This window comes from Schistocerca gregaria, chromosome 4, assembly GCF_023897955.1.
Source record: "Schistocerca gregaria isolate iqSchGreg1 chromosome 4, iqSchGreg1.2, whole genome shotgun sequence".
Taxonomy (NCBI): domain Eukaryota; kingdom Metazoa; phylum Arthropoda; class Insecta; order Orthoptera; family Acrididae; genus Schistocerca; species Schistocerca gregaria.
In genome coordinates, this window is record NC_064923.1 from 48,660,104 (window position 1) to 48,804,282 (window position 144,179).

Sequence of the window (144,179 nt, forward strand, 5' to 3'; positions counted from 1 at the left end):
GATTCAAATGGCTCTGAGCACTATGGGACTTAACATTGATGGTCATCAGTCCCCTAGAACTTAGAACTACTAACCTAAGGACATCACACAACACCCAGCCATCACGAGGCAGAGAAAATCCCCGACTCCGCTGGGAATCGAACCCGGGCGTGGGAAGCGAGAACGCTACCGCACGACCACGAGATGCGGGCCTTGTCAGTGCAAAATTTTTTTTTTTTTTAAATAAAGGTTGGAATGCATCTGGAAATGATTTTCTTTGATGACCCACAATTTGCCTAATTTTCCAGATTTTGTCATCTCCAGAGTCCTCATTGTCATCAAAACAAAGCATATCATTGTTAGTAACAGAAGATTGACAGTAAGGCCAATATTTGCACAAACACTGGAGTAGACAGCAATCGATCATTGCCCCTGTAACTGTTTACTTAATTTTTTTCCAATTTAGCCAGAAAACAGTAAATTTCATCACTGCTCATGTGTTTTCAACGTTGCAGTTCTAAATTTTCACTGGAGTCGTCGCAAAGGTATTCATAATATAAATTACATCACTCTGCTACATAGTTTACAATTTTTTGGCTAAAAACTCGAAATGGTCACATACAGTAGAGGAAGTGTCTAAATTGGCATTTTGCAACCAGAATGACTGTTCTGGAGATTTTACACTTTGGGTTTCAAATCAGTCTTTCCATCTAATTTTTATTTATTTTTTTTTTTCTAGAAAATTTGTCAGGCATATGCCCAGACTCTTTGGAATTGGAGGAAGAAGCAATGTTTCCTCAAACTTGGCTCAGACTTTGCCTTTGTACCAGCTCCAGCTAAAGCTGTTGAGAATTAATTTCTTGTTAGGAAGAACCCCCACAAATTCTTCTTCCTTGGGTGGGCTTTGAAGTCTGTAGACACAAATTACAGGTTGAGTTGTCTACCCATTTTTATTGGTTCATATATATGTCAGGGAGTCTCCTGGTATTGTTCTGTATTTTTTTCCTCGTACCCACTTTAGCACTGCAGTCACCGAGCAAGATTCTTGTGTAATGATGAGGAATTTTTGTTTCACCTTCAAAAGTTTCCTAAAAGTCATCTGGGTTTTCTGGAGGCACTGCATTGATAATATAGTATGTTTTATTTTCAGACTTAAAGGGAGGAAGTGAGCTCCTCTCTGATAGTGATGTAAAACTGCTGATGGATTCACTTTTATTCTTTCTGACTACAATGGCTGTACCTAAAACAATAATGTTTCAGCTATTTTTACTGCATGTTCTCTCTTATAGAACCTGTACCTTTTCGAATCCATTGAGCTTTGTCCAGCTATCTGGTCTCTTCTCATTCATTCCACACATAAATAAGAAGTGAGATGCAATTCACCTTCCTATATTATCTTGAAAATTACAGCTCAATGCATGATAAATGAGGACAGCTACCAATTGGTATACTGTCTCTCTATACTATTTAAATTAATTCCCTCTTTCCTGAAGAAGCAACCGTTGGTTGCAAAAGCTTGAATTTTGTGTGTATGTTTGTGTTTGTTTGTGCGTCTATCGACCTGCCAGTGCTTCTGTTTGGTAAGTCACATCATCTTTGTTTTTAGATATATTTTTCCCACGTGGAATGTTTCCCTCTATTATATTCATATCATTAATTTGAATCCAGACTAAACTTTTTGTTATTTATAGTATCTAGATTTTCCACAAATAATAATTCTTATACAGTAGCCCAACACAGTACAAAATTTCTTTATGTACATAATAGGGTAGCCATCTCACTAATACTTAAATAGCTAAATGAACTTTGTCCACTGGGTTGTCTAAATATTTAGATCATGTTAAATGCCACTCAATATATCTTTAAAACTTCTCCAAGAACTATCATAGTGCTTTGGACAGAGTAATTCTAAAGTTAATTTTTCTTGTATTGTTTGTGACCAGTGTTTGCATCTAAATTTCTCTTGAAAATCCTTCCATGAAGTAAATTCTTCTGAGTGAGAATCCACCCACTCAGTAGCATCCCCTACCAGATAACTTAATGTAAAATCTTTTTTTCTGAGAATCCTCTCCTTTTAGAGGTAAAGATCCTGAAAAATCTCTTAAGAAGTATGTTGGGTGTACATCTCTATCAGATTTAAACTTTGTGAAATGCTTGTAAAGGTTCATGCTATTGCCTAATTCTAGCTCTTCTAATGAATTATTTGTATCTAAAGATTTCCCTCTAAACAGACTTTCTGTGATTTCTTGTCTCATTTTAGCTACCTCATCCCACAATCATTTAAATTCATTATTTGGATGAGTTACTTCATCCCCAAAAAGCTGCACATTATTTAAAGTTTGTGCACTCTTTTCAAATTTTTGATCTACTAAGGCCAGGACTTTTTCCTCCAAAGCTATATAGCATGCGAAGACACTTAATATCCATTCTTCCTCCTTTTCTCTAAAAGTTCAATATGATTTTGTGCATTTGAGATTTGATCCTTAATAACTTTACGATCATTGACCTCCAGTGGGAGATAACTTCATACGATTCATTTGCAGCACATCCACCAAGGTGCCACCCACTCCGAATGGTCGCTGTCTCCAGGAGTGCCACCCAGCCTCAGCAAAGGCCGCTTTGCCAGCAATCCATTGCTTTGAGTCCCCATGCTCCAGTCACAATGAGCACATAAGCCTTCACATACTTGCAGAGTTTTCAGCTCAATAGGGCTATCCCTGCGTGGTCAGCGAGTCTATGCAGGTATTTGACAACTCCCTTCACAACATGATGGCTACTGTGCTGGGTTTTGGGTGTATTACTGTATTAAAGGGAAGGGTGCATAGATGAGAAGGCACAAAGGTGGAGCACACACCACATTTGGTGACCTTCCCTGCGCGATCAACACTTCTGGAGAATTTTGAAAATCAGTGGCAGTTCAAACCCAAATAATGTGTCTATTTAATGAAAAGTTGTAGAAAATGCCAGAAGTTGAAACTTTAGTCCCAAATCATAAGCCAGGTTCTAACAGGGTCTGCACCAAGTATACCATACGATAGAAGAGCAGAGGGGAAAAGGATGAATTAAAATGTAAGCTTGCAGCACAAAAAGGAAGTTATGCTGCAATGGCTGGGGCTCTGTGGTAGCCAAGCACATGCTCACGGGGTGGTGAGGCCCTTGCGGAGGCCAAAAAAGAAACTACTACTAAATGACCAAGTAGATATGTCAAACATCCCACTAGGTGATCACATATCCATTCCCCCCCATTAAATAAATAAATAAATAATGTGTGTGCACCCACCCACACAAATATGCAGATGAATAAATATAAATAAATGAGCCTGGGTAAGGCTAACATACATCAAGAGCAGGAAGGTAGCACAAGGGGAGAATACTCTAGTGCAAATTCCCACACTTCAGAGTTCAGGGAAACGAGTTCTGCACCACACGACAAAAATGGCTCAAGCTGTAAGGCTTGACAATTGAAGAGTAATCAATATGGCCAGCTTATTTGTGGGTGTTCATGCATTCTGCAAGTTTTTTGAAGGACTTACACTTGAATCTGTAGATTTCAAAATATTCCGTTGTACTAATATTATCACTTAAAGCAGGTATTTGCACTTACATATTTGAATTGAAGCTGTTTGCATCTAAGAAAATTTGAATTGGGTTATTCCACATGAGGAGAGTGTAATATGGCTGCGTATTAAAAGTTTGGATTAACTGTACTCAAAGTACCAAATGCAAGATTTCCCTGCTGTGCTAAAGTATTTGCAATCCAGTATACCCAGCGAACTGGACCTGCACCATATTAAATACACTACATGTTCGTATGGTTCTGCAGAACACTGACTGTGCTTGTGAGTAACAGTGCTTAGTACATTGTTAGGAAACTTAAGTCACTGTTGGCAGCTACTGATTCACAGGCAGCATGGTACAAATAATGTCAGATGCAGGTGGCCTGTCGATTGCCGGAAAAAAAAAGGGAAATTAGTCCTCCTCAGTACTTCGATGTGGCATGCAAATTCATTAGAAGCAAAAGTTGCTCTATTTGCTAAAAATACTCAGTTTAACAACTTGTTATGAGTTTTATTATATTTGGGATTATTTCCAAAATGTTTTAAGCAGCTTTCATTTGCCAAAAATGAAACTAACCACTACTGTAAATTTTATGTAACTCCTTAACAGAATATTAAAAAAAAATTATACCAAAATGATTGTCATGAAAGAAAACACCAGTCAGCTCTTCAAGCTTTTAACTTCTCTTTAGAAGTCCTTTCTACAACGAATCATATGAAAAACAATATTCTCAAGCATTTCAACAAACTCTTCAAATATTAGCTAGAAACGAAGCAAATAACAAACCTGATAAATGTTTTAACTGGGAACAAAAACATATTAAAATTTTGCATTAATGAAATTTGTTACTTTTTAAATGTAAGTTGTTGAACAATAGTAGTTAGTGAAGAAGTTGTATTTTTAATACAAAGGGTGTTCCAAAATGAGCTTCACCACCTTTACCACATCAACTCGAGGGAGAGTTTTTTTTTTTTTTTTTTTGCTCAATTTCCAAACATTCTCTTAAATCCACGTGCCAAGGTTTTATCTCACTGCACTTCACTGACACAGAATATATGATTTTCATTTTTTGTAAGTCCACACAATGTGAATTTATAAAACATGAAAATGATAGCTTGCCCTGTATCAGTTGAGTGCAGTGTGACATAAACCTAACTCTTCGATACAGAAGAAAATTTAAAATTGAATTAGATGGAAAAAAAATGACCACTGAAGATGTTTAAAATAAAGTGAAATGCGTCTGGCCCAAAGAGATTTAATAGTCACAAAGGTGGAATACATTCCATATTTATTGATTGTGGTTTTTTTTTAAGGAGGGATAAAAAAACACCATCAAAAAAAGTCTCCTTGCCCATATTCACTTGATTTGTGACCTAATACAAAAAGAAAAAAAACTTCAGATATAACAATTAGAATTGACCATATTATATACTGACCTTATAACCTTCACATTACACAATCTGCTTCAGTCCTGACATTAAATAAATTTATTTCATAACACCGACAGGTGTTGGTACTGCTACTGAAGTAACAGGGCTACACAAATATTAATCTCAGATTTTACTGTAATTCCTCTGATTTCTATTTTTCTACACAATGAAATACAACAAATCAGTCTGCATTAGGTAAAGGAGGAGAAAAAAAATAAAAATGCAAAACTTGTAATAGCAGTCCAGTCAATTTATAACATGTGTTAAAAATACAAACTTAAAGAAAACTTTCAAATTAAACAGTTATCAAATAATGGACATCAAAAGCATGATACAACACTGCGTTTTCCACCCTACAGCATCAGTCTGTTTCTATTTTAACTACCATTAATATTTGTTTAAACAAAAGCTCTGTATACAAATAATTGAGAAACTCTAACAAGATAAAACATTAACTGCAAAAAACATTTAGCTGACTCATTTATCTATGTCTCCAAAATTAAACAAACTCCCATGAAATATGGGTGACAGGCCAGACTTTATAAACATTCCTGGGAACCAGCTGTATTTGAATTACAGAAAGATCTATCTTGCACTTGAGAGTAACTTTTTAAAGAAGTTTTTCAGGAATGTCATGTCAGAAAGAAGCCTGTTACTCTAAACTTAATTCTTCTTCATTGTGTGTGTGTGCTGAAGAAGGGGAATTGGTATTCAAACCATCAACAATACACAATGAATAATAAAAACAAATACTAAAACAACCACATGCCATATTAGTACATTAGATAATAGGAAATTATCTTACAATATATCAGATATGTTCCTATATAAGACATAATTCACCAAATTTCAAAACATACTTCTGAATAAGTTTAAATGCACCAATTTATACACTGATCTTTGAATCACTGCAATATAAAGGATATCTTCCTAAACATTACCCCCAACCTTACAGCCATGTCTTTCCTGTACAAGGCATCATGACTATTTCAACAAATTATGGTTTTCTTAAATACAGAGCAATTGTGATTATGCATGTAAATGAGATTACTTGCAGTAAAAAACTAAAAATTCCCTTAAATTGTTATCTAAGAAACAACTTGATCATATATTATAAACAGTGAAATAAGTAGTTTAATTTTTTTCCGTTACATGTGCTGAAAACAAAATTTGGAAGAAACCAACTATCTGAACATACTAAAGTACGTTGTGAAATTGCAATCTTTCCCCATCCCTTCCTCTTAAAACTGAAGACACAAAGCTGTCAGGAATATTCTAGAAGTAGATTCCCACCAGCAGGACAAACTTGTCAATCGATACACACACATGCAGTACAGTTGTGCCCCCAAGGACGAAACTACTTTTTCGTCCCAGGGGGCAGTAACGGTTGGCCCTTGTCCTTTCCTCGGAGTTTTATTCCTGAAAGATAAACAGACACTATATCAGTACAAGATTTCCAGCAACTTCTATTGCTACTTTGCATTAGGTAAACTTTTAACAGCGAATTTCAGCTCTCTTATGGATTAACTGTAGTAAGAGCTTCCTATCTTACATTTATTGCTTAATCTGTGTGTCAAAAAATATGATACTATTACTCTTATTACAATCTTTCATGAAGCGGTATGTGAGATAAACAGTCATCTTACACTTTTTAGAGTGACAGTGGATATGGGAAAAAAAGGAAACAAGATTCAACATTTCACCAGCTTAATGATGGTGAAGAATTATGGCAGTCAACAGCACCCTTTGCATAGTATGAATACATGAGAAACAAAAAACAAGAGGGATAGTGTACACGTGGAGGTGGGGGGAAGAAAATGTCTGACAGATTGAGAAGGAACTAGGAGGAGGGAGGTCAAAGCTTCCTGGCACAGCACTGGGAGGCTGTGCAACGGGAGGGGAGGGGGGACATGAGGATCAGAAAAGAAGCAGAGAAGGGATAAAAACTGGATGGTGCCTTGTCCTAGAGCAGCATACAGTGAGGGTGATGGGATGTCGATTGGGAGTAGGTGATATATTACAGGGGATTAAAACTATTAGGTGGAGGGTGTGGGTACAGTAGATTACTGTAGGTTGAGCCTGCGATTTTTTCAGGAGCGGAAAATGTGTTGTAAGGGTAACTCCCATCTGGACAGTTCACAAAAGCTGGTGGTGGAAGACAGGATCCAGACTGCAGTCAACCACAATATGTACAGCTGCATAGTGTACCACAGAGTGGTCCACTTTGCTCTTTGCCGTTCTGGCAGTGGCATTCATTCTGGTGGACACCTGGTTGACAGTTATGCCTATATAAAAGGCCGCGTAATTTCACTGATGGTCCGGTCTCTAATGTGGTAGGATACGTCTGCAATAGGACTGGAACAGAAAGTGTTGGGTGAGTGAGTTTGGAAGGTCTTCCACCTGGGTATCCAACAGTAATAAAAATCCCTCTGGCAAAGGGCTACGATTGAGTTGGTTGTTTTGCAGTGAAAGGGACTAAACTGCAAGGTCATCAGCCTCTTCATCCGTTACATGGCAAACCAGAAGTAGTCATCAAAGGAAGGAGGCAAAAGGCAAATTCTGGAAAGCTTGAGTGTGACTAAAAACATAAAAATCATGATAAAAGTTCAGGAAACAGACAGCACACATAAGTTAATAAAAGATCAGTCACCACACGGCATTAGAACCAAGAAATGAAAAAGAATGAAAAGGTGGGAAGGTTAGAGGCCAGGCAAGAGCCACCAAGGGGCCCTGGGGGAGGGGGGAGCCGAAGAAGGGCACCCTGTTAACCCCATGACACCAAAAACCCCTACCTCTCAGGGGTGAATAGAAACCACCTTTGCAGGTAAAATGGTAGCCCCAGGTCAGCCAAGTTGTCGTTTTTGTCGTCACCATCTGCTAGCACCAAAGGGAGTGAATCAGGAAGATTATAATGCCGCCTCAAAGTAGCCGAATCATGGCAGTCTGCTAGTAAGTGAACCACTGTCAGGCAGGCTCTGCATCGGCAGTGAGAAGGATCCTCACATCTGAGAATGTGTAGACTGGATTTGCCACACTTGGCTGACCCATGGTCAGACGACAGTGTATTCCCTGCGAGAAGCACGCAAGGAAGACTGCCACGTGGTAGTCACTTCCTTAATTGTTCTGTTTGTTTGGGGCGATCATGTCAAACCATTCTGAGTTCCAAGCTTCCAGCAATCAATGGCGTATAAACAACCAAAAGTCCGGTTCTGGGACCCCAATTTCCAGAATCCGCATCCTGGCTGGCCAGCATTAGATGCCAGTGTACTGAGAATAAAGCCAAGAATCTTATTTCTCTCCTTGGTTTTAATTCCTTTGGCTTCTCTCTCAATCATCATCATGGATACCCACTTTTCAACAGTGCTACCGTCGGTGGCAATTTTAGCATTTATTATATTTTCGAACAACAAAATTCATTGTACAGGTTATCCTCATTTATGTCTACCTGAATATGAGTACGCATGTTCTGAAAAATCATTAAAATTAATTGAAAACTTTAGGGACTGCGAGAGCAAGAACTGAAATGTAGCATTGTCAGAAATGTTTACATTTTTTACAATGTAAGTATGAAAGGTATCATAAAATTCAACAAGATTATTTTGAATTTTCTTCTGATTGATAGGATCTAATCTATTTAAAATCTTGTGTGCATTGCTTCCAAACGAGTCACCTTTTCTTTGCAAAATTTTCTTAGACAAAGCTTCAAAGGCACTACAAAACTCCATAATAGTTAAATCTCCAGATATTTTGAGGTTTGCAAAATAATATTTCCAACGTAAGAAAAAAATTGAACATGTGCTCCAAGAATTAACATTTTGCTTGGATACTCATCACTAAAATATAATTTCAAAGCTTTAGGTCTTTCATTTCTGCTTTGATAATAACTTATTATTGGCTCCCAGTTCTTTATTAGCCTACCAACAGCTGGTCTCAGGGACAGCCACCTAGTAGGCACATGCCTTAAAATTTCACATCAATCAGTACCAACAAAACTAAAGGACTTTAATTCTTCCCTACATTTTGCTAACACTTAAAAGTGCCCATAAATGTTAACTACCATTTCTATGTCTACATCTAAGACATCAGAAGCATATTAAATGCCATTATGGGGATTATGTGATTTGTGCACTTTGCTTTAAATATTTTGTTATTTTTCACACTCAACAATTTCATCACGGATTTATTTGAGCCATAATTGACACTAGCATTATCACTACTATAAGAATAAATGCTATTTACATTTAATGAATGAGATTCAAGACTGTTTTCTATCCAAGCATGAACACCATGAGCACTCTCATCTGCTTGTTCCACAAAATCTAATAGTTGGGTCATTCCATGTCAGTTCTACCAGGGGCCCCAGCTCACAGTCTCAGATTTGACTGAAATTCAGTACATTAATTCTACCATGTGTGGAACACCCAGGTACAAAGTATTAATTTCCCCTGCCAATTAGTTCCAGAATTATGACTTGTGAAAGAAGGTGGCATGACCTGGAAATTGGTTGGTTGGTTGGTTTTGGGGTTTGATGGGGACTAAACATCGAGGTCATCAGTCCCCAGTTCCAAATAGACATACTTGTAAAAGGCCTATACAGTAAAAGTGTAACCTCTTCACCCAGAGGGAGGGAACACCAAGGGGTACAGAGCAAAAATGAACACCACAGTAACACAAAATAGAGGACACTTAAAAAAGAGCAGAGCAAATAGTTGACTAGAGTAAAACAGACTACAGTGGTTGATGGATCAGGTAAAAGGTCAACCACTTAACTACAAACTAAGAACCTACAGCTGGAAAGTGTCGATAGAGGTACCAACACAACTTTTTACCATAAAAGAAACTATTTTGGCAGCCATGTCACAATTAAAAGCTGCTGGAGTGGGTGTAGCCTGAGAAATCATGCAAGAGCGCCCACACTAGAGCAAGTGATAAAACCCAGCTGCACGGATAAAACTTAAAACTGAGTCAGCTATAGAGGCATCGTCACCGAGAATTAAAGGAAGTGCAGCTGGTAAATTAAAGGACTGCCGCAAGGGGGCTAAAAGGGGGGCAATCCATCAGAAGATGGACCACTGTCAGTCCTGCATCACAGCGACACTTGGGCAGGTTTTCATGACGGAGATAGCTGTGGGTCAACTGCATATGTCCAATTCAGAGACGGCAGAGGACAACTGAGTCCCTACGCGTGCCCCTCAAGGATGAGCTCCACACAGCCATGGACGACTTGACCATGTGGAGTTTATTTGGCGTGTTCAAGACAAACCATTCAGAGCTCCAGACATCGTGGACCTTGCGATGTAGGGCTGACCGGAGGTCTCGTTCCACGAGACAAAGCTCCAAGGGTGGCGAAATGGTGGCCTGCTTTGCCAACCAATCGACACGTTCGCTTCCTGGAATGCCGATGTGGCCCGGGGTCCACTTAAACATCACTGAACGACCACACTTGGCGAGAGCAAAAACAGCATCTTTAAGACCTGGAAAATGCAACCTACATCTGGCAATCTATCTTCAGACCCAACTTCAGGTTTTAATAACTTTGGAACTGTTCCACACAGTCCATTGAAATTTTTACAACCCAGTAACATCCATTTTAGAGAACACACACTTTTAATCAAAACATATTTCTGACGAAAAAAAAAATCCAAAAATGTGATTAAAAAAATGTAATACCTTAAAAGGTAGCTATTGTACGTGCCCTCTAAACCAAATATAATTCACTCAAAAAGGGTATAAATTTTTTGTGGTAAGCTTAATGTGGTCTAAACACACACAGAACTTAACATGCGCCTATCAGTTGCAAAAACTGAGTTACATGCACATGAAAATACAAAAATTTGAAAAATTACCTGAAAAACATGGATTTTTGAAGTGTGGTAGCACAAAAGGGACAAGTGGGATCCAAGCCAAATTTCACACACTGCATAAGTAGACCATAATGATAAATGTCTTGCAATAACATGCTGAAATTTTGAGACACACACTCCTGGAAATGGAAAAAAGAACACATTGACACCGGTGTGTCAGACCCACCATACTTGCTCCGGACACTGCGAGAGGCCTGTACAAGCAATGATCACACGCACGGCACAGCGGACACACCAGGAACCGCGGTGTTGGCCGTCGAATGGCGCTAGCTGCGCAGCATTTGTGCACCGCCGCCGTCAGTGTCAGCCAGTTTGCCATGGCATACGGAGCTCCATCGCAGTCTTTAACACTGGTAGCATGCTGCGACAGCGTGGACGTGAACCGTATGTGCAGTTGACGGACTTTGAGCAAGGGCGTATAGTGGGCACGCGGGAGGCCGGGTGGACGTACCGCCGAATTGCTCAACACGTGGGGCGTGAGGTCTCCACAGTACATCGATGTTGTCGCCAGTGGTTGGCGGAAGTTGCACGTGCCCGTCGACCTGGGACCGGACCGCAGCGACGCACGGATGCACGCCAAGACCGTAGGATCCTACGCAGTGCCGTAGGGGACCGCACCGCCACTTCCCAGCAAATTAGGGACACTGTTGCTCCTGGGGTATCGGCGATGACCATTGGCAACCGTCTCCATGAAGCTGGGCTACGGTCCCGCTCACTGTTAGGCCGTCTTCCGCTCACGCCCCAACATCGTGCAGCCCGGATCCAGTGGTGTCGCGACAGGTGTGAATGGAGGGACGAATGGAGACGTGTCGTCTTCAGCGATGAGAGTCGCTTCTGCCTTGGTGCCAATGATGGTCGTATGCGTGTTTGGCGCCATGCAGGTGAGCACCACAATCAGGACTGCATACAACCGAGGCACACAGGGCCAACACCCGACATCATGGTGTGGGGAGCGATCTCCTACACTGGAGGTACACCTCTGGTGATCGTCGAGGGGACACTGAATAGTGCACAGTACATCCAAACCGTCATCGAACCCATCGTTCTACCATTCCTAGACCGGCAAGGGAACTTGCTGTTCTAACAGGACAATGCACGTCCACATGTATCCCGTGCCACCCAACGTGATCTAGAAGGTGTAAGTCAACTACCCTGGCCAGCAAGATCTCCGGATCTGTCCCCCATTGAGCATGTTTGGGACTGGATGAAGTGCCGTCTCACGCGGTCTGCAGGTCCAGCACGAACGCTGTCCAACTGAGACGTCAGGTGGAAATGGCATGGCAAGCCGTTCCACAGGACTACATCCAGCATCTCTACGATCGTCTCCATGGGAGAATAGCAGCCTGCATTGCTGCGAAAGGTGGATATACACTGTACTAGTGCCGACATTTTGCATGCTCTGTTGCCTGTGTCTATGTGCCTGTGGTTCTGCCAGTGTGATCATGTGATGTATCTGACCCCCAGGAATGTGTCAATAAAGTTTCCCCTTCCTGGGACAATGAATTCACGGTGTTCTTATTTCAATTGTGTCCAATGGAAGTTGACAGATGTGTTTGGTGATGTGGCCATTGTTCCACAACACAATTTTGTAAAAACATATCGTAAACTGTTCTGCGTCTTCTTATCCTCTCCCACAACTTTCAATCACTAAAAAACATATATAGACAGATTACCACAACCTGTCAATGTTTACTGCACCTTAACTGCTAAAAACCAGTTGATTATGCTTCGAGCAGAAGTTCTCCCACACTTTAGCTACTGTACTCTGTACATTGAGTAGCAAATTGTACTGTCTTCCTGACACTGCGGTAGGAACTGGAACTGTCATAAGAATATGTTCAAAAGGAATCCAACACCTGTCTGCCAAATGTGGCCAATGAAATGCTCTTGCTGGTCCTGCTGGTGCCATGAAGTTCACAAATACACTCCTGGAAATTGAAATAAGAACACCGTGAATTCATTGTCCCAGGAAGGGGAAACTTTATTGACACATTCCTGGGGTCAGATACATCACATGATCACACTAACAGAACCACAGGCAGAAAGACACAGGCAACAGAGCATGCAAAATGTCGGCACTAGTACAGTGTATATCCACCTTTCGCAGCAATGCAGGCTGCTATTCTCCCATGGAGACGATCGTAGAGATGCTGGATGTAGTCCTGTGGAACGGCTTGCCATGCCATTTCCACCTGGCGCCTCAGTTGGACCAGCGTTCGTGCTGGAGGTGCAGACCGCGTGAGACGACTCTTCATCCAGTCCCAAACATGCTCAGTGGGGGACGGATCCGGAGATCTTGCTGGCCAGGGTAGTTGACTTACACCTTCTAGAGCACGTTGGGTGGCACGGGAAACATGCGGACGTGCATTGTCCTGTTGGAACAGCAAGTTCCCTTGCCGGTCTAGGAATGGTAGAACGATTGGTTCGATGACGGTTTGGATGTACCGTGCACTATTCAGTGTCCCCTCGACGATCACCAGAGGTGTACGGCCAGTGTAGGAGATCGCTCCCCACACCATGATGCCGGGTGTTGGCCCTGTGTGCCTCGGTCGTATGCAGTCCTGATTGTGGCGCTCACCTGCACGGCGCCAAAAACGCATACGACCATCATTGGCACCAAGGCAGAAGCGACTCTCATTGCTGAAGACGACACGTCTCCATTCGACCCTCCATTCACGCCTGTCGCGACACCACTGGAGGCGGGCTGCACGATGTTGGGGCGTGAGCGGAAGACGGCCTAACGGTGTGCGGGACCGTAGCCCAGCTTCATGGAGATGGTTGCGAATGGTCCTCACCGATACCCCAGGAGCAACAGTGTCCCTAATTTGCTGGGAAGTGGCGGTGCGGTCCCCTACGGCACTGCGTAGGATCCTACGGTCTTGGCGTGCATCCGTGCGTCGCTGCGGTCCGGCCCCAGGTCGACGGGCACGTGCACCTTCCGCCGACCACTGGCGACAACATCGATGTACTGTGGAGACCTCACGCCCCACGTGTTGAGCAATTCGGCGGTATGTCCACCCGGCCTCCCGCATGCCCACTATACGCCCTCGCTCAAAGTCCGTCAACTGCACATACGGTTCACGTCCACGCTGTCGCGGCATGCTACCAGTGTTAAAGACTGCAATGGAGCTCCGTATGCCACGGCAAACTGGCTGACACTGACGGCTGCGGTGCACAAATGATGCGCAGCTAACGCCATTCGACGGCCAACACCGCGGTTCCTGGTGTGTCCGCTGTGCCGTGCGTGTGATCATTGCTTGTACAGGCCTCTCGCAGTGTCTGGAGCAAGTATGGTGGGTCTGACGCACCGGTGTCAATGTGTTCTTTTTTCCATTTCCAGGAGTGTACATCACCTTCTGCTTCACAGCACTCTGCAACACATCCTAAGTACCATTTGTCATCATAAACAGCAATAACATAGCAACCTGGTTGTATGTTGCTGCTTCTGCTTCTGAATCCTGAGTCAGACACACTGTGGAAACACATGTTGTGCACGAACCTATAGTTATAACCTGACAGTCTGCTCATCTGCACACTGTCAGAGTCCGCTGGAGAGAAGTGATGATGGCTCCTTGTGCCTGCAACAGTTTATTGTGTTCTAGTCTCCTTTTTAGCAACTGTTTGACTGATGTCACCCCATCTTTCGGAACATGGAATGATTGTATGCCAGAGATATTTTTCTGTACCCAGGTAAATAATTGAAGAGTTGTTAGAATGTGACCTTCTGTAGGGTGCTGCAGACTAGCTCATGATGTCATGCGCTTAATGGTAGCACCAATACCATCACATACATTTTTACCATGACTTCTTGTGAAAAAATTCCATTCTGGGTGAATCTGAAAATCATGGTAATGCATGCGTAAACTTTTGAGATTTTTACAGTTTTTGTACTGACTAGCTGCCCCATCGCTGAAGTATTTCGCAAAATGTATGTGGGGCAGCTTGTTTTTCACACATGCCATGACAGTGCGAATGTGGGCATGAACTGCAATGGCATCATGAATTAAAAAGTCACTAAAAATGCACAGACTTCTTGTGAAAAAATTCCATTCTGGGTGAATCTGAAAATCATGGTAATGCATGCGTAAACTTTTGAGATTTTTACAGTTTTTGTACTGACTAGCTGCCCCATCGCTGAAGTATTTCGCAAAATGTATGTGGGGCAGCTTGTTTTTCACACATGCCATGACAGTGCGAATGTGGGCATGAACTGCAATGGCATCATGAATTAAAAAGTCACTAAAAATGCACAGGTTCATGACAGACACATCACCTGATTCACCTGTATAGTAAATCGTAAATGGTTGGAGAGTTGCTTGACTGTTGCCCCAATGATATCTTTGGATGGCATCTTGAACTGTAAATGCATAATTTTCAGAAAAGTCTAGTATTGCTATAATTTCATCTTGTTTCAAATTATCCTTACAATACTGGAGATAAGCCGATTGTGCTGTTGCTGTGAAGCTGTTTGTGGTCAGTTTGTCTGTTTTTTGACAACACATTTGATTTCAAGAAAATCTTCCCCTTGGCTTTGTTTCAAGAATTGTGCGATCCATGTGTGTCCATTGTTTATAAGAAAGAAGTTCATCGACATCCATAAGGAGTTCACCATACAGCTTGTTATTCATGTGTTCTGCAAGATTTGCCTTTTCACATCAGTGTATCATGCGCTGGTAGGAACTGAAGTCACACACTAGCAGCTTCATTGCACCTCTGTAATCCAGACCAGAATCCTTTATAGCAGCAAACATCAGCTTAGCATTTTGATGGGTCTCACATACACAAACATTGTGTGTGCCCCTTGCACTTACAGGCACAACCCATTTTGGCCGAAGATTGAAAAAAGATGATAAACCTACTTTGGTACTGGGATACTTTTCCTTGAATTCTACATATAGTTCTGATATGTTGCATAGCAACAGTCTTTTTTTGCATCTGTTCATGTACATTTCCCATTTTCACCGTTACGTAGTCTTTTTTTCCAGGCATTATTCGGCTGTAGTCATTATTTTCATAAAACTCCGACACTAGCAACTTTATTTCTGAACTAAATTGCTTACCCTGAGCCTGCTGAAGTTGTGAAAGCTCTCCTTGGGTTGCTTTTATTTTCCTAGCTTGCTTTACCATATTGTAGAAACATTGCATTCCTTTGCAGTGTAGTAAATAGACCAGCTGGAAGGTGCAAGGGTAACAATAGCTACTTTTTTCTGACGTGTGGACATGGCACATTTTTCTTTCGAATCATGCAGAATTTTGTCCAAATCAGAGCATTTCTGGCATGATTTCTGTTCCTTTGGAGCAGATAGTTCTTCCTCTTCCACCATTAGTGTGTCACCTATTTTGTGTTTTAATTCCATTTGAGCTTCTTGTAGTTTTTTTCTACCATAGCTGAGCCTGTCTCTCTTCCCAATTTTGTGTGTCTTCATGGGAGACAAGCCAAGAGCGGTCACTTAAGTATTTAATTGTTCATCCGCTGTGGTTGTAGTGGCTGATACTTTTCCGTCACTGTCATGTAAATTATCAGAATATTTTTCATTTTTTAGCAGTGTACCTGGAACATAACTTTTGTCCTGGTTTCGTGTCAAGTCCCATGCACTGATTCACTTTCAATACTGATTTTATATCAATTTCTCTGAGGCTACACTTTACTGTCTGTTTATGAATCCGAAATGGATCAACACAACAACTTTGTAGGAAAGAATACTTATCCAGAAACACTTTCATATGATGATAAACACTAAAGTTTCCTGGAACTGTACTTCTTGTGCCCACAGGGTGTATCCCTCATCTCCATAGCAACAAATCTTGGTCAGATTCATCCAGATCATACAGAAAGTGGATGCCACATTTTGTCTCATATGTTGTTTTATGACAATCAGATGCTTGTGCTCTACCAATACTGCAACTTTTTGAATACACTATTCTGCCTCCATACTGACTTTCCACAACAGTACTGACCATAGAACCTTAAAAACATGAGTAACCTGTAATTGTTGCTTGTTTTCTTTGTTGTTCCTGCGTAAACAATGACTCATTCTGTCCCTGAAAACTACCATTGTGTAACTTACTGTTGCTTAATGGTTCCCAACAATTGCTGCAGATTTATCTGAAACAAGCTGTCTGCATCATCACTATTACTTGCTACATTGTGTTAAAAGAAACGTAACCAAATACATCTCTGTCAACTTTTATTGTACACAAATGCCTTGCAATAACAAGTTGAAATTTTGCCACATATTATATTATGGTCTACTTATGCAATATTTGAAATTTGGTTTGGATCTCACTTGTCCCTTTTGTGCTACCACACTTCAAAAATCCATGTTTTTCAGGTAATTTATCAAACTTTTGTATTTTCGTGTGAATGTAACTCAGTTTGTGTGACTGATATGGGCAAAATGAGTTCTGTGTGTGTTTAGGCCACATTAAGCTTACCACAAAAAAATTTATACCCTTTTCGAGTGAATTATATTTAGCATAGAGGGCACCTACAATATGTACCTTTTTACATATTACATTTTTTTTAAATCACATTTTGGAATTTTTTTATTTTCCCTCAGAAATATGTTTTTGGTGTTTCGATTCATAGAGAGTGTTCTCTAGGTGGGTGTTACTGGGTTGTAAAAATTTCACTGGATTGTGCAGAATAGTTCCAAAGTTATTAAGACCTGAAGTTGCGTCTGAAGATAGAATGCCAGATGCGGGTTGCAATTTCCGTGTAGCGCTACCTTGTTTCACAAGCCATAATTCTGGAACTAATTGGCAGGGTAACTTAAAATTTTGTACATGAGTGTTCCACACTTGGTAGCATTGGTGTGCTAAATTTCAGCCAAATCTGAAATTATCAGCTGGAACATTTTCTAAAATTTGTTGAATTGACATGGAATGACCCAGTTTATTTCTAATGCCAACACAAGGTTCAAAGTACCCGATTACTACAGGAAACATTTTCCTGTTCTTGAAATTCGACACACCTGAAGCCACAGAAAAAAAGGTGCTACACTTCTCTGGATCATTAATCACATCTAGAAAATCACTTACACTTCTAGGCATTAATACGTTTTTTGCAATAGACTCTGCTTTTGTCCAACCACAACGTATTTTTTTGGCCACATCCGAATCCATAAATACATTCTTTGCAAGTTTATTTGAACAGTCCATACTAATATAACTTAGGTTGTGTTTCACTGTAGGATACACAAACGATAACTCACCCACTGCAACTCTGTCAGATTCACCACTAGTGGGACTATCACTCAGGCATTGCAAATAACGGGATATCCTAGAAGTGTTACTTCCCCTAACTCTGCTTTTGTGTCCTTTGGTGTTGGCGTGCTGCTGACAATCTGTATTACCACCATATGCTACGCTGAATTCATGCTTGCAAAGGGTGCAATACCCTCTAGAATTGTTTCCTTTTACTTCTTCCCATTTCATCTGATAAGTACAGAAGCACTTTCCGCACTTTTTACGTAGATATTTGGATTCTTCAATTTCACGTAACTCTGATTAGGCCGAATGACAAAGAAACAACATAATCGCAACGTGACTTGTGACACCATGATGTGTTTTGTATTCCCTACATATTGATGTAGTAAGTGTATCAATAATACTATGCCGTAACGATTGTCCAGCAAGGATATTCAAAAAATATGCAGCAGGTTTAAATCTTAATCCGTGTCTTCTTCTCAAATACAGGAGATTTTATCTCCCATATAAAATAAAAACGGGAGACGGGAGTACGCTTAAAATATGGGAGAGTTGGTAACTCTAGTATCAGGTCTTAGGCTGCTTCAACCTGATATCAGACGTAAACATTCCTCCTGAAGGTGCTCCGTAACAAGTCAATTTCCATACTCTTTCTCACCCTAAACTGAGTGACGACCTTGTTGGTAACAAACCATAGATTTTGTGCCTATTGTTCTCTGTTTACGAAGACTGCCAACTGTATCAACAAAAATTTTGTTACAACTTTTATGTACCATAATTTTACAATGATATGAATAATAAGTCTCATGCTAGGAAACAAATATCTTTTAAATGTGGTTTCATGAGATACTTTTGCTCCTGTGCTTCATTTACACTATGCACAGGATCAGAATGAAGAGCATTCAGCCACCGCTTTCGTGATTATCAACTGAACATGACTGCAACGAAGAAGGGAACGTGTGTGTGTGTGTGTGTGTGTGTGTGTGTGTGTGTGTGTGTGTGCACCTCAGCACAAAGCCACTGATTTTGTGATAATCGTAAGAGTACTAAAATGTACAAATGTGCATTTCCTTCCTTGTTTCGATCACGTCGAATGGTGTAAATAAAACACAAAAACAGAAGTCTTTCATGAAACCACAGTAAAAAGACGCTCATGTTTTAATGTGAGACGACTTATCAATAACCCTTTAAAATTATGGCGAATAAAACTTTTAATACAATAATGGTTAAAATACTAAAGGTGGCAGTCTTCTTAAACCAAGAATGAAAGTTATTCAATCTATAGCTTCTTGTATTTCCTATGCTATGCTATATTTTATATTTTCCTGCATTTAAGACTTCTTTGAAACAGTCTGCTGAAAAGTGTAAAAACGGATTTTTTACTATAATATGAAAATGCACTTTCTACAAAATACATAGTTGAACAACAGGACTATTATGGAAAGACAAAATTAAAATATTAATTTCCAATAATGGGACAAGCAACAGCAAATGACTGCCAAACTGAGGACACAGTGCAACAATTCAGAAAATACAAGTTGTATAGCAGTAGAAAAATTGTGGAATCATTGAAGACTATTGCTGAAGATGGACATGTGAAGAAGTGCCTCTGACACTGCAGCAGGTGTAATTAAAAAAGTTGTTAAACACTTGCAAATATAAAATGGGATCTACATATGCTGAACTGAAAAATTAAATAATGCTAACAACATGAAAGACTTACCAATGGCTCTTTCTATTTTTCCAAGTACTATCTGGTTGGGAATACCACGGCCGGCTTCATAATCATTGATAACTTGTGGCTTCTCATTAACTTTCTGAAACAGAACACATACATACATCACTGTGGAGAAAAAAAAAAAACATTTTTATGATTTCTTTCAGTATGAAGGAATCTGTTTACATGATTTTTAAATAACAAAATAGTCACAGAGTTACAGTAAATTTTACATTTCCAAACTGAGACACACAACTGTAAATAGGTTGAAGTTTGATACATTGGGAAATAGGCAAAGTGGTGTCAGGATGAACAGAATTTCTGGTGAGGTGAATACACTGTTATCAACACAAAATTAAACACAAGTAACAAAGGAATAAGAAACTGCGACTGTTATTCATCAATAAGTTGAAAAACCAGAAATGTTTGAGTGTTTCAATGGAGCACTAAGTAATTATTGGCTGAAACAAATATGGTCTTTGTGACAGTGTCTGATATTTCAGCAGTAAAACACTGTACAGTTATTTGCCAAAGAACTTACATCATTTAGCTGGTGAACCTAAGCCCGAGTTGTGGAACAAATATACTGAAGATTAATAAATGATAATGAGCAGTTTACCAACATGCATACTATATTCCATGTTTACATCTTTACAAGAATGATAAATATTGTTCACTCCTTTAGATCAGACCATTACTTTCTGGAACTTACTTACATGAGTAAATCACACAAGAAAATCATGTCACTACACTAAATATCGCTCCCACAGGTACTCCAGAAATAAGAGTAGACTCGCTTGCTATAGTGCGTGTGTGTGTAAATAATATTGTGGTATAGTGGTTATAGTCAATGGCTGGCAATGTGTGATCAATGGTAAAACTTGAGTCAGGTCTTCATTATTAATTCGTGTCAGATCTTAGTTTTAATAACAGTGGGAACAGTGAGTCCTTGAGAAAAATCTCTCTCTCTCTCTCTCTCTCTCTCTCTCTCTCTCTCTCTCTCTCTCTCTCTCTCTCTCACACACACACACACACACACACACACACACACACACACACACACACACACACAGTGATTGCCAACGGTGGATATAGATGTTTGAATGCTTTTAAATTAGTTCAGCAGATTTTTCTCAAGGACTCATTGTTCCCACTGTTATTAAAACTAAGACCTGACACTAATTACGAGGGTCAGTCAAAAAGTAATGCCTCCCATTTTTTTTCTACTTAAAAAAATTAAGTTAAGTGAAAAATTTGAATTTGGCGCCATTCCTCAAACCTTCTTCTGCAATCCACTGCAGTAGTTACTTTCTGTGTCAACAGGTGGCAGCACAGCAGAAGTTTGTAAGATGGCCGACATCGATGTTCGTTTGAGACAGCGTTGTGTGATTGAATTCTTGAATGCAGAAGTGAAACGCCCATACGCATTCATGAAAGACTGAAGAAGGTGTATGGTGTTGTGACAGTGGATGTCAGCACTGTTAGACGATGGGTTCGTCGTTGTAAGGAAGCTGAAGGGCAAACACCGTTGACTGACGAAAAGCGGAGTGGCAGGCCGGTGAGTGCAGTGACTCCACACAACATTCAGCAAGTTGATGACATCATTCGTGGTGACCGTCGGGTGACTGCAGATGAAGTGTGTCGCATTATTTCTCTTAGTAAAGGCAGTGTGATCACGATTATTAAACAATTGGGGTACTCAAAAGTGTGTGCACGGTGGGTTCCAAGAATGTAAACCAATCAGAATAAAGAGGCAAGGAAAACAATAGCCTCCCAACACTTGCAGCGCTTCCGTTTGGAGGGAGATGAGTTTCTGAAAAAAATTGTGACCGGGGACGAAACATGGGTGCATTTTTTTGAACCCGAATCAAAGAGGCAGTCAATGGAGTGGCGTCACACTAGCTCGCCGAGGAAGAAAAAATTCAAAACTGTGCGATCGGCAGGGAAAGTTATGGCAACAGTTTTCTGGGATACAGAGGGTGTGATTCTGGTTGATTTTTTGGAGCAGGGATGCACAATAAATTCTGTTCAATACGTCACAACCCTCAAAAAACTTAAAGCACGTCTTCAGCGAGTTCGCCCAACAAAATCAATGGCAGATGTTCTTCTTTTTCATGACAATGCAAGACCACACACCAGTCGTCACACCTCTGATGAGATTGTCAAAATTGGATGGGAAGTTTTGCCTCATCCCCCATACAGCCCTGACCTGGCACCATCAGACTTCCATCTGTTCGGGCCACTAAAAGAAGCTCATCGTGGGATTCATTTTGAAGATGAGGAGGCCATCAAAACATCCGTGCGTCAATGGCTTAGGAAGCAGAGCTGTGATTTTTACCGTGCTGGGATACATGCCCTTGTTCAAAGATGGACCAAAACTGTAGAGATGGGCGGAGATTACATTGAAAAATGACAAAATGATCCTCAATGTTGTGGTTTTCAACCTATGTAATTGCATTTAAATTTCCTGACAATTAAACGTAGAAAAAAAAATAGGAGGCATTACTTTTTGACTGACCCTCGTAGTAACAAACACCTGACACTAATTAGTAACAAACACCTGACAAGTTTTACCAGTGATCACACACTGCCAGCTATTGACTATAACCACTACACCAAAATACTATTTACAGTAAATGAAACCAACCAATGTTATTTGTAAACTAAGACGAACTTGAAGAACTTGTTTTTTAGAACTCACAAGAAATCAACAACTTCAGCTCATATATATATATATAAAAACACTTCTAACACATTAGCCTTCTGCAATCTATCCTGCATGAAAATTTGGGCCATAATTCTGATAGTAGCCTGTTATGATCTGAAAGTACAAATTTTAAACTTTCGTACACCCCTGTGTCACTTGTTCCACCCCAAAATTAATGTTTTGACATGGGTAACATTCTTTGTTCACTGTGCTGAAGTGTGCGGTTTCTAACCTGTGGTTAGTGCCAGAGATACCTTTCCTCTGAACATTTTTTTGTTGGGATTCACAAACGCAGTGTAAATGAATGAAACAAATTAGTGTGTCATTAAAGAAGTAGTGTAACACTGTTTAGTTACTAACGTTGCTGTTGTATGTTTTTTGCTTTGGAATTTAATGTTGGCACTGTTAAATGAAGTACATCTGCTGGATACGTTCTATTCTTCAATGTGACTGGCACAATTAAATTGTAGACCTAAAATCATTACTTTCATTTCAAAATAATTCTCCTGTCACTTAAGTTTATTCATTTTGATTTTGAAGCAGATATATAGCTGCATGATATCAATACAAGAGTAATGTCAAAATTAAAAATTAAAATGACTGAATATGTGTATGACATTTAAATCTTGTTACTGATATTACTTTCTATTTTTCGCATAGAGTAACATTTTCTCAATCAAGATTCCAGAACATATGAGCAGATTGGTCCACCACCAGTCTTCTCTTCGCCACTAATCAAAATCACACGAAGAAGGCGCTGGTTGTCACTCTGCTTTACAGTACTTCCAACCTGGACACTGGCAGCTGCAGTACAGCAGAGTGAGTGACAAATGACCAGTGCACACGAAGTTTAAAAGCTGTTCTTTCAGAAGGCCATAACTGCCATTATCAGAATTGATTGCTGGAGCCGATTTCTTGTAAGTGTACTTGTCTCTCCTTAAACTATGAGGTCAAGTTGACGATTTTTTCTTGTCAGTTACTAATGCAGAAATACATAACAAATTAACAAGTAGATTTACTTCATTGCTATTTCTTTTCTCACAGCTTGGGTAAAACTTGGCATTCACTGATCCATAAAATGTACTTTTCAACACTTCAATTTTAAACAGAATTGTTTTGACAGAGTTTTGTGTTATTTTTGGAATAGTTCAATTCAATGTAAACTTTGCCAATGCTGGACGAGAATGTTATTCAAAATTAGGTACATTATTGGTTCAGTGTACATCTACACCAGAAGTTTTTCATTTAACAAAGCTTATTGTTTTTGAAGGTGCCAATATCTCTAATTATTCAAACCAAATGAAATAGTCTTGTGTAAACATCTGGTATTCAGAGTCCAGATGTAGTTCCTGGCTTCACAATTATTTAACAACCACTGTGGATATGAGATCAGATGAAAACTGCAGGTGGAAATGAATCTAGGAGTTCGTGCCAACTTGACAATCAAGTTGCATGATAAGAAGAACATGGATGTTGACTGCATGCAACAACACAGTCACGACAAATGGAAAAAGACTGACCAATGAAAAATTTACGAAACTTCAATATGTCAATAAAACTCTAGTACAAGACAATTTATCTCTGACAGGTTACTGAGATTATCCAGACAATTTATCTTTGACAGGTTACTGAGATTATCAGATTAATCCCTAAGAATTGCACAGAAAGTTCATTCCTCGTATTCTGAACCAGAGTATTTTAATTTCTCGCACATGCTGACAGTAACAGAGCAACATGCATCCACAGCAAAACTTCCTCTTTAAAACAAGGAAGAAGACATTTAGACATTTATGCAACAGGATGTGGAAGAGCTCACAGAGGTAGAGGCTCCGAGGAAGAGAAGCCTCTAAAGCAATGCATTTTCCTTTTCTTTTTTTGTGAATAAACAGACCTAGAGAAGTGTACTCATGCCTAGTTTGATAAAAACAAACTGTAGTGAGAAATCTGAGAAATGAAATGTGTAACATATCCTTATGTTTTTTTACACCCTGTTTCATGGCTTGCTGCGCAGAAAAATTACTGACCACGACTACCAGGCCAAGAAATATGAAACATTTCTAAAAGGAAGAGTATAAATGAAAACACCAACAAAACACAAATATGCTCATAACTTTAACAATTCCAGTCTAAAGAGAGAAGCAAAGGAAAAAATTACACACTTATGTAAACAGCCCTCGACTGTTCAAGAGTTTCTGACATTTAATGTCATCTACAGATGAATTCCTGCACTGAAACTCAAAGAACTAGTTATTTCAGTTTACATATTTCTCACATGAAACAAAAACTGAAAACAAAGCCTTTACTGCATCATTTCGTATCAAATTTGGCCAACAGTAGACCACACAAAACAAATACTCATTTATTAGTTACAACACGTTCAGAAGGTACTGTTATATCAATAATTGTATAGTCAAATAATAAAAGGCCACCCCAGTTGTTGATACAAACTAAGTATAATACCTATTTCAGTCTTCATATCCCTGCCAATTTCAAATGGGTCTGAAAATTGTGCTATGATGAATCAATGTCAAACTGTCTGATTCTTTCACTCTGCTATTGTTTTTGTTATTGTCCACTTTTCTTGAAAACACTGAAATTTTTCATTTTGGTTCTGAAGTTTTCTGTTTTTAACATTTTACTCAAATAATTTGATCTTTTCTACATCACTGAGTATCTTTCTTTCATCTACCGATTTTTGTTCCTCCTATTATTCATATATCACAAAATTCTTTTAGTTACACTGTTGTCCTACCTTCTCCAGATTGTGTCAAGAGTTTGGAGATTATTTGTTAACACAGTTCTTTGTTGCATCTTAATTTATAATTGTCTTCTCTGTCTACAGTGGGTCCCTGAATTTTTTGAAGTAGTGTCCTCTTTTTCCTTGAATTTTGCTATTTCTCCTACTTCATGTGTGGCAATGCACTCTGCAACATGAAGTGCTTGTGGTTTTATAAATGTTCTAAAGTACCTAATATTTTCTTGTTAATGGAGCACATTTTTTACTGTAGGTATTCTCTTTGAGTCGATGTGATATATTCTGGAAAATGGTGTTATTTGCCTCTGCCCAATGATTTTTCCTCAGTATTTAACGTCTTTAATTTCATTAATTTATCCAAAACATTTTCTTTCAATTTGGGGGAACTACAATATTTGTCATAGATTGCATCAATTTCATAAAAATTGAAAGTAACTGTTTACTCATTGTGGAATAATCAGGATATCACCAAGTTTACAGATGATACCACATTTTGACTCTGAAGGTTTGCTGTTACCTACTCCAAAATGTATTGGTACCCTTCCAATAAGTGATCCAACACAAGACTCTTGGCTTGAGAAGATTTCTATGAACGAATTACTGTGCTGGTAGATTAACAGGACACTTGACTGGACATTTGGAATTATACTGCATTTTAATAATAATAAAAAGGACATAAAGGTCAACACTCAAACACCCAATGCAAGAGTGAGACAGCCCACCAGGGTAGCTCTGATGCAAAGAGTAACAGGTTCAATCCGCAAGATAGATACAGAATTTAAGAAACTGTGATAAACTATAAAGTTCAGATCACTCTGTTTACATACCCATACCAGGCTCTGAGAAGGAAACAAACTATTTGTCATGTTGACAAATAAATCAATAAGTACAGATGTATCTTTAGAAGAGTTTGCGAACATACAAGGTGGATGTAAAAGTGCAATGGACCCAAAAGATGAAAATCATCAAGGATGTACAAACTCATGCTGAAAACTTAATACAAAACTTTTTGGCATGCTTTTTTACAACTTACCATATTAGGCATGGAAATGAGACATCGACATTCGGCAAACTGTTTTAGTGTGGTTAACAAGTACTAATATAATATCAGTACTATCCAAAGGGCATTTTAGTGTATTATGTTACTATCCTCCCCTTAAAAACCTCACAAGCCTGGTACCAGAACTGTGGTAGGTGACTGGACTCCTCAGAGAATGATTGTCTTGCTGCTGTTCGCTTGTCTCACAAAATGTCATACCCAACTTGAGCACAAAAAACTGACAATAGTGGTTAAGCAAGTGATGTTCACTTTGCTGACCAGAATACAAATGGAGCACAAAATGAGCTAATGAGTAAAAGAAGCCTGCACCAAATCTGTGGGTCATTCCATGTAAACACACACACTTTGTTGGATCATAAGGCGACCAATTCAAAATTTAGTCATATTCGGTACATGATTACCTTCATGTGTAGTAGTAAAACTGTCAAAAAGTACTGTCCTAACTCTTAATTCTTTTTCATAAATTCTGGTTTAAAGACTCAAGGGTGTGTACCCGATCATCGGTGAGGCACCAATTACCTATTTTCAGAGATCTACTACTTAGTAGTGAGTTGATACATAGACCTCCGTCTTTTATTTGCATTTAGAGTATAGGCCATTAAGTTGATATGATGTACGAAAGGTAGGCTACATTGTTCAGATTTTTTCTGAAATATGTTGCAAAACCCTTTTTCCACACTGCTCTTAAATTTGGTGATTTTGTGAAAAAACTGTAACTTTGTACCAAAAAACAGTACATTCCTCAGCTTGTTTACTGTAACGTTTTAGGCCTAGTATTGAGTAGAAATAATACAGAAAACATTTGGCACCAGAATTAATGGTTCTTACCTCCACTTGAAGTTGGCTCCGATAGGGAAAAAAATCATCATCAAATTTGTCTGTTTCATTTTAGGGAGCAAAAACAGCTAGGGTCATACATGCCCATGTGAGAACTGTAGAAAACAAAGGCTAAAAAGGAGTTAAAAGTGACTAAACATTTAGCCCAATCAACAGAAGGAAAGCCAGTTGAAACAGGGACTTTCTCTTGGCAAAAGGGCCATAAAATGTGCCTTAAAGACAGTGGAGGTCCTGAACTAAAAATTAACTGTCTTTCACAATATTACTACGATGGATAAAAAGTAAAACATGAGCAACAGCCTGTGCATCGTTCACTAAAACAGCTGATAACTCAGAAGGAAAACGTAAATGAGAACATTAAGTGTTAAAAAAAATGGCACTGTCAGGAAACGTCAAACCATCAAAGTTAGAGAACAGTGAGCGCAAATGGTGACTGCTAAAAAGACAGTGGCTAATACACAACATAGCTAAAATGACCTGCTCATGGTGAGAGGGATGAAGGGAGGTCAGCCAAGCTGCTGGAGAGGTTTAGTTCCCCTTAGCTCGTTCCCATGAAAGGAAGACCAGTGCTGATGCCAAAGTGACACCGTCTGCCAATAGGTGGCAACACAGATATCATCAGAAGGAATGGCAGAACTACTGGGCTGAGGTAGCAGGAATGCAGACTTGGCAGCAGCGTCAGCAGCCTCATTTTCAATCACATTGACATGACCAGGGATCGATGTGAACATCACAGTGGTTCCATCAACAGTGAGCAAGAAAGCTTTCCTGGACCCGTTGCACTACGGGATGGACAGTGTAAAGCACACACAGACTCTGAAGGGAGCAACATGTCGGAGTATATGACACAATTGAAAAGCCTGTCACCGGATGTACTGCATGTTATGATACAGGGTAAAGAGCTCCATTGTAAATACTGAGAAGAGTTCCAGAAGAAGATAACATAAATCTGTCAGTGCCAACAATGAACGCACACTGGACACAGTCAGTCTAAGAGCCATCAGTGTACAAAAAAGTACTATCATGAAGTTCTGTGCAAAGGTCAAGAAACTTACAGCGATACAGCAAGTCTGGACTAGTGACCTCTGTAAATGAATGAAGTCCAAGATGAACACAGGCTGCTGGATGAAGCCAAGGTGATGAAGGGCTCACACCCACTGGGAAAGTGGTAGTTAGTGTGAAGGTAAGCTACCGGAGCAAGCGCCAAAAGTGAACTCCAGGAGGTAACAGAACAGGCCGCATAGTGGCGATCAAAGGAGTCATCGAAAAAGGATACGTAGGATGGGTGGCAAATGTCAAGCGTATCTGCTGAGGAGAAGATCATGGCAGTATAACAACAGTAGTTCAGCAGCTTCTGCACACAGACACTCAACCAGACTAGTGTAAAAGGTGTCAGTGGCCAAACGCATGCCACAATTGTGGATTGTATTGAGACGGATTAAGACGGACCAACACCCAGTCTAGTTTCGAATGGATGAGGGACCGATACAAACGGAGGAGGGTGGTCCGATCCACTCCCCAGGAAGTACCGCTGAGGACATGGACATTGAGGGACTCCGTACAGTGGGTGGCCAGGTAAGTCATGTGGAAGGACCACAAATGCATGAGCCCAAGGAATTTGGGGTTTAAATAAATGGAAGAGCAACAGGCCAAGATGTAAAGACAGTGGAAGAAACAAATTCCACCACCAGAAATTCAAGCAAATGGTTTTGTCAATGGAAAAGTCAAAGCCACTGTCGAAGCTCCACACAGAAAGGCGATAGAGAGAACACTGAAGATGCTGCTCAAGGAGACAAGTCAGTGGAGAACTGCAATAGATTGAAAAATCGTTGACAAAAAGGGAGCCAGAGATGCTTGGCAGGAGACAGGCCACATCAGAGTTAATGTCGATCGCGAAGAGGACAATGCTCAGGATAAATCCCTGAAGCACACTGGTTTCCTGGATAAAGGTGTCTGACAAGGCAGAACCCATACGTACCTTAAAAACATGGTTTTTTTAAAAATCCCTGAAGGAAACAGAGTAGCCAACCATGGAAGCCCCAAATGTAGAGACTACGGAGGATACCAGTCCTCCAGCTCATCTCACAGGCTTTCTCCAAATCAAAAAACATGGCAACAGTCTGGTATTTCTGCAGAAGACCATTCGGGACATGGGTTGACAAAAGTGACAAGATGTTCAACTGCAGAATGGCACACTCAAAATCAACACTGTGCAGTGGTTAGTAAATTGCAAGACTCGAACCACCACACCAGTCAGGCATGAATTGCACATTCCATCACCTTGCAAACACAGCTGGTTACAGAAATTGGTTAGTAGCTAGAAATATGTTTGTCTTTACTGGGTTTAGGTATGGGTATGACAGTGACTTCTTGCCAGTGTCTGGGAAACGTGCCCCCTACATAGATGCAATTGTACTTATGAAGGAGAAAGTGCATGCCAGCAAGAGAAAGGAGCTGTAACATGTGAATGTGAACACCATCTGGCCCTTGGGCAGAGGGTCCAGATGAAGTGAGAGCATGATCTAGCTCCCTCATAGTAAAGGTGACATTGTATCACTCACGATTCTGGGAAGGGGGAGAAGGAGGAGGGGAAGAAGGAGGGGAAGGGGAAGAGAAAAAGAGAAAGAGAAGAGTGTTGTCCAAGCCACCTCCACTTGTTTCCAATGGAGGAAGGCAGGGTGATAGTAGGTGGAGCTCAAAAACTCAGCAAAATAGTTGGCCAAGCTGTTGGAGCTAGCAATAGGGTCCACTATGACATCATCTGCTACATCAGGCTGGAAATTCGGGAATGGACCTTGTCCCACCTGAGAGCTGTCAAAGGTTGGCCCACACAATTTAAGAGGGAGTGGAACTGTTGAAAGAACTAGTAAATGAAATTCGGCTAACTTTGTTGCTATTATTAAGAATGTGATGACATTGTGTATGCAATTTTTAATAGAGAATGCAGACAACATAGGATGACTGTAAATGCAGGGAGCATCTCTCTGTGCACAAATTGCATATCAACATGGCTCAGTCCACCAAGGGACTGGAACACGGTGCAGTAAATATGGAGTGTGAGGAATGGAACAGTCTGCGGTGGTAAGGGTAACATTTGTAAGGTATTCTAGCTGGTCATCACAACTGGGGAAATGTTGTTCATCGAAGGTCACCAAGAAGGAATAAAGAATCCAGGGAGCCTTAAAAAGCTGTCATTTGGCTGTACATGTACATGGGGTAGGTATCAGCAAACTGGTAGCACATGGGAAATGATCGCTTGAATACGTGTCAGAGAATGGACCACTCGAGATGACAGGCAAGGTGGGCAGTGCAGGAGAGGTGTATGTTAAGTCTGAAAGGAAAGTGGGTACTCCAATGTTAAGGCAGTTGAGGTCAGCCAAAAGGGTACCTCTGACAGCTTCTGGGAGAACCCCAAAGGGGATGTGCACATTGTATTTGCAGAGCAGCAGAATGGGGTCAGGGAGTTGCCTAATAAGTTGGTGGAAGTCTGCCCTTGTGACACTGAATGACAAAGTGGTGTAAACAGTACATAGGGAAAAGGTGAAGTGAGTCAGGAAAATGCAGACTGCAATAACTTGAAGCCGGGTAGTCAGGGAAATAGTTTGACTATGAATGTCATCCCAGATGTGCAGCACAATTGCCCCACAAGATGGAATGCTGTCAGAGGTCAAGGCAGTGATGAGGATGCAATTTTGTTTCCTGGAGGCACAGAATAAGTGGATACTGCAATTCCATGAGCAGCCATAATTCCTCTTTGTTGGATCTAAGGCTGTGAATGTTCCCTTGGAGGAGAGTCATAATGAGGAAAGGGGGAGAGAGGGGGGGGGGGAGGGTTGTCACCTCGGCAGCTGCTGAATGATAACCTTTGAAGACTCAGTGCTACAGGTCACATAGGCTGGAGGATCCTGCTCCATAAGATCTACAGAGGTGTCGGTATTCTCCCCCTGTCAGCTGTGGAACCTAGGGCAGAAAAAAGATTGGTGTTGTGACCAGCAACACGGAAGTCAGCTTAGTGAGGGTATCACGTGGTGACACCATTGAAGAGGATCTCTGTGTTTGATTTCTTAAGGCCTTTGCAAGTGGCTGATGATGATTCAGAAGTTTGTTGGCTGGAAGGATGTAAAAAGTCTTTGTGGGAGTTTTCCTTCTGTCCTTTCCAGCCTGCCTATTGCGTAGCACGTGTCTTTGCCCTTGGAGGTGAAAGTTTGGTGGTTTGTTGCATAGCTGGAGGAGGATGAGACATGAATGTGACTGATACTGGGAGATTTTACAACGCAGTGCTGAATTTTAGGTCACATGTCTGTGTGGACATGTCCTTCGTGGAGTGAGATGTAGCAAGAACATTACTGTAAGTGCCGGATGGTAAAACACAGTGTTTCCCACTAGCCAAAACCTTTGAGCAACAGGGTAACGCACTTTTTCCTTCAGCCAGATCTCTTGGATGGCCTGTTCATCGAGATACATGGGACAATCTCGGGAGGAGGCTACATAGTTGCCATTTCAATTGCAATTGATACAGCGCGGAGGAGCCGGACAATTGCCCTCATGAGCATCCCTACCACAGGTTACACATTTGCTCGGGTGTGGATTGGTTGGTTGGTTGTATAATGGGACTGAACTACAGAGTCATCAGTCCCTTCCCCCGACGCAAGCAAAGCTCAAGGTACCAAAACATCCAACACCATATCTAAAAAGAAAACAAATGAAATGAACAAAGAAGGGGAAAACTTACACCACAAGGAAAAGCAAAAGAAGGCATTAAAATCATAGAGCATATGGTCTGGGCTGCAACACATTAAAACGTCCACCCCAAAAAGACAAAGCGAGATGAACACATTTAGGGAAAAGATGACCACCAAGACAGACAAATGCAAAGAAGGTGTGACAGAGTTAAAATAGAGGGAGGGTGGCGACCTCAGAGAGATGTGGGCAGTCCAGCAAGATGTGGAGGACAGTCATATGTGAGCCACAGTGGTGGGTCCTCGCAGTGGAGGAGGTAGCCATGTGTTAGCTACGTATGGCCAATGCAGAGAACCAAAGAGTACCTGCAAGAGGCCCACATGGAGGTTTTCCACACATTTGTAATCACTTTAAGGGCACGCAGTTTGTTGGGCATACTGAGATTATGCCAATCCGTCTCCAAAAGCTGAAAAACCTTGCGGCGTAATAATGATTGCATGTCTGTTACAGGGATGCCGATCTCCAGAAGCAGTTGCCTTGTAGCCTATTTGGCCAGCCTGTTGGCATGTTCAATGGCAAGTTCATTTCCTGGGATTCCAATGTGTCCTGGGTCCACACAAACACCACGGAATGACTAGACCATTCCAGGGCATAGATGGTTGCTACCAAAGGATGGCAAGATAGCACTGGTCGACAGCTTGTAGGCTGCTCTAGAAGTCAGTACAGGGAATAAATGACTCGCCAAGGCATAAGCGGATGTGCTCAAGAGCATGAGAAATGGCTGCCAGCTCTGCACTAAAAATATTGCAGCCATCTGGCAAGGAGTGCTGTTCATTACATCCTCCATGAACATACGTAAAGTCAACGTGAACAATAGCCTGTGCGCTAAAGAGCGACAAGAAATTTTGGGAGCAGGCCCTGGAGACACTACTCATATAATGTGGCAAGGATATGTCATCACCAGTTCATGTCATAAGCCTTTCGAAAATCAAAAAAGACAGCAACCAGGTGTTGGCGTCAGGGAAAGGCTGTTCGGCTGGAAGACTCGAGGGAAACTAGATTAACAATGGTAGACTGACCTTGGCGGAAATCGCCCTGGCATGGAGCCAGTAGGCCATGTGACTCCAGGACTCAACACAACCGCTAACTTACCATACGTTCTAACAGCTTACAAAGAATGTTGGTGGGGCTGATGGGCTGATAGCTATCCATATCAAACAGGTTTTTACCTGGCTTTAGCACTGGTGCTCTCCTGCCATTTTGACGGAAAGATGTCATCCCACTAGATCCTCTTGAAGATGATGAGGTAATGTTGCTTGTAGTCGGACGAGAGATGTTTGATCATCTGACTGTGGATCCGATCTATCCCATCAGCTGTGTCAGGGCAAGTGCAAGGATGCTGAGGAGCTCCCACTCTGTAAATGGAGCATTATAGGGTTCACTGTGACGTTCAGTGAACAAGAGGGCTCTCCTTTCCATCTGCCATTTGAGGGTGCGAAATGCTGACAGATAATTTTCTGATGCGGTGGCTTCAGCATAGTGCTCAGCAATTGAATTTGCATTGGTAGATAACATGCCACTGATGTTAATGCCAGTAACACCTGTCAGGGTCTGGAACCCACAAACACGTCTGATCTTCATCCACACTTGAGAAGGCGATATATGTGGAAGAGGAAAAAAAATTCCCAGATTTTTCCCAGATTTCCCTGTTAAAGATACACTTTCTCCCTGATGAAAGTACACATTTTCTGTGTTAAGTAACAGTATACTTTTCCTCGGAACTGTAAAACTTATCATTCCTTTCAAGGGTTGTGTTTTTATACAGCAGCGTAGAATTCCCCATCAGTATAGAAAACGAAAGTCAGGGGGAAAAAAACACGTTTTGGAAAGATGTCTGATGTACATCAACATGAACAGGAGTGTAAGCCAGTTGTAGCTCATGTTAAGCAATCTCGCCAGCCGATGACAGAGGATATTCAGAGCATATGACATGTGATGTAGTCAGCCAATAGCAACATAACTTAAGTGGTGTGAACACACAAATAGAAAAGGTAATGGTTAATTTAATATACACAGTGTTGCTACAAGAAAAGAAAAGCTTTCATGTATAATATTGGTCTCTAAGATTAATAAGCTGCAAGAGAAGCTAAGCTTTCACACATAATGTTGACATATTTTGCACGTGTTACACTAAGATACATCACACAAATTTGCCAGTAAAATTTTTAACAACATAAATGTCTGGCCTTCTGGGCTCAAAATTATTCTGAATGGTCACTTTCAAAGAGTTGATTTTTGAATGAGAGGTAAATGCTCTGTGATTTAAGAAACTCATCGTACATTCGAGCACAGAGTTCATCTTGCGGAAATGGAAATTTACTTGGAAAGTAACGCTTTTCAAACAACCATTCGGAATATTTTTCCACGACCTATTAGAAATAGATTCACTTTAACAGTTGCCAGAGCGCGCCAGATAACCCGCGTCACTGTGCTTACACAGCTACGATGCCACAGGAAGATCTTACATTATGTCACAAAAGAAACAAGACATTAGAGGATACTCCAAGAGCGTGGGAGCTTTGTGAACCATAGTAAAATGCAGAATTCGGCTTAAAGTGCACATTCGTATGTCCAGATTCGGATGCAAATTTTCTGGGAATACCAGTACTGTATTACCTCACGTTTGGTTCTTTATTATGACATAATGCCATACGTGCTAGAAGATGAAAATGTGCACTTTAAATGCAGCGGAAAGTGTAAACTAGCCAATAGTGTGGAATTAAACACACTGCCTCAGTAGAAAAGATTAATAAAAGTGGAATTTCTTTAACAAACCGACAAAAATAACTTCATTGTTCTTCAAGTCGATTAATACTTGACTGTCAGAAACTGATAACGTATTTTCGCCTTCTATAATTATGTGACTGTATTTTAATTCGCTTGATGGCTCCCGGCCACAGAAATCCGTTTTGTTTTCATTTGATGTGAGAGCAATAAACGAAGAGTGAACAGCAAAATCACATGGGACACATGGAGAATACCATCTCCCCACTACAACTCAGACTGCTCTGTGCATCAGGTCCGCATCTACGATACCGTATTTACTCGAATATGAGCCGCACTTTTTTTTTCCGGTTTTTGTAATCCAAAAAACCGCCTGCGGATTAGAATCGAGTGCAAAGTAAGTGGAAGTTCTGAAAAATGTTGGTAGGTGCTGCCACAACTAATTTCTGCCGTCGAATATATGTAGTGCTACACAGGCATGCTTTGCAGGCATAAAGATAAATACTGGCGCCAAAACCTCTGACTCAGTAAATAAATTTAAAAAAGGTGGAAGACTAGCTTTTTTTCTCCACCCCGAGTTTCGACCACTGCATTTTCATACATTATCCAGTGAAGTAAATACAAATTCCGTATTGTTCATCTTCGAATGTAGCATCATTTCAATGTACTATGAAAATCTGGCAAGACTGTTTGAGATGTTTGCCAATATGGCCAACTCTACATTCTGAATTTTTTCCTACCTGTGAGAAGAGATGGTTGCTAATAGGAACAGTTGTGAATCACATGCAGAATTCTCTTCGCCATAAGAATAATACGAATATAAACATTTTGCCATGTATTCTTTCCTGTTTGCTGCTATCTCATTTAAATCCTGTCTGCCTAATAAACTACGAAACTAGTGTGAGACAACAGCAAACGTGGAAGAATACACATATTATGTCATGTTTATATTCAAATTATTCTTATGCCTAATAGTGATACAGTCAGAAATGAAGCACGGCAATTGACTAGATTTTTTAATCTAAGATGACTAATTTCTGTGCAGAATGTAATGTACAAAAGAGGCGTCAGCAAAGATTTTCAAACGGCGATAAATTTTAGCTGAACTCTCATTCAGAACATTATCTACCAAACGCAGTCTATTATTTGGTTCTTGTTGATCGTTGTCAATGAAAGCGGCAGTGTAAGTAACAACAAAAAGCAGTCTCTTGCCACTGTTTCGCTAATGAGAATCCATTCTCTCTCTCTCTCTCTCTCTCTCTCTCTCTCTCTCTCTCTCTCTCTCTCTCTCTCTCTCTCTCTCTCTCTGTTTTTTTTTAAGACAGGTCCTAAACACTCATTATCAGTGCGACAAACAATACATGACACAGTAAAATAATGCATTTTCAGCTTAGAGTGACGTAAACACCTAAAACAAAGAGAACAGCACTTATCAGATCAAAGAAAAATAAGCAATCAATTCAAACCAGACGAAGCACGTGAAAAAGGAAGGGTACCCATATAAATACGGACGGAGTGACGCATAGCAATGGCCCGGTGAAGCTTAACTGCTAAGCTTACGACTCAAACCAAACTACTGTAGCTGTATCATCATTCATTCGACCTAAATTGTGTCTCATATTACAATGGACCAACTTTGTTTCGGTTTGCAGGTGCGGCCTAAAACTTTTCTCTCCCTTGAATTTCGAGTCTCAAATTTCAGGTGCGGCTTAGATTCGGGATATTTTTTTCCCTTGATTTCAAGTCTCATTTTTCAGGTGCAGCTTAGATTCAAGTAAATACGGTATTTCCAAACCGGGGCAATATGGTGCTCCACTCCCTCGAGTGTTTCATGTACGAAGCCAAAAATGTAAGAAATCGACTTTTCAAAAAATTCGCATTTTGTAGCACACATCTTTCTGAAGAGTCTCATACATAAATCATTTATGTTCGAGGGAACGTAAGACATGTTTGGTCGTAAGTGTGCCAAAATGCAGTGCCATGCCTCTTCACACAGCTTTCTTCCATCACACGTTTCTGTATTTCAGTCTGTGGAATTGAAACATGTAATATTTTGTAATGGGTGCCATCAAACTATATTCAGGTGAGAGGAAGTTAAAATGTCCTGTGGTGCTCCCAGTCAGCCAGTTTGACAGCCTGACCCTCTAAAAAACTCTCAATTGATACTGGATGGGATTATTTGTAACCAGCAGAACAAGAACTCTTCAGAAAATTTGCAGTCTTTACGGCCTATTAGCTAATAACTTGCTGTTTTGTGTGACGTAAAATTAAATATAGGATACATGAAACCAGTAAAGAGAAGCAAGACAGTACACATTCCTTCATTCCTTAAATCCTAGCATTTTTTTCTCTCTTATCTCGCCACTGCTTCATATGACGTACCTTCCATTCTGCAAAAGAAAATCAGCTCAAAGTTCGTCAATGTTTTGCTAAAGAAAAAAAAGAAATGTTTTTGTCTAATATTATAAAAGCTGTTAATGCAGGTAGTACCCAAGACTGGTGTGGTTTCTCGATCTGATTACATATATTTTGTCATTGTCTGCTAGATAAAACGAAATAGTCCTGCCTAATATTGCAGCAATTGTTACACACACCAAATAAACGAGGCTGTTTTGCCACAAATGGCCATTTTTATAACACGACAGAATATAATTCACGAAGTACCAATATCAAATGCCTATTGGGCCTACTACAAGCAAAAAGTTTTATGTTAGGAAACAATTCCACATTTCATTCATACTCTCTAGCTTCTGAAGCACGAGGTCGAAAAGTCGCAGTACGAAATTTTTATATAAATTTGGAATAGTTACATTCTTCCATAATTTGTGTTAGTCCCCGTTTCTTCTCGTTCCTCATTCTAACAAACTATCTTGTCATTACTAATTCTGTAACTATTCCTGCCAGTGTCAAAACTTATTCTCTTGGTTAACTTCACTAACTCTGCCACAACCACCGGTTTAGTTATCCCGCATTTATTCTCTGGTTAGGCTTTATTACGTGTTCATACAACGCGTTTTCCGTGCTTCTCCCAGAATAGAACTTTAGCAGCTGCTAGCTGGGGACTGCATCACTGGCCCTTATTAGTGTAGTGGTCTGCTGAAAAATTTTCTGTCAAAATTTCATCTTCTTGGATACACAGAGAAGATAATATGTAATCTTTGTGGCCTGTTATTCCTGTTAGTCGTTTATTTCCGCTCTGGTACTCTGAATTTATGGATTTCGCTAGTAATTATAACAACGCTGATCATTTGCAAACCCAGTCAGCTACATAAATAGCAATTGTCATTCACCCATTCGGCTCTATTCCACTCAGCTCGTATAGCCCTGTCCCCTTTTGTCTGCAGGAAAGTTTATTTCTAAATGCAACAAGGATTCCCCTGGCAGAGATATCACATACACTATGCTTGTATTCAAAAATTAACTTAGGATTCATTCAGAAATCAACTTTGTATTTGTTCAAAAATGTTCAAAAACCAACAGGTATGCACTTCAAAATTATATGGTTAATCGATAGACCAACATGCACTGGATGCTAGGCGCTGTGTGAAACAATGAAACAAGGTCTTTTTTCTCCTTGAAATTGCCGCCCACGGAAGATACCCCGGTTTGTCCCTGCCCCCTAGTCACGCTCATCGGAGGCTATTTGTTGTTGTTATGAAGCACAGTCTTTCTAAAGGTACCATGTGGGGGAAATTGAACGGTGACAGTAGAGGAGAAAACATCTCAGTCTGCCTTGTTTAAAGCCCATCTTGGTAAACATCCATGAGAATGAGGCTGGGGAAGTGACAGGAAGATGGGAAAGTAGTCATTACTGCACAAGTCATCGTGGGCTCTCCAGTGGACAGATGGGAGGGCTGCAGAGGGATAAATCAATTGCCGAGTATGTGCCACGATCTACACTGTAATGTGTGTGGGCTCCAGTATTTTTTAAGAGGCAGAGGTCGAGTTTAGACAGGAAAGTTTTAACATCTCTGCCATGGCCAGTAAGCACAGTGCCACTCCACACGGGGTTATGGACATTAAAATCTCCCAAAAGTAGGAAAGGTTTAGGGAGTTGTTGAATCAGCGCAGCCAATGCGTTCAAGGGTACTGTACCATCTGGAGGAAGATATGTTGCAGACAGTTATTTCCTGTATAATCCTTATCCTGACAGCCACAGCTTCAAGAGGGGGTTGAAGGGGTACGGTTCACTGCATACCAAATTCAGGACATGGCCACAAACTCTACCCGACACTCTGTTATAGTCGCTATGGTTCTCGTAATATCCCCTATAGCTGCGAAGAGCAGGGGTCTGCATTGCTGGGAACCAGGTTTCCTGGAGGGCAATGTAGAAGGCAGGTGTAAAGCTTAACAGTTGCCATAGCTCAGCCAGGTGGTGGAAAAAACCGCAGCAATTCCAATGGAGGATGACGTTATCATGTGGCTGGGAAGGCATGAAGCATGCAAGGAGGCAGGTTACACCCCAGGGTCACCTGCTGCCACCGATTGAGTATCTGTATACATTCTTATTGTGGATGAGGCATCAGTGAAATCCAGGTCCTCAGGGGCCGCTGAGATCTCCACCTCATCCGCAGGTGCAGAACTAGTGTTTGCTTGCCCTCTCGCTTCTCTTTAGGTGCTCACTGGGAGGACTCCTCTGAAATGATTGCCATGACAATTAACACACACACACACAGGAGGGGGAACACAGGAACTCCCCTCATGGAGTTGATGTCCACAGTCACCACAGAGAGGGGTCTGGGAACATTGGGAAGACACGTGTCCAAAACGCAAGCACTTATAACATCTCATAGGTGGTGGGATGTATGGCTTTACGTCACTTCGATTAACCGTAATCTTGACTTCTCAGAGAGGGTATCCCCTTCAAAGGCCAGGATAAAGGCACCAGTATCAATGCGATTGTCCTTTCGGCCCTTCTGAACACACAAAACAAAGTAAACACCCCACTGGCCTCAAGTGTCTGTAAGTTCATCAGTTTGAAGGATGAGGTCCCTGTGAAAAATTACATATTCAAAGACTGGTGGGGGGGGGGGGGGGGTAATGGACACAAGAATTGTAGCAAGATGGTCACAGGCACGAAGGGCCACAGACTTGGCAGCTGAAGCAGTTTTGATCAACAACAAATCCAACCACATCTTGCTCAGAGTGTCCACTTCGCCAAACTTGTCTTCAATGTGTTCCACAAAAAATAAAGGTTTGGTACCGGTGAAAGTATCCCCAGCAGTCCTGGTGCAAACCAGATACCAGGGGAAAGGTTTCGCCCCTAGCCGACTAGCCTGACCCTCCTCCCAGGGAAGCGAAGGCCAAAGGGGCAGAAGAAGCAGCACTAAAAGAACCATTTACATTCAAAGAGACGGCTGTAGAAAAACGGCAAGAGTTCTGGACCCATGTGTGTTTCATTTGCATAGCATCCACCCTGATACCATCCACTCTGATCATGAGCTGATCATGAGCTATCCCCACAGGCACCACCCACCCACAGCAAGGGCCGGCTGGCACAGCAGCCATTACCAGGAGTTCCAATGCTCCAGGATGACAAGCAACTACTCCTAGGCTTACATGAGAAGGTTACAACTCAGGTATCAGAAGTGTGATCCTTGTGTTTTCAGGGGGCTTGACCAGTAGAGTACATAGCAACCACACCACACGGGCTGGCTATCGTGCTGGCTCCGTACCCTAGCATCAGACAACGACGTGAAGGAAAAGATGGAAGGAACTAGGAGGCCACACGCCATGAGACACTAGGTAAGGTGCTCTTCCCTAAATGGCTCACACTACGGAATAGAAATTTAGTAATGGAGGTCAAACCCCAAAGGGGAACCAGAGAATGCCGAAAGAATGAGGTAATTACGAAACAAAACCAAATCGCAAAGCCAACAGAACCAGGACGATAGCGGGGCCAACATAAACAAGAACATCATGAGGGAGAGAGGAGAGGGCAGAGGGGAATGAGCAAGGACGGGAAGGGAAGGAAATGCACCCCAGGAAAGAAGGAAGGAAGGCTGCAATAGCTCGGGGCCCCGTGCTTGCCATGCACGTACTCATTAAAAGGACCGTGAGCCTCCTGAGCAGATGCACCATGGAAGTGAAAAGATGCTGCAAAGGTTGGGGCCCATGGGAGCCAAGCACGAATCTGCCAAAGAGTGTCGAGGCCCCTGGAGGAAATGTCAAATTTGATAAACAAAGTCCTGAAGGTGTATGTAGACAACTGAATCTCAAATCGATTTTTGCTAGAATTTTCATACATCTGGCAGAAAAATTAGGCGCAAAGAATATCGTAACTCACTTTATTAATTGTCAAAGAATAAAACAAAAATGCCACACATAGCATGCACATTCAACACTAAAGGGGACTGGCAAATAAAAACCATGTGTATTCTTTGAAAACCTGTTCCTAAAACATTTGGTGTTGGCCTGTAAGTCAGAACTGTGAACAGGTGAGAAGTGAAAAGAGTTGTCAATTTTTCTTAATGCATATGTTATATTTCAATGATAAATGTCTCTAGTGTAAGAAATTACAAGAGAGCTTGGGTGCAAAAATGTGGCGATATTCAGTTATTCTGTAAATACAAAGGCTAACTTCAGTTAAATGGTTCCTCATCAGTTTGAGAGAGATGACTTTTCTTTTTTTACAAATATACCAGTATGTAGAGAGACAAAAATTCTGCAAAGAACTGTTCCATAAGTAAATTCAAATATAAAGAAGAAAACTTTACTTGAAAAGCTCATCCACCTTGCACATAACATTGTTTTCCTTGACATAGTGATCCAAAAGCAAAACAAGTTCACTTAAAGGCGAGAGACACAATCGTTTGATAGCAGTTACTGTCAAGTTTATACAACCATGTACTGTGTTTCTGTAATGATAAGGCACTCACCTTACATATAACATCTGATTTCTGTTTGTTGTTGCTTCAGGGCCCAAACAGCTGATGTCCTAAGAGCCTACTTAAAATGGTTAATTACAGAATGAATCTGAAGTCACTTAGAGCTTAATCAACTGGAATAGAAGGATAGAGCGATAGCTAAAAACTATCACTTCATTTTTTAGGACGTTGCTCAAACAGATGAAAATTAAATTTCCTTCTCCATATTACTACGGCAAATGAAATGTAAAACACAATCTACAGTTGTGCTATCTGCTAAAATATCTGATAATTCAGATGGCAAACATACATTAAAACAAATGGGGACCCAAATAGCACCCTTCCTACTGGACCGTCAAAGGTATTGCGATTCAGGCAGTTTATTTGAACATCTTTAAATCCATGTGATATCTAGGAAACATGTCCTATGCACTTGTTTTCACTGTATTTGAAAGCTACTTACTGCCCGCACTTGCAGCTGTTCCAACAAAACATTTTCACAAGCTGCCGTAGCAACAGGTGGAATAGCACATAGCTTTCAAGTACAATGAGAACTGGTACACAGGACACATTTCCAGGTATTACAAGAATTTGAAGATGTTGAAATAAACTGCTGAATCACAATTCCTTTGAAGGACCAGTAGGAAGCATACTGTTTGGGTCCACATCTCACATGATGTGTGTTAGGTGGATGCCCCCAACATTACAAAGAGGCGGTGCAGTGTTGTATTAACTTGAAAATAACTGCTGTGAAAAGACCGTATCCCTCACCTTTAGGTGGGCTTATTTCATTTTTTGATTGATATGTCAAGGAAAATGATGTTATATGCAAGGTGAAGAGTGTTAAAAATATAATTTCCTTCTCTGTATTTGAATTTGTTTATGAAACTGTTCTTTGCAGAATTTTTACTTCTCATATATATCTACTTATTCGTAAAAAAAAAAATCTCTCTCATTACTGCTTGTATTCTTTCATTTATTTTACTAAAGTTCTCTGTTAAATATATAGTAACAGAATGATATATCACCACTTTTGTGCACCCAAGCTGTCTCTTGCAAATCTTTACACTGAATAGACATTTAACAATATAATATATGCATTAAGAAAAGGATTGACAATTCTTTCAAGCTCTCACCTGTTTACAGTTCTGACTTACAGGTCAAACACAAATATTTTAGGAACAGTTTTTCAAGGAATACATGATTTTTATTTACCAATTCCCTGTAGCGTTGAATGTGGTATTTTCATTTTATTCTTTGACAATGAATAAAGTCAGTCAGGATATTCTTCTTTACACAATTCACAAATTTCAAGAACAGCTTGGAAAAAATGTGTTTCACAACATTTTTCATAAAAGATCTGAATGATGTATTCTACTTTTCATACATTACAGCAACTTAGTGGGTTACATAATAGATGCATAAAAAACTGGGACCTGTAGGGCAACTGATTACTGGGGAAATTTAAGTCTGTCAAATGACTGGGCACAGAGCCCTGAGACTTCAAAATTGTATTTATCAAAAACGGTTAGAGTTCAGGTAGTGCTATTTGGCAGCTTTACTATTAAGGTAGGTATCCATGTACCAAATACGAAATAAATTCTGAAATGGTCAACTTATTACCCCCCCACACGATTACATGAAATGACCCTTGGGCAATCTGCAAGTTATGAAAAAGTGGCAAAATAAATTGAACACCATATGCACCAAAAATGCAGTTGTAATTTCGAGAGGTAGCACTGCCCATTTTTAACTCCCACGTTTGAGCCCCTCTCCACCATCATGCACACCTCAAAGAAGTGAAGAGCACACAACTTGGCCACGAGTCTGCAGTCCTTTACAATGAGGATGAATCCACCACTGAATGGAAACTCAAAACGCTCCTTAGTCAATGGCGTTAAGTGTAGGATGTACAGCGTATTTTCCTCAAAACTTTATCTTGGACATACTGTTTGTATTTTTATTTAAGTTGGTAAAAATTATAGTTAGTTAACAGTAGCTTAACTCTTTGCACTCTATATTACAAACGCTTGTTCTCTCCATGCGCTCCTATTTAAGCTGCACCTGCCCAGGCAGCGAGCACGCCACAGAGAACTGCACGAGTCTCTCTGTGGAAACAATGTGGTGGCCACTGACACACAACTAGGGTATACATTAAAACAAAAACTGTGCTTTCATTCAAATATTTACGAAAGTATTACAATACAAAACTTTTCACTGTGGGATATTTTTTGAAACTCTTCCATCGACATTTCATTCAAATTTTTTTACAGTAAGTCACTGTTCATCATCAAAATCATTTTAACTCTCATTTTCACCTCCGGAAGCTCTACACTCTCTCACTCAGGAAGGACTACAGATGAGAACTAGCCATTTCACACTTACTAACTTGAATGTAGTAATTACAGCCTTGCTCTCAACCCAACTGCTACAGTTCTACAACAAGTTAACACAGGCTTCCCCAGAAGCAGTACTATGCAGCAATGATGCCTCGTACAGTCAGAGTCAAGAATGGATAATGTGAGAGCTACGAAAAATTGTGTCTAATGAGGCTTCACATCTGAGTGAAAAACAAAATTCACAATGTGAGCACCACTACCCAATGTAGTGGAAAAGGGTTAATGCTTTAATTTAAAAAAAAAAGTTTTTCCAGAGGTACTTACTGTAGCAAGATCCTTCTGGCTCCAATTCTTGGACTGGCGGCCTTGCTGTATGAGTTTTCCTAAATCCAGTGGTACTTTTTCATGCTTCAGTTCTTCAGTCTCTCTGTCTAGTTTTGCAGTGTTTTTTGTTGTGCCATGTTGCTTGTTAGTAGCTGCACCCCCTGCAAAATATCTAAAATCAATGCTAAGCTGCTTCACACTGCAATGAACATGGTAAGTGTGACATGGTACACACATATTGTATCCCTCTCAGTAAATGTTCCTTGTAAATTAAATTTGTGGATTAACAGAAGCTTCAATGACTCAACCAAACAGCCACCTTTCAATCCAACCTAGACCTTGGGCTTAATTACGTGTCGCTACAACAAACCTTCCAAAAATTAATATAGATGAAAAATAACTACTGCTAACATTCTCCTCTATATACGAGGGCTATCCACAAAGTACATTATGTTTTGTAATTAAAAATAAATAAAGTATTGGAATTTTTTTTTAAATATGTACAGATGAAAGCCACACTTAAATACTACTTTTCTAGATAGTTGCCATTTCAATTAAGGCACTTATCGTAGCGATGGACGAGCTTGGAAATTCCTTCGTCGTAAAATTCTGCCGCCTGTGCCTTCAACTACGTGGTCATCTCTTCTTGAAGCTGTGCATCGTCATCAAAACGCTGCATAGCCAACCACTTCTTCATTGCTGGGAATAAGTGGAAGTCGCTCGGTGCCAGGTCGGGACTGTACGCTGGATGAGGAAACAACGCCCACTTAAAAGATTCGAGAACTTCACGAGTGGCATATGCCGTGTAGGCCCAGGCGTTGTCGTGAATCAGCAAGATCTTTGAGCCCAACTTTCCCCTGCACTTGTTGTGTATTGCTCTTCTGAGGTTGTGCAGAGTTTGGCAATACCTTTGAGAGTTTATTGTAGTGCCTCTTTCCAGAAAATCCACAAAAATCACACCTTTTCTGTCCCAAAAGAAGAGGTAACCACATGGTTGAAGGTGCAGGCGGCCGAATTTTACGACGAAGGAATTTCCAAGCTCGTCCATCGCTACGATAAGTGCCTTAATTTAAATGGCAACTATGTAGAAAAGTAGTATTGAAGTGTGGCTTTCATCTGTATATAATAAAAAAATTTGAATACTTTATTTTTAATTCCAAAACTTAATGTACTTTGAGGATAGCCCTCGTGTGTTCATGCACAGAGGATATAAAATGTCTTTACATTATGGGATGAAGCAGACATATGCCGCTGGTAGGTTCAGTTTACACAAATTCATAACCATTCGTTAAACCCTATAATTCCCATGCTTTACAACCTGTCAACATTAATTGTGACTGGCATGCCTCTATTGCAAGCAAGCAACTGAACAAATAGTTTCTCAAAACAGGAACATATTTCTCGAGTCTTCTTTCTTCTTCTTTTTCTTGTGTCTTTGTCCCACACCAGTGCAGGGTTGGCATGGCTATTAATGGATAGGGAATAGATTGTTTAAGGGGTGGCCAAATGCCCTTCCTATCACCAACTCGTTACCCACAGAATTAAATATGTGTGTTGCAACTATAAGAGTAAAACATTATCCATATCCATTTATAAATGTTGTAAAATTGTTACCAGAGACCGGGCTTGGTACCAGTATTCACCTCGTGCAAAGTAGGAAACTGCCTACAAACCACACCTCGCTGGTTGGCACACCACCCCTCAATGTTAATCCACTGGGTGGATTCAATCCAGCACCAGCGCACTCCCCAGTCCTGAAAGTGGCGCATTGACATGCATGGCTATCTGCACAAATAAACAAACTTACAGGATAGAGAGGAATATTCAACACTAGTCGTCGGCTTTGACCAGTGGAATAGGAAACGCGAGATAAACCTTGTAAACAACATGGTGACTATAATATTACCATTGGCAGTATCTTCCCAAGACGTCCAGACAAATGCAAGGGTGAGACTGCTTGTCACTGGGAGCTCCAATGCCAGGCACGTGATGGAGCAGTGGGTAGATTGGGACAAAAGGTCAGTGTCTACTCCACTTGCTTGCTGGGAGAGGGGTACTTCCCCAAGATGTGGAGGAAGCTCCACCAGCAGCAACTAAGCGCAATGGGTCCAACCGCCTACAAATCACTGCTCATGTAAGCACAGATGACTCCTGCCATCTGATTCTGAGGTCATCTTTGGTTCCTACAGGTGGCTAGCTGCTTTGGTGGAGAACACTATCCTTGCCAACAGGGTGGAAGCAGAGCTATCATTTTGCAGCATTGTTCTCAGTATCAATGCTCAGATGATTCTGTGACAATCTTTGATGTGGATTCCTCGACCTCCACTACTGGGTGAATTGCAGGGCACCCCTCTCTTAACACGCCAGGACAGGAACGTCTCTGCATAGGTTCAATAAGATGTATTCTGATTTCAAACAGGATAGCATTCATCATAGCAGTTTGCACAAAGAAAATGTTAATATAGCACTAGTAAACTGCAGGAGCATCTATGGAAAAGGTTCTAGAACTAGTCTCTCTTACCAAATGGAAACAATACCCTCAAAGTACTAGAGACAAAGCTGACACACCAGACGTTAAAAGCAATAAAATTCTAAATGTACATTGTAAAGATAGGATGAACACTGGTGTGGAGGCATGTTTAATGCCATAAAAAAGGGCGGTCATCAAGCAAAGTTTAAGATTTTGCCATGTTGTTGTTGTCTTCAGTCCTGAGACTGGTTTGATGCAGCTCTCCATGCTACTCTATCCTGTGCAAGCTGCTTCATCTCCCAGTACCTACTGCAACCTACATCCTTCTGAATCTGTTTAGTGTACTCATCTCTCGGTCTCCCTCTACGATTTTTACCCTCCACGCTGCCCTCCAATGCTAAATTTGTGATCCCTTGATGCGTCAAAACATGTCCTACCAACCGATCCCTTCTTCTAGTCAAGTTGTGCCACAAACTTCTCTTCTCCCCAATCCTATTCAATACCTCCTCATTAGTTACGTGATCTATCCACCTTATCTTCAGTATTCTTCTGTAGCACCACATTTCGAAAGCTTCTATTCTCTTCTTGTCCAAACTAGTTATCGTCCATGTTTCACTTCCATACATGGCTACACTCCAAACAAATACTTTCAGAAACGACTTCCTAATACATAAATCTATATTCGATGTTAACAAATTTCTCTTCTTCAGAAACGCTTTCCTTGCCATTGCCAGTCTACATTTTATATCCTCTCTACTTCGACCATCATCAGTTATTTTACTTCCTAAATAGCAAAACTCCTTTACTACTTTAAGTGTCTCATTTCCTAATCTAATTCCCTCAGCATCACCCGATTTAATTTGACTACATTCCATTATCCTCGTTTTGCTTTTGTTAATGTTCATCTTATATCCTCCTTTCAAGACACTGTCCATTCCGTTCAACTGCTCTTCCAAGTCCTTTGCCGTCTCTGACAGAATTACAATGTCATCGGCGAACCTCAAAGTTTTTACTTCGTCTCCATGAATTTTAATACCTACTCCAAATTTTTCTTTTGTTTCCTTTACTGCTTGCTCAATATACAGATTGAATAACATCGGGGAGAGGCTACAACCCTGTCTCACTCCTTTCCCAACCACTGCTTCCCTTTCATGCCCCTCGACTCTTATTACTGCCATCTGGTTTCTGTACAAATTATAAATAGCCTTTCGCTCCCTGTATTTTACCCCTGCCACCTTTAGAATTTGAAAAAGAGTATTCCAGTCAACATTGTCAAAAGCTTTCTCTAAGTCTACAAATGCTAGAAACGTAGGTTTGCCTTTTCTTAATCTTTCTTCTAAGATAAGTCGTAAGGTCAGTATTGCCTCACGTGTTCCAACAAATCGACGGAATCCAAACTGATCCTCCCCGAGGTCTGCATCTACCAGTTTTTCCATTCGTCTGTAAAGAATTCGCGTTAGTATTTTGCAGCCGTGGCTTATTAAACTGATAGTTCAGTAATTTTCACATCTGTCAGCACCTGCTTTCTTTGGGATTGGAATTATTATATTCTTCTTGAAGTCTGAGGGTATTTCGCCTGCCATATGGTGGCCAAATTTGGGCAGCTGAATAGGATTTGAGCCACCATGGGACAGGTATTACACCGACAGTGGGTTGAATCCTCACATCAGAGGATGAAGCAGTGGGTCAGCCAAGTGCAGCCACCGCATAGCCGACAGAGCTCAGATGATTCCCTGTAGGAAGCATGCAAGGAAGACTGCCAAATGTCATGGTCTCCTTCAGGGTTCACAGTTTATCTGGAGAAGCCAGGTCACACCAACGCACATTCCAATTCTCCAACAACTGTCAGTGTACAGTCAACTGCAGGTCCAGTTCCAGTACCTCATTTCCGAAGTCAACATCTTGGTACCTAACTGTGGCGACCATTTAACGTGTTTGTTCCCTGGGACCTCACTGTGACCATAGGTCCATACAAAGATAACCAACTGTCCAGCATGCTGGAGAGCATACAGGAGATCCAGGATGGTCCCAACCAATGAGTGGCGAGGGTAGCACTGGTCAAGTGCCTGAAGACTACTCAAGGAGTCACTGCCAATTAAGAATGGCTTGTCAGCACAAGAACAAAGGTGGCTGAGGGCTCGAGCAATGGCAACCAATTCTGCATTGAATGCAATGCAATCGTTCAGGAGGAAACATAGTTCACTGCATCTGTATGTGGGTACGCAAAACTGGTACATCTGTCAACTGTAGAGCCATCAGTGTATACCATGGCTGAGCCCGAAAACACATCGAGGACATCCAGGAACAGACACGAAAAACCATAGTGTCTACCGAGTACTTTTGTCCAACGGCAGCAAATCAGGACAGAGTATACACCATGGGGTGCAAGCAATTTCAGCCCGACAAGAAACGTCAGTGGGGAAAGATGGAGTTCAAAGCAGAGGCTCGGTATGTTATCTGCTATCGTGACATCAGATCTTGGCCTCTGTTATGAAAGGTAGATCTCTCTACCAGGAAAAAGGACATAAGAGTCTAGATGCTCAGGGGAGCAGCAAATGTGTTGCATAGAGAAACAGCAATTGTTAGCGCCTAACCTGTAGGGGAGGGATGCCAGCCTCTGCAAGTAGGCTGTTCACAGGGCTGGTCCAAAAGGCACATGTCGCAAATGGGACCCCACAATGGTGTGTCCGGTCCAGCATCTACAATGCTGAAGGCGGTGCTGAGACATACGCGAGGCTCTGATAATCAAGACACAACAGGATTAGAGCTTTGAAGAGCCACAAAAATGTAGATGGTCTGCACCCCAGCTGGTATTACAGAGACAGATTAAGGTGCTATCAACATGTTCGCTAAGTTCTTGAAGATGGGAAAGCCATGTCAACCGCCATCAAAGATCAATCCCAAAAAATAAGACTACTACTCACTGAGCATTTGGTCACTGAGGCAGATTTCTGGTTGAAAATGGACAGTATGACAGCGACAGAAGTGCACGACACGTTTTGCAGTGGTTTTGTAGGACTCTCCTTGAGAGATCAGGAGTGCACTACACAAAGAAAGCAGCTACTCGGGTAGCAAAATACTTGTTGAATGCACATGAGGCTAAGCAGTAGTTTAAGGTGTTCTGATGAACGCTCTCCAGTCGATATACAGCAATGGAAGCCAGGTGGGATTCAGAGTAAAGACACTTCGACTGTCAAAATTTTATAAATAAACTATCGAAGTATTGATAATAATGTAGCTGAATTTACTGCCCTTCAAGAACGTTCTCACACAGTAATTATTCTTGTGACAGAATTGGTTGAAACCCGAAATGGAAAGCTCCGAGATATTTAGCGGGTCATGGAATGTAAACTGGTAAGATAGATTAAGAGGCCATAGAAGGAGGTGGTTCATTGCAGTTGACAAAAATATTGCCTTATTGAGGTCGAAGTTGAGTGGGACAGTGAAGTTATCTGGTTGCATATGACAGGTGTCAGTGAAATCAGTTAATTGTTTGATGATTTTATCGGCCACTCGATTCCACTGTTAGAGTGAAAGTAAGTCTAACTGGGTTGTCTATGGACTCATTGCAGTGGGTACAATAGAGTCACGTGAAATACTTTTGAACATGTGTTCTGAAAAGTCTCTCGAGCAGCTAGCTCGGCAGCTCGCAACAACTGAATATCTTAGATCTTTCAGCTACAAATAGGCTGGACATTACTGAAAATGTTAGTACAGAAATGGGAATTAGCTATCAGGATGTCAATAGCAACTATGGTTAAGAAAGTTAATAAATCAGTCAGGAGGCTAGGAGAGTTTCTGCCAAATACAGCAGAAAGCAGTTGTTAGCATCTCGCTTAGACAGTGCATTGACATCACTTACTTCCGATCAGATTGATGTAGATGAATTATGGGCAAAGTTTCAGCAGATTATAAATGTGGTCTGGAGAGCTATGTGCCTAATAAGGAAAAGACCCACCATAGTTTAATAACAAAATTTGGAAAATGCTGAGGAAGCAGAGGCTGCTGCACTCTCGGTTCAAAAGAGAACGCACAAATGACAACAAGAAAAGGTTGTCAGAGATTCGTGCATCAGTGAAACGATCTATACATGAAGCTTACAACAGCTACCACCATCACACCTTAGCAAAAGATCTGGCAGGAAACAGAAGAAAATTCTGGTTCTATGTAAAAATCACTAAGAATCTAAGGCTTTCAGTCAGTCCCTTGTTAACCAGTCTTGTGTGGGAGTTGAAGACATCCAGGCTGATCAAATTGTCAATAGTAGAAAGGTTTTGTCAAAAACAGCCCTGCGACAGAGTCAGAAGACCTCAAGACTCAAAGTACCAACACGACCATTAGCTCATGATATGTTCCAAGCAACTTGCACAGAACATTAGTGAGATTAATTTGGGTGATAGCTGTCCATCTCAAGGTGGCTGTTTACCAGTTTCCGTGCTGGGACTATCATGCTTTCTTATCACTGAGACGGTAACTCACCCTCACTATGGATACTGTTGAAAATGGCAATGATGCGATGTTGGCAAACCACTGATGAGTGTTTGAGCATTTGGCTGAGGGTGTTGTCTGGCCCCGAAGCCATCTCAAGGCAAAGGGCTAGGGCACTGAGCAATTCCCACTCACTGACCAGAACATTTTGAGGTTCCCGGTGACATGTAGTAAATGGCAAACAAAGTCTCTCCATCCATTGTCTGAGGACACGAAATGCAGGCTGATGATCATCAGATGCAGAAACTCTAGCATAATGAAAAACAAAATGCAAAATGTTTGGCAGAGCATCTGGATCAGTATAGACCACTAAACGCACAGGGTACCGGTGTCTATGGAGGTGTTGAATCTTTACCCAGACCTGCAAAGGAGGGTAACTTGGTAGAATGGTAGCAACAGCATTCTTATTTCTATCTTTTATGAGGTGGTAGTCCTTGGCACACAGTCATTTGAAGGCAATTAGTTGCTCCATTGATGGATGTTGCCATGGCACTGGAGAGCCTGCCTCCGATCTAAGGGTCACAGCGATTTTGGGGGTCCACAAAGGAAGTGTCTTCCGAAGGGAGATCCTCATGAATAAGGGACTGCTGAGTCAGCTGCTGACAGAATGGTTCCAGTTTTTCTCTGGAGAACTGAATCAATACCTTCATGTGGCAGGGTGTAAAAGGCAACAGCAAGGGCGAAAGCAACCCAATTGGCTTTGGGGAGAGCCCATCTGGGTGGACACTCGGGCAAGGTGTGCCAAGAGAATGTGAAAACAATTGGAAAATGCTGCTGTTGCATAGGTCATAGAAGACTCTCCCCAATGGATGGTCAGGAAAAGACTTGGGCTGCAAATGGAAAGATCAAGGGCCAAATCAGACCCATATGCCACAATGAAGTGTGTGGTGACACCAATATTCAAGAGGCAAAGATAGAGCTCTTCGAGCAAGTTTTCGACAGCTTTACTGTGGCCCGTGGTTGGAGTTCCAGCACACAAAGGGTTGTGAGCATTGAAGTCATTTAATATTAGGATGGGTAGGGGAAACTGAGGAAAAAAGTGCAGACACTTCATCAGGAGGGAGATACACCTTACAGATGGTGAATTCCAGAGATGTCTTCACACAAACAGCCACAGCCTCCAACATCATATTAAGTGGCATTTGTCTGCTGCACACACAGTCCAGAACATACATGCAAACACCACCTGAAGCTCTTCAAAGGGTGACTCTTAAAATAGCCCTGACAGCCACAGGCGCCAGGGATCTGCACAGCCAGAAGACAAGTATCCTGGAGAGCGTTGCAAAAAAAACCATAGGAATGCACAAAAGATGCCGTAGTTCAAGAAAGTGGCCAAAAAACTGCTACACTTCCACTGGAGGATCAGGCTATCAGTCTTCTGTGAGGGTGTGGAGTGACCAAGGAGGCAGGTAATGTCTCTGGACCACCCATTGCCACTGGTTGTGAAGGTACACTATTAACACACAGTGTTCCGAATCAGGTTATGTAGAGGTGTCAGGGGCCATAATAACCACCAGGTACGCTGCCTTGGATACACAGGTGACACATTCAAGTTCTGGCGGCACAGGGCCACCAGAATCTCCCCATTTGTTGGAGGACTACTACTTGTCCTTGGACGATTTAGACTGTCTGTGAGGGTCTATCTGCTGCAAATTGTGGGACAGGGAAGGAAGGCAAAGTCCTAAAACTTGAAAGCTGTGGCTCCTTCGGCCACTGGCTGACATCCAGTTGCAGGTCACCAGAGTTCAGGGAAGGGAGCGTCCCGAAGGATTCGTTCTTTAAAAAGGGCGTAAGAAGAGCACATTGCTTCTCTGGCTGGGGATTGGGAACTGACGTCCCCAGCAGACAAGAGTGTTGATAATCCTGAACGGGTTGTGGATGAAGCAGTAGGAAGAGAACTCCCAGCCACAAGGATGGGAGGTGAAGTTGAACAGATCCAAGAGCCAGATGCAGACGACACGGAGGGCCAAGTCACAGTCACTAAAGAGGATGATGATGCCACAGCAGCAATCATAATACTGTAAGTAGTAGGGGACTATTTCTTCTTGGCATCTTTATGCGCGAGGCGATCAAGAGTCTTGTATTCCTGACTTTTCTTTTCTCGTCTGAAAATTGTGCAGTCTGGTAAACAAGGAATGGTGCTCCTTGCAGTTGACACAGATGGGGGGAGGGGCAAAAGAAGCACAATTCCTACAGATGCGCTGGCATTACAATGCAAAGAGGGGTGTCCAATCACTTCCAGTCAAGTTGTGCCACAGACTTCTCTTCTCCCCAATCCTATTCAATACTTCCTCATTAGTTATGTGATCTACCCATCTAATCTTCAGCTGCATCTGTAGCACCACATTTCAAAAGCTTCTATTCTCTTCTTGTCCAAACTATTTATCGTCCATGTTTCACTTCCATACATGGCTACACTCCATACAAATACTTTCGGAAACGACTTCCTGACACTTAAATCTATACTCGATGTTAAATTTCTCTCCTTCAGAAACGCTTCCCTTCCCATTGCCAGTTTACATTTTATATCCTCTCTACTTTGACCATCATCAGTTATTTTGCTCCCCAAATAGCAAAACTCCTGTACTAATTTAAGTGTCTCATTTCCTAATCTAATTCTCTCAGCTTCACCCAACTGAATTAGACTACATTCCATTATCCTCGTTTTGCTTTTGTTGATGTTGATCTTATATGCTCCTTTCAAGACACTATCCATTCCATTTAACTGCTCTTCTAAGTCCTTTGCTGTTTCTGACAGAATACAATGTCATCAGCGAACCTCAAAGCTTTTAATTCTTCTCCATGGATTTTAATATCTACTCCGAATTTTTCTTTTGTTTCCTTCACTGCTTGCTCAATATACAGATTGAATAACATCAGGGAGAGACTACAACCCTGTCTCACTCCCTTCCTAATCACTGCTTCCCTTTCATGTCCCTTATGTTAATGGCCTTCATTAACAAGTCGTAAAAGCACCCCTTCATTAATAAAACAAAACTACGTCAGCTGCTGAGAAACTGTCTCCTAATTTGTCACCCACAATCTGTTAAGTCAGAATGAGCCATACTGCATTCCAGATACCTTAAACTTTATGGTGTGATATTAATCAGAGGCCTGTTTCCGGAATACCTGCCAAGAGTGTTTTCTGGTAGCCAGTTTAGCCAGGCTATAAGCGAGTTCATTCCCCAGGATCCCACCATGGCCCAGGTTCCAAACGAACATCACTGAGCATCCACACTGTTCAAAGGTATACAGGGAATCCTGGATAGCAATGACCAAGGGATGGCAAGGGAAACAATGGTCGAGTGCTTGTAAAATGCTTAAGGAGTTGCTGCAGATGAGAAAGGACCCACTGGTGTAGGAATAGATATGCTCAGGAGCACAAGAGATGGCTATCCACTCCACAGTGAAAACACTACAGGCACCTGGCAAGGAGCACTTGTGTAAGAAAAGCCTACATGACCAACAATCATCAGACCATCAGTACAGAGATTGGAATGTAAAATCTGGTGTGCAATCTTTCTTAAAATTAGTCAAATCTAAAACAAGTTTGGGTCTCCAGAGGAGCCAAGGTGGAGATCTGCTCCAACTGCGACGCAAAACACAAAGACCAGCCAAAGACATCGCAGCGAGGCAATCCTGTGCGTAATCCCATAGGGCTGCGTAGCATGTTGCCGGTTATGAAATAACTGTGCCAGAGGAGGCTGAGCAACAGTATGGTATGCAGGGGTGTATGGTGTGGACAAAGTTTTATATGCCTGGCGCACATGTTTTCTGTTTCGTTTTATATTCCTGTTCTGGGATTTTTCTTTGACACCCGTCTCACTGTGTTACTGAACGGGCACTGAAGACCTTGCTGTCGTGCGCCCAAAACCCCTCTACTACTACTACTACTACTACTACTACTACTACTAGTAGTAGTAGTAGTAGTAGTAGTAGTAGTAGTAGTAGTACAGGCTACTTCAGAACACTGGAATGGGGAAAAATTGGCAGAGGATGGTCTCCAGATGGACCAAGCCTTTCGGAGCTTGTAATAGGTCAAGATGAAGCTGTGGCTGATGGATGCACCATGGAGGTGTATGTGAATGGGTCCAGAGTAGAGGTTGAAGAGGAAACAACTGAAGTCCAGAGAGGAGAGACCATATGTGTATTGCGATTGTAATCCCCAATGTGGGAGATGGATTATGGCATTTGGAAAGAGGATGCAGTACTTCGAATTCTTAGAGGAGCTGGAAATGTGGGGAGCATAACTGACACACTGCTGTTGGCACCTGATCGACAGAGGAGGAGGAGGGGCGGGGGGAGTTCCAGCCTCCACGAGTCAGCTATTCACAGGACTACTTTGAAAAGCTCCTTTTGCAAGTATAACCCCACAGTAGTGTACTGGATCCAGTATCCTCAATGCTGAGGGTGATGCTGAACTATATGCCAGACTCTCATAATCAATGCAGGATTGTATCAGGGCTTTTCATTTCCTTGTGGATGCGGTCCGGCCCTGGGACTGTATCAATGCGGCGGGCTAGGACATTGACAAATTCCCACTCAATGAAGGGAGCATTATATGGCTCGAGGTAGCATGCGGTAAAAGATAATGGCTTTCACTCCACTTGCTGTTTTAGAACATGAAGGACATACTGATATTTCTGAGGCTGAGGCTCGAGCATAATGCAAATCAAAATGTTCAGCGACGGTGTCTGGGTCACTGCAGACAATACCTTTCAATGTAATACCAGCTATACCTGCAGGCATCTGGTATTCTTAAAGACGTCTGATCTTAGCCCAAACCTGTGAAGGAGAGGTACACGGTGCGATGGCTGAAGCATATTATTCCCAGCCTTCTATCTTCTGTCGTCCTATTAGATGGCAGACCTGGGCAGAGAGCTGCTTAAAGTCAACGATGTGTTCATTGACAGTTGCCGTCTATAGTATTAGAGAGCCTGCCCCCCAATCTCTAATGGCCACTGATTTCCGATGACCACCAAGGTACCAGCTTCAGGCTCTGTCTCAGGCTGATACTGATCTTTGGCCTGACATGGCTGCTTGTCCTGTTCCAGAGGTTGCCCCTCAGTCTGCAAGATCTGGGCGGTCGCAGAGGGTGGGCTTACTGGTAGTTGGGAGCTCCAACGTCAGGCACGTAAGGGGGCCCCTTAGGGATATGGCAGCAAGAGAAGGGAAGAAAACTAAAGTGTGCATACCGGGAGCAGTCAGTCCAGATGTGGAAAGGGTCCTTCCGGATGCACCCATCTGCAGGTGGTCGCTCATGTCGGCACCAATGATGTGTGTCGCTATGGATCGGAGGAAATCCTCTCTGGCTTCCGGCGGCTACCTGATTTGGTGAAGACTGCCAGTCTCGCTAGCGGGATGAAAGCAGAGCTCACCCTCTGCAGCATCGTCAACAGGACTGACTGTGGACCTTTGGTACAGAGCCGAGTGGAGGGTCTGAATCAGAGGCTGAGACGGTTCTGCGACTGTGTGGGCTGCAGATTCCTCGACTTGCGCCATAGGGTGGTGGAGTTTCGGGTTCCGCTGGATAGGTCAGGAGTCCACTACAGGCAGCAAGCGGCTACACGGGTAGCATGCGTTGTGTGGCATGGGCTGGGCAGTTTTTTAGTTTAGATGGCCTCGGGCAAGTACAGAAAGGGCAACAGCCTCAAAGGGTGCGGGGCAAAGTCAGGACATGCGGGGACCAAGCAGCAATCGGTATTGTAATTGTAAACTGTTGAAACTGCATTGGTAAAGTACCGGGACTTCAAGCGCTGGTAGAAAACACCAAAGCTGAAATCGTTATAGATACAGAAAGCTGGCTGAAGCCAGAGATAAAATCTGCCGAAATTTTTACAAAGGCACAGACGGTGTTTAGAAAGGATAGACTGCATGCAACCGGTGGTGGCGTGTTTGTCGCTGTTAGTAGTAGTTTATCCTGTAGTGAAGTAGAAGTGGATAGTTCCTGTGAATTATTATGGGTGGAGGTTACACTCAACAACCGAGCTAGGTTAATAATTGGCTCCTTTTACCGACCTCCCGACTCAGCAGCATTAGTGGCAGAACAACCGACAGAAAATTTGGAATACATTTCAAATAAATTTTCTCAGCATGTTGTAGTCTTAGGTGAAGATTTCAATTTACCAGATATAGACTGTTTAGGATGGGTGGTAGGGACAGAGCATCGAGTGACATTATACTGAGTGCACTATCCAAAAATTACCTCGAGCAATTAAACAGAATACAGACTCGTGGAGATAACATCTTTGACCTACTGATAACAAACAGACCCGAACTTTTCGACTGTGTTTGTGCAAAACAGGGAATCAGTAATCATAATACCATTGCAGCATCCCTGAGTATGGAAGTTAGTAGGAATATAAAAAAAGGGGGGAAGCTTTATCTGTTTAGCAAGAGTAATAGAAGGCAGATTTCAGACTACCTAACAGATCAAAACAAAAATTTCTGTTCCGACACTGACAATGTTGAATGTTAATGCAAAAAGTTCAAGGCAATCGTAAAATGCATTTTAGACAGGTACGTGCAGAGTAAAACTGTGAGGGAAGGGAAAAACCCACAATGGTACAACAACGAAGTTAGGAAACTACTGCGAAAGCAAAGAGAGCTTTACTCCAAGTTTAAACGCAGCCAAAACCTCTCAGACAAACAGAAGCTAAACGATGTCAAAGTTAGGGTAAGAAGGGCTATGAGTGAAGCGTTCAGTGAATTCGAAAGTAAAATTCTATGTACCGACTTGACAGAAAATCCTAGGAAGTTCTGGTCTTATGTTAAATCAGTAAGTGGCTCGAAACAGCATATCCAGACACTCCGGGATGATGATGGCATTGAAACAGAGGATGACAGGCGTAAAGCTGAAATACTAAACACCTTTTTCCAAAGCTGTTTCACAGAGGAAGACCGAACTGCAGTTCCTTCCCTAAATCCTCGCACAAACGAAAAAATGGCTGACGTCAATATAAGTGTCCAAGGAATAGAAAAGCAAGTGGAATCACTCAACAGAGGGAAGTCCACTGGACCTGACGGGATACTGATTCGATTCTACACAGAGTACGCGAAAGAACTTGCCCCCCTTCTAACAGCCGTGTACCGCAAATCTCTAGAGGAACGGAAGGTTCCAAATGATTTGAAAAGAGCACAGGTAGTCCCAGTCTTCAAGAAGGGTCGTCGAGCAGATGCGCAAAACTATAGACCTATATCTCTGATGTCGATCTGTTCTAGAATTTAGAACATGTTTTTTGCTCGCGTATCATGTTGTTTTTGGAAACCCAGAAACTGTAGGAACCAACATGGATTCCAAAAACAGCGATCGTGTGAGACCCAACTCGCTTTATTTGTTCATGAGACCCAGAAAATATTAGATGCTATTTTCCTTGACTTCTGGAAGGTGTTCGATATAGTTCCGCACTGTCACCTGATAAACAAAGTAAGAGCCTACAGAATATCAGACCATCTGTGTGGCTGGATTGAAGAGTTTCTAGCATACAGAACACAGCATGTTGTTATCAATGGAGAGACGTCTACAGACATTAAGGTAACCGCTGGCGTGTCACAGGGGAGTGTTATGGGACCATTGCTTTTCACAATATATATAAATGACCTAGTAGATAGTGTCAGAAGTTCCATGCGGCTTTTCGCGGGTGATGCTGTAGTATACAGAGAATTTGCAGCATTAGAAAATTGCAGCGAAATGCAGAAAGATCTGCAGCGAATAGGCACTTGGTGCAGGGAGTGGCAACTGACCCTTAACATAGACAAATGTAATGTATTGCGAATACATAGAAAGAAGGATCCTTTATTGTATGATTATATTATAGCAGAACAAACACTGGTAGCAGTTACTTCTGTAAAATATCTGGGAGTATGCGTGCGAAACAATTTGAAGTGGAATAGTAGTAGTAGTAGTAGTAGTAGTAGTAGTAGTAGAGGGGTTTTGGGCGCACGACAGCAAGGTGTTCAGCACCCGTTCAGTAACATAGTGAGACGGGTGTCAAGAAAATGATCATATAAAATTAATTGTTGGTAAGGCGGGGTACCAGGTTAGGATTCATTGGGAGAGTCCTTAGAAAATGTAGCCATCAACAAAGGAGGTGGCTTACAAAACACTCGTTCGACCTATACTTGAGTATTGCTCATTGGTGTGGGATCCGTACCAGATCGGGTTGACGGAGGAGATAGAGAAGATCCAAAGAAGAGCGGCGCGTTTCGTCACAGGGTTATTTGGTAACCGTGATAGTGTTACGGAGATGTTTAGCAAACTCAAGTGGCAGACTCTGCAAGAGAGGCGCCCTGCATCGCGGTGTAGCTTGCTCGCCAGGTTTCGAGAGGGTGCGTTTCTGGATGAGGTATTTAATATATTGCTTCCCCCTACTTATACCTCCCGAGGAGATCACGAACGTAATATTAGAGAGATTGGAGCACGCACGGAGGCTTTCAGACAGTCGTTCTTCCCGCAAACCATACGCGACTGGAACAGGAAAGGGAGGTAATGACAGTGGCACGTAAAGTGCCCTCCGCCACACGCCATTGGGTGGATTGCGGAGTATAAATGTAGATGTACTGTCTTCCCTGAGGCAAAAGGAATCACTAAATCAGCAGATGAAAGAATGGCTGTAGCTGTACTCTGGCCTGCCTCATTGACATCTCCATGTGGTGGGGAGCCAAGGTTGACAGCGTAGGCAAAAGCATTTCAGTTAGCACTGGTGAGAGACAATCTGGGCAGGCGTCCAGGGGAGTGAAGCTGAGGGAGGGACAGGAAGATTGGGAAGTGGTCACTACAACATAAGTCATCGTGGACTCTCCAGTGAAAAGATGGGAGAAAACTGGGACTGCAAATGGAAAGATCAATGATTGTGCAGTTCCATGCACCACAGTGAAGTATGTGGAGATATCAGAATTTAAGAGGCAAAGGTCAGGTTGTGCCAGTACGTTTTTGAGGCCTTTACCCCAGTCAATGATCGTGGTTCCACCTCACAAATGGTTATGGGTGTTTAAATCATTCAAGATCATGAAAGGTCAGAGGAGCTGAGAATCCAATGCAAATAATATGTTCTCAGGCATGTCATCACCGTAAGGGAGGTAAACACTGAGGATGGTAACATCCTGAAATACCCTTACCCGAACAGCCACAGCCTCCAGAGATGTATAAAGAGGTGGAAGTTTGCTATATAGAGCGTCTGGAACATATATGCAAACTATGCCCGACACCCTGTCACACATAGCATGACTCTAATATCCCCAGTATCCATGACGGACCAGTGTCCACATTGATGGAAACCAAGTATCATGAAGTGCAATGTAAGAGGCATAGGAAGTGCTTAAAAGATGTTGCAGCTCAGCCAGATGGTGGAAAAAACACTACAATTCCAATGGAGAATAATGTTGACAATGTATTGTGAGGCCATGAAGGGATCAAGGATGCAGGGTATGCCTTAGGGTCACCTGCTGCCAGTGGCTGAGGAGTTATGGCATTAATACACACAGGTTCCAAGTTCCTGTTTGTGTGGTGCAAAATAGGGTCTCAGGGGCCCCAGTATCTACATCTTGGCCACATGAGTAGGAGAGGCAGGATCTGGTGGTGTGGTGGCCTCCTTAATGTCCTCCTTAGAACACTTTCTCTTGTCCTTCCTCTCCTCTGAATCAGTTACAAGTAAAGATGATGATTGCAAAGACCTGTGACCAGTTGTAGATCGGTGGAAGCCTTGGAAGAAAGTTTCCCGCGACCCTTTCCTGGTCAGAGAAGCCGGAAGAATGAGATTTTCCTACAGCTGGATGGTGGGGACCAACGTACCTGGTGACTGGGAAGCTATCAATCAGAAAATAGACATGGGGGAATCAGCAAGAGGGGAGCCCCTAACCATCAGGGAGGCAGACATGGTCGAGTGGCCCTGGGGGCGCACTATAGTAGGTGTAACGGGTGGGAGTCCCTTCACCAAAGGAGGTGACACTGTGCAAGCTGTAGCGTATAACATGGTTTTACATGCTTGGTTCAACTGCTTATATTAATTCTTGGACTCTTGGTGCTTTTATGTAATTATTTTCCTCCCTATCTGAAAAACAGTGCACTCTGATGAGAAGGGAGAATGGTGCTTTCCACAGTTGACACAGATGGGGAAGGGACACAAGGAGTGTTTGCATGCAGCACTTGCCCACAATCTCTACAGACGAGGCTAGCATTGAAAAATTAAGACATGTGGCCAAATTTCAAATTTCTGGCACTTTAAGCGCCACTTTAGGTGAGGAGGGGACTGGGGGAGGGCGTGGGGGGGGGGGGGGGGGGGGGGGGGACGACAACGATATGGTTTCACACTGCAGTGGTATACCATCACCTTGACCTTTTTGGGATAATGAAGCCATCAATGGCCAAGATGAAAGCGCCGGTAGTGGTCCCATTGTCCGTTGGCCCCTATGGACACTAAGTACGAAGTGTATCTACATCTATACTCCGCAAGTCACCTGACGGTGTGTGGTGGAGGGTACCCTGAGTACCTCTATTGGTTCTCCCTTCTATTCCAGTCTCGTATTGTACGTTGAAAGAAGTATTGTCGGTATGCTTCTGTGTGGGCTCTAATCTCTCTGATTTTATCCTCATGGTCTCTTCGCGAGATATACGTAGGAGGGAGCAATATACTGCTTGACTCTTCGGTGAAGGTATGTTCTCGGAGCTTTAACAAAAGCCCGTACCGAGCTACTGAGCGTCTCTCCTGCAGAGTCTTCCACTGGAGTTTATCTATCATCTCCGTAACGCTTTCGCGATTACTAAATGATCCTGTAACGAAGCGCGCTGCTCTCCGTTGGATCTTCTCTATCTCTTCTATCAACCCTATCTGGTGCGGATCCCACACTGCTGAGCAGTATTCAAGCAGTGGGCGAACAAGCGTACTGTAACCTACTGCCATTGTTTTCGGATTGCATTTCCTTAGGATTCTTCCAATGAATCTCAGTCTGGCATCTGATTTACCGACGATCAACTTTATATGATCATTCCATTTTAAATCACTCCTAATGCGTACTCCCAGATAATTTATGGAATTAACTGCTTCCAGTTGCTGACCTGCTATTTTGTAGCTAAATGATAAGGGACCTATCTTTCTATGTATTCGCATCACATTACGCTTGTCTACATTGAGATTCAATTGCCATTCCGTGCACCATGCGTTAATTCGCTGCAGATCCTCCTGCATTTCAGTACAATTTTCCATTGTTGCAACCTCTCGATACACCACAGCATCATCTGCAAAAAGCCTCAGTGAACTTCCGATGTCATCCACCAGGTCATTTATGTATATTGTGAATAGCAACGGTCCTATGACACTCCCCTGCGGCACACCTGAAATCACTCTCACTTCGGAAGACTTCTCTCCATTGAGAATAACATGCAGCGTTCTGTTATCTAGGAACTCCTCAATCCAATCACACAATTGATCTGATAGTCCGTATGCTCTTACTTTGTTCATTAAACGACTGTGGGGAACTGTGTCAAATGCCTTGCGGAAGTCAAGAAACACGGCATCTACCTGAATAGCGCGAGCTGGGTTTCACACGACCGTCTTTTTTGAAACCCATGCTGATTCCTACAGAGTAGATTTCTAGTCTCCAGAAAAGACATTATACTCTAACATAATACGTGTTCCAAAATTCTACAACTGATCGACGTTAGAGATATAGGTCTATAGTTCTGCACATCTGTTCGACGTCCCTTCTTGAAAACGGGGATGACCTTTGTCCTTTTCCAATCCTTTGGAATGCTTCGCTCTTCTAGAGACCTACGGTACACCGCTGCAAGAAGGGGGGCAAGTTCCTTCGCGTACTCTGCTTAAAATCGAACTGGTATCCCATCAGGTCTAGCGGCCTTTCCTCTTTTGAGCGATTTTAATTGTTTCTCTATCCCTCTGTCGTCTATTTCGATATCTACCATTTTGTCATCTGTGCAACAATCTAGAGAAGGAAGCACAGTGCAGTCTTCCTCTGTGGAACAGCTTTGGAAGAAGACATTTAGTATTTCGGCCTTTAGTCTGTCATCCTCTGTTTCAGTAGCACTTTGGTCACAGAGTTTCTGGACATTTTGTTTTGATCCACCTACTGCTTTGACATAGGACCAAAATTTCTTAGGATTTTCTGCCAAGTCAGTACATAGAACATTACTTTCAAATTCATTTAACGCCTCTCGCATAGCCCTCCTCACACTACATTTCGCTTCGCATGATTTTTGTTTGTGTGAAAGGCTTTGGCTATGTTTATGTTTGCTGTGAAGTTCCCTTTGCTTCCGCAGCAGTTTTCTAACTCGGTTGTTGTACCACGGTGGCCCTTTTCCATCTCTTACGATCTTGCTTGGCACATACTCAACTAACGCATATTGTATGATGGTTTTGAACTTTGTCCACTGATCCTCAACACTATCTGTACTTGAGACAAAACTTTTGTGTTGACCTATCAAGTACTCTGAAATCTGCTTTTTGTCACTTTTGCAAAACAGAAAAATCTTCCTACCTTTTTTTAATATTTCTATTTACGGCTGAAATCATCGATGCAGTAACCGCTTTATGATCGCTGATTCCCTGTTCTGCATTAACTGATTCAAATAGTTCGGGTCTGTTTGTCACCAGAAGGTCTAATATGTTATCGCCACGAATCGGTTCTCTGTTTAACTGCTCAAGGTAGTTTTCAGATAAAGCACTTAAAAATATTTCACTGGATTCTTTGTCCCTTCCACCCGTTATGAACGTTTGAGTCTCCCAGTCTATATCCGGCGAATTAAAATCTCCACCCAGAACTATACCATGGTGGGGAAATCTACTCGAAATATTTTCCAAATTATTCTTCAGGTGCTGAGCCACAACAGCTGCTGAGCCCGGGGGCCTATAGAGACATCCAATTACCATGTCTGAGCCTGCTTTAACCATGACCTTCACCCAAATCATTTCACAATTCGAATCTCCGTCAATTTCCTTCGATACTATTGCACTTCTTATCGCTATAAACACGCCTCCCCCTTCACTGTCCAGCCTGTGTCTGCGGTATACATTCCAATCTGAGTTTAGGATTTCATTACTGTTTACATGTGGTTTCAGCCAACTTTATGTCCCTAGTACTATATGGGCGTTGTGACCGTTTATTAATGAGAGCAGTTCTGGGACCTTTCTATAGACGCTCCTGCAGTTTACTATTAGCACATTAATATTGTAATTCCCTGTTGCATTTTGCCTACTCCTGCCTTGCCGCGTCTCAGGAGGCGTCTTGTTGGGCCTAGGGAGGGAATTCTCAAACCTAAAAAAACCCCATGTACACTCCACACGTACTCCGCTACCCTCGTAGCCGCTTCCGGCGTGTAGTGCACGCCTGACCTATTCAGGGGGACCCTACATTTCTCCACCCAATAGCGGAGGTCGAGAAATTTGCACCCTAGCTCTCCGCAGAATCGTCTGAGCCTCTGGTTTAAGCCTTCCACTCTGCTCCAAACCAGAGGACCGCGATCGGTTCTAGGAACGATACTACAAATAGTTAACTCTGATTCCACCCCGCGAGCGAGGCTTTCTGCCTTCACCAACTCCGCCAACCGCCTGTACGAACTGAGGATGACCTCTGAACCCAGACGGCAGGAGTCATTGGTGCCGACATGAGCAACAATTTGCAGTCGGGTGCACCCAGTGCTCTCTATTGCTGCCGGTAGGGCCTCCTCTACATCTCGGGTGAGGCCCCCCGGCAAGCAGACAGAGTGAACACTGGCCTTCTTCCCCGACCTTTCCACTATTTCCCTAAGGGGCTCCATCACCCGTCTAACGTTGGAGCTCCCAATAACTAATAAACCCCTCCCCCGTGTGCCTGCTCGGACCTTGCTGAAGGAGCAGGCACATGTCCACTCACAGGCAGAGCGGGCGACACCACACGGCCAGCCTCCACATTGACCCTCCGCCTCGTGCGCCGTGAACGCCGCTGAACCCGCCACTCCCCTTGGGGAGAGGGTGGCCCAACCCGCGAAGATGTCTCGACAGCAGGGACAGTGGGTGAAGCATGCAACACCTGGGGTGTACCTTGCGACACACCAGACTCCCCACTGCCGCTACACTCCAGGGCAGCAGCCTGAAGACGGCTGACCGCGGCCATCAACACGCTCAGCTGTTCGTGAAGAGTGGCCGGCTCCTCCTGCGTTCGTACACAGCAGTCACACATCCTATCCATCCTAAGGAATCAATTTACTGAAGAGACTTAATCAACTTTTAACTAGACTGCTAATTCACTAAAGGCGGCTGATTAATGACTAAACTGTGATTGCTAACCACTTCTTGTAGAAAACAATGAAAATAGCACTACCTGTCTCTGGACTGTATTGAAAACAAACACTAGCACTACTGGCACTATGGTTGACTAAAGTGACTCTCTGTGACTGTATTCAAAACAAACACAAAATCTATGGAACAATATTAATAGCACTCGACAATTAAAGCTTCCTAAAAGCAAAAACACACGGAAGAAGAAGTGACAAGTAGGAAAAATACTGTTAATACTTAAATTAAGGTAGCTCGCTGCACAGCAGACGTGAAGCAGACGGCGGTTAGGGCGTCACTGTCACGTCAAGTTGGTGCATACCTCATTACCAGATTGCAAGAGCAGGTCTCTGAACCAAATTTAGACTGTTATGGGGAGTGACAGTCACCTGTACATCGCCCAGTTTGTTACAAGTGAGTCGTGCCAGTGACTGGACAGGAGATGATGTTTTTACCATAACTGATCCACTTTTCATTTTGGAAGTGGTTGCCATTTCCCTAAACTTGTATTTTAAGTTCTCAACAAAGAATAAAGGTTTTGTGGCCAAGAAGGTATCACTATCAGTCCTCGTACAAACCAGGTGCTGCAGGGATTATTGCTCTGCTTGTCCATATGTTCCTACCACAGCTTAGTCAGTGACAGGAACATTTTAGGGTCGTATCTCTTTGCATTACAAGTGGACTTTTCTCCCACAGAGACTGCTGGGCCTGTATGGCCACCAGCAGGAGGTAATTTTTTAGACATCATTTGTGTCACATTCACCACAGTGACACCCAAGTCAAACGCGCCCCCCCCCCCACGGGCACCATCCAGACTCAGTAAAGGCTGCCATTGCTTGGAGTCCCTGTGCCCCAGTCACAATGAACACATACTCCTTGGCATCCATGGAGACTTTTCAGCTCGGACACCATCAGTGCAATACCTGTGTTGTCAGAGGGCGCCACTGTGCAGGTACTTACTGACTCCACCCCCCCCCCCCCCCCCAAATTGGGTGGCTACCATACTGAGTTTTATCCTATTACAGGGAATGGTGCAAAGATGGAAAGGCACAAAGGTGGAGCACACACTGCATTTGGTGACCACCTCTACACAATTCACACTTCTGTAGAGTTTTGAAAACTGGTGGCAGGTCAAACCCAACAATGGGGACCATGTGTCATTTCATGAAAAGTTGTAGAAAAGGCTGAAAGTGGAAATTCTAGTCCAAAATGATAAACCACGTCCATGCAGGGTCAGCACCAACAACACCATCCACCAGAGAGGCAGAGGAGGAAAGGGAGAGTGGAAGTATAAGCTTTCAGCACAGAAAGGAAGTTAACATTGCAAAGGCTGGGGCCCCTTTGTAGTCAAGCAAATGCTCACAAAAGAGTTGTGAGCCCCTGGGGGGAGGGGGATGGTGCCTGTAGAGCATCGACACTTAGTGTCGAGCGTGGCACTTTACCCTCAACGTAATACATTGCATATACATAAGACACATGTTGTCAAGAAGAAACTTTTTCAATTTATTTTCAAAAAATACCTTGCTGTCAGTTAGACATTTTATATCACTGGGTAATTGGTTAAAAATTTTTGTTGCAGCATTGTGTGCCTTTCTGTGCTAAAGACAACCTTAATGTTGAGTAATAAATGTGATTTCTTCTTCTAGTATTGTAATTATGTACCTCATTGTTCCTTTTGAACTGTAATGGATTATTTACAACAAACTTCAAGAGGGGATAAATATCCAGTGAAGCAGTAGTCAGAATGCCCAACTCCTTAAACGGATGTCTACAAGATGACTGCGGGTGAGCACCACATAATATTCTTGCAGCATGTTTTTGGGCAATGAAGAACTTTCTTAAAGATGAGGTATCCCAGAACATTACTCCGTATGACATTACTGAACGAAAATAAGCAAACTATGTCAACTTGCTGATTTCTCAGTGCAAATATGGCTGAACAAGGTTGTTAAGGAGTTCCAAAAGGTGTTTTTTTTTTTCTCTTTTTCTTCAATTTAAATTCTCGACAATACGGACACTCAAGAATTTTGAAATTTCCACCCTATGTATTATTTCATTGCCATGTGTTACACTTTTCACTGGTGCAGTACCCCTACAGGCGCAGAGCTAAATATGATGTAACTTCGTGAAATTCAGGGCGAGACCATTCACAGAAAACCAGTCAATGATACTTTTGAGAACTTTTTTCACCATTTCTGTACGTGTACTGGGAGTGATAACAATAATGGCGTCATCTGCCAGAACATTAGACGGTAGATCACTTACATGTATGAGAAACAGTAGTAGAACTAAGACTGAGCCTTTGGGAACCCCATACGTGCTTTCTACCCAGTCAGAATTATGTCCCTGGATTCTGTTGGTTGAATTACTACTAAATTACTACTACGTACAACTTTCTGGATTCTTTTGGTCAGATATGACACGATCAATTGGTTGGCTATACCTTCAATCCCATAAAACTTCAATTTATCTCTGAGTATACTATGAGTCAAATACCTTGGATACGTTACAGAAAATACCTACCAGTGTTATTTTGTTACTTAATGCTTGTAGTATCTGGTGTGTGAACATGTAAATGGTATTATCAGTAGAGCAACCCTTCTGAAACCCAAACTGTGATTTGCTGAGGATATTACTGTAGCTAAGGTGAGATACTATTCTGGAATGCATCACCTCTCAAGAATTTGGGAAAATGATGTCAGCAGTGAAATAGGTCAGTAGTTACTGACGTTTCTCTTATCACCTTTCTTAAAGAGGGTTTTAATAATGGCATATTTTAGTCTCTCTGGAAAAAAGCCTTGAGTTAGTCATGCATTACATATTTCGGACACTACTGTACTTATTAAATGGGTAAAAATCTTTAGCACTCTATTGGAAACATCATCAAAATACGAAGAGCTTTTATTGTTGAGAGAATGTTGGTTGGTTGGTTTGTTTAAAAGAGGGGGAAGGGACCAAAGTACGAGGACATCGGTCTCTTGTTCCTAATAAAACAATGCCACAAGTGTGAGAATAAAACGGATTAAACATATAACACAAAACGGAAATAAAGGAAAAACCACAAAAACATAGGAAAGACAACTAACACTAAAAGGAACAAAAGAAGACAAGAAAACAACAGAAAGACTAGAAACAGAAGAGAGCAAAACAGGAAAGCAGATTAAGGTGGCTGGCTGACCATGAGAATAAAAAGGAAAAGCCAGCCACTCTGCAACATATTAAAACCGCCACCCTATAAGCACTAGGGCGGAGGACACATAGGGACAAAGGACATGTGCTAAAACCTACATAGAAGTATAAAACCCACTCTCATGGATAAAACATAAAACTAAATCTGCTGTTGAGGAATTGTTGCCCAACACCGAAGGCAGGGTGGTGGAAAGTTAAAAGTCCGCCACAGAGCGGCTAAAACTGGGCAGTCCAGCAAGAGGTTGATGACTGTCATTTGGGAGCCACAGTGACACCGAGGTTGGTCCTCATGACAGAGCAGGTAACCACGCGTTAGCCATGTATGGCCAATGCACAGCATGCAGAGGACAACTAATTCCCTGAGAGAGGACCACATGGAAGACTTCCACACATTCATAGTCTCCTTGATGACATGCAGTTTGTTGTGCGTACTGTTATGCCATTCCGTCTCCCAAAGCCGGAAAATTCTGCGGCATAAGACAGAACGCAAGTCAGTTTTGCCTGTTTGGCCAGCCTGTCGGAAAGTTCATTGGCGGGGATTCCGACGTGTCCTGGGATCCACACAAAAACACCACTGAATGGTGGGACCATTCCAGGGCATGGATGGACAGTACCAGGGGATAGCAAAGGTAGCACTTTCCGATAGCTTGTAGGCTGCTCAATGAGTCAGTACACAGGAGAAACGATGTGCCAGGGCACAAGCGGATGTGCTCAAAAGCACAAGATGTTGCCGCCAGCTCTGCAGTGAAAACACTGCAGCTATCTGGCAAGGAGTGATGTTCAATATATCCTCCATGAACATATGCAAGGCCTACGTGACCATCAGCCATCAAGACGTCAATGTAAGCCACATCAGAGCCCCGGAACATGTCAAGAATTGAGAGGAAGTGACAACTGAGGCCTTAGGGTCATGCAAAAGGTCCAGACAAAGCTGCAGCCAAGGCGTACACCTCGGAGGCATACGCGAACAGACGGCAAGTAGAGGTGGTAAAGGGAATGCCTCCAGTTCAAAGAGAAGGGACCACCAGTTCGAAGAGATGGACTGCTGTGGGTGGAAACGGGCCGGTAATTCGGATGTTCAGGAGAGCTATGAATGTGTGCAACATAATTGGCGATCAGTTGTGCAAGTCTAATCTTCAATGGAGGGACTCCTGCCTCCACCAGTATGCTTGTCACTGGACGCATTCTAAAAGCTCCTGTTGCTAGTCTAACTCCGCAACGGTGCAATGGGTCAAGCAAACAATGCTGAGTGCTTCCGAACCATAAATCACACTCCCATAGTCAAGGTGCTGCCAACACTTCCGTTTCAGCTGATGAAGGTGAGGAAGTCAAATCAACCAAGCATCGAAAACCACACCTAAGAATCGATATGTCTCCCTACAGTGAGTGGATCGTCATTAACGTAAAGTGCTGCTTCCAGATGAATGATATGACACCGACAGAAATGCATGACACACGTCTTCATGGCAGGAAACTGGAAGCCATGAGCTAGAGCCCATAACTGCGCCTTGTGGATGGCTCCCTGTGGGCAACGCTCAGCGACACCAGTACTGGAGCAGCAGTACAAAATGCAGAAGTCGTCCGCGTACAGAGAAGGTGAGACGGAGGGCCCGACAGCTGCTGCTAGACCGTTAGTGGTCACTAAGAATAGAGAGACACTCAATACAGAGCCCTGTGGGACTCAATCCTCCTGGATATGGATGGAACTATGGGAGGCACCAACTTGGACACTGAAAGCACAGAGTGACAAGAAGTTTTGGATAAAAATGGGGAGTGGTCCCCGGAGATCCCACTCATACAATGTGTCAAGGATCTGATGCCGCCAGGTCGTGTCGTATGCTTTACATCAATCAAAAAAGATGGCAAACATGTGTTGGCGTCTGGAGGAGGCTGTTCGGATGGTAGACTCGTGGGACACGAAATTATCAGTGGTAGAGCGACCCTGGCGGAAGCCACCCAGACATGGAGCCAGGAAGCCACGTACAGGACCCAACCCAACCGCCAATACACGATATGTTTCAGCAGCTTACAAAGAACGTTGGTGAGGCTGATGGGCCCATAGCTATCCACATCCAGCAGGTTTTTACCGGGTTTGAGCACCAGAATGATGGTGCTCTCCCTACATTGCGATGGAAGATAACATTGATATGTTTGAAGACGACGAGGATATGTCGCTTGTAGTCAGATCAGAGATGTTTAATCATCTGGATGTGGAGCCAATCAGGCCCAGGAGCTGTACTGGGGCAATGTGCAAGGGGAGCTCCCACTCTGTAAAGGGGACATTACAGGATTCACCGTGGCGTGTAGTGAATCAGAGGACTTTCCTTTCCAACCGCCGTTGAGACCGCAAAAGGCTGAGGGTAATTCTGTGATTCAGAGGCTCAAGCAAAGTGCTTGGCAATTGTGTTTGTGTCTGTAGATAACACGCCATTGAAGTTAACACTAGGTATCTTGTACCCAAAAACACCTTTGATCTTTGTCCAGACTTGGGAAGGTGAGGTGTGGCACCCAATGGTCGAGACGTATCTCTCCCAATGCTCCTGCTTCTATCATTTGATAAGCTGGCAAACATGGGAATGCAGCCATTTAAAGGCTATGAGGCGCTCAAGGGAAAGGTGCCACTTATACTGCTGTAGAGCTCGCTATCGCTCCTGAACTGCTTCAGCGACTTCCAGTGTCCACCAAGGGACTGCCTTAAGGAAGGAGCACCCTAAAGAGCGAGGGGTCACATTTTCTGCCGCAGACATAATTGTGCTAGTCACCTGCTCAACCATTATATCGATTTTACCGTGTGGTTACTTCGATATGATGGTGGAGATTCAACGGTGACAGCAGAGGTGAAAGTTCCCAGTCCACCTTGTTTAAAGCCCATATGGGCAGGTGTCCATGGGCATGACACCAGGGCAGTGACAGGAAGATGGGGACATGGTCACTACCGCACAGGTCGTCATGTGCTCTCCAGTGGATAGATGGGAGAAGTCTTGGGCTGCAAATCGATAAATCAATGGCCAAGCAACTACCATGAGGCACACTGAAATGTGTGGTGGCCCCAGTATTTAAGAGGCAGAGGTCGAACTGAGACACTAAAGTTTCGACATCTCTGCCTTGGCCAGTAACCACAGTGCCACGCCACAAGGTATTAAGGGCGTTAAAAATCTCCCAAAAGTATGAAAGGTTCAGGGAGCTGATCAATCAGTGCAACTACTGCATTCAGAGGTACTGCACCATCTGGAGGAAGATATACATTGCAGACAGTTATTTCCTGTGTCGTCCTTATTCTGACAGCCACAGCTTCAAGAGGGGTTTGTAGGGGCACAGTGTCACTACAGAATGAGTTTAAGACACAGATGCTAGTTCCACCTGACACTATTATAGTTGCTACGGTTCCTGTAATATCCCTTATAGCCGCGGAGGACAGAGGTCCGCATTGCTGGGAACCAGGTTTCCTGGTGGGCAATGCAGAAAGCAGGTGTAAAGCTTAAACAGTTGCCGTAGCTCAGCCAGGCGGTGGAAAAAAGATGACGTCATGAGAAGCCAAAGAGTCTCCTGCCGACACCGATGTATTGTCTGAGCAGTCTATATCCATTTTGTCTGAGGTCCTGGCGAGATCTAGGTCTTTAACGGACGCCAGAATCTCCACCCGATTCTCAAGACGCAGAGCTTGTAGGTAGCAGTGGTGTGGGTGCCACCTCAATTTCCTTGGTCTTAGGAGCCTTCATTTGGGATTTCTCTCGCTGCTCCTTGGGTTTCCCTGGCTGGGAGAATTTCACTGACTGTCTCCAAGACTGAGGATGAGTGTGAAGCCCTACAACCAGCTGCTTTTAAGCTCTACAGCCACTGGTGGGTGTAATCTAACAGAAACCCAGGAAGGGAGCGACCCAAGGGACCCCTTCCTAGTGAGAGAAGCCAAAGAAGACTTACGATTCTCTGGCTTAGAAGTGGGGTTGGACGTCCCCGATGGTTGGGGGGAGGGGGTGTTGCTCCCGAAGTAGGTAGTGCAGGAGCAACAGGGAGGGAAATGCCCCCCCCCCCCCCATCAAGGGGGCAGGTGTAGTCTTCTGGCTGTGAGAGGTGCCGGGGGTTGGCGGTGTCAGGCACATGGAGTATTGGGATGTGATGGGTCATCCGCAATCTTGACATGTGACGCTGCAATTACAGCGGGAAGACATATGGCCAAACTTTAGCACTTAAAGCACCGCATTGTGGGAGTGATATAGGGCTTTACATCACACCGGTAGACCATCACCTTGACCTTCTCGGGCAATGTATCACCCTCGAAGGCCAAGATGAAGGCACCCGTGGCAACCTGAATATCCCTTGGACCCCTGTGGACACGCCGGACAAAATGTCCACCTCATCACTCTAAATAGGCTCACAGCTCATCGTCAGACTGCAAAAGAACGTTCCTGCGAAATATGACACCATGGACCAAATGTATGCTCTTATAGGGCCTGAAGGTTACAGAAACATACCCTAATTTGTCACAAGCGAGTAATGTCCATGACTGGGCAGAGGATGCTGTTTTGATCAAGACTTACCCAGTTGTGATTTTGGACAATCCATCCACATCCCCAAACATGTCCTCTAAATGCTCAACAAAAAAAAAAAAAAAAAACTGAGACTTTGTCGTCATGAAACATTCCCCATCACCTCTTGAAAATACAATAAGATCCACTGTCATCCTTAGCCTGACGTTCCTCCCATGGTGTGGCCAGGGAGAGGAACAACTTGGGGTTGTACCTGTGTGCGCTGAATTGAGCTCGTGAATGCTTAAGAGACTGCTGGTGTTTGACCACCAGCAAAAGATGATGGACTACACCTCATCGCGTGTCATTCGCCCTGATGCCACCCACTCCGACCAGGGGCCCTCCCTATGGGTTCCACCCAGCCGCAGCAAAGGCCACCTGGCAGGGTGGCCATTGCCGGGAGTCCTGACGCCTCAGGGGTATGGGAATCTACCCCTTGGCATATGTGTAGAATTAACGGCACAGGCTCAGCAGAGCGATCCCTGTGTGGTCAGGGGGGCCACAATCAACAGGGTACATGGCAGCCCCACAACAGACTGGATATCAGGTGCAAAGAAGTCCATGGTCATCGTCAACGTAGAAAGGACATTGCTTAGTACATGGTGGGAAACACACCCAGGAAGGTGTCCTCGCCCAAGAGATGGAGAATGAGCAGGACTGAAATGCGACGACGATAAAGTGGGCTAAAGATCTCAATGGACACAAGCACCATGTAAGGCGCCCTTCCCCAATTGGCTTGCTCTTCGGGAAAATTTTGGAGAATGGAGGTCAAACCCTACAGGGGACCATCACGTAAAGGCCGAAACGTGTGAAACTTCTTTTAGTCACCTCTTACGAGCAAGTAGGAATATATCAGGCCTATTCTTACTCCCGGACCTACAGCAGGATTGAGAGAATGTATGACGCTCTTATTTTCAAAAGTAGAAGTTAGTGATACGTTCGTATGGTGTAATTTTATGAGTGTTACTTCAACATATTGCTGTGATCTCTCTCTTGAACTGTTGGTCCCTATGCTTTCTACTATGTTTAAGAAATTATTTTTAAATACATTTCGTACCTGTTACTTTTCATTCGTCTTCCATTCATCTCTATTTTTTAATTACCTTTCTTAGCAATTTTGAGCACAAAGATTAAGTGGTAATCTTCTAACACGCATGGTTTTTGAGTTGTATCAAAGCATTCTAGATTGTGGGACATGAAAGCCACATTGAAACTGCAATTACAAAGAGAGACTGAATGCATCTTGTCAAACACCTGTTCACTAGCCTTCAAAATAGGTTGCATACATTGCTGGTCAAACATACAGAGACATGGTGGTCCACAATAATCCTAAGGACAAACACTGCGAGTTTCATTAGAAGAATGATAAAATTTTATCAGCACTCGGAAGAAAATTCTCATACTTGCCACATATTATTATGTATCATGAATGTATAAGGAGGCAGTCAAATGGAAACAAGACGCCCATCACAACAGAACCATGGAATGGTTCCATACAGAAGTTATTGCCATATGCTTTAAGACTTTTATCCCACTGGGAGACAAGACACTCATTTCATAGGATTCAGCTGGTTCTTGACAACCCCAAAACTACACCCACTCTTGCGTTCCTTGTCCAATAAACAGACATCCAAGAGCGTCTGCAGGGGTTCTCTGCTCACCAAGTTCCTTGAGCATGGAACCACAATCAATGGGCACGGCTATGAAGGCACTTTGCAGAAACTGCAATGTGTCAAAGTCAAAACGCACAGGAATGTTGTGACATGGGATCATCCTGTTGCACCCTAATGCCTGCCCTCACACTGCCAATCTGTCAAAGGCTACGCTTAAGTTATTTGGTTGGGAAACACTGCAACATCCTCCATACATTCAAGATATATTTCACCATATGATTCTCAAGTATCTGGTGACTTGAAAAAAAAGCACACACGGTGAGGAAATGAAAGAGTGGGTGTGGTTGTGTATCCTCCAGCGGCAGACCACATTCTAGAAATTCTGAATTAATTGTCTCATCTCCTAGTGCGATACATGTCGCAACTTTTGACAGGAACCATTCCATGGTCCCTATGTGGCAGACATTCAGTTATCATTTGATTGCCCCTTATGTGTCCCCACCCCGTTATTAAGAGGTTTCAGCATCATATCATCTTTTAGATACCATAACTGTGTCTTTAAACACCGCTAATGCATTGCGAATCGCCATTTCACCAAATATGACTTATCACTTCTAGGCAACAATGAAAGAATAACCACCTGAATAACCTTGTAGCTGAAAGAATAACCACCTGACTAACGTTGTAGCACATAACTCCTACAGGTTGTAGGATATAAAGCAGCAAAATGCAAGGTCAGGTAATTTTGCCAAATCCCAACACTTTGCTGCTAGACCTAGAAAAAAGGGGGGGGGGGGGGGGGGGGGGGGGAAAGGGTTTATTACTTTTCCTTTGCACTGGTAGTGAAACCTGTGCATACCATACCTCTCATCAGTGGCAACATCAATTATCCAGCTTTATTCTGGGGATTAGTCATAATTAGTGATAATCAAATCAACACAAGAGTTCAGGTAAGGGACAAGGTGTGTCCCAGGGATGGATAGTCTGATAGATGGCTTTAGCATTCCATCTGACTGGTCCTGCAATTCTTCCTCACTTTCATTGACAACAGCAATGTCGTCAGCAAATCTCCTCATTTATATCATTTGAACTTTCATTTTAATCCAGATTCTGAATCACCTTATTTCTTTCATTGTATTTTCCATAAGCAGATTGAAGACCAGAGAAGAAAGACTCCATCACAACACCTATTCCCCAACCATCTCTTCTCTTATTTTTCCCTCTGTTCCTGCAGATATTGAAAATTACCCAGTTAAGATTTATCTATGGAGATTTCACTCTATACAGTCAAAATAATAATAATAATAATAAAGTCTGAGAAAGGAAAGAAATAATAATAATAATAAATTTTGGGTCAACAAATTACATGAAAGTATTTTTGTTTTTCTTTAAGTATCAACAAGCAGAACTGTCTACTGTGCAACTTAACATTTTCTAATGTAAAAATGGCTGTCGCCTTTCCATTCTTTTGTGTATTATTTTGGTAAACAATTTGAATGCATGAGCTGTCAAGCTGAATGCGTGACCGTTATCATCGATCTGTCTTGCTATCTTCAGTAATGTGTGGTGATATTCTTCCGAATGACAGTATGCCTCCTATTTAATCCCTTCTGGCTTGTTTGCAACAAATCTTTCAAAACTGTTTTTATCTGCGGAATTCCTTTTACACTCAAGGTCTTTGCTGTTAAAGCCTCCAAAAGTGATTAATGTTTCCAAATGCTAAATCTGTGCCTCTGACGATCAGTTGTTCTATTTCTTCACATTTTTACTGCTTTACTCAAATATAACAGGCAATTTCTGTCACAATTATCTAACAAATGCACTGGATAAATTCGATTTTAACAAATTAGGAAAACAAATGAGATTATGTAAACCAAAAATAAATTTCTTGTATCAACAAACATTTGCATCATTTCAATCCTCCCAAAATATGATTTTCTTTTGTCGAACCACAGTACACCCAGGTATAAGTAGGATTCCACACACAAAAGATATTTGCAAGCATGCTATGAAAAATAGAGCACCCACAAAACATGACTCACCAAATTGTGTTATCTCAAAGTAAAATTAGGAACGACATAAAACTCTGCAGATGTGAGTGTTACCTCCTGTTTTGTTGACAGTACAACACAATACTGACACACAACGCTATTAACTGGATAAAAGCAGACAGAATATTACAAAATGCAAAAAATGGATCACATCAATTGAAAAAAAAAAATGTAATTACATGACAAACTGACTGCTGCGGCATCACTGAATGTAATGCATGCAACCATACAATAAGTAGAGCTGTTTAGTGCCAGTTAAAGATTACTCTATTACCATAATGTAACACTCATGGATACAACCATGTGCAAAATCCTATTCTCAAACAGAGAACTGAAAGAGCAAAACTTTATAATATAATATCATATAATGAGTGAGTTGAATTAATTACTACTCCACAGATAATGGTATAGAGGCTTGCAAAGCACACTTGTGGAAGGGATTGTTACAAAATGTTCCCATGGCTCCACAAAGATAAGTTGCAAATAAAATGATGTAGTTTAGAGTCATAAACAAACACTGAGCAAGTTACATAACACTGCTAGTGGCCATTATTAATCTTTGGTGCAAATTATGGATTTATTAAAACATATTTGTTTTTAAACAATTGTTAATTACTTGGGCCTCTTCTAAATATCATGAAATCATCTGTAACTGGGAAAATAAATCAGAGAATTATTATTATTATTATTATTATTATTATTAATTCTTAGAGTAACAAACTGCATCAAAGGCATTTTAAACGAAATTTCTTTTGTTATTGATACGACAGATGGTCTAAGCAAATACCTTAACCCAGAATTTATTATAGTGTGTATTGCAATACTACTACAATATTTTATGGAAACCTGAACACTTTTTAGGAACTGTGAGAATTTTTCATTGTGACTTTTGCTTGGACACACACTGTATCGACAGGGTTTGGTCATTTACGTTCACATCTCCATTGTAGAAATATTTTACACGTTTCTGGTGCAGAAACGTTAAATTTTACAGAGCTCTACATCAATTCAAAGGTCTTTTTAATAAACATACGCCACAGTATGTAATAGACAGTTTTGTTGTTCACTGCAATTCCTCGTTTCGGCTGCAGTTACGCTATACCCATTACCTTGGATTACCTACATTCAAGGTTGATAACAGCACTTAATTACTGAGAACTCAGAGTTGAAATTCTGGCTACAAAGTCTCTTTGTGAACGGGAGGTTGCTCTTACTACTTCGACAATATTAAATTTTTAGATACTAACGTAGAATGTTTCCTCTACTAATCTCGTACGGATACTCACACTTTACTTGCGTATCCACGGCGACCCCTTGACGGCGGGCAGCATTTACAGCCTGAAATTGAACACGCTTGTAAATTCAAATCCAAAACAAGATACACGATATTGTTTTGAAACTACTATTACCTGTTCAGATTTCAATGCTGAGGCCTTTGGAGGTCTCTTTCGTAGAACGGTAACAGTTTCCCAATCGGACATTGTGTTATTCTTCTGAATAGTCTAACAAAAGTTGATAATCACCACGTTGCAAACTGTACAAACAGCTAGAAATTTACCTGACACTTATTCCAAACCACACAACAGATTATCGCCTTTCAATGACTACTAACATTGCATCACACTGTTGAAATGTATATCGCAGAGTAGCCAACTCTTGCCAAAACGTGTTCAAGGAGCCTCGTTGCGGCTGTCAATACGTATTACAATGAACTGTTATTGAAGAAATATTTCTAAGTGAGCTGCACCACAGTTTTCATTTTTCGAGTATGTGTAGAAGTATCTGAAACATAAGCCATAGGGAAGAACTACAGATGTAGAGACTTCTACATTATATACGTTTCATTACTGTCAACATATAGTTGCTTCTTGGAGCGCACATTTGGTGCTGTTGTGGCAACATTACTTCACTGTTGAGCAATGCCAAGAACGATAATACGTGAATATAAAAATAAATCGAATGAATGCCTACCATTTTATTCATTCCATTGACAACAGGATTCCATATTTTAATAATGATAGGTTTCTGTTCGCCTACTGCTTGAGATAATGATTCTTAAAATTGTTATTCACTTCGTAGTTTATTTATAACATGGTCTCGTTTTTAGCTGGTCTACAAATATATACGGGACGGAGTGAAAGGGTCGCAATTATTGCTCTGGACCTACCAAGAATTCGAATTCACAGGAATGTTTCCACTGCGCTACGTAGTTTCACTTTCAAGGCCAATTCGCACTTGAAAAAACGAAATGTCATGCCACGTCACATCATAACATTCAACAACACAGTTCAAAGGGCGGCATTCACACAGGTCGCCAACGGCACGGAATGTCACCATCAAGGTTTTTCGTAAAGAAAGTTTAATTTCTTTTCGGTGAAATCAACCAAATACTTTGTTTACACACAGGTCAAGTTTTAAAATTTACAGCTTACGTATCCTGATGTACTCCGTCCATAACAAATTGAAATTAGATGTCAATGTGACAAACATGTGTAACCATTCGAAACAATTGTGACTGAATATTGAAGTATGCGTCTTTCAGATACTTTCCTATAATATGGCAGTCGTAGATGTCGACACTGGAATTTTCAGCTAGTTCAATTTGCGATATTATTTCGTTTGGTATCTGTTATTCGTTGCATGCTAATATTAAATGATATAAGTCGGCCCCTTCTTCACTTTCTTGGCTGCACTTAGCCAAGTCAACAACTTTAATTTTATAAAGGTGACTAGGGTAACATCCAGTCGCTTTCTTATTACAGAGCTCTGGTGCCGTTTGCTCTTTCTGACTCCGTCAAAAAACGGTTTCCTCGGCGGTTTCAATTGAATATTGTTATAAAAACGTCCTGTGTTCCTTTTGGTGATTGTCCACAGCCTGCTCCATTATTTCTGTGCTTCGTGTTGTATCTTCCGTATTACATGGACTGTGGCCTGAGTTATACTTACTTTGAAATATATATGTCACCAATTTTGTTTCCATGGATGAATGCACGCCCTTTGATCCACAACAAATTGACATCCATATTAACTTTTCTCGCAATAGGATCAGACTCGGTTGATATTATGTGTAATGAGGTGTGGACGCATTCCGATATGAAGTTTCTGTCCTTTGGAGAGTACTTAAAGAATCCTTTTATAAAAATATCATTCCCTACTCCATAGGTAACTGCTTCGTGAACTGCTAACATTACAACAGCGTGAATAGACGCTTCATTAGGTTTAGCGTATCTCCCTGTAACGTTTGTTAATGGACTCCAGAAATCCCTTGTAGTGTCTTGGAGCATTTCGCGTAAATTTGGACGTAATTTGGCCACCTGTTATCCAAGACATACATGTACAATGTAGTCTGTTCTCGGCATCGTTTTTCGGCGTATGCAAGTAACATACCTTGTTACCCCAAGTTATTGGCGTCCGTGTGTCGGTTTATTAAGTATTTCTGTACTAGTAACAGTAGTCGAATTTATAGTAGCATTTCTTTTCCCTCTAGAAAGTGTGCATTTATCAGTGATGTCGACCACATTGGTATAAAATACATGAAGGTATAATTATCTCCATGATAAAATAATTATTTTGACACTTTCATTGCGAACAAATCTGGGCTACTTCGTTACTTGTGTCGCAGCGCATTTTTCTCTCGTACGATTTCAGATTTTCGAAAGATGAAGATCTGAATTCTGTGAGGAGAAAGAACAGGCAAACGTCTCCATGGGACGCTATATATTCTCAGTATTTTCGAGAAGAGGACATCGGCCAAATATCGCTTTCGATTGATCTTCTTAGGGAAACTGTTGTGCCATAAAATTTTCGTGCTTACCCAAAACATTTGCAAAAGTTCCATTCATTCCTAGATTCGAAGTTCACTTTTCTGTACTAACAAAAGTCATGGGATACCTTCTGATATACCGTGGGATCTCCTTTTGTCCGGTATAGTTCAGCAACTCGACGTGGCATGGATTCAAGAAATGGTTGAAGTCCCCTAAGGAAATAGTGAGCCGTGCTAACTTTAAAGTCATCCATAATTGTGAAAGTACTGCCAGTGCAGAATTTGTGCACGAAGTAATCTCTCGATTATGTCCCACAAATTTTCGGTGGGATTCATGTTGGGCGATGTAGATGGCAAAATTATTCTCTCAAGTTATCCGGAATGTTCTTTAAACCATTCATTAACAGTTTTTGCCCAGTGACATGATGGAGTGTGGTTCAAAAAATTCCATCGTTGTTTGGATACATGAAGTCCATGAATAGCTGCAGATGGTCTCCAAGTCGCCGAACATAATCATTTCCAGTCAATGATCGGTTTGTTTGGACCAAAGGACACAGACCATAACATGTAATCACAGCCCTCACCGTTGTGGAGCCATCACCAGCTTGAACAGCGCCTTATTGATAAATTGGGTTCATGGCTTCTTGGGATGTACACCCGTCCCCCCGTCCCCCCCCCCCCCCATAATCCTACCATCAACTCTTGCCTACTGAAATCAGGAGTCATCTGACCAAGCCACGGTTTTCCCATCTTCTAGGCTCCACCTGGTCATGATCCCAGCAGAGGCGCTGCAGGCGAGGTCATGCTGCTAGCAAAAGACACTCACGTCGGTCGTCTGCTGCCATAGCCCATTAAGGCCAAATTTCGCCGCACTGTGCTAATGGATACGTTCGTCATTGGTGTAATCCATCGAATGACTAGACAACAAATTATTCATTTAAAATTTTCACCACATTAATTCTCTTTTGTGTATATACGATTATTCTTCCCTGTGCTAATCGTTATGTTGAAAGACCTTTCTTTCTTTTGTCAACTGCTCCTTGAGAAAGTGATGATAATTTTTGAGCATCAAAAGCTTCAAGATGTAATGATCATTTTAAGCATCTGTCTGTTTTCAGGTGTAGTCAAAAGGCATTCCCAATACTCCAGATGCACCATCTCAAGACACAGTTGTTAACATCGAGAGAAAGTTGTACATTGTGTTTGGAGTAAATGTACGAAACGGACAAAAATCAAGTTTCTTCGTCAAATAAACTGTCGCCTCAAGCAGCGAAATAGTCATTTGGATCATGTGATAAAGACCTCACAGAAGTATATAGATGAAGAATAATTTAGCACTTAAAAGTGTATCCAGTGTAGCCTAAATAAAGAGTTATCACAACATCCTAGAACAATAAGTGGTATTAAAGTGCAAGTGATGCAGTAATTATGTCCACAGAATCCCTTTGGTTCAATGGTAAATGAAGTTACAAGAAACTGTTTAAACAAGACTTAATTTCTGCCCTTGATTACTCACATGAAACGTTTCTGATCACTTGATAATCACTGGTATTATAAGCTTGGAATGACGATGCTGAAAGTCTTTTTCTCACAGAAAAAAAGAATGCAAATACAGTAATCCAATTATATTTGAAGGTCAGTTAACTATATTTGCGATAAAACACGCTTGTTATTAAGTTACAAGCTTGTTTTGTTTCAGAAAGTGAATAAAGATCTAATTTCACAAAACAATGAAGCATTGTTTTCTTGAATATAAATTGATCAGTTTGTTGTAGAAATTGCGTTTTACAGACATAATTTTCTAATATGTGTGCACTATCGATTTTAAAGGTTAGCTAAAATCATGACTGAACTATTTATTCCCTCTTCTGCAAAATTGTTAAACGAAATTGATGGTATGTAGAATGATCTAAACTTTCTTAGAAGGTGAAAAGTATGTGAGAGATACAATGATAGACTTCACTTGATATTAAGTCTAAGCTTTTGATTATAATGGTAATGCTTAACTGCACCTAAGATCAGTCAATAATTTTCATACAATATTGTAATGTACCTCTGACTAAAAAGTGTCATTTCAGTGCTTAGATTCTGATAGTCATACATTTTGGTATTGCAATTATTGGAAGGATCTTATGTCATTTGTACTTTTAACTATTACTGGTAATAGTCTGACTTCAGTTTAAATGATTGGCTTTTTTAGTGTTGCTTAGGCAATGTTTAACGAATGTAACTTTGCATCAATCAATTAAATTCTCAACAACCTAATTATGAGTATGCCTCCACAAAAGTATGTCAATATCTAAGTACATACTGAGGTGACTGTCAATCCAGTGGCTTTAAGTAGAGAGAGCAAGTTTCACAAAGTGTTTTAGAGGAGAAACCCTTGTTTTGGTTTCAACAATTTGGCTGACTGCCCCACCCCCTGGTGACAGCCAATGCCTACTCTCAGTATAGGTAATTTTATCTCCCTTCATTTTTACCATCATTATGACAACATAGCCCCAAATATGTTCTCATTGCTCTGTATTGTAGTATTTACAATTTCTTTAACACATATTTTGCTGTATTCCCATAGGGTATACACCCATAATCAAATATACAATATATTAGCAACTTGTAGAACACCAGGAGAGTTCCAGACTCAGCTCCCCACCAGATGCATCTACATATACATCTACACACAAACTCCGCAATCCACCACACGGTGCGCGGCGGAGGGTACCTCATACCACAACTAGCATCTTCTCTCCATATTCTACTCCCAAATAGAACGAAGGAAAAATTACTGCCTATATGCCTTTGTACGAGCCCTAATCACTCTTATCTTTTCTTTGTGGTCTTTCCTCGAAATATAAGTTGGCGGCAGTAAAACTGTACTGCAGTCAACCTCAAATGCTGGTTCTCTAAATTTCCTGAGTAGCGATTCACGAAAAGAACGCCTCCTTTCCTCCAGAGATTCCCACACGAGTTCTTGAAGCATTTCCATAACACTCACATGATGATCAAACCTACCAGTAACAAATCTAGCAGCCTGCCTCTGAATTGCTTCTATGTCCTCCCCCATTCCAACATGATAGGGATCCCAAATGCTCCAGCAGTACTCAAGAATAGATCGTATTAGTGTTTTATAAGCGGTCTCCTTTACAGATGAACCACATCTTCCCAAAATTCTACCAATGAACCAAAGACGACTATCTACCTTCTCCACAACTGCCATTACATGCTTGTCCCACTTCATATCGCTCTGCAATGTTACGCCCAAATATTTAATCGACATGACTGTGTCAAGCGCTACACTACTAAAGGAGTATTCAAACATTATGGGATTCTTTTTCCTATTCATCTGCATTAATTTACATTTATCTATATTTAGAATTAGCTGCCATTCTTTATACCAATCACAAATCCTGTCCAAGTCATCTTGTATCCTCCTACAGTCACTCAACGACGACACCTTTCCGTACACCACAGCATCATCAGCGAACAGCCGCACATTGCTATCCACCCTATCCCAAAGATCATTTATGTAGATAGAAAACAACAGCGGACCTACCACACTTCCCTGGGACTCTCCAGATGATACCCTCGCCTCTGATGAACACTCGCCATCGAGAACAATGTACTGGGTTCTATTACTTAAGAAGTCTTCGAGCCACTCACATATTTGGGAACCAATCCCACATTCTCGTACCTTAGTTAGGAGTCTGCAGTGGGACACCAAGTCAAACGCTTTCCAGAAGTGAAGGAATATGTCATCCGTCTGATACCCTTCATCCAGGATATCATGTGAAAAGAGGGTGAGTTGCGTTTCGCAGGAGCGATGCTTACTAAAGCCGTGATGATGCACGGACAGCAACTTCTCTGTCTCAAGGAAATTCATTATATTCGAACTGAGAATATGTTCGAGTATCCTGCATCAAACCGATGTTAAGGATATTAGTGTGTAATTTTGAGGATCCGACTTTCTACCCTTATTATATACAGGCGTCACCTGCGCTTTTTTCCAGTTGCTCGGGACTTTACATTGGGCAAGAGATTCGCGATAAATGCAAGCTAAGTAAGAAGCCAATGCAGTAGAGTACTCTCTGCAGAACCGAATTGGAATCGCATCAGGACCTGGCGATTTGTTTATTTTCAACCCATTCTATCACTATGTCCTCCATACGGGAATCTCTATGAGACTCAAACGGCGGTATGTTTGTGCGATCCTCCTGCGTGAAAGATTTCTCAAATGCTAAATTTAAAATTTCAGCTTTCGTTTTGCTGTCTTCCTTTGCCAGGCCAGACACATCAGTGAGTGACTGGATGGAAGCCTTCGGCCCACTTACCGATTTTACGTAAGGCCAGAATTTCCTTGGGTTTTCAGCAAGATCTTTTGCTAAGGTATGATGGTGGTAGTGGTTGTATGCTTAGCGCATCGCTCTTTTTACAGCAGCAGGAATCTCTACTAACTTTTGCCTGTCCTCATTCTCCCAATCATTCTTGTACCGCGATTGCACATGGTGGATCAGCGAATGTTCAGTCTTTGATTAATTTGTAATATTAATTAGTTGATCTATCTGTACCATTACAATCTGCTGTCTAGGTACAGCCCTAAGAAACCTGACTGACGGTTTATTAGAGAAGATATATGGTGTTGGTGTCAGCTTCTTCCTTACAAAGGTGATTCATCTGCCGATAGTGGGAGCCCAGTTTCTAGAGACTATGCATGCACTGTCGACATTGCACCATTATGCTAAAACAATTTTTCCTTAAAGATGATGAGTATGTGTAAATGCATATATAATCTACATACTGGAGGACTTTGATATTAGCAGAAAAAATGTTTTTGAGATCAGCTACATCTAAAGTATATAATATAGGGCTCTTGATGTAGTTCTTTAATTTCAATGGCTAAAAACGTGTATTATACTGCTGTCATATATGCAGTATTAGTTCAGACAGCAGGACATAACCTTATAATTTAGATTATTTTTATTAGGATTAGTATCTTCACATTACCGAAAGCTTCACTTACATAAAGAAATGCCACTTTTGAATGCCCTAGCACTACAAACGTTTTTTATGTTACTATCCTGATATTATCTACATGTACATCTACATGATTACTCTGAAATTCACACTTAGGTGCCTGGCAGAGGATTCATTGGAACATCTTTAAACTAATTCTCTAATGTTCTGCTCTGGAACAACATGTAGGAAAAACGAACATTTAAATCTTTCTGTGATGACTCTGATATCTCTTATTTTATTATAATGATAATTTCTCCCTGTGCAGGTTGGTACCTACAAAATATTCCATACTCTGAGGAGAAAGTTGGAGATTGAAATTTCTTCTGAGTATCTCGCCACAATGAAAAATGGCTTTGTTTTAAAGACTACTAGTCACTTTATCTAAGTGATGATTGCACTTTAAGTTATTCGTAATTGTAGTCCCTAAGTATTTCACTGAGTTTACAGCCTTTAGATTTGTGTGATTTATCGTGTGACTGAAACTTAGCGGATTCTTTTTAGTGATCATGTGGATGACTTCAGACTTTTCACAATTTATCAATTGCTACATTTTGCAATATACAAATATCTCGTCTAAACCATTTTGCAATTCGTTTTGATCATCTGATAACTTTCAGCGACGCTAAATGACAGCAACATCTATAAACAATATACGAGAGCTGCTCAGATTGCCTCCTTGATTCTTTGGGGAGCGCCAGATACTACTCCTGTTCTATCAATAACTTTCTGTCAGTTATTATGAACTGTGACATTTCTGACAAGAAATCACATTTCCAGTCACACAATTGAGATGATATTCCATAGGCATGCAATTTAATTAGAAGCCACTTGTGAGGAGCCATGTCAAAAGGCTTCTGGAAATCTAAAAATATGGAATCGATTTGACGTCCCCTGTCAATAGAACTCAAGATCTCATGACTTCCCGAGCTAGCCGTGTTTCACAAGAACGATGCTTTCTGAATCCATATTGGCTGTTTGTCAATGAATTGTTTCCTTCAAGGTGATTCAGAATGTTCGAGCATAGTATATGTTCCAAAATCCTACCGAAAATCGACGTTACTGATATGGTTCTGTAATTTAGCGGATTACTACGATATCATTTCTTGGTTATTAGTGTCACCTGTGTAACTTACAGTTTTTGGGCACAGATCTTTCTACGAATGAGCAGTTGTTTATGATTCCTAAGAATGGAGTCATTTTATTACCATACTTTGAAAGGAACTGGTTTTGTATACAGTCTGGATCGGAAGCCTTGGCTTTCTTAAAAGTTTTAAGCTGCTTTCGCACACTGATGATATCTTCTTCCAAGTTACTCATGTTGACAGTTGTTCTTGATTCTAATTTTGAAGTATTTACTTCGACTTCTTTCGTGAAGTATTTCGGAAAACCGTGTTTATTAACTCTACTTTAAAGGCACTGTTGTCAATAACATCGACACTGTTATCGCTCAAAGAAGGTATCGATTGTGTCTAGCCACTGGTGTACTTTACATCCAACAAGAATCTCTTTCGGTTTTCTGCGAGATTTCGAGACAAAGCTTCGGTGTGGAAACAATTAAAGGATATCGTGTTGAAGTTCACGCTAAATTTCGAGCTTCTGCAAACCTCCGACAATCGTGTTTATTTTGCATTCTTTTAGATTTGGCACGCTCTTTTCGTTGCTTCTCCAGTAGTGTTCTGATCTGTTTTGTGTAGCATGGGAGACCAGTACCATCTGATGTCAATTTATTTGGTATATATTTTTCAATCATTATCGATACTATTTTTCTCAATTTAAACCGTATCTGTCTCTGCTTACATGTTCAGATTGGAAGGAGAGAAGACTGTAACTTTGGGGGACGTCAAGCGAATTTTTATCTGCTTTTAAATAAATGTATTATCCGTGTTATCTCTTCCTTTCCGAAAACTATGTTGTGTCTCTGATAACAGAGTGCGTTTTTCTTCCTACGATTCTAAATGAGCTTTGAGAATCCCATAAGATGTTTTACAGATGCAAAGTGAAAAGGAAACGGTTCGACAAGGAGAGTCGATGAAGCGATCCTCTTCTTACTTGAGAATAGGGTCTACTACATGTATGATCTATTCCGTCGGAAATATGCAGGTACTCCACAGTGCATTATAGATTTTTGAGAAGATCTCAGCAGTCTAACGATCATTGAGTTGGTTGGGCGATCGACTTCTGGAGTAGTACCAGCCCTTGACGTCAGCTCTAATTCCAACACTGCAACAGTAAAAAGATTTTCCAAAATTGGTGCTGGTTGCTCATGGGTGTCAGGTGGATCAAATGTAGGCATCCTACAGACAGTTATTAAAGGCACAAATCTGTCCACAGTTTTCTCTGTCCGTTTTAGAGAGCAATCTTTATTTGGTTTCTTATTTATGCATTTGGTCATAGACAAAATGCCAGACAAAGGAGAGTCTTTACTGATCTTCTGACAATAATCACACCAGCTACTTCGCTTTAGCTGCTTAAATTTGTGTTCTGCTTGAGCATCTACTTTTTACATTTAACAAAATTTTCCCAAGTAGAAGTTTGTTTGAATTTTTTAACAATACACTTTTGTATATGTTTACAGTATTTTTTAACAATAATTCTATTTGCAATAAAATATATTTTTGAAAATTATTGCTTGTATGGTGAGATACATTTGTTTTTCTTCACATTAATACTAATATACAGGGTGGTCCATTGATAGTGATCAGGCCAAATTTCTCACGAAATAAGCACCAAACGAAAAAACTACAAAGAACGAAACTCGTCTAGCTTGAAGGGGGAAACCAGATGGCGCTATGGTTGGCCCGCTAGATGGCGCTGCCATAGGTCAAACTGATATCAACTGCGTTTTTGTTTTTTGTTGAATAGGAACTCCCATTTTTATTACATATTCGTGTAATATGTAAAGAAATATGAATGTTTTAGTTGGATCACTTTCTTCGCTTTGTGATAGATGGCGCTGTAATAGTTGCAAACATATAAGTACGTCGTATCACGCAACATTGCGCCAGTGTGGGCGGTTATGCTTCGTGATACATTACCCACGTTAGAATAGACCGTTTACCAAGTGTGGAAAAGGTCGATATCGTGTTGATGTATGGCTATTGTGATCCAAATTCCCAATGGGCGTGTGCTATATATGCTGCTCGGTATCCTGGACGACATCATCCAAGTTTCCGGACCGTTCGCCGGATAGTTACGTTATTTAAGGAAACAGGAAGTGTTCATCCACATGTGAAACGTCAACCACGACCTGCATCAAATGATGATGCCCAAGTAGGTGTTTTAGCTGCTGTCAGGGCTAATCCGCAAAATCAGTAGCAGACAAACAGAATCGGGAATCTCAAAAACGTCGTTGTTGAGAACGTCACATCAACATCGATTGCACCCGTACCATATTTCTATGCACCAGGAATTGTATGGCAACGACTTTGAGCGTCATGTACAGTTCTGCCACTGGACACAAGAGAAATTTCGGGACGATGATAGATTTTTTGCACGGGTTCTATTTAGCGACGAAGCGTCATTCACCAACAGCGGTAACGTAAACCGGAATAATATGCTCTATCGGGCAACGGAAAATCCACGATAGATGCGACAAGTGGAACATCAGCGACCTTGGTGGGTTAACGTATGGTGCGGCGTTATGGGAGGAAAGATAATTGGTCCCCATTTTATCGATGGCAATCTAAATGGTCCAATGCATGCTGATTTCCTACGTAACGTTCTACCGATGTTACTGCAAGATCTTTCACTGCATGCCAGAATGGTGATGTACTTCCGATATGATGGATGTCTGGCACATAGCTCGCATGCGGTTGAAGCGGTATTGAATAGCATATTTCATGACAGGTGGATTGGTCGTTGAAGCACCATACCATGGCCTGCACATTCACCAGATCTGACGTCCCCGGATTTCTTTCTGTGGGGAAAGTTGAAGGATATTTGCTATCGTGATCTACCGACAGCGCCTGACAATGTGCGTCAGTGCATTGTCAATGCATGTGCGAACATTACGGAAGGCGGACTACTCGCTGTTGAGAGGAACGTCGTCACACGTATTGTCAAATGCATTGAGGTTGACGGATATCATTTTGAGCATTTATTGCATTAATGTGGTATTTCCAGGTAATCATGCTGTAACAGCATGCGTTCTCAGATATGATAAGTTCACAAAGGTACATGTATCACATTGGAACAACCGAAATAAAATGTTCAAACTACCTGTGTTCTGTATTTTAATTTAAAAAAAACCTACCTGTTACCAACTGTTCATCTAAAATTGTGTGCCATATGTTTGTGACTATTACAGCGCCATCTATCACAAAGCGAAAAAAGTGCTCCAACTAAAACATTCATATTTCTTTATGTACTACTCGAATACATAATAAAAAATTTTGGGTTCCTAATCAAAAAAACGCAGTTGATATCCGTTTGACCTATGGCAGTGCCATCTAGCGGGCTAACCATAGTGCCATCTGGTTTCTCCCTACAAGATAGACAAGTTTCGTTCTTTGTAGTTTTTTTCGATTGACGCTTATTTTGTGAGATATTTGGCCCGGTCACGATCAATGGTCTACCCTGTATATACAAGCACACATAGTGTGCACAATGTTTCTTTACAATTTGCTCTCACACATAGTGTGGAATCATTCACACACATTGCACATCACAAATGTTTGATCTATCTGTAACACACAAACACACACACACACAGTGTGGAGTCTCATCACTCTCCAGGTAATAGTATGCAAACTGTAAGCAGGAGGTCCTGGGTTCAAGTGCCAGTCCGACACACATTTTCAGTCATTGCCGTTGATTTCCCGCAAAGTCCTAATGCAGCTGCAGCCATAAGTTCCTTTCCTTTGATTTTCTTTTTTTCGTCCTGCCCCTTCCATTTGCGTAATAGTATGAGTATCTCATCTGCACATATGAAGCATTTATCTTCATAGCGCATCTTCATAACCAACTTTCTCCTGCAGTGTAGTATGTTCCTCAAGACCTGGTGACTGTAAGGCTACTTGGTGTGCCATATGCGACGAAGCATTGGAACCACCACCTCACAGCCACTCCTTGTAGTCTTCAATTGTGAGAGCCTGTGAGGCCACATGCTACACACCCTTAGTCTATCTTTGGGTGGAACCCCATTTATATGGTATGCAAACATTTTGGATCTGAGCCACACAAACACCACAATGTGTGAGGCATTTACCTCGCCTTTCATCAGGTCAATAACCTTCTTTTTCTGTGGTGTTAAACTCTAAGGATTATCAGCCAATTATCTGGACGTGTCGATTTTCTCATGACTGTATTTAATTAGCTCATATGGATCACAGCCTTACAGTAGGAGTAACTGATCCATATAAAGTATCTACAGATCATCAAAGTTTGGTTTTTCTAAACTCATAGTGGAATCGATACATGTGAAATTTACTGAGGTCCACAATAGACCTACGAATACAGGGAGGCTTCTTGAAATGCAGTGAAACTATAGCCATCTCCACAGTGATTAGCCCATAATGGAAGACTGTGTCCACTTGAAATTTGGCCTGGCAGTGTAATCTCTCGCCCATACAATAAATGAATTTCGCATTGTTTCTATCATTTTCCCTGGTTTTGCCGAAAACAGAACTACTCACTAATTTATAAAAGCCCTTTTCAAAGTCACAGATCACAAGAGCCCTCTTTTCAGCGTCTGCATCACTGTACTACACCAACCAGGTACACTGGTTGAAGGACATGTCTCACTTGACTGTAATAAGGCGCATCTCCAAGCTGAATCAATTTTGGAGTTTTCTATAATATAGAATATATCCCTGCTTATTCCCCACCATTGTCATCAGCTTTGGAATGGAACCATTCCATGGGACCAGGCGCTCTGGACACAGCAGCAAGTCGCTATGTGTATCAAGCAAGTTGGTGGGATATGCCAGGTCTGCCTTCAAGGTATGTCCCTCACCACAGTTCATAACCACATCTTGCATTATGTCAAGCTCACGATTTTCTCTTTGGTCAGGCAATAAAACCCTCCAGATGGCAGAGACTGTTCCGTGGCCTGCCCATTGGGATTGTTTACATCGAAGTATCAAATTGTCAGATGGATTGTACACCTCTTTACTCATTTGCTGGTTAGTCTCCTTGGTTGTACCTGTGCATGCACTGACATTTGAAAAAAACCAACATATCAAAATTGGTCAACAGTTCGAAGTTGATACAGGTCTTTTTTTTAACATTATGTCCCATGAAAACCCTGGCATAATGCAATACAAGCCAGGATCTGTGTGTATGTGTCCACACATACACACCAGTATTTCTGAAAAATGTCTGCAGACACGTACACATTTGTATCCATGTACAGTTTAGCATATCCATCTAAATCAGAGATAATGAACTGCTGCCAAGCATTCACCACATGCCTATATTTCACATCCATTATAGCAGTGTCCGTGAGTTTACTGGTGAATGTAGTTATATTAGGCAATGTGTGACACATTTTACATTTGCTTTCAACCTTTTCTTTCTTTATGCACAAAGAAAATCTTACCCTAGCTTAATATTATTTTTTTATCCTTCTTATTTTTACATTTTACTCTAAAGTCTCTTACTTACTATATGAATCAATTCTAAAGGAATTTCATGAACTGTTGTTCCCTTTGCATGATTTATTCCTTTCCCGAGACAAAAATAGAGTGCACAAATAAAGACTAGTGTCACTATAACACTAGTGGTTGATTCACTGATTACAATGTTATTTTGTTTATGCCTCTCCTGATATTTCCACACATCCTGTAACATTTGCTCTATCGAAATTTATCCTTTTTCTTCAATGACTAATTCATCTATTCTACATAGCAAAGTGGGATCTAAAGCATTATTCACGATGGCTAGATTTTGGTTGGGCACAGGCTAAAGGTTTCTCCAGCCAGTACAACACTGGTCGAGTTCCTGTACTTAACAGAGTATTTATAATCATAGCAAGATGGTGAAACTTCGTTCTGGCCATATCCCACTTTGTACAGGTTACTAATAAACCACTTTGCTTTAACTCTTATTATGTCATTCCTGTAAATATCTTATTACTGTAGCAATTCAATGTAGACAGTACACGCCAAACCACTGAAAACATGGTTGCGACTTAATGCTACTTTTTTATACTTTGGTGCTTCCACATTGCCGGTTCATGAAGATTTTTCTAGGCAGTTTAAAGGAAGATGGCCTGCAAAGTTTCATTTAGCTAATTTAAAAGGGCTAAATATGAATGACAAAATAATTGCTGTAGAGATAGATGCTTTAGCTTACAGTGAACTTTTGTAAGAACTATCCATTCTCCTCTCCGTGAGAGCAGAGAATCTGTCAGTGATGAAATCACTGAGGTCTATAATGTTGTCAAGAAAGTGCTTCACAGTATAGAGCTCTGCTAGTGCTGTAAGTCGCTTTACTTGTTAGTTTTATTTACTAACTTGACTCCAGCATTAGTCTCCTCAGGGCCTTGATCTGGAGCGTATCTTTAAGCGATACAGAAGAGAAATTAGTTTCCCTAAGCCTATGTAAATCTTTGTTTGCTATGTGTCAATTAGAAATGTAGTATGTGCTGTAACCTGTGCAAATTTTGTATTACAACTCATTTATTCTGGATTAATGCCGTTAGGGGCGTTAGCAAAAGCAATGTCATTGGCAGAGGATAAAGACTTGTGTAGGATCATTGCCTCTAGACTTGAGGGTGGCTTCAGAGCAGAGTGTGCAGAAGACTTACTTGGTTGTGAGATGTGAACACACGCAAATAGCGTGCTGTCGAGTCTAGGTGAGGCGAAATTGTTACTAGCGAGGCACCAAGAGCATGACGAGTGTGGGCAGATGTAAGAGGCTCCAATAACATGAAGATCCTGGCCCATAACTGGTCATTGGTAATCAAGGATCGCCCACAGTATTACAACAAAGGCGAGGGCTTAATGTCTACAATGAACTATAAGGCTGTTTTATTTTCATTTTCGTAAGAGTCTTTGTGAGCCAATACCCAGTGACATTCTCAGGGAATTTTATTGCAGTAATAAGTGTTGCGCAAAAAACTGTAGCCATTTGATCTTGTCATTATCCTCAGTCATTGTCACCTTTTTGAGTTATGCTATTGTGTACTGGTTTGGTTTGCATTTCAGGGTTGTCAATCTGTTGTATACCAACAGTTGATTATTTGATACAGTAAATTTTCATAGCAATTGCAATCTATCCAAAGCAAGAAGCTTGCCACATCTGGGAACCTAGTGCGTGTAAGTAATCATTAATCTGAGGTTACATAAATTCCTGTTGTAACAAAAGAGCTACCTCAAGTCAAACATTTACTTTCGTGTAATGAGTTTAAACACATTTTTGCAAGTTAACATTTTTTAATATTAACGATTTAAGACAATTGCTATCTCTATCCATTATAATTTTGTAACATGTTGTATTGTTAATAACGTGTGTCAACCTTCTGTCGCCACTTGTACAGTCAAACGTTTATGTATTAACTGCTGTCAACATTATTGAACATATGTTGGACAGACAATGGCAAATTGGGCTGACAACCATATTAATTAATTTCTGTATTCTTTCAAGCAGATTTATTTTAGATTCTTTGAGACGTGTGGTACCCCTTTTCATTTCATATTTTATGTGAGTGGTGGTACTGTTTTAACTATTTAATCAAACCCAAGTAAGCAGAAAGTGTAGTAAAAGAATAAGCTGTTCATTGGAACAACTTGTCGTACACTTCTCTCTATTAACAGTCAAAAGTTCTTTGGTGATGATAGTCTAGTCCAAAATCAAATTTATTAAGTATGTGTGATTATGGTCATACGATCACATTAACTGATCATAAGGGGGAACTTCACAAGGGATTTTACTGATGAGAGGGCAATATCAGTTTTGCTGTTGACTATTGGTCAGAAATTTTGCAGCTACTGCAAGTTTGTATGTGAATAAAAACTTTTCAGTACAGAAAAAAAGTCACTCATGTAAGGCAACAGTAAGTGGTGAAAAGAAACCACAACAACAAAATTTCTATTAATCAATAAAGGAAACAATATGATGAATAAAAACTAAGTAAGTAATTGAGTTGAATTTCACAGAGAACAGTCTGTCGAATAGAGGATCTCGCTTGCAGCGGAATCCATTGTTGAAGACCCAGTGGCAAGCATCACTAGTGGTGCTACAGAGATACAAGCACTTACAAAAACGGAATTTCTAGCACTTTCGAATGCTGAGGAATATACATTAAAACTGGACCAACTGACTATGGACACGATGATGAAATTATTAGGGAGCAGATTCGCAGCACAGTCGCAGATAGACCCTTCTGTAAACATGAATTATTAAAAATTTTGACTAGCAAATAAAATGAATGCTGAGACTGAACTGATCAAAAGTAAAATGGAATTCAGAGAAAAACGATCGAAATTGTTGAAGGCAACATTAGAGTAGTGGCAGGATGTAGTGAATACACTAAATAAAAAAGTAGATGCTATCAAAAAGGATATAATAATTATAAACGCCGAAATCAGTAATTTTAAACTTGACATTGTGACAGTATAATTGTAAGTGAGTGAAATAAATAGGCGATTTGACTCAGAAAGTGTGAGGATTGAAGAAAATGTTGGACCTATCATGGAAAGTAAAGTTGATGAATATCTAATGGGACAGGTGGACACAGGACAAAAAGAGGACATGAAAGAGGTTCCAAATTTGAAATCTACTGTGGATATAACACTAACAAACAGCTTGACACTTGCAAACAAAAGAAGTCAGAAGTAAGTTCATTAACCATAACCACTATCAAGGTAATAACTAAAGGGGCAAAATTAGAATTGAAATTGCAGAAAAGATAGAACTATGAATCGCGTCATCATGAAGGTAGTATAGAGATACTGGCGAATAGGAGCACTTTGAGACACTCAAAAAGTAGAGTCGATTCCATGTGGATGATTTTATTTAGAATTGTGAAAGGATTTTGCCATCAGTGTGGACAGACACACAAAAAATCAATTCCGTTATTGACTTGCATGCCTGAGTGGTTAAGAAACGGGGTTTAAACCTTGATATTAATAACATGAGTTTTAAAGAATATAATTGCAATCTTGAAGGAATATTAGTCGGAACAGAAGCAAGAGAGTATGTAGTGGGATTTTGTAGTACCAAGGTCCAATGGTGCCAATGTGCATATCTTGATGAATTTTGCGAAAAATGGGTCCACAAATTAGAATACGTGGGCGAAAGCTGTTCAGAAAGATCATTTTGGAGCTATGGAAGAAGCATCCTGATAAACAAAGCGATATATTGGTACTAATAACTGAACGATTACTGCATTTTTAAAGGAAGAGGAAGACAAAGACAACTGATGGAATAAGCACGAAAATTACAGGAACCATGCTAATAATCACAACATTAGTAACAACAGTAATAGTGACAGGAATGAAACAGGACAGTATCAGGTAAACATGGCACGAGGACCATGAAGAGAGGTAAATGGAATAGAGGAATCAAAATTCAGGCAGGCTGTGGGAAGTGGTGTTACCAATACAAATCAGGAAAACAGTTACGGGTGCAGTGGGCATGGGTAGCACTGGTGGCTCAGAAACAAACAACTAAAGTATCGTTATGATAAACCAGATTGGGTGAAACAAGTATCAGAGATAGAGTGGGTTAGCATATTGTGTAATGTGCCCACAGTTACAATAATCGAGTTAGGTGCACACAGAAGCAAAGAGCTTACTGTTCATAAAGATGAGATAGTACCAGTCATAAAAGAAGTGTTCAAAAATGGTTCAAATGGCTCTGAGCACTATGGGACTTAACATCTGAGCTCATCAGTCCCCTAGACAAAACTACTTAAATCTAACTAACCTAAGGACATCACACACATCCATGCTGGAGGCAGGATTCGAACCTGCGACCGTAGCAGCAGCGCGATTCCGGACTGAAGCTCCTAGAACCACTGGGCTACAACAGCCGGCAAAAGAAGTGTGAGACGTTGTTAAAGCAGCAACCAAATTGCAACCTCCAGTACAGAGTGATAGCAAAACAGTAGAAGATAAAATTTTTGTTACTGAGCAAGATGAAGTGGCAAGTAAGGACGTTTGGGAGTTTGGGTGAATGTATTGCAGTCGCGCAAATGAGGAGAGTGGAAACAATATCACACTTCTCAACCCTGATCAGATTATCAAATTTAAAGAGGAAAGTACTATACAGAAGGTACAGGCATTTCTGGAAGGAGTGGAGGAGTTGGCTAAATGTAGCAAAGTTAGTCGTCGCAAACTCAATGTGAAAATAGGGAGAAGGAGCACTGTGACTTTTCGTGGGATGACTGGACATGAATTCTACAAATCCAAGTAGATTATAATATTTATGAGGTAAAAGAGGACTTAGTACAGTCAGACTACTCTGAAGAGGTTACAATATATCCTTTATATCACAGTAAGGGGTAGAAGATCGAAAAAAAAATATTAAAACTCATTCAAGCTGCCATAGGCCAATCAAGTCATGCCAGAGACAGAGGAAGATGCAGGAAGCGATCCAATATGTCACAAGTGGTTCACATCGTTGATACATTACGACACCATCTGTCAAGTGAGGATATGCATTCGATGGAAAGGAGACTGTAACAGAAAATGAAAGGCAGTGAGACAAACATATTCTTTAGCTCATAAGACATGTTGGGAGAAACTCTATCTCTTTCACAAGAGCACATAGCGAGGAACTGACACAGCACTTACAATGTGTTAAGTGAATACAGCAGAATAAGGAGTATACATGGTGTAATTATGAACCGAGCATTGCATCTTAACCTCATGCTGGCTCCCTTTAAATGTGCCAGCTTCCCAGCTCTTCTCATGAGTTGATCATTGGGATCGATGGCATTCACAGTAATAGCATTTGATTCCATGATTACCATACTTTAGTGTATCTATGTCCTGTTATTATTTGGTTTAGTTGGTGACAACTCAGCTCGTTTTTGGTATTGGAACTATAGAGTTTCGTGAGCATATGGAAGTCTTGTGACGAGGGTATTTCGTGATTCTTGGTTTGAGTTCCGGGATCGGTTTAATGCGAAAATTAATCTTGCACAGTGCACAGTTGAAATTGGCGGGAATTCGTTTCTGATAATTCCAAAACTTTAAATGTTTCTATGTCGCACTTTACACCGACTGGTAAGGTGTCACCAACTGAACTGCATACATATACATTAAAGATAATTAAGCATTCCAAAGTACCTGCTGGTACTGGGAAGTTGGTTGGGCTACTTGCAAATGACGATGGGTCACAACAGAGGGATGAGTCACTGCAGAACAACGAAGCATTAGAAGAAATGTATTGTTGTATATGAAGAAAGTTGTGCCTGTAACCCATGTTAACAGGGAACTGATGGTTGTGGCAGGCACCGATAATTTTGGGACAGATGAAATGAATCTCCAAAAATCATTAATTATAGCGAGTTTAGAGGTACTCGAGGATGACGATGTCAATGGGTCATGAGGTGTTCGAATCAAACAAACCTAAAATGCATCTGCACTGCTTGTCAAGATTCATCTCTTGAAAGACAGTATATGGCAAGTCATGGAGGCTTTGTTGTTAGGGTCTTCAGATTTGTGAGCATTCAGTTCAGGTAATCCACTACTAGCAACTCCTATCACACTATGGTGCATACCAACAGGCAGTAATCCACCAGTCTATTGGAAATCATACCTACATCCACTAGCAGACGAATTTATACATCAACAGTTATATGAGGATACTATCGAGCACAGCAATAGCATGTGGTCAGCAAATCTTGTTGTTACTCGAAAACATCCATTTTGTTGTGAGTGCCATTACACAAACATATCAACCACAATAGGTGCATATCCTAACCCAGACATCACAGATACATTAGACAACCTAGGAATATGTAAATATATTTCAACAATTGACATTAAAAGTGGCTATCTGCAAGTGGAAATGTCTCCTGAAGACAAACCCAAAACTGCTTTCACAATACATTCACAACATTACCAATACTGAAGAATGCTGTTTGGACTGAAAAATATTTCGCTACATCAAAACCTATTAAATGAGGTACTTCATGGATTAAAACCAAGAATCTGTATGGTATATCTTCATAATATAATCGTGTATTCGAGAACTATAGAATATCATGTTAGACATCTGGATGAAGTATTTAGTAGATTGAGGGCAGCACATCCTGTATTTAGTGTGGAGAAATGCCGTTTTGCCCAGACACAAGTAGGTTATCTTTGGCATGTTATCAGTCAGGATAAGGTGACGGTGGATTCTCGACTTACTTCCATGATACGTGACTTTTCAATGCCACAAATTACTAACAATTACAGTTGATCATTGGAATATGCAATTGTTATCGTAAGTTCGTGAGTGGATTCGATGAAACTGCACAGCCACTAATTACATTTCTATAAAAGGTGTTGGTTTTCAGTGAGCAACACAGTCAAGAAGCATTCGATAAACTCAAGAAGATATTAATATCAGATCCTGTGTTAATAATTCCTGACTTAGAATGGGAACTCATACTCTTGCATGATGCCTTCAACAATGTCTGGGGTTATATTTTAAGTCATTATATTGATGGAAAAGAAATACAGTGGCATATGGCCCCAGGCAATCGAATAAGCCTGGGACTAATTATTTGACAACTGAAAATGAAATGTTAGGAATTATTTACAGAATATCTTTTCTTTAATGCTATTTATGTGGTCGAAAAAATTTAAAGTAATTACAGACTACACAACTTTAAAATGATTATTAGGGTTGAAAGATTCATCAAGTCGATATAGTCGTTAAAATCAAGTGAGTTCGACTATGAAGTAATTCATAAGCCAAGAGTCAAACATACAAATTACACAAATGCTGATACCCTAAGTGGAAGATAGCAGTTTCACAAGTAGTATGTAGAAGGCAGGTAAATTGGATAATGGTACTATCAGCTGTCAGTGAGTGTTAATTGTTTCGAATGCAAACTCAGTTTGAAAGGCTTGTTATGCAGATCTACAAAGTATGGAACATGTGTTATAGTTCCTGGAGAGATGAGACAGGAAATATTACACCAAGCACATGTCCAAGTCTTATCAGATCATGAAGGGAAAAGAAAAACTGATAGACATGTAGCTGAAAGATTTGGCGGAAAGCACACCAAAGTGACCGCATTCTGGTTCTAGGATACTCAGAGTCCACTGATATGGGCCTCGATTGGCCACCATATTCTACAGATCTGGGGCAAATGTGACTCCTTTTGTGAGGCTGTATTAAAAACAAGGTGTACAGCTATAACCCCAAAACCATTGCTGGTCTGAAAGTAGCCATTCAGGAGGTCATCGACAGCAACGATGTTCCGACACTTCAGTGGGCCTTGCAGAATTTCGCTATTCGTCAGCACCACATCACCAATGATGGCAGGCAGATCGGAGCGTAGAATGTCAGATCCCTTAATCCGGCAGGTAGGTTAGAAAATTTAAAAAGGGAAATGGATAGTTTAAAGTTAGATATAGTGGGAATTAGTGAAGTTCGGTGGCAGGAGGGAACAAGACTTTTGGTCAGGTGAATACAGGGTTATAAATACAAAATCAAATAGGGGTAATGCAGGAGTAGGTTTAATAATGAATAAAAAAATAGGAGTGCGGGTAAGCTACTACAAACAGCATAGTGAAAGCATTATTGTGGCCAAGATAGACACAAAGCCCATGCCTACTACAGTAGTACAAGTTTATATGCCAACTAGCTCTGCAGATGATGAAGAAATTGGTGAAATGTATGATGAGATAAAAGAAATTATTCAGGTAGTGAAGGGAGACGAAAATTTAATAGTCATGAGTGACTGGAATTCGTCAGTAGGAAAAGGAAGAGAAGGAAACATAGTGGGTGAATATGGATTAGGGCTAAGAAATGAAAGAGGAAGCCGCCTGGTAGAATTTTGCACAGAGCATAACTTAATCATAGCTAACACTTGGTTCAAGAATCATAAAAGAAGGTTGTATACATGGAAGAATCCTGGAGATCCTAAAAGGTATCACATAGATTATATAATGGTAGGACAGAGATTTAGGAATCAGGTTTTAAATTGTAGGACATTTCCAGGGGCAGATGCGGACTCTGACCACAATCTATTGGTTATGACCTGTAGATTTAAACTGAAGAAACTGCAAAAAGGAGGGAACTTAAGGAGATATGACCTAGTTAAACTGAAAGAACCAGAGGTTGTACAGAGTTTCCGGGAGAGCGTAAGGGAACAATTGACAGGAATGGGGGAAACAAATACAGTAGAAGAAGAATAGGTAGCTTTGAGGGATGAAGTAGTGAAGGCAGCATATAATCAAGTAGTTAAGAAGACTAGGGCTAGTAGAAATCCTTGGGTAACAGAAGAAATATTGAATTTAATTGATGAAAGGAGAAAATATAAAAATGCAGTAAATGAAGCAGCCAAAAAGGAATACAAACGTCTCAAAAATGAGATCGACAGGCAGTGCAAAATGGCTAAGCAGGGATGGCTAGAGGACAAATGTAAGGGTGTAGAGGACTTATCTCACTAGGAGTAAGATAGATACTGCCTACAGGAAAATTAAAGAGACCTTTGGAGATAAGAGAACCACTTGTATGAACATCAAGAGCTCAGTTCTAAGCAAAGAAGGGAAAGCAGAATGTCGAAGGAGTATATAGAGGGTCTATACAAGGGCAATGTACTTGAGGACAATATTATGGAAATGGAAGATGATGTAGATGAAGACGAAATAGGAGATATGATACTGCGTGAAGAGTTTGACAGAGCACTGAAAGACCTGAGTCGAAACAAGGCCCCGGGAGTAGACAACATTCCGTTAGAACTACTGACGACCTTGGGAGAGCCAGTCATGACAAAACTCTACCATCTGTTGAGCAAGATGTATGAGACAGGCGAAATACCCTCAGACTTCAAGAAGAATATAATAATTCCAATCCCAAAAAAAGCAGGTGCTGACAGATGTGAAAATTACCGAACTATTAGTTTAATAAGTCACAGCTGCTAAATACTAACACGAATTCTTTACAGACGAATGGAAAAACTGGTAGAAGCGGACCTCGGGGAGGATCAGTTTGGATTCCGTCGAAATGTTGGAACACGTGAGGCAATACTGACCTTACGACTTATCTTAGAAGAAAGATTAAGAAAAGGCAAACCTACGTTTCTAGCATTTGTAGACTTAGAGAAAGCTTTTGACAATGTTGACTGGAATACTCTCTTTCAAATTCTGAAGGTGGCAGGGGTAAAATACAGGGAGCGAAATGCTATTTACAATTTGTACAGAAACCAGATGGCAGTCATAAGAGTCGAGGGGCATGAAAGAAAAGCAGTGGTTGGGAAAGGAGTGAGACAGGGTTATAGCCTCTCCCCGATGTTATTCAATCTGTATATTGAGCAAGCAGTAAAGAAAACAAAAGAAAAAGTAGGTATTAAAATTCATGGAGAAAAAGTAAAAACTTTGAGGTTCGCCGATGACATTGTAATTCTGTCAGAGACAGCAAAGGACCTGGAAGAGCAGTTGAACGGAATGGACAGTGTCTTGAAAGAAGGATATAAGATGAACATTAACAAAAGCAAAACGAGGATAATGGAATGTAGTCAAATTAAATCGGGTGATGCATAGGGAATTAGATCAGGAAATGAGACACTTAAAGTAGTAAAGGAGTTTTGCTATTTAGGAAGTACACTAACTGATGATGGTCGAAGTAGAGAGGATATAAAATGTAGACTGGCAATGGCAAGGAAAGCGTTTCTGAAGAAGAGAAATTTGTTAACATCGAGTATAGATTTATGTATCAGGAAGTCGTTTCTGAAAGTATTTGTATGGAGTGTAGCCATGTATGGAAGTGAAACATGGACGATAACTAGTTTGGACAAGAAGAGAATAGAAGCTTTCGAAATGTAGTGTTACAGAAGAATGCTGCAGATAAGGTGGATAGATCATGTAACTAATGAGGAGGTATTGAATAGGATTGGGGAGAAGAGAAGTTTGTGACACAACTTGACTAGAAGAAGGGATCGGTTGGTAGGACATGTTTTGACGCATCAAGGGATCACAAATTTAGCATTGGAGGGCAGCGTAGATTAGTTTATTGCGGAAAGTGGTCGATCAGAACCATGTCTGTAGAACATAAGCACCATATGTTTGTGGTGGGGATGGCCTTGAGCCAGTGAAGGAGACACCAGAAGAGCACTGCTGGAATCAAGTGGAGATGGTCACTTTTCGAGTGGTGCACTTAAGGGAGCGATTGGGCCATTTTTACATTAGATTTTGAACACTTTGCATTGAGATAATGAAGACGACACTTACAGGTTTGACTGGAAAGCAGGCAGATCTGCCTGTGGTACCGTCTGCTATTTGGTCGTCTTGGTGATAGATTCTGGGCGTTGTATGGCCGCTACAACTTTGAAGGGGCTCTACTTTTCACGAGGTCTGAATGTGCTCCAGTGTGGAACTGTGTAGTAGAATTGAAAACAGAAACAGCATGAGCTTCTACTAGTTATCACTCTTGTATTATTGTGCAAATTATCATACTGAATTCTGAATTATTTTGGGCTGGTGAAGAAATAAAAACTTTGAGGTATGCCGAAGACAATGTAATTCTGTCAGAAACAGCAAAGGACTTGGAAGAGCAGTTGATCGGAATGGACAGTGTCTTGAAAGGAGGGCATAAGATGAACATCAACAAAAGCAAAACTAGGATAATGGAATGTAGTCTAATTACGTCAGATGATGCTGAGGGAATTAGATTAGGAAATGAGACACTTAAAGTAGTAAAGGAGTTTTGCTATTTGGGGAGCAAAATAACTGATGATGGTCGAAGTAGAGAGGATATAAAATGTAGACTGGCAAAGGCAAGGAAAGCGTTTCTGAAGAAGAGAAATTTGTTAACATCGAGTGTAGATTTAAGTGTCTAGAAGTGGTTTCTTAAAGTATTTGTATGGAGTGTAGCCATGTATGGAAGTGAAACGTGGACGATAAATAGTTTAGACAAGAAGAGAATAGAAGCTTTTGAAATGTGGTGCTACAGAAGAATGCTGAAGATTAGATGGGTAGATCACATAACTAATGAGGAGGTATTGAATAGGATTGGGGAGAAGAGGATCTTGTGGCACAACTTGGCTAGAAGAAGGAATTGGTTGGTAGGACATGTTCTGAGACATCGAGGGATCACCAATTTAGTATTGGAGGGCAGTGTGGAGGGTAAAAATCGTAGAGGGAGACCAAGAGATGAATACACTAAGCAGATTCAGAAGGATGTAGGCTGCAGTAGGTACTGGGAGATGAAGAAGCTTGCACAGGATAGAGTATCATGGAGAGCTGCATCAAACCAGTCTCCTGAGTATTGGATGGCTATTTAGCTTGGGGAGTCAGCTACCATTCTTGCAATGTCATCAACGCAACTTTACTCCATTTAATAAGTTTACTATTCTGTCTTTAATATAGTTGGTTATCCTATGACCACTTTCCATATATTTGGCGTGTACTTTCTTGAATAAACATTATTCACCTAGGGTGAATCTCTGGGGTGGTCTACATTAATTTCAGACTTTAGAACATTATGCTTTTTATTAATTACTCATTTATATTTATATTAATTCACAGTTCTAGCCAATGTACAGAATATCTGACTGCATAATCATGGCTATAGATTACTATTTTTTAGCAAGTTAGCTTCTTGGCATGAAAGCAGATGTGTGTGGTTTATCTAATGGCATTATCAAAGCTATTCATTTTAAATGGAGCTGTGCATACCTGAATTAATCAAGATAACAGCAACATCAGATGATGGTTTGCTAGTATGGAATCCTGGTTACAGAAGCTAATAATCAACAGAATATCTACACTCCTGGAAATGGAAAAAAGAACACATTGACACCGGTGTGTCAGACCCACCATACTTGCTCCAGACACTGCGAGAGGACTGTACAAGCAATGATCACACGCACGGCACAGCGGACACACCAGGAACCGCGGTGTTGGCCGTCGAATGGCGCTAGCTGCGCACCATTTATGCACCGCCGACGTCAGTGTCAGCCAGTTTGCCGTGGCATACGGAGCTCCATCGCAGTCTTTAACACTGGTAGCATGCCGCGACAGCGTGGACGTGAACCGTATGTGCAGTTGACGGACTTTGAGCGAGGACGTATAGTGGGCATGCGGGAGGCCGGGTGGACGTACCGCCGAATTGCTCAACACGTGGGGCGTGAGGTCTCCACAGTACATCGATGTTGTCGCCAGTGGTCAGCGGAAGGTGCACGTGCCCGTCGACCTGGGACCGGAACGCAGCGACGCACGGATGCACGCCAAGACCGTAGGATCCTACACCGCCACTTCCCAGTAAATTAGGGACACTGTTGCTCCTGGGGTATCGGCGATGACCATTCGCAACCGTCTCCATGAAGCTGGGCTACGGTCCAGCACACCGTTAGGCCGTCTTCCGCTCACGCCCCAACATCGTGCACCCCGCCTCCAGTGGTGTCGCGACAGGCGTGAATGGAGGGACGAATGGAGACGTGTCGTCTTCAGCGATGAGAGTCGCTTCTGCCTTGGTGCCAATGATGGTCATATGCGTGTTTGGCGCTGTGCAGGTGAGCGCCACAATCAGGACTGCATACGACTGAGGCACACAGGGCCAACACCCGGCATCATGGTGTGGGGAGCGATCTCCTACACTGGCCGTACACCTTTGGTCATCGTCGAGGGGACACTGAATAGTGGACGGTACATCCAAACCGTCATCGAACCCATCGTTCTACCATGCCTAGACCGGCAAGGGAACTTGCTGTTCTAACAGGATAATGCACGTCCGCATGTATCCCGTGCCACCCAACGTGCTCTAGAAGGTGTAAGTCAACTACCCTGGCCAGCAAGATCTCCGGATCTGTCCCCCATTGAGCATGTTTGGGACTGGATAAAGCGTCGTCTCACGCGGTCTGCACGTCCATCACGAACGCTGGTCCAACTGAGGCGCCAGGTGGAAATGGCAATGGCAAGCCGTTCCACAGGACTACATCCAGCATCTCTACGATCGTCTCCATGGGAGAATAGCAGCCTGCATTGCTGCGAAAGGTGGATATACACTGTACTAGTGGCGACATTGTGCATGCTCTGTTGCCTGTGTCTATGTGGCTGTGGTTCTGTCAGTGTGATCATGTGATGTATCTGACCCCAGGAATGTGTCAATAAAGTTTCCCCTTCCTGGGACAATGAATTCACGGTGTTCTTATTTCAGTTTCCAGGAATGTATTTGGTAATATTGCAATTGGGATCTGTTCATCTGGAACATGAATTTAATCCCTTTACGACTGTTATTGTAGTTCTTACAGTTAACAATATTCTGTGATACAGGTCCCAAATCTATTGCGAGACAGGACATGTGGGGTCCTGCCACTCATCTCGTATAGGGTGCCTAAAGGATGCTGCATTCTCGGAACGCTATACAACAATTCAAGCAAATAACATTAGCAGTTTTATTTCAATAAAGCAGATTGACAATACTTAACTTTGAATTTACAATGGTGTTGCAATGGGCGACAGTCAAACAAGTCAGAGTCCTTTAACGTATACGAGATCTATGTAAGCAATAGGTATCGATCACACGTCACTGCTCTCATAGTGCTCTCCTAGTCCTGTCTGAATACTTTCCAGCTGAGGCTGGTAGGAGTGGCGCTTATGATCTCTTCAGCTAGAGGGCGTTCCTGTCGTGGTGCGGTCCTAATCAGCGCACCTTTGTCCGACATCATCTCACTGCCTTCTCTGCTCTTGCATCCATCTTCTTTCCAGCACTCGTGGTTACGCCAGAACAGGAAGTTTGTGTGGAGCCTCCATACATTAGATTTTGCAGCAATTGCATGCATGAAAATTAGTTGCAGTAATTAGGTGTGGGGATTTCAGCTGTGGAACTTTAAGAAAAAAGAATCTATGAAGAGGAGTCCGGAGACCCATTCTACATCAGCCAGTGGCAGTTGATTTGACAGTGGTGCAAGCAGCAGCTGCAGACACAGCAACACTAGCTATCGGATGCAACTTTAAGTTCATCAGCATTGGCAATGACATCAGGATCAGCAATGGCATCAGCATCAGCAGCACCTATACTTTGGGCAGTGGTTTTATAGCAGTAGCAGATAAGTGAAGTACATAGACTGATGGTGTTAGTATGTCTTAACTGCAGGGTTACTGTCAGTGATGGAGAATAAAATGAATGAACTACCACCTAGTCTGAGTAGTTCAGATTATACTAGCCTTCATATCAGACCTAATTCTGAAAGTGTTATTGTCAAAATGGAACTTACTGATGAGGCACATGGTCCAAAATCAGAGTGGGGAAGTAAGCTTTCCAACAATACATCAATACAATTAATGCAATTTTTTCTAGAAATACGATCTAGTATGGGCGCATTGGTTACAGACCTAAGTTAAGTAAAAATGGAGCTAGGTTTACTAGGGGCTGAAAATGGAGAATATAACGACAAAAACTGAGAATGTAAAATGTAGAGTCTTCTACTGTGGGAAGCAAGTGAGATGATGCTGTTATAGTTTGCCAGTATCCTCTTTCTACAACACAAAATGCACACGTGAATTAATGCAGTTTTTTTATGTACAAGAACATGAAGTTGTTACTGAACTTGACTAGAGTCCATGTGTTGTCTATAAGCTCATCAGTAACAATCCTCTTGCAGACAATATTGGTAATCTTGCTATTGCCACAATTCTGGTCGCCGTGTACTATAGTAACTTGTGAACCACTTTGTGATGGGATTGACTGGAGTGTGAGGCGACAGCGGCCTAAATTTATGCTGTCGAGAGGACGTTGGCGGTGTGTTGCTTATCGGTGTGTTGCTGGCCTCTGTCATGATAGGTGGACTTGATCCAGTGCCTACTATCGATTTTTGCCAGCCCATGTGCTGTCAACAGATTATGCCAGCACATAAAGATAAATCTAGGAAGTGTAAAAGCAGAGTTGGGAAAGAGTAAAGCAGATACTGAATCAGTGATTGATACAAAATAGAGACTATTAGGGTAGAAATGGGCAAAATTTCTGAGGAGGTTGGCCTGGTTAACACTAGGGATCGTCCAGTGGCAAAAGATTTTGGGAACAAGTAGGAAAAGGTAGAGGAGGCACTAATGGCGATTTTATGAATTGTGTGTTGAGGCAAAATATGTTTGAGGAAATGACCACTAAATTTGTTAAAATTTTGTTGGGTAGAGTGGTAGAGTGTGAAAAAGAGTTGCTGATAAATAGACAACAATTGAAAGTGTGGCTTAATAACAGTGCTGTGCAGCAGGAACAGCAAATTAAAGAAGAATTGGTAAAATTAAATTCCATAGTAGTGAATCAGGCTACCACTGTGATAGCTATTTCATGGGTTAATTCAGGAACAACTAAATGTTTTACTAACGATGGAAAATACCATCCAGTTGATTATATTGCTACGTATAGAGATGTTTTTGTGAGATGCATGCAAATTAAGTTCACAAAAAGGCATCTTGGGAGCAACACACAATCATGGGAAATTTAATGAGCGCTTCATTTCTTCCAATGAAGCGTTTGAGAGTTGTATCCTAAACAAACACTAGAGTGAAGCAAAGCAAATGAAACTTCAGAATATGTTACTAAATAGCTCAAGCTTCGAACATGGAAGTGGATTGATGCAGGATTTCTGTGTGTGATAACTGGCTAAATGCATGCATATAAGTCTTCCGCTGTGAGTGTTAATGGAAATCATGACACTCAAGAGATACTTACTAGAATTTTTAAATGGGATATTAACAGTAGGGCAAAGAAGATATGGCCACATTCTGCATTGTTGGCAAATTTATTTAACATGGCGGATCCAAGATGGCATCATGGGTGGATTTCAAATTTTGGTGGGAAAATAAGTCAATTTGGCTACCTCCACTAACCTAACCATCTCCCCCATTCCTCTTCCTCCTCACCCCTCCCCAAGAAAAAGGGCGGGAAAAATGGTGGGAGGAAGGCCACTCGGGCTACCTCCACTAACCTAAGAAAATGGGTTGAAAATTTTTCTCGGAAAATAGGTCAATTGGGTTACCTCCACTAACCTAAATCATCCAACCACCGTCTCATCCTTGGAATCGGCATTGTTTATTTAAACAATTCGAGTTGTCGTATGCAGTAGCTCCATCTAGTGTGTTCACCATGAGGTCCGCAGTCCAACTGACCTAGTACACAGAACCGGCGCTGTCGCCCCTCCCCCTCTCCCCTCCTATGACGTAATCCAAGACGGCAGTCTAGGGAAAAATGGCAGGAAAAAATTCAGTGTCCAGCTACTGGAGAGGACAGAGTGTACTTCATTTATTTTCAATGGGAAGCTGAAACAATTTATTTACGGGGTTGATTTCACGGAGTTTATTTATTTATTACACTGATACAAAATACTCGCCCTGACGTGCTTGGAATCACAATACATAGCCTACAGATCTGCAAACTACTCTTACATTACCGAAATAACGCAATATACTGATGCACATACATGCAAACAACTCGTAAATTATCAAAATAATGCATGTAAAACGCTCTGTAAACACGATCACTAATTCTAAACTGTCGAAATAACGTACTGCACAGCTTACAAACATGTTCATAAAATAATGCATCACACTGATGTACAGAAACGTTCACTATGCGTAAAACTGTTAAAATAATGCATGTATAACGCTATGCAAACACGCTCAAGACACAGCTGAAACAATGCAGTGCACAATCACCCATTAAATGTGAAAACGCTTTCGTATTATCCTTAAGAAATTCGACCACGATGTATCAGCGATCGGTTCCCTACAGAGGTCCAAGGCGGAGTAACGACTGGATGTGTCAGGTGCACACGCCGGTCGAGCTTGCCCCACATGTCAGATGCATTTGGGCACACATATGTTTACCTGGCAACCGTGACTGGTACACGGATGTGTCGTCTGTTATCCTTTCTGGAAATCGTGGCGTCCTGCTTTCAACAAACGTCTCAGAAACGGTAAACGTTCGCTCTTGTTCTCACCGCTAAAAGCCTTCATCACCTCAGTACATACTTGCGAAAACACTGTTAATCATAAAAGCATTCTTGTGTTCTTATTACTTGGAAAGGGACACAATGGTCGCATCAAGCCCTCCAGGAAATAGTGACGTCCCATAAAGGCTTCTCATTGGCTGTCCATTGAAATGAAGCTCTCTCATTGGTTACCTCGGCCTATACATAAACCCAGAACCAGTCCGCTGCTTTCCGCCTTGTACATACCTTCATCTCTGTGTGTGCATTCGTGTTTGTCCCCAAGATGAAGAGAAGTAGCAGCAACGACTCAGAGTATAGCGCCAAGAGGCGTAAAGTTCTGGAGGCAGTATTACCAAGTGAGTAAATAATTTGTACTTTGAGTGTATATTTTCGTGTGTGTGTGTTAAATTCACCCTATTAACTCCGTCTCCTTGTTATTGTACAGCTCCAGTATTTTTATCTTGGATTGTGAGGAGAGATGGGAGGGGACTGAACCGTGGCAGACTCGAAGTCCAGCCCTGAATAGTAGCCACTCAAAAATTTTCTTATTTCACACTTGTTTTTATTTCTCTAGCTCACTTGATGCAAATGCAAACTGAACTGGAGGCTGAAAAGAACTATCCACTGCAGCAGCATTAACGCTATATGGAACAGCCTCCAGCAGTAGATAACCAAAAGCAACACTCATGTAAGTATAGAAAAAAATATCCACGTTTGATCTTTCTGTGTGACTCGACATTCAAAATACAGAAAATTTTATCACATCTCTTTACAGCAACAGCTCTAGAGGTGGAGTTGTATTTGTTGGATAGGCAGCTGGAGGCTTTTCATCAGCAGATGCAACTTGTAAGGTGAAAAAAGGATTCCATTTGTGTGTGCCTCTAGTAGTAGTAGTAGTAGTAGTAGTAGTAATAGCAGTATAGAAAGATCTTTTTGTCTAACAAATTGGTTTATACGTCTTGTTTGTTGTTGTTGGAGGCGAGACAGACCATTTACCAGATGCCGATTCTGACGAGGATAATGACGTCTGAATGGGTCAGGGGAAGGGCCGCTGAAATAGAAGCGGAAAGGGGTCGTGATCTGGCCCTGTTAGATGATAGTGGTGATAACTTCTTAGAGGGTGTATTGGAGTCGCCTGATGAAGTGTTAATGCCTTGGAAACGGAGCAAAAAAATTAATTACTCACTCTCCTTATAACCTCGTGATCGTCAGTATTCTTTCTTTCATGTGCCAGCAGCGCTAAGCAATGTACTTAAATATTATTTCTTTGCCTCTTCCTCTACAGCGGTCGCATCTCCGCAGCCGCAACAGAGCGTGGGTGGTGGCAAAACCTTCATCTCCAAAGCGGCGCCCGGTAAGGCACGCGTGGCCAATAAGGGCGCCGTTGTGCGTAGTGCGAGAGGTCGCGGCACCGCCGGTCTAGCGTCCGTGGACAGAGCAGCGACCTGCCACCCTCGGCTCTGGCCTGAAGCAGCAGCATCGGGAACGTCCACTGCAGCCTGGCTGTTCCCATGGGTCTGACCTGGTAGTAAACACAAGGTATGTGTGCCTCGGCGCATTCCGATTTGCCCCTCCCCAGCACCATCAACGGGGCGGACACAGAGTAGCATTTATAGTAGTAGAGAAGACCCTGTGGCTAGTGGCAGTTCTTTTAGTGAAGGACATCAGGTCACTGATACCATACCACAGTTAGAGTACTCGGTGACTGCAGACGCCTTTGAGGAGCGAAACTTGTTCATGAGGATCGAGAACGCCGAAGGAGGGTACCGCAACCCTGTCGGTTTTCTAAGGGCGTGCCTTCCTGTCGTTGAAACGGATCTCCTCAAAGCAGTCAGTGATCCGTGGTACCTCGCCATTAAATGCAGTGCGGTGTTCTGCATCGAACTATTAGTTCTTTCGTTCTATTAGTGGTTTCATAATTCAGCCTTGAGTGCTATACTAGCCCAGTTTTCGGAGATGGAAGTCAGAGGGTCAGCTAAAGCGCGCAGCCAAATACTACACCTGGACTTTCATACACATGTCCACGATCCGGTAAATGGTGGGTCTAGCTATATTTAGCTCCCTAGAGATATAGATAATAAGCGGGCATGCATTAGTGTCGAGAATAGAGAAGATCATACTTGTTTTGCATGGTCAGTCCTGGCTTGCGAGAGAAGTTACCATTGTGGGGATCATCCTGAGCGTCTCAGTACATGCCATGTAGGTCATAATATTCGTGGGTGTTGTAACATTGACGGTATCGAGTTCCCCGTCAAGATCTAGAACATACGTAAATTTGAGACGCAGAATACTGGATTGTTGGTTCATGTTTTACAGTCTGAAGAAGGAAAGCACTTCAGATGAGCAAGAGAAGCATATTGTCTCTGATCCCCTCTATTTCTCAAAATTTTCCGCTGAGCGTGAATTGCATGTAAACATGCTGCCCTTCTCTGAAAGTCATAATTATTATTATGTTTGGATCAAAGACTGGTCCCGCCTTCTCACCTCCCAGCTAAATAAACATAAGGGCAAATAGCATACATGTTTAAGGTGCATCAATTATTTTTCCTCAGACAAGCTATTAGCTGCGAATATAGTAGACTGCGCTTTCAAGGACCCAGTACGCATTATTAGCCCTGCTGAGGATAACGAATTCATAAAGTTTAAGAATGGTCACCACCAGGAGTGATGTCCGTTTGTAGTGTACGCCGACTTTGAATGCCTTCTCGTTCCTGTGAAAGTGACCCCGCAGGATCACATACCACCTTTACAGAAAAAAAACGTACAATATGTGGCGGCGTACCAAGTTGTATCGTCCTATGATTCCAATCTTAACCGGTACAAATCTTATGTTGGGGATAATCCTGTGGTTTGTCTGCTCTCTGAGTTCGAAAAACGTTCATGGGAGTTTGGTAAGCTTTACGCCAACAACGTGCCCACGACCAAATCGAAGGAGAATGAACATTTGTATAGTAACGCCTCTGACTTTCATATCAGTGGGCCAACGTTAGACAGAAAAGGAGAAAGTGCTCGTAGAGACCACTGCCATTTTACAGGGAAGTTCCGTGGCGCCACTTAAAGAATGTGTGCAGCTTGAAGTAGCAGCTACCAAGGCACATACTCGTTTCCTTCCATAGTTTTAGCGGGTTTGTTGCTGACTTTCTAGTTGAGCACTTGACTGATTTCGGTTGGGAGAAAAATCAGGTCAGTATCCCACCTGAGAACGTCGAGAAATACATTTCATCTCCAAATGAATGATGCCAAGAATTACGCTCCGCTTCCTTGATATGCTATGTTTTATGCTGGAGCCACTGTAGAAACTCGTTGAAACTCTACCTCGGAAGGATATTCATATCAATTGATATGCATTTCACGATGAGGAAAAGTGTCAGCTTGTGATTGGGAAGGGGTTTTTCCCATATGAGTATGTGGGTAGAATGGCAAAATTCAACGAAGCTAGGGTACCCAACATAACTGCACTCTCGAGCAACCTTACAGACAATGCCACACCGGATGAAGAGTATGGGCATGCCGTGAATGTCTGGCGGGAATTCAACATCTCCACCTTAGTAGGGAACACACGGCTGTACATGCACACAGACGTGCGCTTGCTTGCAGGCGTTTTCGAGAAACTCTGGAGTCTGTGCATGGCCAAATATCCTCTGAATCCTGCCTTTTATTACACAGCTCCTGAGTTGTCGTGGGATGCAGTGCTCAGGAAAACGAAGAACACTATCGAATTATTGGCCGATGCTGACACGCTTCTTTTCTTTGAGCAAGGGATCTGTGGGAGACTTTACCAATGAGTCCATAGGCACGTTAAGACAAATATGAGTATGGGTGACAGGTTCAACATACCTCTTGATTCGAGTAACATAATGCACCTGATATAAATAACTTATATGGGCATGCCATGCAGTAATCACTGCCGACTGGTGAGTTTCAATGGGTGCCTGAAGATAAACTGAAGCGATTATGTGGAAAAATCATGGAGAGTATAGCAGTTGATTCCGATGTAGGGTATGTGGGGGAGGCAGAACTCACATACCCCGTTAGTCTGCATGATGCGCACACTGATTTGCCATTGCGTCCAAAGCAACGAGTTCTGCGAGGAGGCTCCACAACAAAACTGTTGACTATACTGGGGAATAAGCGGAGATACATTACTCGTTATTGTAATCTCCAGCAGTGTCTCAGCTTGGGGATAAACCTGGTTAGAATAACTGGGGCTATCTGCTTCAAGCAGTCCCCCAGGTTGAAAGAGAATACTGATTTGAAAACGAGACAGAGAGCTTCTGCGATGGGTAACTTTGAGAAAGATTTTAAAAATTAATTAATAATTCAAGTTTCGGTAAAACAATGGATAATTTGAGAGAAAGACGTGAAATATTGATTAGAACCGAATGGGATGGGCGTTATGGCGTAAGAAAATGCATTGCCAGACGAAGTTTCAAGTGGGTAACCACATTCAATAAGAACTTCGTTGTAGTGGAGATGGCGAAGATTGCAGTAGAGTTTACGAAAATTATTTATGTTGGGATGTGCATATTAGACCTATCCAAACTCCACATGTACCACTTTCATTATGAGTTTGCGGGCACTCATTTCGTACATCCTGCATTACTTTATATGGATACAGATAGCTTCACCTATTGAGTGGAGATCTGCAATCCATATGAAGGAATGAGGTACCACAGTAATTTACTCGCCACACCCTCATAGATGGCCATAATCATTACGGTATTGTTCCACAGAACAAGAAGGTTATCGGCCTTGAATGGATTGCCAATTGTGGAGTTTGTAGGTGGGCGATCAAAACGTATGTGTATCGCACATTGGAAGGTGCCACCCAGAGGCAGGCTAATAGTATGCGTCATATGGCATTGAGAGCCTTTTCTATCGAAGACAATTTTTGGTGCCTGTACATCAGTGTTCGCGGAGCTGCACCGCAGCCGCCATAAATGGTACGGCAGACCAGTGTTCGATCGAGAGGACACGAGGTGTACACTGTGCTGCAGTCTAAAATCGGCCCATCGCCTGACCATGATAAAAGGGTCATTTGTGAAAATGGGATTGAAACTTTCGTGTCCTGACACCACTCACTTGTATTCAGTGGCCGGCCGGTGTGGCCATGCGGTTCTAGGCGCTTCAGTCTGGAACCGCGTGACCGCTACGGTCGCAGGTTCGAATCCTGCCTCGGGCATGCATGTGCGAGATGTCCTTAGGCTAGTTAGGTTTAAGTAGTTCTAAGTTTAAGGGACTGATGACCACAGATGTTAAGTCCCATAGTGCTCAGAGCTATTTGAACCATTTTTTTGTGGTGAGAGAAGAGGCAGAGACCTTTGGTACAGAGCCGAGTGGAGGGTCTGAATCAGTGACTGAGACGGTTCTGCGACCGTGTGGGCTGCAGATTTCTCGACTTGCGACATAGGATGGTGGGGTTTCGGGTTCCGCTGGATAGGTCAGGAGTCCACTACACGCAGCAAGCGGCTACACGGGGAGCAGGGGTTGTGTGGCGTGGGCTGCGCGGTTTTTTAGGTTAGGTGGCCTCGGGAAAGTACAGAAAGGGCAACAGCCTCAAAGGGTGCAGGGCAAAGTCAGGACATGCGGGGACCAAGCAGCAATCGGTATTGTCATTGTAAACTGTCGAAGCTGCATTGGTAAAGTACCGGAACTTCAAGCACTGATAGAAAGCACTAAAGCTGAAATCGTTATAGGTACAGAAAGCTGGCTGAAGCCAGAGATAAAATCTGCCGAAATTTTTACAAAGGCACAGACGGTGTTTAGAAAGGATAGATTGCATGCAACCGGTGGTGGCGTGTTTGTCGCTGTTAGTAGTAGTTTATCCTGTAGAGAAGTAGAAGTGGATAGTTCCTGTGAATTATTATGGGTGGAGGTTACACTCAACAACCGAGCTAGGTTAATAATTGGTTCCTTTTACCGACCTCCCGACTCAGCAGCATTAGTGGCAGAACAACCGACAGAAAATTTGGAATACATTTCACATAAATTTTCTCAGCATGTTATAGTCTTAGGTGGAGATTTAAATTTACCAGATATAGACTGGGACACTCAGATGTTTAGGATAGAAGGTAGGGACAGAGCATCGAGTGACATTAAACTGAGTGCACTATCCGAAAATTACCTCGAGCAATTAAACAGAGAACCGACTCGTGAAGATAACATCTTGGACCTACTGATAACAAACAGACCCGAACTTTTCGACTCTGTAAGTCCAGAACAGGGAATCAGTAATCATAAGGCCGTTGCAGCGTCCCTGAATATGGAAGTTAGTAGGAATATAAAAAAGGGAGGAAGCTTTATCTGTTTAGCAAGAGTAATAGAAGGCAGATTTCAGACTACCTAACAGATCAAAACGAAAATTTCTGTTCCGACGCTGACAATGTTGAGTGTTTGTGCAAAAAGTTCAAGGCAATCGTAAAATGCGTTTTAGACAGGTACGTGCAGAGTAAAACTGTGAGGGAAGGGAAAAACCCACAATGGTACAACAACAAAGTTAGGAAACTACTGCGAAAGCAAAGAGAGCTTCACTCCAAGATTAATCGCAGCCAAAACCTCTTAGACAAACAGAAGCTAAACGATGTCAAATAAGGAGGGCTATGAGTGAAGCGTTCAGTGAATTCGAAAGTAAAATTCTATGTACCGACTTGACAGAAAATCCTGGGAAGATCTGGTCTTACGTTAAATCAGTAAGTGGCTCGAAACAGCATGTCCAGACACTCCGGGATGATGATGGCATTGAAACAGAGGATGACAGGCGTAAAGCTGAAATACTAAACACCTTTTTCCAAAGCTGTTTCACAGAGGAAGACCGAACTGCACTCCCTTCTCTAAATCCTCGCAACAAACGAAAAAATGGCTGACATCTAAATAAGTGTCCAAGGAATAGAAAAGCAACTGGAATCACTCAACAGAAGAAAGTCCACTGGACCTGACGGAATACCAATTCGATTCTACACAGAGTACGCGAAAGAACTTGCCCCCCTTCTAACAGCCGTGTACCGCAAGTCTCTAGAGGAACGGAAGGTTCCAAATGATTGGAAAAGAGCACAGGTAGTCCCAGTCTTCAAGAAGGGTCGTCGAGCAGATGCGCAAAACTATAGACCTATATCTCTGACGTCGATCTGTTGTAGAAGTTTAGAACATGTTTTTTGCTCGCGTATCGTGTCGTTTTTGGAAACCCAGAGTCTACTCTGCAGGAATCAACATGGATTCCGGAAACAGCGATCGTGTGAGACCCAACTCGCTTTATTTGTTCATGAGACCCAGAAAATATTAGATACAGAGTCCCAGGTAGAAGCTATTTTCCTTGACTTCTCGAATTCGTTCGATACAGTTCCGCACTGTCGCCTGATAAACAAAGTAAGAGCCTGCGGAATATCAGAGCAGCTGTGTGGGTCGATTGAAGAGTTTTTAGCATACAGAACACAGCATGTTGTTATAAATGGAGAGACGTCTACAGACGTTAAGGTAACCGCTGGCGTGTCACAGGGGAGTGTTATGGGGCCATTGCTTATCACAATATATATAAATGACCTAGTAGATAGTGTAGGAAGTTCCATGCGGCTTTTCGCGGATGATGCTGTAGTTTACAGAGAAGTTGCAGCATTAGAAAATTGTAGCGAAATGCAGGAAGATCTGCAGCGGATAGACACTTGGTGCAGGGAGTGGCAACCGACCCTTAACATAGACAAATGTAATGTATTGCGAATACATAGAATGAAAGACCGTTTATTGCATGATTATTTGATAGCGGAACAAACACTGGTAGCAGTTACTTCTGTAAAATATCTGGGAGTATGCGTGCGGAACGATTTGAAGTGGAATGATCATATAAAATTAATTGTTGGTAAGGTGGGTACCAGGTTGAGATTCATTGGGAGAGTCCTTAGAAAATGTGGTCCATCAACAAAGGAGGTGGCTCACAAAACACTCGTTCGACCTATACTTGAGTATTGCTCAATAGTGTGGGAACCGTACCAGATCGGGTTGACGGAGGAGATAGAGAAAATCCAAAGAAGAGCGGCGCGTTTCGTCACAGGGTTATTTGGTAAACGTGATAGCGTTGCGGAGATGTTTAACAAACTCCAGTGGCAGACTCTGCAAGAGAGGCGCTCTTCATCGCGGTGTAGCTTGCTCGCCAGGTTTCGAGAGGGTGCGTTTCTTGATGAGGTATCGAATATATTGCTTCCCCCTACTTATACCTCCCGAGGAGATCACGAATGTAAAATTAGAGAGATTTGAGTGCGCAAAGAGGCTTTCCGGCAGTCGTTCTTCCCTCGAACCATACGCAACTGGAACAGAAAATGGAGGTAAAGACAGTGGTACGTAAAGTGCCCTCCACCACACACCGTTGGGTGGCTTGCGGAGTATAAATGTAGATGTAGACTCTGATTGTATGAGAGTGAGAAATGAGACAAGAGAGAGAGAGAGAGAGAGAGTTTGTCTGCACAGTAATAGTATGACCCTTTTAACATAATGTAAGTAATTTTGAATGTGGCTGTGTGTGTTGGGTAAATATTTATGTGTACTATGTTTGCGTGTATATTCACACACATAGAACATGTATTTCACAGTTTTTATTTCAACTGTTATAAAACTTCTTTATTTAAATTTTTGCTCAAACTACTGAGTGCTTACTCAGTGTTCGTAAACTGCTGAGTGAAACTGAATGCAAGAGTCACTTTGCTATTCTTTATCATTTCAACACTACCCTACAGAATTTGCCCTGACAAACAGAACTCAAACTTTTCCTATTCCTTAATTACTCTCAATATTCAAGGATAACGTGATCTGACTGCTCAAAAATGATAACCTGACTTCAGATAATTAATACAAAAAAAATGGCCATGAGTTAGTAGAAATCTTAACAATAACCTATGCATTTCAGAAGTCACTTACCTCACAAAAATCTTCATTACATGAACTACTGCCATAAAGCAAGCGCCAATAAAGTCATCTAAATAAAAGACTCTAACTACTGTATTTACCTTAAGAATGTGACAACCAGTTCAATAATGATAAAATCATCTGTAATAAATCTCAAAGACGGATATACATTCAGAATGTATGCTCGCATTAATACAGCAAACCTCCAACAGTGCTAATTATTAACCTCTAACCTCCATCAATACTGACTACTCGCATCTGACCTCCATCACAGCTGGCTGTTCACCTCCAACCGCTAGTACAACTAGCCACAGAGTCCCTTACATAGTTCGCACAGCACTGTCACAGTTATTAATGGAGTCTATCACTCTGCCAACATGTTGTTGTTGTGGTGGTCTTCAGTACTGAGACTGGTTTGATGCGGCTCTCCATGCTACTCTATCCTGTGCAAGTTTCTTCATCTCCCAGTACCTACTGAAGCCTACATCCTTCTGAATCTGCTTAGTGTATTCATCTCTTGGTCTCCCTCTACGATTTTTACCCTCCACACTGCCCTCCAATACTAAATTGGTGATTCCTCGATGTCTCAGAACATGTCCTACCAACCAATCCCTTCTTCTGGCCAAGTTGTGCCACAAGCTCTTCTTCTCCCCAATTCTATTCAATACCTCCTCATTAGTTATGTGATCTACCCATCTAATCATTTCCTAATCTAATTCCCTCAGCATCACCTGACGTAATTAGACTACATTCCATTATCCTAGTTTTGCTTTTGTTGATGTTCATCTTATGCCCTCCTTTCAAGACACCGTCCATTCCGATCAACTGCTCTTCCAAGTCCTTTGCTGTCTCTGACAGAATTACAATGTCTTCGGCGTACCTCAAAGTTTTTATTTTTAATACCTACTCCGAATTTTTCTTTCGTTTCCTTCACTGCTTGCTCAATATACAGATTGAATAGCATCGTGGAGAGGCTACAACCCTGTCTCACTCCCTTCCCAACCACTGCTTCCCTTTCATGTCCCTCGACTCTTATAACTGCCATCTGGTTTCCGTACAAATTGTAAATAGCCATTCGCTCCCTGTATTTTTACCCCTGCCACCTTCAGCATTTGAAAGAGAGTATTCCAATCAACATTGTCCAAAGCTTTCTCTAAGTCTGCAAATGCTAGAAACGTAGGTTTGCCTTTCCTTATCTTTCTTCTAAGATAAGTCGTAAGGTCAGTATTGCCTCACGTGTTCCAACGTTTCTACGGAATCCAAACTGATCTTCCCCGAGGTTGGCTTCTACCAGGTTTTCCATTCGTCTGTAAAGAATTCGTGTTAGTATTTAGCAGCCGTGACTTATTAAACTCATAGTTCGGTAATTTTCACATCTGTCAACACCTGCTTTCTTTGGGATTGGAATTATTATATTCATCTTAAAGTGTGAGGGAATTTCGCCTGTCTCATACATCTTTCTCACCAGATGGTAGAATTTTGTCATGAGTGGCTCTCCCAAGGCTGTCAGTAGTTCTAATGGAATGTTGTCTACTCTGGGGGCCTTGTTTCGATTTCGGTCTTTCAGTGCTGTGTCAAACTCCTCACGCAGTATCATACCTACCATTTCATCTTCATCTACCTCCTCTTCCATTTCCATAATATTGTCCTCAAGATTATCGCCGCTATATGGAACCTTTGTGTACTCCTTCCACCTTTCTGCTTTCCCTTCTTTGCTTAGTTCTGGGCTTCCATCTGAGCTCTTGATATTGATGCAAGTGGTTCTCTTTTCTCCAAAGGTCTGTTTAATTTTCTTGTAGGCAGTATCTATCTTACCCCTCGTGAGATAAGCCTCTACATCCTTACATTTGTCCTCTAGCCATCCCTGCTTAGCCATTTTGCACTTCCTGGGAATTTTATTTTTGAGATGTTTGTATTCCTTATTGCCTGTTTGACTTACTGCATTTTTGTATTTTCTCCTTACATCAATTAAATTCAGTATATCTTCTGTTACCAAGGATTTCTACTGGCCCTAGTTTTTTTACCTACTTGATCCTCTGCTGACTTCACCATTTCATTTCTCAAAGCTACCCGTTCTTCTTTTACTTTATTTCGTTCCCCTATTCCTGTCAATTGTTCCCTTATGCTCGCCCTGAAACTCTGTACAACCTCTGGTTTAGTCAGTTTACCCAGGTCCCATCTCCTTAAATTCCCACCTTTTTGCAGTATCCTCAGTTTTAATCTACAGTTCATAATCAATAGATTGTGGTCAGAGTCCACATCTGCCCCTGGAAATGTCTTACAGTTTAAAATCTGGCTCCTAAATCTCTGTCTTACCATTATATAATCTATCTGAAACCTTCTAGTATCTCCAGGGTTCTTCCATGTGTTCAACCTTCTTTCATGATTCTTGTACCAAGTGTTAGCTATGATTAAGTAATGCTCTGTGCAAAATTCTACCAGACGGCTTCTACATTCATTTCTTACCCCCATTCCACATTCACCTACTACGTTTCCTTCTCTTCCTTTTCCTACTGTCGAATTCCAATCACCCATGACTATTAAGTTTTCGTCTCCGTTCACTACCTAAATCAGTTCTTTTATCTCATCACACATTTCATCACTTTCTTCACCATCTGCAGAGATAGTTGGCATATGAACTTGTACTACTGTAGTAGGCGTGGGTTTCGTGTCCATCTTGGCGACAATAATGCGTTCACTATGCTGTTTGTAGTAGCTTACCCACACTCCTATTTTTTATTCATTATTAAACCTACTCCTGCATTACCCCTGTTTGATTTTGTATTTATAACCCTGTATTCACCTGACCAAAACTCTTGTTCCTCCTGATACCGAACTTCATTAATTCCCACTATATCTAACTTTAACCTATCTATTTCCCTTTTTAAATTTTCTAACCTACCTGCCCAATTAAGGGATCTGACATTCCTTGCTCCAATCCGTAGAACGCCAGTTTTCTTTCTCCTGATAAAGACGCCCTCCTGAGTAGTCCCCGCTCAGAGATCCGAATAGGGGACTATTTTACCTCTGGAATATTTTACGCAAGAGGACGTCATCATTATTTAATCATACAGCAAAGCTGGATGCCCTCGGGAAAAATTACGACCGTAGTTTCCCCTTGCTTTCAGCCGTTCGCAGTACCACAATAGTAAGGCCATTTTGGTTAGTGTTACAGGGCCAGATCAGTCAATCGTCCAGACTGTTTCCCCTGCTACTACTGATAAGGCTGCTGCCCCTCTTCAGGAACCACAAGTTTGTTTGGCCTCTCAACAGATACCCCTCCGTTGTGGTTGCAGCTACAGTACAGCTATCTGTATCGTTGAGACACTCAAGCCTCCCCATCAACAGCAAGGTCCATGGTTCAAAGGGGTGGGGGGGGGGAGGGGGATGTAGTAGCTGCCAACATACAGACATACGAACAGGCTACTTTCATGTCCCTGTCCCCCCCTGCTGCTCTGAAAAATTTTGCAAAATAGTTTGGGCAGTGGCCAAGACTAATTTGTTGAATTTTTTTCATATTAACAATACCAAATAGTTCACATGCACACAATTAGTAATATACTGTTAGTCAAAAGCAAAAATTGTCCTCACAGTCCCTAAAGACATTCACCGGAAGAGTAGTCTCTGACAGTTTTATGCACAAAGTCTGTGTAGTGAAAGAAAATGCACACAGAAGTAGTGTACATCTATGCAGTCTTGAAAAAGTAGTGTTGTCCTCCCAACAGAAACACAATGCTGACTCCTGACATGAAGACTGGTAATAGGCCACAGCAGAGCAGACTCATAGCTGTGTCAGTGGAAGTCTTGAAGAATATTGGTAGGTAGGTCACCAGAGAGCAGACCCACAGTATGCCTTGTAAAAATTATGGTAATAATGGGTCACCAAAGGTGCAGACCCACTGTTGTCCTTGAAGAGATGGCGAGCAGCCATCTGTTGCCACTGTGTGGGTGCACAATCACAGTTGAAGAGTCTTGCGAATAAATATAGCAAGTCCATAAACCACCACTTGTGCACTCACTATTTTTTTGTAATATCCGTAGAACCAGCAATGCTGTTAACCAGTCCCTTGCTGAGTCATCAACACATGTGCAAGCACTAACACACTCATATAACCCTCTTATATAGTGTGACTAACAGAAATGTGGGCAATAAAATGAATCCCCACTATTTTCTTAACTTGGAGAACTGGTGTCTACACATTTACAATTTTATAGCATAAGAATACAATTACAAAGGTACAGAAAACATCATTACAATTAAGAACGTAATAATAGAGATAACATTTGTAGTAATACAGGTTTTACAAAAAGAATAAAAATAAACATATACATGAGTATTACAGGATTTGTGACATAAGTAAATAAATGAAAAATGAGAATATCATGTGAAACATTAACTTGACACTTGAGCATTAAAGAAAACATAACAGAATAAATAATGTCCAAACATCTTTTCAAAGTAAAAAAAAGTTTGATTTGAGGATAACAGTATTCTTCATCACAGGGAATGCAGCTTAGTGTTATCAGGTAAACACAAAGAGACAAGAAAAGCACAGACACATGAGGGTACACAAACACGTAGCAGAATAACACAAAAGGAAAGGAAGGGTCTGTTTTCAATGTAACATTTAGTACTGCAGTCCAACCAAAACTTCATTCCACAGATCTTTCTTCTTATTTCAACATTTTTTCCCACAAAAAATCCTTTTTATCTGTATTAATTATTTCATATATTTCTTACATCACCATTTGTTAAAAAAATCCTTCCTAAACCTGTTGTCACTATTCCCTACTTACATCTGTTCATTTCCTCTTTCAAAATAATTATTCCTTATTATACAATACTCTTTGGCCAAACCTTTTCCTTACAGCTTCATAATGCAGTTCTTCCCAACTCATTTTCGTATATAGCATACCCCCTCTAAAACTAACTTAAATCTACTGACCTCAGATATATAAACTAGAGTGAGGCAATGCAGCAGCACAAAACAATAAACATAAACAGCAATGACAAAAAATGCAAATTGGTAAGGCAAGCAGCAGTATATCTAAATTAGTAAAAAAAAGCAACATTACAACTAATATAAGGCAATATGCAGCAACAAGAAAACAAATCACTGGAAAAACTGGCTTATCAGAGTAATACAAAGTAAAGTTCATTCAAAGTAAAGTTCAGTAGGACTTATACATCAATATGACAAAGCACAAGCAGAAAAAATGTTACAGTAAAGACAGCACTGCAGATAAGGGAAATGTCCTTTTACATCTTAATGTCTATGTCACATGTAACTTAGGTACCATCATTCAATAACCATGTCGCATTTCATAAGTCAGTAAACATTCACTCAACTCTCGTGGAAAGATACTTGTCATAATCAGGTGTGTATACGTAAGAATAATTCTCATCAATTCACAAGCATTTCAATAAATAGCACAAAGTATGAACTCCAAAGTATAGTCATATGTTTCCAGGTAATTGTGTGTCGTGTTTGTGGTGCATTCTACAAAGAAATGTCAACAGCGAGGTCAACGGCCTCTCTTTTCTACAGCTATGCGACCGCTTGCGACAGTGCGGCAAGCTTCAAAGTTGCTGAAACAGCACAAGGAAAGTTTAAAGACACAACAATAGATATATTTCAAAGTGACTAGTGCGCAGCTGGGAGCAGCGGAGCATTATGTCAGGGTCACATATACTCTTTAGCAAAATATTCAGGACTGCAGTTGAGCAACAATGACAGTTTCATACAAATAAAAAATTTTACAGGTTGAAAATTTCTGTTGGAAGTGTATAGAAACGAAATCTCATGAATAACAGTGTCCAAAAATTTCTGTCGGCATTGTGGTACCCACATTCACATATATACTCACCTTTCGTAATTCTTAAAGTACGATTCTTATTTTCCAACATTCTTTTTCACAAACTAGAGTCCCTAACCACTACTCATCGCCTTATTACACACTTTCGTCGATACATCTTCAATATTTCATCATAATAAACATGTAGCATAAACATTAGCATCACCTTATCGATCATAATAACATCTCAGCATCATAATACACAACGTCGTCGTAATAACATCATCATAGCACTTCAATCACATCCCAGAATCGTCGTAGCTTCTTTCAGTGATTTCAGAACCTAAAAAAATTCTCTCTGTTCGTTTCAGTAGTGTCATCAACCTCAAATGTACTTAAAAATCATGATCCCATACAAAATACATCATTCAAATCTCTCATAGTATCACAATGCTTCTGAAAAAATATCAATACTTTCCAAAACACTGCTTTATTAACTAGACCTGTGTCAGAGACGTAGTAAAAAAATGTTTATCTCTCTCAGTTAAGTGATCAACTAGCTATGTAGTTCTGTGTTAGAGAAATATGGTACCGATGTGTAAAATTGTATAAGCAAATACCATATTAAGAAGGGCACATCGTGTTTGCCACGCGCATAGTACACAAAGTAGGTGTACTCCATTTTAAAAATTGTGTACTGTATATAATTTCACATGTTCATTTTTATATATATATTTCTTTGTTTTGCTAAATGTGTATTACTGTAATTGATGCATACAGTAATAATCAGATAGCTGTGTAATTTTGTGTTAGAGAAAAATAGTACCAATGTGTAAAACTGTATAAGCAAATAGCATATTAGCTAAGGCTCCTTGCGCTTGCCACACGCATGGTACACAAAGTAGGAGTACCGCCATGAGGGTTAATGTAATTATACCCTCAGATGATACAGATTAAAACTACGGAATGAAATGTATCGCCGAAAACCTTCTCTGTATCATTGTAATTCAGAAATATTTCTTTAAAATTTCCAAGTACAAAACGTAATCAGTCAAGTGAGTTTCATGTAGTGCTAATGTAGGCTTCTTACTGTAAAAAAAATTTCTGTCATCGGCTAACAGTAAAAATGTGCAAAGAGTTGTAATTATCGTCGTCTATAAGTAAAGTTCTCCAGAAGTCAAAGTACATGCCTTCTCATTTACAAAAGTAAAGTGCTATGCGTATAAATGTAGTTATTACGCTAATTGCCGTGACCATGAAAGTACTATGCTGTAACGTATTGTTGTGTCACGAAAAACAGCTATCTCATTGTAGCTATGCTGCTAAAGTTGTTACCAAAACGTGTTTTACTTTCCAGAAAAATGTAGAAAAACTGTGCAGACATACACACACACAGCGTAAAAGCAATAATGAAAATTGTGTGACTCATAAGTAACGTCGTAGTATAATCGTATAGCTGTCAAACAGACCAAATACTCTGTCATTTGTGACCTCTCAGAAAGTACTTTAAATAAAAATGTCTTTTCAAGTAAACCAAAGCGTTGCAGTAAACTTCATTATCAGTATATGTTCCAAGAATGTAAGCCTTGTAGTCGTTACGTAATTCTGCAACCAAAAAGCAAAAATATACCCACAATAACACTGTGTCGTCTGTTCCCTATAAAAGAGTACCCGTAAAATTACTGTATTCCATAGGTTCTTGACTAGATAATTAACTTCAAAACATCGCTGCACGCTAACTGTGGCAAAGCGTAATAGTAAAGTGAAGTGAAAAATTTAATGGCAAAGACTGAGTCAGAAAGCAAATTGCTTCTCAATAAACGTTTTTAGACGAGAAATATGATTTGATGTAATCTTTAGTTCTTTATTTTATTTTATTTATTTATTTACTTTTTTTTGCTCTAATGACCAGTTAGGAGGAAAGCAATAAGAAAATTGATAAAGCCAAGCCTGTGGGTGTATTTCATTACTATAATTCTTGAACGTTCTGAATTTACGCGTTGTGATGAAAAGCTTATAGTCAAATTCATCATAATGTCGAGTCACAAATCGGTCATTACGTCGTGTCGGCGATTCCATCTCAAGGTTCGGTGCACCTTGCCGCCGCCTTTCCAGGTCTCCAAATACCCTGTGTTATTACTTTGTAACATTTCCGCATTCCTAAATACCTCTTCCCGTGTCGGAGCGCGAATATCCTTTGAAATGTGTAACTCTTGTATCACGCGAGCCAACTGATCTTGTACTTGCCGCACTTCTCTTTTGTATTGTGTTTTAATTTGATTTTGATCTTGTTTGAATTTTCTAATTTCCTTATACTCCTCTGTGTCAGCGAAGCGTACCGGTACTGTGTCCTTCAGATCATCATCTCCCTTCACATATAAATTTGTGAATTGGTCCGAAAGTTCGGCTACTTTTTCTGATAATATGTTAATTTCCTCCGTGTGTTTTTCTGAACCAAATTTTAGAGTGTACATGTGTGTCGAAATCGTATCTACTGTGTCCTTTAAGTTTTCCTGATGTTTTACAGGTTGCGTAACCGCATCGGTAGATGCAACTGAGTCAATTTTAGCTTGCAAGGTGTGATTTTCATACATAATAATCTGCGGTTCTTTTATGTCTGCTTCATGATTCTGTAATGTGTCTTCATGTTGCGGAAAGATGGGCTGAAAATGCTCACAAATTTGCATTTTTACATCTCCAGAAACTTTTTGATGTTTCGATTCGATTTCGGATGTCTCAGCAGTTAAATCGTCACATGTTACTTCAAGTGGTTGTTCAGTTGTGTTAAATTTGTGAAAATCATGGTTTATTTGATTAACTTTTTGAAGAAATAGCAATAACAATGCATGAGTGATTCAAAAATGTCCCAGTGTGCTTTTTGGCAATGCATCCACACCAGCAATACTTATATATCATAACACAGAAAGAGTGTCTTGAGTAAATTCAGAAACGCGTAATAATGCAAAACCTAGATCTATGGAATTTATTCTGTCATTCCGCATTCCTGAGGCGAACAGTTACCAACCGATCGATCGACAATAGTTCTCTGTTCATTGATTGTTTCCATTTCTACACCGTCATTTACTGTCTGATCCATGTCCCTATGCACAATTACCAACTAACTATATTAAATATTTATCACTTCGTTACAAGGTGATAGTAACACACAACTCTCACCTTCACTGTAATTTCTCAATTTGCTTTCAGCTTAGTGTTAATGCTTGTCACACGCCAAGATTGTCACACTATTTTGCGCAATAACATACAAAAAACACAATTTGAGAAACAAAAATTGGAAGACATACTAAAATAACACTGAAAATAATAAATATCCAATTAGTTGCAAACGCTTCTGCGAGATACTTAATGCAAATCGACATGCATGCCACAACTGCTTTGCTTATTACAATACTGTACAACAATGAGAAACTACAGCTACGAAGGAAATTCTCTATACACTTGCGCGCTAGCAATGGCAATAACTAATTTCAAATTGTGCACTAATTATTCAAACTACAAGAAAATCAGAAGAATTCAGTGAGGTATCCTCAGCTAAGGGTCGGCAGGTGAAACTTAACAGTTTTTACTTCAACTGCTATAGCTGAGAAGATGAAATTTCTTTATTTAAATTTGTATGTAAACTACTGAGTGCATACTCAATGTTCATAAACTGCTGAGTGAAACTGAATGCAAGAGTCACTTTGCTATTCTTTATCGTTTCAACAGTGGCCTACAGAATCTGCCCTGACAAACAGAACTCAAACTCTTCCTTTTCCTTAATTCCTCACAATATCCAAGAAAGTATCTCTGCAATAGTTTTTAACATAGATTTACAAAAAAAAAGTCAGTGGTAGTGGGAAAAAATTGGTAAAAAAGTTTTCTCGACCAGTGTTACTGCCGTAGCTTGTAAGTTAAAAGTTTCTCTGCATTGGAATGGCAGAGCCAAATTGTACCTCAAAAGTACTATATTATACCTCAAAAACTACGTTTTACCTCAAGAATTATATTGTAATCTCAAGAACTATATTGCATTTGTGCCAACCGATTAAACGAAAAAATTCGTCACCGTTCGTCTTTGTTACTGTTATTTAGAAAAAAACCTATTCCCTGATATGTATATATATTTGTGACCTGTACATAAGGCTGTACAGGTCACAAATTACATTATTTTGCTGATATGTCTGCTATTAAGGAGGTACAGTTTAAGCTTGAAGATAACGAAATATACAGAATGGTTGCATGGAATTACAGCTATCGTGCAGCAAGAGTTGGATTATGGGAGCAGGAGACATGTGATCATGTCCACATCCAAAGACATGTAGCAGACATGTCTAAAATTATATCTCCTGTGCTTGAAGAAAACCACAGACTTAGCATGTGGTTAAAACTGTACACTGTCAAAGTGGGAACATAAGATGTGAGGTAAAAATTCATTTATTTCTTATCCAACTTAAAATTAGTTTTACATTTTCATAAGTAGACACAGCAACACTATTTTCTCACATCTTCTTCTTCTTCTTCTTCTTCTTGAGTCGATGGAGAACAGGACATCCATAGAATGGCAGGTCTTTAATAGCAGCAGACTTGAAGATTCGACGCATCCATGAGATCTTCTCCTTCCACTTCACGTAGATGATGGTATCTGTGTGGTCAAATAATTGAAGCGACATCACCATATTTTTATAGGGTATTCCAGGATCATCCCAGTGAATTCCATAGTAGAAATGTACTCTTCCATGTGTTGGCACACTTCACATACTTGAAAGACCTTGGTGATGTAGTTTGCTGAGAATGTCTGTATTATTCCTACATCTTCCGTGTATGCTGCGAATGCAACATCATTAAATATGAACTGTCTGCGCCCACCGACATAGAAACCCTGAGCGTCTCAATAATGTTCACAACTTCAGATGCCATTGTGGAATGCTGTAGGTATGGTGCAGCACCTGTTCATTAATACAGCTCTTTCCACAACACCAGATAGTAGACAGTAGACAGTAGAGTTTAGTCATGTAGAACTAGAGCATACGCACAAATGTGTTCTGGGAAATTTGTCGAAGACTCAAATTCAATTCGCACATCTATAGGTCCAGACTTAATTATTACCTCGTTCTATTTCGTGCAGTCTATTAAAAAAATGGAAATGAGTGTATGGTATTGTTAGCTGGGAGACCCCATACGGTGAAGTTCGGCCGCCAAGTGCAAGTCTTATTTCAGTCGACTTCACACTGGGCGCCTTGCGCGCTGGTGATGATGATGAAATGATGATGATGAGGAAAACACAGCACCCAATCCCCGAGCAGAGAAAATCTCCAACCCGGCCAGGAATCGAGCCTGGGCCCCCTTCCATGGGAGGCGAGCACTGTGCCACCCAGCTAAGCAGGCGGACAGCAGTCAATTAAGATGATCGGTGATAGCTCCTTGAACTTTAATGTAATTAGTAAACACCTCCCTCCTCTTTTTCAGAACTTTCATAGTAAGAAGCACGAAACTCGCTTACATGTCATATATATTTTCATCCCATTGCAGGTGTAAATTGTCATGTGGGTAGAAATCAGAATTCACATAGACTTTGGCATTAGTTAAGTTGCAGTTGTCGAAGACATTGGAATCATTTGCTTTTTTCCCTCATCTATCAGGCTGAAACGCATGTATGATGAATCTAGGTGTCTCTAGGTACGAAGAGGTTTGAATACCCCAAGTTCGTCTGCTTGGAGTCGGTAGCTCTGGGTACTCGAAAACCTCCTCGAGTGAAATGTTAGTGATATAAATGTACCAGAATTTAGGATTTTTAAAAGCTTCAAATGCTCCTTGTCTGATACACTGATGTGAGACACTTTCCACATTATATTGCTGATTGTGATCATATTCTCCTCTTGAGATCCTTGAATGTACGATGAACTGTGATTTACTTTCAAAGAATATTCTTAAGAATTTATTTTATTTACTAGCGATTCATCAAGAACATTAACACATTTAATCCCACTATATAAGCATGGAAGTAGTTGCCAGGGAGTAACTGATGAAATCATAACCAAATTCCTTTTTACAAACGGGAATTTTATTCACTTTAATAGTGCCTAAAATCATTTTTTAAAAGAAACTGATTTAAAATTATAATCAGAAAGCACCCTCTAAGTATCAAGTTACAATTTATTCAGAGGCAGAAAGAAACAAGTTTTGACTATATGAGCTTTTGGGCAAAGAACCTTGCCGCTCCCTTCTGACACAACCATAGTCATGATCGCTCACAACAGCCTCTGAAAGACTCCACTGGTGCAACTCTGCAACACACCAGATTACTTTAAACTAAAAGTCTTAACAATTTACACAAGCACACAAACTATGCATCCCTTAGGAGGGATGGAAATGGTACAAAACACTAACAATTAAAATACTGACTTTGCCACCGAAGGTGCAACTTGATTTTAACTTCTAAGAAAAGTCTTATGGTGAAAGGGTGGCAACTTTATATACTAAAATGATCATTTAAATAAAAGCCCCTGAAATGCAATCTTATATAAAATTCTACAAGGTTGGCCAAACAAGTTAAGATTCTCTACAGTACCAAGATACCACCTCTCAAGATCATAGGCAAGATCAAAACATATTTCAGGTATTGGGCCGTTACACTTCAGATCCGACAAACATGACAGAGGCAGCTCCGAACGACCGACAGACACTAACTGCCTAACAAATGCGGACGAGAGATAGACGAGCAGCTGGGGACGAGAGACTGACCAAGAAAACAAGTAGAATTTCACAAGAGTAAATCACACAACATATCACCAATCACTTAATTTCTAATAAACTGCGATTTCTCGAGAAGACCTGGCGCATCACTCCCAAATCGCTCTCCCGAACCGTCCGCTGCCAGCCGCTTCAACGGACGCAGGAAAGCGAGCCGATCTCCCGTCTCACGGCGTCCCATCTCTCACCGGCCAGACTGATGCCGTGGGTTGACTTCTGTTGCTCTCATGTCGACCGCGAAGTCACTACCCCTCGCTATACGCCACAGCCCAGTGGACTCATGTGGCGACAGCACATGCCCCGACGCTCAAGACGGATCACTCGCTGAGTTCTCTTACTGGCGGAGTGGAAAGACTCTCATTTTGCCGGTTTTAAAAGTTGATCCGAGCGACAGACATACTAGCACTCCCAACGACACACAGACACAAACTGCCTAACAAATGGGGACGAGAGACAGACTAGCAAGCTGGGGCCAAGAGGCTGACCCAGACTGACTCTGGCGAGCTAATAGCGTCCATTAAATGCACGTGAACAGGCAACCTTTCCCCTTTCCCACCAGAGGGAGACACCAAAGCTGTGATTGCCACAGCGGCCCCACCGCCAGAAACAAAGGGCGACTACTTCACACTACGCGCTGCGGCGCACTCTTCAAAACAGCAATTTTTACAACTGATCATATGAGTTATTTATTATCTGTCAAACGCCATTACAGAATGAGTTCCATTTTAGCATTCCTAATAATCTGCCTTATGTCCTCAAAGTAGCAGTAAATCGCTTGTACTCTGCAACTGTTTTATCCTCCAGATCGTCTATGAATCATCCCCCATTTTCCAAACCAGTCAGGTCCGTTGGTGGTGCAGAGATGTACGTTGTAGGGGTTGACCCATTTTGTGCATAAATATCTCTTGAAATAGGAATGCTAAAGCGTTATGCGTAAGTCTGGATCCCACTGTATCGCCGCCATTGGTTTTCTTGAGTGACCCCTGCAAGTATACGATGGCAATCCTAATTTCATCACTCTTCATAAATGTGACTTAAGTGTAAGTTTTATGTGAGAAGTTTTCCTGACGTGTAATTCGCTCATAATACTCCACTGGACTGGTTATATTGAGTGAGGACGTCATTGTGAGGTTTCAAGCCAACTGTTTTAAGGAACTTGTAGTTCGCACATGTTATGACTTTGTGGTTCAGCAGCAGAGTGATGTGCTGTGGATTGCGTGCACTGGTTTCATACTGTATGCCATCCTACCTTAGATGTAATCGTACAATAATTTCCTCACCACGAAAGTCAACAAGTTGATTATTCTGGCCCACAATATGCAATTCCAAATAGTCCAATGTCTGAACTGTCACTGGGAGATATATTGAATTGGTAGCAGCCTCGACAATCTTATACTCTGCTGCAACTGAGAGGAAGAATCCGTAGATAGTGTGAATCAGAATATTGTTGAGATTGGAGTTCGTTGCAATGCTACACTCGACTCAGGTTGTGTTGATGGACAGCATATCCACAGTCTGACCTGACTTGTAAAATTTACTAGGATCCTTCTTCAAAGCCTACTCTTCTGTGAATTCCAGCAGGCGCCCTATTGAACCTTTCTGGTTAAAGTCAATCGTTGCATTTAGAGTCCTTATTTCAGATTTCAGTGTATTGATATTTGCAAGTATTGCAATACCTTTTCCAGACTGTTTTAAGACTTCATTTAAATCGTCGATATCCTATGCCTCGGGTTCTATTTCTGCAGTGTCTTCTTCACCATTAATATCAAGATGAAGTTCGTTCTTAGTCTCAGTGATATTTGGAATGCTGTAGAACACGCTCCTTCTGCCAGTGGAGTATCGTTGTAATTCTTCTGGCCGTTGCAGGTCACCAAATGAGTCGAAGTAGTAAACGGTATTCGCAATTTTCACAACTGGAAACTACAGAAACATCTAAATTCACAAGAACACGGTCACCAGTTTTATACAGTCTTCGGTGATGTATCCCACATAAGCACTCCACAGGATCTTAGAATGATAACTTTTTCTTCTAACGAGCTTAAGAAGATCAGTATCTTAACCTTATCACCTTGTGCCAAGCGTTTCTGAAGCTTTGTTCCAGGTCCACAGTAGTTATATCCCAGAATGTGTAGTTCCACCGCCAGTATGTCCAGAATACCACCACATCCTCTAATGTGTCTCCTAGCACGCATGTTATGCTATTGTGATGGTTGTGGACATTATATTGCAAACCTTTGGCATCAGTCCAACTGTTTTGTGCTGCAAGAATCCCAAACTATTTGCCTAGTGCTCTATTCCTCCAACTTCTTGAGACTCTCTCCACGAGATACACATTCGGTTCTGAGCTTTTCTGCAAACCCTTGGTGTGGAAGCAACCTGCTACTTATTCGTCTTTATTATCCTTCAACATATAAGTTCCAGGATTCGTTCTTAGCGCCTTTGAAACTGTAAATATCTCTGTTGACCCAGTTTGGTAGATATGATTTCTCAAATGTTGTCTTGAGATTTGAGATATGCACCAAATCAGCTACATTCAATTTCTGTCTGCATGGATCCAGTATTTTAATGCGATACTACACCATATTCACGTGTCCATTATCATGAACATCGACTGGTTTCATTTTTATTGTGGTTCGATTAAACTGACCAATTATTTGTGGGAGGATATCTGTCCATTTGTATGAGCTGTGAAGGTTAAAACGCATCAACAATTGACCTTTTATTGTTCTGTTCAGACGCTCCACGATACTTGCCCTCAGGTGGGTGAATGTTGAGTAGTGCTGTATGAGGGTGATTTGAAAAGTTCTCAGGGTCACCACAAGGGGTCAGCACTAGCGCAACGAGTTGTTCACGTGATATTAGTTGGACTGTTGCCTGTAAACACGTGCCACATCAGTGCTCTTGGAAGAGAGCTGTTGTGGTGACGTGGCTCTGTTGTTGTTTCCGCATAGTGATTTGTGAAGATGAAGAAAATCGAGATTCGAGCAGTATTTAACTACTACGTAAAGAAGGGTATGAAAGCAAAGGATATTAATGCCGATTTCCAGAATACACTGGGGGACTGTGCTCCTTCATATTGAACTGATAACATGTTGATAAATGAATTTAAATTTAGTCGGGATGGCTTAGATGATGATCCACGGTGTGGTTGCACAAGATGTGTCACTACTCCAGAAATCATTGCAAAAGTACACAAAATGGTCGTGGAGGATCAGCGATTGAAAGTGCATGAAATTGCTCACGCTTGCCAGATGTCATTTGAAAGGGTATATCACATTTTATCTGAAGAAATGAAACAATTATCTGCAAGGTGGGCGCCGCAGTTCTTGACGCTGCGTCAAAATCGCATGAGAATGGACATGTCGGAATGGTGTTTGGCCCGTTTTAGGAGAAACAAACATGATTTTTTGCGGCGGTTTGTGACCACAGATGAAATGTGTGTGCACTAATATACCCCAGAGACTAAACAACAGTCAAAGCAGTGGGGACATGCTGTTTCTCCGCCACCAAAGAAAGCAAAGACAATTCCTTCAGTAGGAAAGGTCATGGGATCAGTGTTCTGGAATATGAAGGGGATTCTGTTTGTAGATTATCTCCCTATTGGGCAAAAAATTACTGGAGAATACTATGATAATCTCCTGGACAAATTCCAACAAAAGATATGCAAAAATAGTCAGGTATGGCAAGAAAGAAAGTCATCCTCCATCAAGACAATGTGCGCCAGCACACATGTGCTGTCGCTATAGCAAAATTACATGAAATACTCATCTGGCTTACTTTTCTGCGTCTTCACACCATAAATGGAACCAATATCCCGGGATTTTGTGCATAAAATTTTGGTATCTCCAGAATCTTTATGGGGAATTCGATACCATCACAGTTATAACATCCATGAATGTTAAAGTCTATTGCATGTCGAGATGTGCGCTCTGGAATCTGTTTAAATTTTATTTCATACACCAAGACTGACCATGCAAAACAAGCATTGCCCCCTTCATTTTGGACATTAATAAATGCCTTTTTATCAGCTATAGCCTTAGGGAGCTTGATGTAACTGGGCCTTCCTTTCACAGATCACAGATATGCATATGGGTATCGAGGTGTGGTGTTTGGTTTAGTGCTTCAGCTGACCCTCTAACTTCCATCTCGAGAAACTGGGCCAGTACAGCATCCAAGATGGATTCACGATATCACTCAGCAATTGTTGTGCTCTGAGATTTAATGCCATTATCATTCCAGATGTAGTGCAGGCTTTTCTCTTCAGAGGCACTTTACTGTTTGGGTGGGTAAGTCAACTCACAGCAGAGTACTGCATTACATTCAGTGACATTATATCTCAGATCATCTAGGGATTTGAGGAACTCTGTCTCCAGCAGTGGGAGGCATGCTTGTAGAAACCTGGCTGGATCGCAATACCCCCATGTGGATATGCAATCAGGGGCAAACCTATTATTCCCCTTTGATTGACAAGTCATTAACCTATTGTTCTCCTTTGATTGAAAGGTCCTTAACCTATTGTTCTGCTAAGAGTATCCTTCCTTTGGATTGACTGGTCCTTAATGTATTGTTCTGCTAAAAGGATCCTTCCTTTTGATTGACAGGTCCTTAACCTGTTGATTCCCGCCCCCCAACCCCTTAGGAAACCTCAAACCCACCCCCTCCCCCTTGCTGCTAAAGATAGACTTTCAGATCTCTGTTATTGGAATAGCCCCTCTCACTCTCATAATTTTGATTGACTACTCTATTAAATTGATCAGTTAATTATCCTCTCCCCATCTGGTAAACCTCCTCCCCTCCCCTCCCCCTCCTCTCCCCCAGAAAATGATGGGAAGTTCAAATTTTGACAGGGAAGATAGGTCAATTGGGCTACCTCCACTAACCTAAACCCCTCCCCTACCCCTCCACTCCCCCCTCCCCAGAAAATGGTAGGAAGTTCAAATTCCAGTAGGACAATGCAATACACCATAGGTACCTCCACTAACCTCAGAAAATGGTGGCAAAGTATGTCATGTCTGCTACCTTCACTAACCTCAGTCATCCGACTGACACCTCTTTGTAGGAATTGATGGGAAAAGGACTCAGCCTGTGCTGGATAGGAAGGACATAAGTCTTTATTTTGCATGCATTATTTATTTAAACAGTTTGAGACAGTAGCTCCATCCAGTGTGTCCATCATGAGGTTTGGAGTCCAACTGACCTAGTACGCAGTACTGCCACCGGAGGGTGATGTTGTCCCTTCAATGACGAAAATCTAGATGCCAAAATCTGTGGAAAAATGGCGGGAAGAGGACTCAGCCTACGCTGGGCTGCTGGAAAGAGGGAGGAGTGTACTTTATTTATTTTTGGATCAATTTATTTAGGAATGGATTTCACGTAGTTTATATACACTGATACAAAACACTCTCTCTGACGTGCTTATGGTCGCAATACACAGCCTACAGACCTGCAAACTACTCGTAAATCGTCGAAATAATGCAGTAAATGATGTACAGACATGCAAACAACTCGTACATTGTCAAAATAAAAGGCCTGGCAAACACACTTGCTAATCGTCAACTGTCGAAATCATGCATTGCACAGCCTGCTCATCTGTCCACAAAATAATGCAACAGACATTCATGTGTAACGCTATGCATGCTTCTTCACAACTTAAAGAGCTGAAAATAATGCAATGCACAAACACTCATTGCAGGTAAAAGAGGCTTTGGAGCTACCGTCAGCTGCGACGTATCAGCGAACTGCCCCACCTACAGGACACCAAGGCGTGCAGCTGGGTGGCGCGTTCACGCCAGCCCCATAAGCGAGATGCCTCTGTGCCATGTGCATTTGTTTACCATTGCTGTTGCGATACCTCTCTACCTGAGGATACTGACATCATAAGTCAGTTCCAATGGTTCCCAGAATAGCACAGGCTGCATTGTTCCTAGTGATCGTAACGGGACATGCGAGATCTGCCAAGAGTGGCTGACGCATCGCTGTGAAATGTTCGCGTGGCGACTCGAAATCCAAACGGTTCTCAATATTGTACTGACGTGACATGGCTCTGTAAATAAGAGCCAAGTAAACCTCTCGGAAACTGTAAAATGTTACAGGAATAGTCAACGGTCGCTTTTGTAGGAGCTTTCGTGGTGTCTCAGCTTGTCCACAAGGAAATTCTTCTCCTAACGGAACCTGTTTACGAAAATAGCCCAGAATAACACGAAATGCATTCCACCTGATAGTCCTAACGTGGAACCCCGTCCATCACGTGTTACCCTTCCTGGAAATCGTTGTCCTGCTTTCAACAAACCTCTCCGAAACGCAAAAATTCTCACCGCTACGTAGAGTCATTACGATTGCCTCGTACTGAATTTACTCGCCGCCAGTGTGGAAGCACTGTCTGTCTTTTCTTTTTTTATTTCTGCAGACGAGACTTTCAGCAGCAAAGTTATTTTGTACAGATCGCCATATTGCACTGACACTTAAACCCTGCAAAAGTGACCCACAGAACGTTAAATACGGAAAGATTCTTGCTCAGTTACATTGCTCTCCCACTGAGGACGGAAGCTTCAATCTTCCGATCTCTATGTACCGATCTCTATGTACCATATCACGTATCAATGTAGCAAACACACATTCGTATCCTGTGCCATGCAAAAACGCCACTTCTATATCCTGCATATAGCTATCGACCATCAGACACTCGTACACATACTGCAAAGACTATCGTACAAAGGCTGAGTCGGTTTTCCTCAGCACAAAGGCGTTACTGTTTCTGGTCCGAACATGCTTGCTTGCTGCTGTGCTTTCTACGGCCATCTCCAGGCTCACGAGACTATTGGAAACCAGACACATATTTATCAGTGTAACTGCAATTAAATATTAGGATTGCTGCCGTAGTCTGACACCGAGCAATGTACTGGGAATGTCTCCTGTTGACGGCCTTGGTCCCAGAACGAATCTCAATATCTATAGCACACTTAATTTTAGATGGAAAAAATCTTTCACCCCCCTTGCGGCTATCGATGTGCTCAATTTATACCTCCCTCGTGATAGGACATACAGTAGCGACCACCAGACACTCGTACATGTACTACGAAGACTGTTGCACAAAGACTGTGTTGGTTCCCCTTGACAAAAAGGCATCACTGTTCTGGCCCCTACGTGCTTGATTGCTACATCCGTCTCTGACTTATCCCATCTGTGAATACTTTTATGTGAGAACTCGAAAAAAAGAGGAAACTGATACTTTCACTTGTGAATACCGATGTCAGTGATGTAACAGATTCCAAATCATTCTTATAATTTACAAAGTCCACCAAGGTGTTTCTCATGTCTAGAGAACCAGCAAAAGTGTCTTCCACCCGTCTTTCACCTGCTAGATGCACAAACCACAGTTGATGTTCCCTCAACTGAATAAAGATGCGAAGGGTGTAGAAAAAGTCAATCGGACAATTTCCATGGGAGCGAATAATGGTCCAGGGTAAGCAAACGTCCATGTTGCATCTTCTCAAATTTCCATGCGCTCACGAAAGCTATCCAACACATACTAAGTATCAGTCCACTATTCGTCCATCTAGAGGACGCCATGGTTAAGTCAGCTACATTTCTGCATCCCAACAGGCCTCTCCATTTGGACAGCTCCTACTGTTAGTCGGAAACGTAAATCATTCACGCCACAGGCCACCAGTGCAGTAAGAATCATCCTAGGAAACAGACCACTTATCACTGTACTTACCATTAAATATCACGATTGCGCTGTCTTATATTACATTCGAGAATGAGCAAAGTATCGGAAATACACCTGCTGACGGTTGTGGCTCTGGAAATAGAAATATCTGTGCCATTCTTATGACTTGACATACTCTCCCCTTTGCTATCACAGTACTCCACGTCAAATCCATCCCTTCCTTACGACGGGACGTCGTCAGTCCCTCTGAACATGTCGGAACACACACACATACTTCATATAACTGACGATCAAGGCGAACCTATTACGCATCACCTACTACTAAGTACAATACTCCGGAAATAATAATAATAATAATAATAATAATAATAATAATAATAGTGACCAAAAATCAGCGATGGATGGAGATGTCTTATAAGTTTTTTTGTGAACAAAACAATACTGAGAGAAAATCAGCGATGGGTGGACATGTTTCATAAGTTTTTCCTGCGAGTGCTACCACTGTGTCTTAGAAAGAGAGGCATAATCGTCTTACAAACTGCTATATCTTTAAAAAACACGGTCACAACGACCATATTACAGTCACAAGCAGTCTTGGTTCTACAGGTGCAGACAAGTATCCATGTTAAAATGTACACTGGCTTTATAAATCGAGTTGTGGCACTACCTACGAATGAAGTGGTTTTTCCAGACAAATACCGTGACACTGAATATAGACGGTTATCGCCGGAGTGTATATTTCAGGACAACAGTGCAGTTACATGGCCCCGATGGTGCAACCTCATAATAAAATTACCGGATTTAGAAAGTGATTCGACTGAGGAACGTGGTATGAAACCGGTATTTGCAACTCTCTCATGCCTCTGCTAGACATTTCTCCAGTATTTGTAATGCATTCTGTCTCGGTGCCATGTCAGAGGCTCTGCGATATATCCACTGGGTTATAGGCGAAGGATCACAAACAGTAGATGGTGTGCTGATTCAGGTCGTAAGAAATGTACACTGACCTTTCAGATCTCTAGTTTTACGCTATCCGCTAGAAATGTTTAAGCGTTGTGAGTGTGTTTGCATAGCGTTACACGTGTATTATCTTATGACAATTTACGAGTTGTTTTCATGTCTATTGCATTATTTTGTAAACAGGTGTGCAGGCTGTGCAATGTATGAATTCGTCAGTTGACGATTTTCAAGTGTGTTTGCAGAGCCTTTTACATGCCTTATTTTGACAATTTACAAGTTGGGATGGGTTGTTTTTGGGGAAGGAGACCAGACAGCGACGTCATCGGTCTCGGGAAGGAATTCGGCGGTGCCCTTTCAAAGGAACCATCCTGGCATTTGCCTGGAGCCATTTAGGGAAATCACGGAAATTCTAAATCAGGGTGGCCGGATGCGGGATTGAACCGTCGTCTTCCTGAATGCAAGTCCAGTGTGCCAGCCACTGCGCCACCTCGCCCGGTACATTTTACGAGTTGTTTGCGTCTCTACACATCAGTATACTGCATTATTTCAGTGCTCTATGAGTAGTTTCCAGGTATGTAAACTATTTACTGCGACCTCAATCACGTCAGGGTGAGTGTTTTGTATCAGTGTAATAAGTAAACTATGTGAAATTCGTTCCTAAATAAATTGTATCCATTATTTCGACTGTTTATAATTAGTGACCGTGTCTGCACATCAGTGAACTGGATTATTACGGTGATTTACGAGTAGTTTGCAGTTCTGTAGGCTGGCCGAGCGGTTCTAGGCGCTACAGTCTGGAGCCGCGCGACCGCTACGATCGCAGGTTCGAATCCTGCCTCTGACGTGGATGTGTGTGATGTCCTTAGGTTAGTTAGGTTTAAGTAGTTCTAAGTTCTAGGGGACTGATGACCTCAGCAGTTAAGTCCCATAGTGCTCAGAGTCATTTGAACCATTTTTAGGCTGTTCAATACATTATTTCGACAGTTTACCGTTATCAAGTGTGTTTGCAGAGCATTATACATGCATTATTTACAATATTTACGAGTTGTTTGCGTGTCTGTACATCAGTGTACTGCATTATTTCGGCGATTTACGAGTAGTTTGCAGGTCTGTAGGCTGTGTGTTGCGACCCCAAGCACATCAGAGCGAGTGTTTTGTATCAGTGTAATATATAAACTATGTGCAATCCGTCCCTAAATAAATTGCTCCAAAAATAAATAAAGTACACCGCTTACTCTCTCCAGCTCCCCAGCATAGGCTGAGTTGTTTTCCCGCCATTTTTCCCCCAGACTGCCATCTTGGATTAATCACAGAAGGAACGATGGCGCCCTCTGGTGCCAGTACTGTGTACTAGGTCAGCTGGACTTGGGACCTTGTGGTGGACACACTGGATGGAGGTACTGCCTCAAATTGTTTAAATAAACACTGTGTGCAAAAGAAAGACTTATTTCCATCCTATCCAGCACAGGCTGAGTCGTTTTGCCGCCAATTCCTATTAAGAGGTGTTGGTTGGATGACTTAGGTTATTGCAGGTTGAGCAGTGAATTTACTTTTAAAACCTTTTCTTAAGAATTTACTTTATTTACTAGCGATTCATCAAGAACATTTACGCATTTAATCACACTATGTGAGTGTGAGTGTGTGGAAGTAGTTGCACAATGGTAACTGAAGAAACAAATTCATTTTTTAAAAATAAATGGCAGTTTAATTCCTAAAAGCCTTCTTTTAAACATATTTAAAATTATAATCAGAAAGCACCCTGTAAATATCAAGTTAAAGTTTATTCAGAGGCAGAAATAACCATTTTTTTAATAGTATGAGCTTTTGGGTTGAGTACCTTGCCATTCCCTTTTAACACGGTCATAGTGATGACTGCTCACAACAACCTCTTAAGACTACACTGGTGCAAATCTGCTACACACCAAATTACTTTAAACTAAAATTTTTAACAATTTGGAACAAACACATAAACTATGGACCCTGTAAGAGGGATTGAAATGTGAGTGTTTACTCACATTAAAATTATTTGCCATCGAAAGTGCAACTTGTTTTTAAAAGAACTCTTATGGTGGAACCGTGGCAACTTTATATACTAAAATGACCATTTAAATAAAATACATGAAATGCAGTTTTACATAAAATGTATCAACATGCTCTACATTACACATATACCACCTCACAAGATGATGGGCAAGATAAAAACATATTTCAGGAATTCGGCCTTTACGCCTTAAGCAATAAATTCGTTAACACGGAATCTGACAAACATGACAGAGGCAGCTATTAACTTATGGCAGACCGACACACAGACATAAACTAACTGCCTTACAAATGCGGACGAGAGACAGACGAACAAGCTGGGGACGAAAGTCTGACCAAGAAAACAAGTAGAATTTAACAAGTAAATGAAACAACATATCTTCAGTCACTTAACTTCGAATAAACTGTGATTTCTGGCGAAGACCTGGCGCAGCACCCCAAAACGCTTTCCCGAACCATCCGCTGCCAGCCGCTTCAACGGACGCAGGAAGGTGCGCCAATCTCCCGTCTCGGCGTCGCAGCTCGCCCCGGCCAGACCGATACCGTGGGTTGACTCTTGTTGCTCTTGTGTCTCCCGCGAAGCCACTACCCCTGTCTATACGGCGCGGCCCACGGGACTGACGTGGAGACCTCACATGCTCCGACGCTCAAGACGGACAAGTCACCTTGTGTCACAGTGTGCAACCGACCTACCGATCAATCCAACCAGCCTTAAGGGTCAGTCCGAACGACAGACATACTGGTACTCCAGACGACAGACACACGGTAACTGCCGCACAAAGGTGAACGAAAGACAAACTGGTGACACTAGACTAACCCAGACTCGCTCTGACTAACCAACTGACCAGACTCGCCGAGACTGGCAGATTGACCACTGCCGAGCTCAGAGCGCCCATTAAGTGCACGTGAACAGGTAACTTTTCCCCTTTTCCACCAGAGGGAGACACCAATCCTGTGATTGCCACAATGGCGCCACCATCAGAAACAGAGGACAACTGCTTCACACACCATGCTGCGGCGCACTGTTAAAAACAGCAATTTTTACCATGGCTCAGAGGTAGTCAAAGTGACCTATTTTCCCACCATTTCTGAGGTTAGTGGAGGTAGCCATAGTGTGTTGCACTGTCCTACTGGAATTTGAACTTCCCACCATTTTCTGGGAAAGCGGAGGGGGGGAGAGGAGGGATTTAGGTTACTGGAGGTTGCCCAATTGATCTATCTTCCCTGTCAAAATTTGAACTAGCCATCATTTTCTGGGGGAGGGGAGTTGGTAAGGGAAGGGAGGGGGTTTACCAGATGGGAAGAGGTTAATTAATTGATCATTTAAATTAAGTAGTCAATCAAAAAGATGAGAGTGAGGGAGGGCGTTGCAATAACTGAGACCTGAAAGTGTATCTGTAGCAGCGAGGGGGAGGGGGTGGGGGAACAATAGGTGAAGGAACTCTCAATCAAAAGGAAGCATCCTTTTAGCAGAACAATATGTTAAAGACCTGTCAACCAAAAGGAAAGATATTCTTAGCAGAGCAATAGGCTAAGGACCTGTCAAAGGAGGACAATAGTGTTGCCCCTGATTGCATACCTGCCCATGATGTAGGCAACCTGCACTAATAAATTGCACCACTATGAAGTTTGCCCTACTACTGAGGGGAGGCAGTGAGACCCAGTGGGAGCACCCTGCTTCTGACGACAGTGTCTGGCGCTGCTGCTTTTACATGCTGGAGTATTCAACACTGTCAGCCTGGGGGGTGAGAGGTCATTACTGTTCTTCTTCTTTCATGAATAAAGCCCCATAGATGTCAGAGTGTATTAAATGCTCCAGCCGCAGGTGATTCCGCTACCTCTTGTGCTTTCCCGCCCGGGCGTTGTTTCATTCTTGACCCAAAAACCACAACTCTAGGCCCTCATGCCACAGGTAGGTGTTGTGGTGCTGATGGCGACTGTGGTGCCTCTGTAACACACGAGTAACGAAAAAAAAAAACATTAAGTATAGTTCTCAAGACTATTTTTGAAAATATACGTTGTAAAAAATTACAAAATTCCAGAATAATAATTATAATTATTTGCTGTAATGTCGATGGTTGCAATATAATCACATTTTCCACTCTGGGTCCAAGGATTGAGCAGTTCTCCCGCCCAATCGATTATTTCCACATTCTGTTTCAAAAGAGCGAGATGGCGTTGCCTTTCAACTTCCTCAGCAGCCACCAGCTCATGCACCTGCTCTGGTATTTTGCCGTCGCCCTCGGGCCACCTATCTTGCTCACTGACGCTACCTCACTCTCTTTTAAAAGGGCGAGATGGCGCTGCCTTTCGACTTCCTCAGCAGCCACTATATATGCACCTGCTCTGGTATTATCTCTTGAAAATGTTATTAAATATGAGCAGAAAATCGTATTCTTTAGCTCATTGAAGTATAAACAAAGCATTGTTTTACCTAGATTACTGAAATTTATTATGTATGAAATCCACTGAATTTGAAAATCGTATTCTGCTACTTAGAAAATGAATTGATGGCTCTGGGCTCTTGGCCTCGGCATATACCCCTACGTCTC

General features: G+C 41.6%; 1 protein-coding gene across 3 annotated transcripts; it reads right to left on the minus strand.

The window, feature by feature from the left end:
• Nucleotides 1-5,196: 5,196 nt before the first annotated feature.
• Nucleotides 5,197-79,668, minus strand: LOC126365931 (endothelial differentiation-related factor 1 homolog). 3 transcript variants are annotated; one of them, XM_050008700.1, is made up of 6 exons: nt 78,682-79,018; nt 78,120-78,492; nt 77,997-78,048; nt 44,110-44,270; nt 19,764-19,857; nt 5,197-6,386 (listed from the first exon to the last, which is right to left on the minus strand). In XM_050008700.1, exons 2-6 carry the CDS (start codon nt 78,189-78,191, stop codon nt 6,325-6,327), a joined length of 441 nt encoding a protein of 146 aa, XP_049864657.1. In that variant the 5' UTR covers nt 78,192-78,492; nt 78,682-79,018; the 3' UTR covers nt 5,197-6,324. The 3 variants fall into 3 exon arrangements, with proteins under 3 accessions (XP_049864657.1, XP_049864655.1, XP_049864656.1); XM_050008698.1 differs by having other exon boundaries at nt 78,878-78,950; XM_050008699.1 differs by having other exon boundaries at nt 78,120-79,668.
• Between the last annotated feature and the right edge of the window lie 64,511 nt (nt 79,669-144,179).

Coding starts and splice junctions, on each gene's coding strand:
- LOC126365931 (XM_050008699.1), bottom strand. CDS start 78,191: ATGTCCGATTGGGAAACTGTTACCGTTCTACGAAAGAGACCTCCAAAG. Junction 44,271..77,996: donor CGTGGATACGCAAGTAAAGT/GTGAGTATCCGT, acceptor GATATTTTGCAG/GGGGTGCAGCTACTAACAAG. Junction 19,858..44,109: donor GCCAGAAGGATCTTGCTACA/GTAAGTACCTCT, acceptor GTTCTGTTTCAG/AAAGTTAATGAGAAGCCACA.